Below are 144,179 nucleotides of genomic sequence, written 5' to 3' on the forward strand. Positions count from 1 at the left end.
ACTATCAACATCTATGTGCTGTGATAGCTCACATAAAAGACGCAGGAACATGGAGAAGACCTCAGGTGTTCCTCATGGATTTTAAGAAGGCATATGATAAATTGCCTAATCGTATTTGGAATACCCAAGAAACTCGTCAGTCTAGTTCGAGCTTGACTCATTGATTATAAAGGCAAAATGAATCTCGGGAACCAGGTCAGGGAGAGCTTTTATATAACCACAGACCTGAGACAAGGAGATGGCGTGCCACGATATTGTTGAGACTAGCTTTCGAAAAGATAATGGGGGAAGCTTTCCATAAGAATTCAGAGGCGATCGAGGTAGAAGGTGAGAAAATCGCAAAAAATTGTTCAAATGGCTCTGAGCTCTATGGGACTCAACATCGGAGGTCATCAGTCCCCTATAACTTAGCACTACTTAAACCTAACTAACCTAAGGACATCACAGACATCCATGTCCGAGCCTGGATCCGAACCTGCGACCGTAGCAGCAGGCGCGGTTCCTGTCTGAAGCACCTAGGTAGCGGTGGTGGCCAAGCGGTTAAAGGTGCTACAGTTTGGAACCGCGCGGCCGCTACGGTCGCAGGTTCGAATCCTGCCTCGGGCATGGATGTGTGTGATGTCCTTAGGTTCGTTAGGTTTAAGTAGTTCTAAGTTCTAGGGGACTGATAACCTTAGAAGTTAAGTCCCATAGTGCTCAGAGCCATTTGAACCATTTGAAGCACCTAGAACCGCTCGGCTACAACGGCTGGCACACTTCTTTTAGTAACAAATAGGTTTCACTAGCAGTGCTACCAAGTTTTATGTGAAACTTCACGACAGATCGTTACTCTAGTAGCACACTTATTATTTTTCCAGCAAAACAAAATAGCGGTTCTTTCACAAACGAAGGCGACGGCCACACTATTTGTGTACAGACATCAGACATGCCGCATTCGACTGAGAAGGCTCCACGCTTCACAGCTGGTTGCTCATCTGGATCGCATGCATATTTCCTCTGTGACAGCTCCAGTCCGTTAATTTATAGCCACACCTCGTACTTCAGTCTAACTCAAATTTTTAAATTGCGCAGTATCTCAATAAATTTCAAACTCCAGCTACACATAACAATTATCCAACCAGTAGGGCTGTGTGTTTGTGAAGCTTTGAGTGTTTGGAAAAAAAGGCTTAAATAATCTCCTCGCTTTCGAGCGAAAAGGCTTAAGGGAGATCTATGGCCCGGTACCAGATAATATCACTGAAGAGTGATGATGTCGGCATAAGGGGTGAGATCTACAACAGACTAATAAATGTAGCCCTGATGAGAAGCAAGCGGGTACTATGGGAGGGACATGTCGCTGGCATGGATAAACAGCGATGGCCTTTGAAACCAATGGATTTTACTCCCTGCGGAAGAAGGCGACTGGGAAGACCAAAGAATATGTGGAGGAATGTAATCCGTGAGGACTTGCTGGATGTCGGCACAGAGGGTGACTGGCGACAGAAGACACAAAAGAGAATCCAGTGGAAGAAGAGCCTTCTAGCTGCGCGTGGTCCTCTGGGCCTGATCGCTTAAAGCAGAGTAAGCATATGTTGATGGTGTTAGGACGGCAACCAGACAAAAATTTAATTTCAGTTCCTTTATTCAAAGGGTACCGTTACCGGTTTCGAATCGTTGTGATTCATCCTCGGACGGTTTACACGCTTTCCTTATGACATGGGGTGAGTTTTTTTACAGATTAATTGTCCTAAAATATAAATAATACATAATTATAAACACGCCACACACAGACGATTGCATTACAGATTTTCGTTGCATGTGAAGTGTTTGTTTTCATAACATTCGTCCAACAGATGTGAATACATTCCCATTGATCCACACGTAAATTGTTCTCACTGAACACTTTAGATTTGTCACTGAGAAGATTTCTGCCACGCACCACATGCTTTAATATATACAAGGAGCTTGCAAACATATTGAGTATCAAAGATGCTATGATACATCGTAACACTTGACGATGATGTCCTATGTTTGGAATGGATCATATATTAATTTACGCAACTGTAATGCCTTTTACACTAGTACGGAGACATTGAATTTTTGAGTTGATATTGTTAAATTAATTATAATTTATATTTCTCTATAGGTAAAATAGTATATTATTTAATTACATTTGGCATCATGAGAATTATTGTAACATATGAATTTGCTACTTGATCTGCAGATAGGCGTACTAATATTATTTGCTTTGGACGTTGGAAAACAATTTTTGGAATTTTTTCAGGAAAGGGGTGTTAGCTAACCGTTGGTTCATTAAGGATATAGTCTATGGTGCTGTTTTTGTGTCTGTGTGTATTTCTATTTCTTCTAATATATTCATAGTGGCTCCTTTTTCTGCTAGATGTAAAATTTTTAAGTTGTCCTCAATGTTTCACACTGAATGGTTTTCTTCAGCAATATGGGCTGCAAATGCTGATTTGTTCAAGTTACCAAGTCTTAAAGCATCAATATGTTCTTTGCATCTAATTTCAAAACTTCTGCCTGTCTGTCCAATGTAGAATTTTGAGCACGTACCTTATGAATAAAGGAACTGAAAGTAAATTTGTGGCTGGTTTCTGTCCTTACACCATCAACATTTGTCCTAACACCATCAACATTTGTCTTCAAACAACAACCACGGTCTCCATCATGTCATCATATGACAAAATTGCATTAAGCATATGTTGCCGTCCACTGAGTTCTGCGACTTGTTTAAAAAAAAATAGCTGCAGCTATGTCAGGCTATTCAGCTTAGTGGAACCACTCTAGATGACTCATTCCAGATCTTTAGCTTTCTAATCGCCATGGATGACTGTTGGGTGTCTCACAAAGATCCAGGGGCAGAGGAGCAAAGCAACCAGTGGTAACATGTTGATACACCACCTCCAAAAAAGGCAAATATCCAACCGGGTAATGAGATTTTCTGTACAGGATTTAGGCTCATAATGGGCAAATCGTCATACGCGCACAAATGCTTACAACGTCTGGTCCACTATAATCCCAGGTCAGTCTGAACGTGAGCAGTCACACATGCTACTTCCTTTGTTTATTAAATTTTGCCTTATCCCATATGTTCTTCTGACAAGGCACCTTGAGACTTTTCCCTCTCTTCACGAATGATGAAACCACTGCGTAACAGGCAGTTCCATAATGAGAATTCAGACTTGCAGAACAAAGGCCAGTACCAAATCATTAATCACTGGGAAAAATGTCTCGGATTGAAGGATGAATATGTAGAGATGGACTGACACCGCCGTTAAGTTTCGTGGTTGCAGCTTGATTTTTATCGAGGTGGTTATGCGAAGTTCATTTCCTTCTATACGATTGTTATGAACAGTTTAGTGTATACGAATGTCTAATCAAATGTCCACTACCATTTAAGAGATAACTTTCTTCTTCTTCAGTCTTCAGAAGATTGACGTCATTAGCGAAAGCTCTTGTATTCAGAGTGTTGACGCTCTTTAGTCCCAATCTGTTTTCAGCAGCCGTGAAGGTTTCAGCAACACTTTTAATGCTATGTCACAATATTACCTAAAAATGAGAGTCGTTTCAACAGATGGCCCATTTGCGTTAGACCTTGTGATGACGTAGAAATCACGAGAAATTCTACGTCAAGCGACATCCGGTACCGAGGTGGCTTTCTTTGAAGAGTATGAGAACAGTCAAGGCGCAGTACAGTCAATACAAACAGGTCGATAAAGTGGATAAGAGTGAGAAGTGCTCTTCATGATGATGACGGGCAAAGCTGTCGATAGCTCGAGGACCTTATTCGACGAGTCCCGGCTTGAAAAGAGAGAATTTTTTATTCGGGCATGCCGCCTCGAAAACCCCCGAGGACACAAAGAAGTCACATGGAGTGTTTTGCTTTCTGAATGAACACACTGAAACTAACTTTGCCCATACAGCGTGAATTATTGGAACTGTACGTTTTATTAAGCCAGGGCACCATAAAGCACTGTCGGACTATGACATCCTACCAAAATGAGACACTAATTGTTACGGAAACTTTTGTAACTCTTCATCTCATAAAGACCTGAAAAAGGTGACATTTGGAACGACGTATCTTTGGTGAATACATGCGAGTTTAAAGCAGATAATGCATTTTTATTGTTCATACCTTCACACCATGTGGAGAGATGAGCTAAATGTAATACCCAACCATTTGATGTTTCGGTTTAAGATTTATGATATTACAACAATTTTGCTGTAGTATTCTGTATTTCAGGCTTACTGTTCCGCTTCGGCTTTTGATTTAGGTTTCCGGATCAATATCTCCCGTAATCGTTCAACTTAAATATTTAAATGTTCCCACTCATTGAGTGAAGCCATTTCACCACATCTGTTTCTGCATCTTAGTTCGGATTTCAGATCAGTACCACGTTCCTGGCACTGACATAAGGATTGAATTCTGCAGCACCTACACATATTTCATGCAATAGACCGTGAATTCCTTATATCGAGATGGCAGTATCAGTTTTACACCGTATAATATTTGAAAGACAACTGTTGAACAGGATTTCACGGTTTGTGTTTGAAAGGGCCTTTTTAAAGACTGGTCGGAGCAGATGTTAAACGGTAGAGGGGACGAAATGAGTTGTTGTCGGACACCCCACAGGACTTGATGATTTCTTCGATGACTGCTGGCTACAGCAGTCAATTCCATTACATGTTATTACAATTTTTTTTGTGTATTTGTGTATTCGTCCTCCACTCTATCCTGGATATCCTGGCTGCCCCCCTCATTCCGTCCATCTCTACTGCCTGTGCTTTGCTTCTATGCCGGTTCCCCAGGGAGCATCCATCCGTACCGTACGTTAGTATACTTCCCGCTACTGTTTGGAGAATCCCCTTGTTTGTTTCAATATTTACCGGCTCCATAGTACATTTTAATAGTTCCTGTTGCCTGTAGGATGCTGCTTTCCACATTTGCTTTACAGCTTCATGAGGCATGGATAATCGATCCTAAATATGTAAACTGCTTTACAGCTTTAATGGTTCCTTGAGGCAGTACTATAGCCCTTCCATCTCCTCCCACTAATAAGACACGGAGTTTCACTCTTATTTAGTCTAAGCTCACCTCATTCAATTGCTTACCTTATTTAGCAAAAATTTGACATCATCTCTACTTTGCGCTATCACTATTCCATAATCGGCAAATAATAATGAGTAGACAGTACAATGCTGGAAACGAATTCCCATACCTCCGCCTGACTGATTCCATCATTACAATATATACTGGATATAGCGACATACTGCGTCCTGTTTAAGTGCTTTCGACGTCTCTACTTCCTCCTTACTTTAGTTGCTGCGTGGGATTGATAGTGTATTCTTCGAATTTTGTGCTTCTACGCTTATATATTCCATCGCTTTCCGTAGTCCGTTGATGGCTACAGAATCGTACAGTTTCTAAGTCCAAAAATATTGAGTGTACTACCTGACACTTAGAATACGCCTTCTTACTTATTTGTCTAGTGCTAAAACTATGATCGATACAAGGACGTCCAACTATAAATCTGCCTATTCCACTCGCTTCTTTCCCTCACTCTCGTTCCCCAACATGTTTTTCGGCATAGCGCTAAGAAGTCCGCTGATAGAGGCCATAACACTAATTACTCTATAATTACTTGGGTGCTTCTTGTTTCCTTTTTTATAGACAGTAGATACACTGATCAGCCAGAACATTACGACCACTCACCCACTATCGTTATAAACCTGTCCACGCCATAGCATCGTCACCTGGCAAAGAATGACTGCTAGTCAGACACGCGCACGGTGCATGTAGTATAAGTGGGTGTGCTATCCGTATGTAGAATGGGGAAGGCACGTGATTTATCTGTTTGACGGAGGGCGGTTTGTGATGGCCCGAAGGCTCGGCACGACCATTTCAGAAACTGTACGTCTTATCGGGTGTTCGAGGAACACTGTAGTGTCTTCAACACGTGGCGAAACCAAGGTAAAACCACGTCCAGACGTCGTGGGGTTGGGCAGCCACCACACATTACAGATGTCACTCTTCGTAGGCTGGGCAGGTTGGTAAAAGAGGACAGGCCGTGAACTGTGGCAGAACTAACATCGGACTTTAATACTGGGCAGAGTACAAGTGTGTCTGAACACAAAATTTTTCAACGGAAAATGCTATATATACTTTCACTAACGAAATATTAAATGCTCTGAGTAACCGCTGGGATTTTTCGTGATCTATCAAAGGCTTTTGATTGTGTAAATCATGGAATACTTCTAGATACGCTGAAGTACCGTGGTATGAATTGGACAGTGCTCAACTGGTTTAAATCGTACCAAACTGGAAGAGTGCAGAAAGTTGAAATAAGCAATTCACATAATATGCAAAAAACTGGTGATTTCTCAAACTGGGGAACAATCAAGAATGGGGTGCCGCAAGGTTCGGTCTTGGGTCCTCTGCTGTTCTAAATATATGTTAATGACTTGCCATTCTATATTCACGAAGATCCAAAGCTGGTACTTTTTGCCGATGATTCAAGTATAGGTATCACACCCAACAGACAAGAATTAACTGGTGAAATTGTAAATGATGTTTTTCAGAAAATCATTAAGTGGTTCTCTGCAAATCGGCTCTCATTAAACTTTGACTAAACACAGTATATACAGTTCCACATAGTAAATGGAATAACACCATTAATAAATATAGACTTCGATCAGAAATCGGTAGCTAAGGTAGAATATTCAAAATTTCGAGATGTATGCATTGATGAGGGGTTGAACTGGAAAAAACACACTGAGGATCTTCTGAAGCGTTTCAGTTCAGCTACTTATGCTATTAGGGTCATTGCAAATTTTGGCGATATACATCTGAGTAAATTAGCTTACCACGCCTATTTTCATTCTCTGATTTCGTATGGCATCATATTCTGGGGTAACTCATCATTGAGTAAAAGAGTGTATTTTGCACAAAAGCGTGTAATCAGAATAATTGCTGGATCTCATCCAAGATCATCCTGCAGACACTTATTTAAAGAGCTAGAGATCTTCACTGTAGCCTCACAATATACACTCCTGGAAATTGAAATAAGAACACCGTGAATTCATTGTCCCAGGAAGGGGAAACTTTATTGGCACATTCCTGGGGTCAGATACATCGCATGATCACACTGACAGAACCACAGGCACATAGACACAGGCAACAGAGCATGCACAATGTCGGCACTAGTACAGTGTATATCCACCTTTCGCAGCAATGCAGGCTGCTATTCTCCCATGGAGACGATCGTAGAGATGCTGGATGTAGCCCTGTGGAACGGCTTGCCATGCCATTTCCACCTGGCGCCTCAGTTGGACCAGCGTTCGTGCTGGACGTGCAGACCGCGTGAGAGGACGCTTCATTCAGTCCCAAACATGCTCAATGGGGGACAGATCCGGAGATCTTGCTGGCCAGGGTAGTTGACTTACACCTTCTAGAGCACGTTGGGTGGCACGGGATACATGCGGACGTGCATTGTCCTGTTGGAACAGCAAGTTCCCTTGCCGGTCTAGGAATGGTAGAACGATGGGTTCGATGACGGTTTGGATGTACCGTGCACTATTCAGTGTCCCCTCGACGATCACCAGTGGTGTACGGCCAGTGTAGGAGATCGCTCCCCACACCATGATGCCGGGTGTTGGGCCTGTGTGCCTTGGTCGTATGCAGTCCTGATTGTGGCGCTCACCTGCACGGCACCAAACACGCATACGACCATCATTCGCACCAAGGCAGAAGCGACTCTCATCGCTGAAGACGACACGTCTCCATTCGCCCCTCCATTCACGCCTGTCGCGACACCACTGGAGGCGGGCTGCACGATGTTGGGGCGTGAGCTGAAGACGGCCTAACGGTGTGCGGGACCGTAGCCCAGCTTCATGGAGACGGTTGCGAATGGTCCTCGCCGATACCCCAGGAGCAACAGTGTCCCTAATTTGCTGGGAAGTGGCAGTGCGGTCCCCTACGGCACTGCGTAGGATCCTACGGTCTTGGCGTGCATCCGTGCGTCGCTGCGGTCCGGTCCCAGGTCGACGGGCACGTGCACCTTCCGCCGACCACTGGCGACAACATCGATGTACTGTGGAGACCTCACGCCCCACGTGTTGAGCAATTCGGCGGTACGTCCACCCGGCCTCCCGCATGCCCACTATACGCCCTCGCTCAAAGTCCGTCAACTGCACATACGGTTCACGTCCACGCTGTCGCGGCATGCTACCAGTGTTAAAGACTGCGATGGAGCTCCGTATGCCACGGCAAACTGGCTGACACTGACGGCGGCGGTGCACAAATGCTGCGCAGCTAGCGCCATTCGACGGCCAACACCGCGGTTCCTGGTGTGTCCGCTGTGCCGTGCGTGTGATCATTGCTTGTACAGCCCTCTCGCAGTGTCCGGAGCAAGTATGGTGGGTCTGACACACCGGTGTCAATTTGTTCTTTTTTCCATTTCCAGGAGTGTAAATATATTTACTTATGAAATTTGTTATTAACAATCCGAACGAATTCAAAAGTAATAGTAGCGGATATGGCTACAACACTAGGAGAAAGGATGATCTTCACTACTCAAGGTTAAATCTAACTTTGGCTCAGAAGAGGGTAAATTATGTTGCCACAAAAGTCTTTGGTCACTTATCTAATAGCATCAAAAGTCTGACTTAACATTTATTTTGGCCACCTACAAATCGATTTTCTTATTACGGCCTCTATTGTTTTTTACGTAACAGTCAATACTAATAAATCAATATATCAAATTACAGCGGAGAGACGTAATAGGGAGTGGGAGTATTTGGAATGATTGGGAAGAGGGACCTGAAAGAGGTAGACTGCCATCACCGAGAAAAGCTGGCGAACAGGAATACAGGGCAACTGCTGAAGACTGGAGAAGCCCTTAAAAGTACGTAAGTACTTGCGTACGAACATAATTTCTATGTGTCACATCCTGTAAGTGTCACCAGTCCTTGTAGCACTGCATAAATACCGAAATACGTAGATAAGTTAGTAAACGTAAACACGACTCACCTACAACTGTTCCGACTGGCCGACTGCGTCGACAAGGCAGTTGGAGGGGAGAATTACGATAGCGGGACGCGTGATCAACATGTCGCCGTTCCCACTAGTCGTTTCTGCCAGTATATGAGTCCTGATAGTGCCTTAGCTCGTCTTCTGAACTTACGAGGCTAAGTCGATCCCGTTTCAGACCTCCCTGCCTCAGAAAATAATCTGGGGAGGTACCGGGAACCGAAACTGGTTCCTTCCCCACCAAAGGCGTCGACGCCAGCGATTCGGCTACGGAGGCAATCTGATAAATTACTATTATTTTTATATCTCTTTTCAAAAATGGTTCAAATGGCTCTGAGCACTATGGAACTTAACTTCTGAGGTCATCAATCCCCTAGAACTTTGAACTACTTAAACCTAACTAACATAAGGACATCACACAGATCCATGCCCCAGGCAGGATTCGAACCTGCGATCGTAGCGGTCAAGCGGTTCCAGACTGTAGCACCTAGAACCGCTCGGCCACCCCGGCCGGCTCTATTTTCAAAACCAAATACACGAAAGCTGCTTTATGGGTACATATGCAAACATCCCATCAGAAGTAAAACTTATTGTAAAATAATTAGATTTTTCTGTCTGTTCATCTGCAACATGAGTGTTCGATCGGTATATTACAGGCTTTATCATTAATTTTACCTATCCTATGAAATAAAATGTCTAAATATTTGTAAAAAGCTGCTGATAATAGAAACATGTGTAAAATTAACATTTCTGTTCCAGTTAGTGCTCTTAAAGTTATACAGGTGTTCAGAAATTCCCGCTACAGGCTTCAGGGCTTGTAGAGGGAAGAGACTTTGTCCGGAAACGTACCGTTTTCATTGTACACCCCTTTCAAAACATGTTTGCTGGGTAGGTGTGCAAAGGGTTAGTCATAGTTGGGGGTGCTCACGCCGGATTTACTGATGTCATTTGACGTCTGTCCTTCATCTCTGACCTGGTTCGAGCTTCATTCACGTGCCTGTGACTGTTAGAGCAACATGGTTGAGTACAAGTTTGCAAAATACACCGACATGGTCCTTCCGTACACCGAAGCTCACGGTCATGGAAGTGCTGCTCGTCGTCTTTATCAAGATCGCTATCCGCTACGTCCCACTCCATCTCATAACCTTTTCGCCCCAATTACGCAACGGCTTCGAGGAAAGGGTATTTTCATTGTCAGCAGGCGTTACTGTGGTACTCCAGGCAGACGCCGCACACCCGAATTGGAAGAGGCCATGTTGCATCACATTGAAGAGGTGTAGCGAACGCCATCCTGTCAATCCCATTGCAGACCAGGAGAACCAACTCTGAGACTTTTCTCTTTCCTTTAGCAGACATGGATGCGTTACACAACTGAACTGAAATAGCCATAGAGCGGAAACGGTACGTTTCCGGACATGGGTTCCTATTTAAAGTATTCTACTCTCTCCCCTCTACAAGTCCTAGAAGTCTGTAACGGATATTTCTGGGCACCCTGTGTTTGTAAGCTGAGAATCTTTGCCTCTACTAAGGGGTCACTATACTTTTCTGCATCATGAGCAACATAAGCAGCAACAAACTGCTGAACAGTCAAAATAAATCGGAGCTACCGCAAGTAAATCTAGTCGTTGGTAGTGCAAAACTTCCTGTTTTTAATCATCCGCCGGCCAGAGTGGCCGAGCGGTTCTAGGCGCTACAGTCTGGAACCGTGAGACCGCTACGGTCGCAGGTTCGAATCCTGCCTCGGGCATGGATGTGTGTGATGTCCTTAGGTTAGTTAGGTTTAAGTAGTTGTAAGTTCTAGGGGGCTGATGACCTCAGATGTTAAGTCCCATAGTGCTCAGAGCCATTTGAACCATTTGTAATCATCCACGAGTACCTTGAAGCCCCAAAATACCATAAAGAGAGGTAGAGAAAGTAACGGAATCACTAGAACAATAATAAATATTTTACGGAATTGATACTTACGAACAACCGCTTAACACAAATCCCGTAATTAAAAGTTCTTGTGTAGTACCGAAGCAGTTAGAAGGAAGAAACACGAAAGTATAGAAAATTTAAACTACATATTGCAGAGAAAAAAAGGATAAATAATTTACGAAAACTTAGACCGTAAGGGTCACAGACGGAGTGCGGATGTTCTAAAAATAAATAAATAAAAATAAAATAAAATACATCAAGAAACTCTCACAACGAAGATACGTAGGTACGGGAAACGAAAATTGTAACATAATATCTCCACGGATATCCATAATAAATTAGTGAAAATTTCGATGGTGAGTAAGCTGAGTCAGTAATTTTTGACCAAGAGAAAATAAAGGTTTTGTGGGATCAGAGAAGACGCAGGCAATTTTATTGCGTAAAAATAGTCGCAAGATCGTAACTCTTTATAAACTGGCGGTCTCAAACACTCGTCTAAAGTGCGCCAAGTCATGTACTTTGCTCAACGAATCCTAGGACTCTGTAGTACGACCGTCACATATGTTAACTGCGCAGTAGAGTTCAAACACATACACACACAAGGCTGATGTGAGAGATACGACAAATGACATAACAATCACAATTTATTGGATTTAAAATATGTTTTGATTCTTAGTAGACTTACTAAGTCCAGTAGCTTTCAGGTCACAGCACATTGCCCGTGCAAATTCTGTACTGGATGCCATGAATCAACGTTCACGTGGATCTTCATTTCGCCTACTTGTTGGCTACAGAAGGTTGAATCTTGTATTTGAAATTCCTACTTTCACATCGCCTTTGAATAAACGAGGAACTTGGAAATCAAAATATTTCGCATATTCAGGGTCTCCCAGGAGGAACGTTTAATATTCAGTGATATGACAGGAAGGACCCTTCTAATCAACAACGTCTAGTAAACATGGTCTCTAAAATGCGTACCTTAACAACTACGAGCACTTTTTTCCGTAGAAGAGATGTGTTTCACAGTAACGAAGATGAACAAGCGCTCATAGCTGTTAGGCTACGCTCTTGCCCTTTTCTTTCTTGCTTTGGTTCGTACTATCATTTCTCAAAATTTGGAAAGCAAAGAGTTTGCAGAAAAAGAGATTTGCTTACAGTGTCGAAGATGGATAAGTGCTCGTAGCTCTTAAAGTATACATTTATAGTATACATTTTTTGCTTCGAATGATTGTTTCTGTGATATCCTTGAATACTGACCATTCCTCCTGGGACATCATGTAGATATCAATATCGGGATTTTGGTTAACTGAAAATAATAAACACTGAATCCTTCTGAATAAACGAACGTTACATCAAGCTCAATTTGTGAAATAAATGCTGCACAGACATCTGATATATCATTTACGAGACATATTTTCTACGATATCCGGTTTCGAGAAAAAGAAACGACAAGAAGAGTTTATCAACTTTCCGTAAGTGATTATTGCTTCGACAGTATGAAAATGATGTATTCCTGATTGTGGGAGCATGCAGTGAAGGCATCGATGTATTTTACTTGCCATTTATTAAATTTGTTCCCAGACTACTCGGCTACACACACATTGCTGCGCTCCTCTATAAACACGTAGAACCGTAGCTAAAGCCGTACAAGGCTGCTAAAGAAGATAGGCGTAGGGAATCATTATCGATTACTCACACTCGTTAAGAAGACAGCGTTAGAGAACAATGTGATGCTATTCCATTCGTAGATGCGTTTCAGGTAGACACATTAAAATTATTCGGCAAACTAAAGGAAGTTTAATATAATATCAGAAGTGGTATAGATCGCAAATCAGGAGGCGTCATGTTAAACTAATGGACATGGGCCTGTTACGTAAACGAATTCATTAGTTAATGTATCCTCTGGAGAGGTCCGTCGTAAGATATTACTGCAGACGTGGCTCTAGGCGACCAAAATATAATATCCGAATTACTAAACAGAAAGTCTGACGAAGTTAGTGTCAGCATACGAGAGACGAGGTAATCCACGCAAAATGTAACGTACGTAAAGTATCCGACTGAGAACGTTCTTTCATATTTAATGGAATAGAAGAAGGAAGGATTAGAGATTAGAATTTAATTACCCATCGACAGTGTAGGTCTTTATAGACGAAGCATAAACTGGCATTGGCAAATGACAGGCCTTTGACCTTTCAGGAGCTACTATCCCGGCACTAAGGGAAACCACAGACAGATTACAGTTTTAACATGTATGTGTACATTATCACCCCAGTTTTTATAGACTGACGACGTAATTCATATTTCGATATGAGGAGAGGGTACTAATCATGGTTTGATCATCTGATGATAACGATTTTATATTTCGTCTAACATGATGCTGTGAATACTTTTATACACCTGATGACGGTCAGATGGCTGAAACTGGCTGCTTAAATAAAGTGTTTCATCAACAGCTGAAGCTGGTTAAACGATATTTTTTAAAAAACTATAAGTATTGTTGCGCGGGAATCCATTCGGGGGTCTCGTGCCTTCTGAATATGGTCATAAGTGCTAGATCAGTACATCAGACGTTTGTCGCCGACTGTTGAGAAAGTTCAAAGAATCGGCATCTGCAGCGTACTACGGAAGGACTCGTATGGGCGGCACATAGGCAGTCGATTTCCCCTCCCTCCATTTTCGAGTGGAGCAGGAAAGGGAATGACGTTTAGAGGTGCAAGGTACCCTCCGCGGTGTGCTGGATGTTGGCTTGCGCAGTATGTATGCAGCTGCAGAAAATTTCTTTCGGCGTTTCTTGTCGTTATTACTTTCAAGTCTCTAACGAGTCACCTGTCACATCTTACAAGTGCACGTCCATTCTTGATTAATTTGTTATAATTTCCATAGATCACTAATACTGTTTTTATCAAAAAGTGAAACAATTCAGTTTACAGGTTATTGAGTACAATGATTTGGTTGTGACATAGCTATATGCCGGCCATTTACTGCAAACTATTTACTTCTCTGGCTTAAAATTAATAGCAATGGGCTGAGAGTCTCTTGTAATTTGCGAAAAACTTGAAATTAATTTCTTTAGTAAGCTATAGATTCCAACAGTTTCCAATTGAAATTTCGTCCATTGATTCGAGGGAGTTGCCGACACAAAATTTTTCTAGGCTGTGTCTAAAATTTGCGTTATTACCTGTCGGAAGTTTTACGTTCATCTGCATCTACATCTGGGTGACTTCTGTAATTCGCATTCAAGAGATTGGCAGAGGGGAATGCAACTACTTTAAGACTTTTAATGACTGCCACCCCAACTCACTTGTCACATCAGTAACTCTCTCTCTTTCCTAGTTAGCAATAACACAAAACGTGGTACCCTTGTTTGAACAGTTTCGATATCCTCTGTCGATCCTGTCTGGTAAGGTTCCCATAAAGCGCATCAGTACTCCAGTAGAGGACAAGCAAGCGCAGTGTAGCATTCTCTTTAGTAGATTAATTACACTTTCTGCTAATTAAACGCAGTCTTTAGTTCGCTTTCCCCACAACATTTCCGATGTAACACCTCAAATTTAAGATACTGTTGACTGTAATCTCTGAGTATTAAGTCGCATATTGTTTTTCGTGTCGGGTGCCACAGCCAAAAATTTATTAAAAGGCAATTACAATTTTCAGTTTGGCTGTTACACAATCACTCTCATTGATTTCACACGGTTGTCTGATTTCGGCCATGTGCTGATCGACAAATGAAAATGGGAACTGCCGCCACCAATGCTTAGGCAGTGATAACAGTGCTGTTCACAAAATTTTATATCTGTATTTCTCAGCGAATTTGTCTATTTTTTGATGAAAGTTTCAGGTAGCACTAAAGTTACATGGTGAGGGCGTAATATTGTTCTTGTTCAAAGCTCCATGCTCAATACTTTCAAATTGAAGAGTCATACACGTATTCTATCACTTCTGTGATATTCGCGGCACTGTGATCACCTGTTACCACTGGCGTATCTCAACTTTTCGCCTACACATCTCTTATGGATAATCCTGTTACAGTCCATTTCTGATTAGGAAGTACACATGAATTTTCTTGCTTGTTTTGAAGCCGCTTAATTTTTTCTCTTGTACTTGAGATCAGTTAATGCTCGCACCTGACTCTTTCCCTGTTGTCCCGTATTCAGCTCGAATCCGAATGACAAAACGCTTCGAAGTGATTTACAGTGTACCAAGTAACTGTTCTTTTACTGTATTTGTAAAACGTCTAGGGACATTCAGCAGTGCCTTTGACGATATTATTTTCCATCTAAACCCTCACTTGGTTCAAATGGCTCTGAGCACTATGGGACTTAACACCTGTGGTCATCAGTCCCCTAGAACTTAGAACTACTTAAACCTAACTAACCTAAGGGCATCACACGCATCCATGCCCGAGGCAGGATTCGAACCTGCGACCGTAGCAGTCCCGCGGTTGCGGACTGAGCGCCTAGAACCGCTAGACCACCGCGGCCGGCAAACCCTCACTGCATTATATTCTAGATTTTCACAAATTCAGTTCGTGGCAATGTGTGCGCTGCTTTATTTGGTCTATTAACAACCACCGTTAATATATCCATTGTTCTTAATGCCTGTAGTAACCTTATAGTCATTCCTGTAGCGAACTCGTGCAAGAGTTTCAAGATTTTTTACCGAAATTTAACAAGCGTCTCTTATCTTGTCGCATCCTAGAATACAGGTTCATGTGCTAGGCGCTCCAGTCTAAATTTGGATTTCTTAAGTCTAAAAATATTCAGATTCAGCAAGGGGTTGCAGCTTTTTCAGTCCACATCTCTTACACTGATTCCATTCGCAGATTTCTCTTCTGTTGCGTTTCAGTTTGCATTGGCGCAACGTACTCAATCAATTTGGCATAGATAGTACTGATAATACACTTGTGGAGTAGCGATTAAGTCTTTTTGTGGACTTTAATTCTCAGGCTTCCGCAGAAAGTGACTTGCGACATCTCCAATGCAATGGTGGTGAAAATCATCATTCCTACTGTGTATAAAGTTCTTAGCGCCTTCACTGTATGTAAGTGATTAACTGCGTTGTCGGCGAATGTCTCCTTATGGAAAAAAGCTTTAGTTCAACATTTTATGGACCGACGTTTCAAGAGTCTTCTATGTAAGAGCCACTTCAGCAAGTTACCAGGGTATTTATTATACTAATTTGTCTGTATTATCTGATGATCTTCCTATGGAACTTGGCGCACTGTGTTTCTTTTCTTTTTAACAGAATGAGATACTACATTATGGTTATATTCCCTTTCAGCCGTTTCAGCTACTTTGTCGTTTTGCTTTTGCTTTCATCATCTTCGCTGTAAATTGTGTATAACGTTCTTAGCTGCTAGCAGTCTGCTTTTTATGGGTTCCTGATATATGGCTGCCTGTCATTTGTAGTTTGACAGTACCATTTTTGCTCTGACCATCTTCATATTGTTTTTAAAATTTGTATCCCACTCGCTTGTTTGTTCGAAAGTCTTACAGGTTTCTTTGCTCGCTTAGAGACAGTTTCTGTGTATTTATCTTTATTTTCTGTTATATCTCTCTGTATTACATCTAACAAGTAAGTAAGTTCATAGTAAGTTCATGTCGAATTAATGCCATACACTCTCGCTTTGACAGGGAAAGGAAGTAAGAAGGTCAGGATTCAATGTCACATTGTAGATGAAGCGCAAGCTTGATGAAGGGGAAAGAAAATGGCAGTATATTTTGTAAAGGAATTGTGTTGGTGTTTGCTTAAGCTATTTAGAGAAACAGCGGAAACTCAGGTCTGAATGGCCGGACGGAGATTCGAACAACTTTCGCCTTCAGGTGAATCCAACAAGCGCCTTACTACTGCGTCACTTCGTTAGTCGTGATCAGGGACGCGAACCTACGCTTATGACCAATGCTATACAAATAGGTCATAATGCTGTGTGCCAGAATTAGGGTCAGAATAGGTACGCCTGGTAGTTGATATTGCATTTAACTCAAGACCTATGATAATGTAGGCCAGTGTTTTCCTGTAGATAAAGAGGAGGCTGAAGCGAGTACATGGCTGGGGCTAAGGCTTCGCTATTAATGTTGCTACACCAAGGGATAGGTTTAATTTTCTCGGCGGTATAATGAATAACTTAGTAGGTAAACCGATGTGGAATACAGATAAATACTATCTCTTTGAAAATGAGGAACTTCATTCTCATGGGCTATATCGCCTGAGAATCAGTTACTAAAACAATCTAGTAACTGAATGGGAAGAACTGAGTTTCGTTTCAGTTACACAGTATTTGTGTATCTCAGATTTGTATGTTGATGGATAAGAATAGAATTTATGAGTGTCAGTACTAGGCCTCACATCATGTGCTAGTGCGAAACTGGGGAAAGAAGAGAATTTCTGCGTTTTTCATCACTTAAAAGACGGCGGCTAAGCGACCCAAAAGCACCATTCCGATATTCATTCAGTGAAGAATTTAAGACTAAAAACTCAGCATCATTGCATATGAGCTAAAACTACGATGAGTTTTATAACAAATTTAGAGTATAGGCGACTGATATGAAATTTTTCACAGGAATTAACTAATTTCTTCTTCTTCTTCTACACTTCATTGTCTAGGCAAAACGCCTCTTCCGATTTCATATTCAGAGTTGTTGCCGTCTTTTTCTAGATTTTCCAGAATCTCTTCTTCCTCGTCTATTTTAAGGCCTCTTATAAGGCCTTATCTGTTTCTCCAATCCATCTTCATTCATTTCGTTAGTATATTCTTTCGTTCTCCCTCTCTAATCGTTCATTCTTTCCCAGTATTAGAAACTTAAGTTCTGTACTGATGTATTCGTTGCGTATTCTGTCTAAACTTGAGCATCCTTTAACCTTACTTAAAAATCTCATTTTCCTTTTTGGGTCTCACTCACGACCTTCTGTGTAGGCACCCAAGTCCCACTTCCATGCATTCAAAATGGTGTTGCCACTGCTTTATCAATTTTTATTCTGCTGTTCTTTATGGTCTTCAGATTCACAATTCTGTTTATAGCACCACATGTGTATTCAGAAGTTAGAATCTTAATTTATAAGGGTGTTCTAAAATACCCCTGGCAAACTTCAAGGACCTGTAGAGGGAATGAGTAGATGATACTTCGAACTGGAGCGTATGTCCGGAAACGTACGTTTCGGTGCTGTAGCTATCTAGAAACTGATGGTAACGCAACCATTTTTACTAGTAATCTATAATGCGTGCTCCAGTACATGATTTGTTTTACAATTCCACTCATGAACAATCAAAGAAACAAAAAGGAAAGATAATCAGTTTCCACAAACACTGTTTATAATTAAATTGTTTTTGTCCTTTTCCAAGGAGGGTTAGCAAATCTAATCACTACAAGTAAGATTCGATGTGGCGATCACCAAGTTCGGTCACACATTTTACTTAGGATTGATGGTTCAAATGGCTCTGAGCACTATGGGACTCAACTGCTGTGGTCATCAGTCCCCTAGAACTTAGAACTACTTAAACCTAACTAACCTAAGGACATCACACACACCCATGCCCGAGGCAGGATTCGAACCTGCGACCGTAGCAGCAGCGCGGCTCCGGACTGGGGCGCCTAGAACCGCACGGCCACCGCGGCCGGCACTTAGGATTGATGTTGTGGTACATACACTCTGTCACACGTGTGTCTCTGTCTGTCCTGCAGCGGCCGTAACTCTAGCATCCAGATATTTTTCTGTCTCTACAGGGATCTCAGAGGCCAGACTTTTCATCAGTCCCAAAGGAAAAAGTCCAGTAGAGTTGTGGATACCGACCTTGATAAAGACTACTTCCATTACCATGAGCTTCTCCACACAGGAAGATCAATTCGATCTATTCTGCAAACGTGTACTCAACCCCGTCACTCCAACACTTACAGACAAGTGAAGGAAGCTCGAAGCAGGTCGTAGAGGTAGGATAGACGTCAAGTGACATGACTACCCTTTTGCATACCTACCTAGCAAACACGTTTTCAAACGGCTGTAACATGCTAACGGTACATTACCGGACACTAGTTCGTGTTTAAAATATAAGGGGAATTCTAGAGCACTCTGTATATTTCGATCTTTATACTGATATAGGAGACTACATTGCATGAGAGATGATGCAACAGAAAGAGAGTTGAAAATCTTCTACGTCTCCACTTGTAATCCTCACGCCAGAGTTGAGTAGGTTATATAGTTAACGAGAATGAATTTTCTTTCTTATTTCATTCATGTATTGTACGATGGAAGAAATACACCCGACATCTCTCTGTATAAGCACGAAATACTTTATTTTTACCAACGTGGTCATTAAACGATAACTTTATTGATGAAAATGATACGTGCTTGACTCTTTTTGGAGTCGGTCGAAGTGGCCGTGCTGTTAAAGGCGCTGCAGTCTTGAACCGCAAGACCGCTACGGTCGCAGGTTCGAATCCTGCCTCGGGCATGGATGTTTGTGATGTCCTTAGGTTAGTTAGGTTTAACTAGTTCTAAGTTCTAGGGGACTATTGACCTCAGCAGTTGAGTCCCATAGTGCTCAGAGCCATTTGAACCATTTTTTGAACTCTTTTTGGAACACTGGTTTGCAAATTTTGCCAGTAATGCTAACCACAACTTTCATTACAATTTGTAAAGCATTATTTTGACACTCTGGCGACGACTAGGTGAACACGTGATGAAGTCCAATATTATTATTTGACTCCTCTGGGTCTTTATTTATATAACTTCGGGTTAATGCAAAAATGGTTCTGAGCACTATGGGACTTAACTGCTGTGGTCATCAGTTGCCTAGAACTTAGAACTACTTACACCTAACTAACCAAAGGACATCACACAGATCCATGCCCGAGGCAGGATTCGAACCTGCGACCGTAGCGGTCACGCGGTTCCAGACTGTAGCGCCTAGAAACGCACGGCCTCCCGGCCGGCCCGGGTTAATTCAATGACTATTTCGAAAATTTCGGCGTTTTCTTGGTATTAGTTACACAGTATTTCTTGGCCACAGTCTCACTAACTGTCCGACATTCGCCGAAGTTTGACTGTCTCCGTGTCTCGGAGTGTTATAGTACATCTCCACTAGCTGTGATGAGACTCGTAAAGAAAGCTTTGGACACGTAGCTTTGTCCGCGCTATGTGAGGTTTAAATTTTGGACCGACACCCAAGCGTTTACCAGTTGCTGATTTTGTAAGTTATGTCGAATAGGCAGTTTTTAACCTCTTTCCTGGTGCTGCCGATGAGGTTGGAGAGAAGCAGGTCGTTTTGACTACGGAACGTTTGCTCACGTTTAATACAGCAGCAGCTAAGAAGGCTGCTTCACTTTCAATCAGAATGGATCTTGATGTTATTATCTTACCTGCGGACGAGGCAACGAGACAGTTGTATAAGACAAGTACAACTGGATTCAAAAGATGCAGTTGCTACTATCTGATCTGGCGTATCGCAGGCACAGTGATGACCCAACCAAAGTGTTGAGAGGAAGATTAACGATCTCCTGAAGAAACGTTCCTTGTCGCAAGAGACTATTTATAGTCTTAAGCCTTCTTGAACTGTTCCCCTAAAGTATATGGCCACCCGAAGATCCACAGGGAAGGCGTTTCTCTTAGGCCTACTATCAAATACATCGATGCTCCGAAGTCCTGTGTAGCTAAACAGCTTGCTACTCTGTTGAGACCACTAACAGGTTGGAGTGTGCATCACTTAAAAACTCTGTGGAATTCTTACGTCGACTGGAGGAACTGCATTTGAATTACCTTAACATCCAGGAAGTTTTGATGTAGTCTCTTCTTCACTCGAGTTCCTCTGTCTGGTTCGTTGCGCTTAATTGAAGCCAGGTTTGATGTTGAATTATTTTTTTCGAATCTATTTCGGCTTGTGTTGATTTCTACTTGTTTTTTATTCAATAACCAGTACTATGAACAGACTGAGTTACGATGAGCATCCCGCTGTCCCCTGTTATTGTCAATTTGTTACCGGATGATTTAGGGGACAGTGCACCGACGAAGGAGGTGGAAAAGAATGGCTGCCTTCCCTTCTTTGAAGTGTTGGTTACGAGGAAGAGTGTTGGCACGTTGGGCCATGCAGTTTGTAGGGAGCAGACTCACACTAATCAGGAGCAGATATTTATCACCATCCGGCTCAGTATGAAAGGAGTCCTAGCTTGCTTCATACGCCCCACGTCATCTCAGGTCTTGAAAGTTTGTCAAACGAATTAGCCCAATTCGAAGACACCTTTCGCCAGAATGATTTAGTGGAAGTGAAACCCGACACGCGTTGCGCTATCGACCAACAGTGACTCTGATGAGTTATGATAATAAAGGATTGACCTTTTAGCTGACTCTGATGAGTTATGATAATAAAGGATTGACCTTTTAGCCTTGCACAGTAAGCACTTCAAACAGGACTGGTCATATTCTGCGGAAATGTGATGGGAAATATGTTTTTCGGCAGCCATTATGGCCATTTTAGGATCCGTAAAATGTGGTCTTGGTATCCATAAGGCGGTGTTCCATCGTATTCCTTGAATTTGTGGAATGTCACCGGCAGCGGTGCCCGAGCGGTTCTGGGCGCTTCAGTCCGGAACCTCGCGACTGCTACGGTCGCAGGTTCGAATTCTGCCTCGAGCATGGATGTGTGTCATGTCCTTAGGTTAGTTAGGTTTAAGTAGTTCTAAGTTCTAGGGGACTGATGACCTCCGATGTTGAGCCCCATAGTGATTAGAGCCGTTTGAACCATTTCTTGTGGGATGTCAGATACTCGTAACGGGACAGTCGATAGGAAGGTGTGGACGATTGACTCTCTGCTGGATGCGAGTGGAGGTAAAGCCACTTTGTTCCTCACGTTCTTCACTTCCAATCATAAACGAACGTGGAGCAATGTGTTTGTGGCGAACGACAGGCGGTGGGCTTTGACCCTCGGACCCGAGCGCGCTACCATAGATACGAGGTCACAAGTTTAATGGTCGTCAAGACGACCTAATTTAGTTGTGGACGGTTGCACGTATATACTGTGTTGTAGTTAACGAGACTTTATACTACACCTCGCAAAAGAAACCACCCCGAGTTTTTGAGACATACGAAAAACAGACGGTATAAAGCCGTAAATGATTTCGCCAAACTCGATCATAGAACTGTAGAAGGCAGGAAAACTACGTTATTGGCTTTTCACACTCATGACTGAGAGTGTTCCACTTGTACGAGGAGTGCGTTATCTTGGAAGATGCGGTCCCCTTCTGGCACCGTCAAATAAATATTATCAGTAGTTGTTTCACTACTTCTTGAGAAGGTAATGACTTATAGTTCCTGATTATTTTAAAAACGTCACACTTAACCACTAAGAGATGATAATACACTCCTGGAAATTGAAATAAGAACACCGTGAATTCATCGTCCCAGGAAGGGGAAACTTTATTGACACATTCCTGGGGTCAGATACATCACATGATCACACTGACAGAACCACAGGCACATAGACACAGGCAACAGAGCATGCACAATGTCGGCACTAGTACAGTGTATATCCACCTTTCGCAGCAATGCAGGCTGCTATTCTCCCATGGACATGATCGTAGAGATGCTGGATGTAGTCCTGTGGAACGGCTTGCCATGCCATTTCCACCTGGCGCCTCAGTTGGACCAGCGTTCGTGCTGGACGTGCAGACCGCGTGAGACGACGCTTCATCCAGTCCCAAACATGCTCAATGGAGGACAGATCCGGAGATCTTGCTGGCCAGGGTAGTTGAATTACACCTTCTAGAGCACGTTGGGTGGCACGGGATACATGCGGACGTGCATTGTCCTGTTGGAACAGCAAGTTCCCTTGCCGGTCTAGGAATGGTAGAACGATGGGTTCGATGACGGTTTGGATGTACCGTGCACTATTCAGTGTCCCCTCGACGATCACCAGTGGTGTACGGCCAGTGTAGGAGATCGCTCCCCACACCATGATGCCGGGTGTTGGCCCTGTGTGCCTCGGTCGTATGCAGTCCTGATTGTGGCGCTCACCTGCACGGCGCCAAACACGCATACGACCATCATTGGCACCAAGGCAGAAGCGACTCTCATCGCTGAAGACGACACGTCTCCATTCGTCCCTCCATTCACGACACCACTGGAGGCGGGCTGCACGATGTTGGGGCGTGAGCGGAAGACGGCCTAACGGTGTGCGGGACCGTAGCCCAGCTTCATGGAGACGGTTGCAAATGATCCTCGCCGATACCCCAGGAGCAACAGTGTCCCTAATTTGCTGGGAAGTGGCGGTGCGGTCCCCTACGGCACTGCGTAGGATCCTACGGTCTTGGCGTGCATCCGTGCGTCGCTACGGTCCGGTCCCAGGTCGACGGGCACGTGCACCTTCCGCCGACCACTGGCGACAACATCGATGTACTGTGGAGACCTCACGCCCCACGTGTTGAGCAATTCGGCGATACGTCCACCCGGCCTCCCGCATGCCCACTATACGCCCTCGCTCAAAGTCCGTCAACTGCACATACGGTTCACGTCCACGCTGTCGCGGCATGCTACCAGTGTTAAAGACTGCGATGGAGCTCCGTATGCCACGGCAAACTGGCTGACACTGTCGGCGGCGGTGCACAAATGCTGCGCAGCTAGCGCCATTCGACGGCCAACACCGCGGTTCCTGTGTCCGCTGTGCCGTGCGTGTAATCATTGCTTGTACAGCCCTCTCGCAGTGTCCGGAGCAAGTATGGTGGGTCTGACGCACCGGTGTCAATGTGTTCTTTTTTCCATTTCCAGGAGTGTACTTTTCTTTGATACAACCGGTCTCATACATCAGGCCATATAAGGTATTTTAAGATATTTAACACAGGTTACATGACGACACTGAACCTATGGCATCAAATAACATAAATTAAGGCACTGGTCACTGTTGTCAAGCAGTAAAATTTATAGCACTATCAGTAATAAAATGTAACAAACACTGCCAATCTACATTCTGAACAGGGCACTAGGAATTCCTGTAAGGGCAGATGTTTTTATTGATGAGTGATGGCAGTGTACTGAACAAAATTAGATCAGTTTTTACTTCACTTGAAGATTAATATTACAGCTATTACAAGTAGTTTGTTATTAGGTTTCTTAGTACCTTCACGAATGCAAGGCTCAAGTACCCCATTAAAGTATATTTTCCCCCGGGCAGCGGGTCAGGTATTGAAGTATGGACGCTTGGACGCAAAACAGGAAGTCTATACTGACAGGTATAGTCCACTCCGTGGTACAATTACGAACGAGCAGAAAACAGCAGGTAGTAAATTACGTGTCGTGGTTGTGGGAAGACAGTTGGGCACAGAGAAAAGACAACTAACACTCAGAAGTGGGTACATATTAATGTACCAATGTTCATAATAGCTGTACCTAAATCCCTAACATCCTGTATATACAGTCTGGCTCCAACGATCTGTGCTGCCGGCCGGAGTGGCCGCGCGGTTCTAGGCAATACAGTCAGGAACCGAGCGACCGCTACGGTCGCAGGTTCGAATCCTGCCTCGGGCATGGATGTGTGTGATGTCCTTGGGTTAGTTAGTTTTAAGTAGTTCTAAGTTCTAGGGGACTGATGACGTCAGAAGTTAAGTCGCACAGTGCTCAGAGCCATTTGAGCCGATCTGTGCTGAGGCACTCCAAAATTAATGGTGAGCACTACAGATCTGCACAACGAGATGTTTAAAAATCTGGCAACGAAAACCTGTAAATATCCTTGTGAGTACGGCTTTTTTGCAGTGTCACACAATTGAGCAAGTAAAGCTAATTTCCAATCTGAAGTGACCTGTAACTATTTTGGTATCTTATTCCGTTTAAGTATTCCAATCGGTATCTGACAGACAGAAACAGGTGGGTTTCAGTCAGCAGTTAGTTAACTATTGATGCCGACTACATAGTACATAGCGAATCAAAACAAACGCTGTCCTTCTTTCACTTTGTTCAACATTTTTAAGCCTTGTGATCTGATAAACTTCCTTGAAAGATAAACAGCACCCATGTAAAGGGTGCAGTACTGTACTGAAAGGTATTTCTTTCACAGTCGAACAACGTTTGCTCAGATCAGTCCCAATGAACCACACTGTGGTATTTGTCTTCCCAAATACAAGGTCCACCCCACACATTCGTATTGCAACGTTCCAAATTGCATTGTCATAATATTCAAATGGCATCACTAAGTCATAATTCAATCCCTGTGCTACTCTGTCATTCAAACGGAGTGATATAGCGCAATGGGCAGGATCCTCAACTTGCAGCACCGGGTTCCAGATCTAAGTCAGGCCATTTTGTTTGAGATGTTTTCCCTAAATCGGCAAATCTCATAAAATGGACAATAGTGACATGCTTCACGCCTGTGAAACAGAGCTGCCTCCTGAACAGAAACAAGCCTTGAGTAACTGAACAAAACCCACATTCATGATGAGGTCGTTGAAGAAGACTGCAAGTATTATCACATTCATTACGAAATAGACTTTAAAAAGTTGTAAGGTTGCTCAAACATATTTACGGTTTTTATGAATTTCTTTATCGTTTCTTGTTAGGAAGCGTTTCGGGATTATCCTACCATATGATGACAATAGAGTTCATATGTAAGCATGAATTAATTATCGTCAATTGAAAACTTAACACCAATGAGAAACCTAACTCGCATAAGGCTACACAACACTGCTTTTAACTGATGAAGCTTAAAATTTAAGTTACGATACATGACAGGTATGTCAAAGTCGTGTTGTACATGTGAACTCTACGGTCATCAGATGATAGGATGATTCTGAAACGCGTCGTGACAAGAAACAATAAAGGATAGGAAAACGGTTAATGTCTTTGAGCAACTTACAGTGTTTTAAGTCCATATCATAATAAACCTTAGAGTCAAGAGCTGATAAATCATTGACAAACATTCACTGCAATGACAGAACGTACTTTGGTTGAGAGAAAAGATGATTGTATAGTATTAAGATCCTGCTAACGTATTTACTGTTCACTGACTGTTTTGAGTGATTTTCAGTTCTGTACTGTCTTAGTTTTATATGTAGTAAACGTGTACACAGCCTGACGTATTGCCTCTTTACGCCGGTTCGTGGAGTTTTCTGTGTACTGAGCGAGTCTGGTGACCACTGCGTCACAGAGACTGATCTACCGTACTTGTCAGAGCCCAGACCAGAGGCCGCGGCCGCCTGTATTTTTTCGCGCGAATTTATTGTTGTTTAAGTGCGGAAATATTGGAGACAAGTCGGAATGAAACGGGAAGTGTATCGGATCGGCCGGCGGCCGTTGCATTATCGGCGGGCGGACAGGCGTGGGCCTTATCTGCCGGCCAGTGTTTTATTAATCCCGTCATGGTGGCTGCCCCGCCGGCAGGCTGGCTGCCTGGCGCGGTGGAGGCGGAGGCGGGGGCGGAGGGGGCGGCAGGGGCGGCGGGGGCGGACGAGTGCCCGGCGGCCAATCAATATGGCGGCCGCTGAGCTCGCAGCGGTTCGGCGTGGGCCGCCGCTGCCGCCGCCGCCGCCGCCGCCGGTCGCTGCTTCCGGCCGAACTGCACGCGCGCCGCTATTTTTCCCGCCATTACGGGGCGCCACGGCACAGGCCGGCCAACCTTGAAATACGGCCGTCCCATGAATCACGGGACACATGTTGGCCCGGCTTTATTCATTGCTGCTGCTGCAGCAGCTGCCGGCTACTCCAAAGCCACAGCTACAGTTCTCCACGGGAAACTGTTGCTCACTTCGTCCGTGTACCGGGTACTTGAGGCGTGGGCACGGAGGAACGGCTGTGAATGGAGGCCCTACGAGACAGCGACAACACTTCTGGAGCGCTGTCGGACAAGACGGTGAATCTTCTCTGGAAACTTCTTTCCTTCTGCACTTCTGGAAAGAAAAGCACAGCACCGAGAAGGAATCTTTCGACATAAATGAAAGTTGGTAGTTGTGTTTCTACATCTGTAAGACGGTGTGTTTCAATAGCACCACCGAGAGAGGTGGCGCAGTGGCCAGCACACTGAACTCACATTCGGGAGAACGATGCTTCAGATACGCGTCCGGCCATACTGATTTAGGTTTTCCGTGATTTCCCTGAATCGCTTCGCCGGCCAGTGTGGCCGGGCGATTATAGACGCTTTAGTCCGGAACCGCACGACCGCTACGGTCGCAGGTTCGAATCCTACCTCGGGCATGGATGTGTGTGATGTCCTTAGGTTAGTTAGGTTTAACTAGTTCTAAGTTCTAGGGGACTGATGACCTCAGATGTTAAGTCCCATAGTGCTTAGAGTCATTTTTGAGCCTGAATCGCTTCAGGCAAATGCCAGATGATTCCTTTGAAAGGGCACGGCCGACTTCCTTCCTAATCTGATGGGACCGATGACCTCGCTGATTGGTCCCTTCCCCCAAATCAACCAACTAACCAGTGGCACCACTGTGAGGATTCAAATCAGGTTTGTTTTAAATAAACGCTATGAGGGTCGTAAGCCTTATTTACTTTTCAGACTCGACGTAGTGAGTTAATTCTAGTCAAGAACGCCTTTAAGACGACAAAGACACCATTATCAGCACCTCAATGAGTTTGAGCGAGGTCGTGTAATAGGGCCAGGAGAAGCTGGATGTCCCTTCTGCGATACTGTAGAAAGACAGAAATGTATCCACCGTGCATGACTGCTGGTAGCGGTGGTCACGAGAATGTATAATTGTACGAAGACCGTGCTCCGGACGGCCACTGGCAGTACAGAAAGACCACTGTAGTCGGCGTATGACACTGGCGCATCGTCCTGTATCTCCACCAGCAATTTGAGCAGCAGCAGGCACCACAGTGACACAAACTGGTTACTTTAAGTACAGCTCCGAGCCAGACGCCCTGAAGCGTGCATTCCACTTACCCCAGTTCACCACCATTTGTGACTTCAGAGGTGTCATGCGTTAGCTCATCGGAGGGAAGGGCGGAAGTCAGATGCTTTTCCTGATGAAAGCTGTTTCTCCCTCCAGTGAAATCCGTGTATTGGTTCGAAGAATGCCAGTTGAGGGACTGCAACCAACCTCTCTGTGCACTGGACCTAAACGAAACTGACAGATTAAAACGGTGTGCCAGACCGAGACTCGAACTCGGGACCTTTACCTTTCGCGGGCAAGTGCTCTGCCAACTGAGTTACCCAAACATGACTCACGACCCGTCCTCACAACTTAAATTCCGCCAGTAACTCATTCTGGACACTGGACCTACACAAGCAGTTACCGTCTGGACCGCGATTTCGTATGACGTGGTTATCCCACGTACGCTGACTGCAATTTTGTACGTAATTCTCGTGATTCGACAAGCTGTGCGGTCATTCATGAACAGTATTCGAGTGGGCGTTTTCCAACTGGATAACGCTCGCCCACAAACTGCAGTTAAACGCAATAACCTCTAGAGAACGTCGACGTGTTGCCTTGACCTGCTCTATCACCAGATCTGTCTCAAATCGAGCACAGATGGGATATCATCAGAGATGAAATCCAGCGTTGTCCACTACCAGCATTAATCACCCCTGTATTGACCAACGAAGTGCAACAGGCATGGAACTCCATCCCACAAACTGACATTCGGCGCCCGTACAACCCATTTGCATGCTTGCATTCAACATTGCGATTGTTACATGGATTATTAATGCATCAGTATTTTACATTCTCAATGACTTATCTCGCGCTTATATTAACCCATTATCTTGCAGTGTTAATCACTTACACATGTTATCTAGACAAATGTATTCCAGAAATTTTTGTTACTCTGCAGTAATTATTTTTTGGTGCTGCAATTTTTTCTCTCAGTATATTTTCAGTCTCGGTCAGCCGTGAATGTGACATGCTGCAAAAGTGATGAGAAGTAGTGCATGCTTAGGTATGAAAGTGACTAGCAATTCTGGACAACTGCACATAATGTACTAATAAGGCTGTCTAAATTTTGTATGAAAGGAAATATTACATTAAAGAGTTCTCATTCAGAAACCACATCTGAATGCTGTGTGTGAGAAGATCGCATAAGAAGGTAACGTCTCCAGAACGTGACAGGATGCGATAGTAGCTGGATCGTAGCCTATAGAGACTGCAATTTACTCAGTGTGCCATAGTTCCATTAGGACTGTGTCTTTGAAAAACAACTCATCCATTATGCTCATAAAATCACTGCATTAATTCCAAAGAACCTCCCTCTGAATCAATATACAGCTGAAGAGTTTAGAAAGTGTCACTATAGTGATTATTTTGGAATTGCATTTCGTACTGCAATACAGTTTTGCTGGATGCCGTTAACTGCATCGTAACGGTGTCCTTTCACTGTTGGCTACACTTTGGAAAACAACTTGAAGTCGTCTGGGGCCAAATCCTGAGCGTGCGGCGGGCAGTCCTGGACTGTGATCCGTTTACAAGCCAAAAACTCACGCATGATCTTTGCTTTGTGGGCTGGAGCTTTGTCGTAGAGCAACGACCAGGGATCTGCCTCTCGGTATTTGACGAATTCTCCTCCAGACACAAAATACATAACATCATGTTACTTCGCCGCTCCTCCACCATTCTCCGACGAGTGACAAATACGTACTGTTACATTCGCGGTGAGAACGTCTGCTGTAGCAGTGCTAGCACTTTGATCTTTTGATAGGCTGTTGTTGAAATTTCAAGGATCGTAACGCCACAACTCACCAAGAGATAGCACTGCAGTTTGGAGTTTGACGCAAACAGTCCTAACTGAACTGGAACAAATCCTGTGTACCACTGCCAGAGTTCCTCAGGACCCCACGACTATCACGCACATATGCCATACTCGACGTCATGCAGGACCTGAACTGCCTCACTTGAGTAGCGCCCGACTGGACAGACATATTGTTCGCCCAGCCGCACAGGGTCGCAAAACCACCTGAAGCCAGGAAATGGGCTCGTTTGGAGTGAGACAAATATTCACGCGGACAGTGCAACGACGCCTGGAGTTTTGTAGACCACCGGTGAGGTTTCCCTTGACACAGAGACAGAGGGTTTCGTACCGACAGAGCTGTATCCATCGACAACACGGTTTCAGTGGTGGCACCATATCTTTGTCTTTCCAAAAATGATTCAAATGGCTCTGAGCACTATGGGACTTAACATCTAAGGTTATCAGTCCCTTAGAACTACTTAAACCTAACTAACCTAAGGACATCACACACAGCCAGGCCTGAGGCAGGATTCGAACTTCCGACAGTAGCGGTCTCGCGGTTCCAGACTGAAGTTCCTAGAACCGCTCCGCCACAGCGGCCGGCGCTTTTTCTTTTCAGACGAGTGCCAGATCTGCATATAGCATCGCGATAACGTAACTCGTTTGTGGAAACTGAGAAGAAGGAAAGTCGCCAGATTTCTTTCTTCATCGTCATACACAGCCCAGCATCAGGCGTGACATTATAGGGTGTCATTGTGTACATAATACGATCGCCTCCAGTTCGCATAGCCAGTAGTTGACAGCACTAGCCGGCCGCGGTGGTCTCGCGGTTCTAGGCGCGCAGTCCGGAACCGTGCGACTGCTACGGTCGCAGGTTCGAATCCTGCCTCGGGCATGGATGTGTGTGATGTCCTTAGGTTAGTTAGGTTTAAGTAGTTCTAAGTTCTAGGGGACTAATGACCACAGCAGTTCAGTCCCATGGTGCTCAGAGCCATTTGAACCTTTTGACAGCACTAATTACGTTTCTGACATGTTTCAACGACCTAATCAATTCACACTTGTTATCAAATTAATGATCATAATTTCTTTTGAAACTTCCTGGCAGATTAAAACTGTGTGCCCGACCGAGACTCGAACTCGGGACCTTTGCCTTTCGCGGGCAGATGGTAGAGCACTTGCCCGCGAAAGGCAAAGGTCCCGAGTTCGAGTCTCGGTCGGGCACACAGTTTTAATCTGCCAGGAAGTTTCATATCAGCGCACACTCCGCTGCAGAGTGAAAATCTCATTCTGGAAACGTCCCCCAGGCTGTGGCTAAGCCATGTCTCCGCAATATCCTTTCTTTCAGGAGTGCTAGTTCTGCAAGGTTCACAGGAGAGCTTCTGTAAAGTTTGGAAGGTAGGAGACGAGGTACTGGCAGAAGTAAAGCTGTGAGTACGGAGTCTGAGTCGTGCTTCGGTAGCTCAGTTGGTAGAGCACTTGCCCGCGAAAGGCAAAGGTCCCGAGTTCGAGTCTCGGTCGGGCACACAGTTTTAATCTGCCAGGAAGTTTCATATCAGCGCACACTCCGCTGCAGAGTGAAAATCTCATTCTGGATAATTTCTTTTTTCTGTTACTTTTATCAGTTTAGTTCAGCGAGACGCATCTTTACTTGTCATGTAAATTGCAGTTTCAGCATTGATTGTTATTCTACAGAAGGACTATATCCGATATGGATTAAATGGCAAATCACACTTTGGTATGTTGAATAGAGGAGACGTAGGTTGAGAAAAATGGTAGACGATCGAGAAAACGTTGTCGGAGTGCTGTTAGGTGTAACACGTGTGTTCTATGTGTCGGTGACTTAAAAGCAACCTGAAATGAAATATCGAACGAATTTGGACAGAAATCGGTGCAATACAGCACCTGACGTCCTGACTGTGTACTGCTACCCTTGCTCCAAACTTCTCCGCAGTAGCCGGCCGGTGTGGCCGAGCGGTTCTAGGCACTTAGTCTGGAACCGCGCGACCACTACGGTCGCAGGTTCGAATTCTGCCTCAGGCATGGATGTGTGTGATGTCCTTAGGTTAGTTAGGTTTAAGTAGTCCAAAGTTCTAGGGGACTGATGACCTCAGATGCTAAGTCCCGTAGTGCTCAGAGCCATTTGAACCATTTTTTCCTCTGCATTACCTCACATGGTGTGAAGCGCTTGGCACTGTTGGGGGTGGCTGGTCGTTGACAGGAGACGTTCGGTTCGCTGGATCAGTTCGCCATATTTGGGAACAATATGCCATTTTCGGGCCAAGAGGTAGTCTGTTATTTTGTATTAATATGCCCGCGATTACACATGACAGTGGCTCACAAAAAATTCTTGTTACAATGAAAAAATTAACATAAGCAGAAAGCAAGGAATTTGAGTTATTACTGAGGCTGCGGAATGTCATATTATTCAGAACTTCATGATTCAGTAAAGGTTTGAAATGAAGTCACGTAGGAGCCTAGCGACCATTCTAGTGCGTACGTGTGGATCTGTAGTTAAGCTGGCCAGGTCGCATAAAAAGACATATGGAAGGTGAAGAATGACTTTAGTGATCACAAAGTATGCATGATGCATTTCGGAATTAGTTATTTCTTCAGAAATCCAAGTTCAAAGGTAGCACAAGGACACAAGCGTTACCATTGTATACGCAAAGTGTATTCACCATGTACATGTACAGGTACATGTGCGTAATATGTACACAATTGGTAACACTCTTGAAACTTCCTGGCAGACTAAAACTTTGTGCCGGACCGAGACTCGAACTCGGGACCTTTGCTGTGAGGACGGGGTGTGAGTCGTGCTTGGGTACCTCAGTTGGTAGAGCACTTTCACGCGAAAGTTAAAGGTCCCGGGTTCGAGTCTCAGTCCGTCGCACAGTTTTAATCTGTCAGGAAGTTTCGTATCAGCGAACACTCCGCTGCAGAGTGAAACTCTCATTCTGGGTAACACTCTTATTCTTGTGTTATCTTTGCACTTGGATTTCTGAAGAAAGAAATAATCCCGAAACGAGTCATGCGTACATTGTGCAATCAATAAAACCATTCTTCACCTGCTATTTGACTTTTAATGCGACGTAGCCAGCTTAACTATAGATCTACACATATACCGCGTGAAGTTAACAAAAACGAAAAACTGTAGCGACGGATTCCAGACCAAAAACCGACGATGTGCATGCAACTACAACAGATCGTCCCGGAACACAGTACAGAGCAACTCTGTATCCACGTCACAACAGATGTTCGAAGTGGCCTCCATGGGAGGCAGTGTTGCGGGTTAACTATAGATCTACACATATACAGCGTGAAGTTAACAAAAACGAAAAACTGTAGGGACGGATTCCAGACTAAAAACGGACGATGTGCATGCAACGACAACAGATCGTCGCGGAACACAGTACAGAGCAACTCTGTATCCACGTCACAACAGATGTTCGAAGTGGCCTCCATGGGAGGCAGTGTCATGCGGTCCTCCAGATCTAGTATACACATTTCGCCGCCTCCCTGCACGTTCGTCTGTCTGAAAGGACCCGTGACCAGACAAACGCCCATAAAGGGCTTGAAATGTTGTGTGTTATGGTTGGTGTCTGTGAAGGTACTCGTTCTGGAGTAGCACTGCTGCCTCTCGACCGTTTCCATCTACTTGGCCGTACACCATCTCGGCTTGTTACCGACATGAATATCGGACCATTCTACTGATCACAGTACGCTGCGTCATTCACAGAACCTGCTACACGCAAGGTACACACGGCACGTGATCAGAGGAACTGTCATTCGTCAACGCCATCTACCGTGGCAAAGAAGCATGTCTGGACACGTGTTCATCGTAATCTTTTCCTCCGTTTCCAGTCAGGAATTCGTCCGTGGAGATTGTTGGTTTTATTAATGTTCACCCTGTATAATGATTCACTCTAAATCCTTTCCCTAGATTTGACCTAAATAGACGTGCCCAAAATTAAAGCAAAGAGCTACTGTTCCCCCGTGTTGTGTGTAATTCACGGTATAATCACACAAAATCTCAACAGATGTCCGTGCAGTCGTGTTCCGCACTGAAGATGGCACCTATCGAACGGGCTAGGATTTGGCGGGTAGTCCACAGCGACAATCGCTGTGTATACAGTCACAGACGGTGCAGCATGGCACAAAGAAGACGCCTACCAGATTCTCTACAGTGGAGCGCCATAAGAAGAATGGAAGCAGGACAATCGCAAACTGATGTGACCTGAGGGCTTGATGTGAATAGTTCCAACGTTTCTCGAGTGTGGCGACAATTTATAGAGACCGAAACAGTAATCCAAAGACCAATTCAGGACCGATCCCGTGTGATACCAAAAAGAGAGGACCGTTATTTGGCCATAAGGGCACGACGGTACCGTCTTAGTACTGCACGGCAACTGGCATCTGACCTCGCCGCATCCACGGGACGTGTTGTATGAAGACAAACGGTGTACAGAAGGCTTCGGCAGAGTAACCTTTATTGTAGGACACCTTCTCTATGTGTCCCCCTGACGCGTCTTCACAGAAGGGAACGTCTAGAGTGAAGCCGTCAACTTGCCACCTGGACGGTCAAAACAGTGGGCCTATGTTCTTTTCGCAGATGAGTCCCGACTTAGTCTGGAGAGTGATTCTCGACGCATTCGCATCAGGAGGAGATGTGGAACACGATATCTGAATCCAAACATTGTGGAAAGAGAATGATATCGAGGAGGATCCTTAATGATCAAATAGGTCAAATGGTTCTGAGGTCATCAGTCCCCTAGAACTTAGAACTACTTAAACCTAACTAACCTAAGGACATCACACAAATCCATGCCCGAGGCAGGATTGGAACCTGCGACCGCAGCGGTCGCGCGGTTCCGGACTGTAGCGCCTAGAACTGCTCGGCCACTCGGGCCGGCCCTTAATGATCAAGCCAGGGATTATGTTGACCACTCCAACACCTCTTCACGAAATTGTGCTGGTAAATCGCCAAAGTTTAACTGCTGTCAAGTATCGCGACGAGGTGTTGGGACCTCATGTGCGGTTCTTCGGAGGTGGTGTGGGCCCAGACTTTGTACTGATGTACAATAATGCTCGACGTCAGAGCGCAAAGGTGGTTAATGTATTCTTGGAAGATACAGCATGCGTGGCGCGGCGTGCTCGCTGTCCCGATTTCAATCCCTGGAGCATGTCTTGGTTGCGCTAGGGGAACAGGTTGCATCACGTCAGAATCCACCAACTACTCTCCAAGACTTGCGAGCAGCTCTCAGGAAGAATGGAAGTTATTGCCTCAACATGGGACTGATGACGTCACTCACAGCATGCCCCGTGGTTGTCAGGCCTGTATTGCTACCAGAGGTGATAACGCCCCACGCTGAACACATTGACCAGTTGTCGGAATGCGTGTACAACTCTAGTTGTAAAAAGTTGGAAAAAACGAAGAATATTTTTGTCTACAGTTATGCATGTTGCAGTTGTTTACGTTCTGTGTTATTTACGTTGTTTCTACTTTACTATCACCTGTTTACACTGTTTTGTGGCAAAATAAAGGCAACACTGCAAAATTTCTATTTTGACACAAGTATAGCTCATGAGTCATGAACAGGATTTTTGTGCTCTTGGAAAGAAACAGGTCACTTGAAATTTCGTAAGAGGGATTATGATTTCAAGGGCTTTTTTCTCCAACCGATGGGAGATTTTATGTTGTGAAGCAATAATACCTTGACGTTTTTATCAAAATTTTTCTGCTCTCTTCTATTCTATTGACAGATGATCTTTCTTTAACAAATCTTGGAAATGTGTGAAACAATTTAAAACTACCTTGTGTCTGAGTCAAGAAGCTGCTGGACACGTATTTCTCCGTTACCCATTGTTATAATATTTCCACCCCGATTTGGAGAAAAGGTCACGCAAGATGTATTCTTGTTCTATTGAGGTAGCCTGTAGCTGACAGTTCATAAGGTGGTTTGTATCGTTTCCTTGGAAAAAAGGGAACGAGAAAATCGTTTCTGAGAAAGACACTGCCCAGGGTCGATTGATACAAAGGCGACTGGTAATTGGAGGTTTCTGCAAACTGCAGTTTGTGTAAGAATGGATGTAACTCAGGAGACGTCAGGCAGCGCTGTGGTGAAAGGCCTTACGGGTAAAACCTTCTTCTTGTGTTCGCAACCACGGAAATACCTTCACCAGCTCCTTTATTTAAGAGAGGAAAATTACAGTGGGTCGCCGATTGTATGTCGTGGTTTATGCTTCCCGCAGTAAGAAAGGGAGACTGGAACTTCGATAAGTCTTAATTATCTGTCCAAAGCGCCGCCCTCGAGGTTTCGATTTGTTTGAAATGTCTGCGAGATTTGAGTACGTGGAACACGTTATCTCATAGAACCGTTTCCGACGACAATTTTTTCTATGTACTCTCAGACTCAGTGGTTGACATCAGAATTGATATTTTTATTTGATGTAATGATCCCATTGTTTCGAAAGAAAAGTTTTAACCTTTTTTATGTAACGCCTCCCGACATAGCTGTCTCCTGTTCGAGAATCTGATCATACATAGAACAATCAGTTATACCCATCTTTTCAGTTTATTAAATTTTCTAACAAGCGCACCGTCGTGACAGGGAGTCTAAGTGGAATAGACGTGCTAGAATGACAAAGTACCATATACGTAAATATTAATGAATAAATATATAATGAGTTATATGTTAACAAACACTCTTCCTTCGTTGCCATTCTTTCTTCAGTGCTTCTCAGTTGGTGTGCTTCTTAACTGTAGATACCCACTGCTACCTGTCTCTTCAACAGAATTTAACTTCTGTTTCTTAACCAAACATATTACAGCTAACTGTTTCACGTATCTTCAGTTTCTTACAGAAGGAATGATTCCTGTAATATCGTTTTTAATAATTGCTTAGCTGTATTTTTTTAGTCGTTTAGTTGAGGTATGAGGTACACTGGTGTGCAAAACTTAAGGACAAAAATAACTTTCGTATGATGCGTCACTGCCAAGTTACGTAGCTCGATGGAACTTGGATCCTTCGCAGAAAGAACTGGTACAGTGCAGTACAGAAGGTAGCTGAAACTAATAAGCAACGTGACGAAAAGAAATGATACTTTTATTCAAAGACAGTTACTACAGTGAAGTTAACATGATTCAAGACGATCCCCTGCATATAACAAAAGGCGTGACACGCTTCTTTATAAGGAGTTTGATCACCACAGGTACTAAATAAAACTTAGATTAAATCTAAATACTCCGAAATACGAGATGTAAAAACATAATTAAACACAAACGAATTGACCAAGCACCATCTTGCGGGGAAGGAGACGTTTTCACCAGATATTCATTGCGTTGTGTCACTCAAACTACATATCCTCACTATACAAGAATGCTCCGAATACGAGAAGTAAACATGTCAAAAGAAACTGATAGGTAAGTTCCACACACATCGAGATGGGAAGGCTTGAAATCTCGAAAGTAAGATCTTTGTACCAAAATGAAATTATTTATCAGAATATTTTATGATTTTGAATACAAAACACAATGTCACTGCTGTTGTAACTTAACAAAAGAATACCTTCCTTACCATGAGGGTGCAACCGTTAAAAAATTAAATAAACTGAAAATGTGGGCATAACTAATTGTTTTACATTTGGTTCGATCCTCTAACGGGAGACAGCTATGTCGGTGAGATGTTACATAAAAAATATACATGGCTCTTATAGTGGCGCTACTGATAAGATTTACGCGTTAAGAAGCACTTGTTGAAGAATAAAGTTCAATATCTGTACCACACTTTGCAATGCACAATGGACCACAAAATAAATATCTATATTTTGAGATATGTCTTCTCAAAATACATGCAGCTTAGTCTTTTTCAAGCAACTAATAAAACTTACAGGATAGTTGATGAGTTTAATTCGATCTTTAACCATACATTAAAGAAAACAAAACATGGAACAATCTGTTATTCAGTGTTATAAATCACATATGGCCACTACTGCTAATCTAACTTTACAGTTTAAGGGCACTTATCAACAAGGAAATTTTGACGTCTGTACAAAAGGAAACAATGCTATTCCCATGTCTAAATTTATCAAAACTTCGTCTTAGATTGGCTAGGCCCAATATCAAAGTCAGTCAAGCATTATGGTGATCGTAATCGTAAGGTATTAACATTATCTTGAACCACAAAATGTTAGACATATTCTGCTGGTAACACTAACTTAAGGTATCACACAGCACAGACTACATGTCACTTCCCCTCTCATAAATCATTATTTTACAGCAGCCAATGATAGCTCACTAGGTGACTACCATTATTCCAAATGCATCGTTTTATTCAACAATTAAGAAAAATAATAACATCCCAACCATTAAACAATATTTTATCATATTTTCTCGTAACTCACCATTGTTACACAAAATCTAAATTTTTTGAAAACTCGTATTATTTCGACTAAAAGTGATATCAAAGTCAGCCTGACATTATAGTGACGTCCATGCTCGGACAGTAACTTTCTGAAGAAAAGTTTACAGTTGGTGCAGTTTTCCTGAATACACTTGATGGGGGGAAGGATGGTCAGTTGACATATAGTGGCTACAATTACCTCAAATGCAACTTTCAGCAATGATAATCAACTGAAAAGACAATTGCCATTATCACAAACACACATGAGGGGAGGGGGGGGGGGGGGGGGGGGAGCAATGATAGTCAGTTGGCAAATGGTGACTAATGGCAATTTTTGTCGGCTTATGAGGGGGAAATTATGGTGTTTGTGCAGGATCAGGCAATCATGATCAGTTGTTATAAAAGTTTTTCTAGTTATGTTACCACTACACGTCGTAAAAAAAAAATTAGTGGTGAAACCAATGCTTTGACCATGGCTATAGTGGCCTTCTTCTGTGCCTACTAGTGTGTTTCTGCTGCCCAGAATCGTTTAGTTTTGTCATGACAGCTCAATGGGCATCACATTACACCATAACTTAAAGAACAGTTGGTATAGTTAGTCTCATATGACGGAGTAGATGGGAACTTCATCGTAGTAAGTTACCGCAATAACATTCTGGATCTGGTGCTTCTTGCAGTGTGGTCATGATTGGTAGTCATCAGTGAATGGGATGCGGACTCCTGTTCCCCTTGTCCTAATGTAGGCAGCCCAACGGTAGTTACATGCCAATAATGTTCACATTTTATGTTTCTAGGGCAGAATGTTATGCTTTGATGATTGGCAGCCAGGATAGGGCAAGCTCGAGCCCATCCTTCATATTCCTGTTGTTAGGCTATTTCAGTATTTCAAGGGCTTCTCTCGTCTTGCGTTTCACCGCCCCCAGCTACTTGGCAAGTCCGCAGGTTTTGTTAAATTTTATTTCCATGCTTCGGTCTTTCAAGTGGAGGGCAATGATGGTCAGTTGACATACAGTGATCACCATTAACCCAAATGCAGTTGGATTAATGATGGTCACTTGACGAAGAGGGTAATGATGGTAAGTTTAGAGTGAAGGGCAAAGGTGAACACCTTAAAGGGTAGGATAATTATGGTCAATTTACAGGGTGGGGGGGGGGGGGCAATGAGGGTCAGTTTACAGGATGATTGGCTGTTACCCCTACGGTTCTATTCAGTGTGGCTGTAATGTTTAATGTACAGCAAAAGCTTTAATAAATTGGTCCACACAGAAAACGTTTGACACCTTCTGCTGACAACACTAACTTATGCCATCGCCCAACGGAAACTATAATTCTAAGCAGGCAAGACGTTGATAGTTGCCGCAAACAAATAGGCATTCAGAACTGAAATAGTATTCTAATACCATAATCTGATAGTAAGTGTCAGATGCTGGGTCTTAAAACTCTATTCGAACATCAGAAGCTGACAGTGTCTACATGCAGTGGATGTCAGCGACTGGATCTTAAAGCTGTATTGTTAACACTAGTAGCTTACAGTATACGTGCAGTTGATGTCAGCTACCCGATCTTAAAACAATATTCTAATACCAGCACGTGCCAGTGCTTAGTTGCAGTGCTACTGGATCTCAGCCGTTACCCCTAATGCGATTGGATCAATAATAGACGGTTGACAAGGTGAGTGCTATCTGTTGGGATAATGATAATCAGTTTACAGGGTGACAGCCAGTACCCCAAACGCAATAGGGCCAATGCATTGTTTTATTCAAGAATTAAGAAAAATTATATGCTGACAGATGGTGTCAGCTTCTAGATCTCAAATAGTGCTCTAACACTAGAAGGTGACATTATGTGCTGCAGCGTGGTAGTGGGTGTCAGCTACTAGACCTCAAATAGCACATTGAAGAGCAAATAGAACTATAACAAAGTGGCCCATGTATCACCATTGTTACATGAAGCTTTAACAATTCACCCTATACATCACCACTGTTACATAAAACTGTAACAAATAGATCCATTTTCACTGGCTAAGCGAGTTGAGACTTATTCCAGCAAGTCAAGATTTGTCCCAACAAGCAAAATGCTTAGTTCGATTCATGTGCACGTGCAGGTGAGTACCTATACTTGACAGCATTTGCCTGTGACTGCACGAGGTCACAGACTAAGGTGGCAGAACCAATGGTAGTTTTAATGATATGTAATTCTATCAAGGTCAGTGACCCACACATAATGGTGTTATAGTAAGATTCAAAGCTTATGACAACACTGATAGACTACTGACCTGCCCATATGACATAAGTCTGACTAAGCGATTTTCTTGTTGGAAGAAGTCTCAAATAGCTGGCATCGTTAATTCTCATTTTGATGCATAATTACTTTTGCTTGATGGAACAAGATTCAGCTTGCTCGAAAATGTTTCAGGAGCTTAGTCATGACATATGAGACAGTTTCTTACAGTTCCGCGTATCAGTCTTGAAGAATGGGGAAATTTGTTATGATTACACGGTGAAGTATGTGGCTATTTGTTACTGTTTTTTGCGCAACAAGGGTGCTGGATGGGGAAATTTGGTATAATTATGTTTGACGTTTGGCAAACACCCATCATCACGTTATAGCACATACACAATGTGCGTTAATACTATTTGAGATCCAGTAGTTGACGCACATAATGTTTCTTAACTGTTGGATAAAACTGTGTATTAGGGGTAATGGCAGTCACCATGTCAACTCACCAACGTTGTCCAACTTCATTTGGAGTAAAGGTAGTCAGCATACAATGAACAGTCAAAATATTGTAGCCAATGTTTACTGCGACGTTGGATGCCGCCTGGTGGCTTCGGGTAAGAAAAGTATGTAAACAGAGCAGAGACGACTGGGGGCTCACCATAGCGAAGATATGGGCTGCAAATTGGGAAAGCTATTGAGGTAAGCGACTCTGACAGAGGGCAGATTGTTATTACGCAGTGCTGGTGAACAAGTATCACGAAAAGGGTGAAGTTGTCGAATGTTCAGCTGCTACTGTCATGAACGTCTACATAAAGTGATAGAAGAACAGCGAAACTACGACTATGCGCCAAACAGATAGACGTCCAAGACTTTTCACAGAACATGAGGTTCGGAGGCTTGTCTGCTCTATAAAGTAGGATAGATGGTGATCTGTGGTATCTCTGCCAAAAGATCACAATACTGGGGCACGCACAAGTGTTTCGGAGCACATTTTATGGTACATTGTCGAACTTGGAAATCCACAGCGGATGACACCTACGTGTTCCCATATTGACCCAACAACATCGAAAATTACGACACCAGGTCGATGGTCGTCTCCACAAACGCCGTCATGGAGGTGGCGGTTCCAAACGAGCACGGAGTCACGGGCGCAGGCTGGTGGCAGCAGTGTTATGCCGTGGAAAACATTCTGCTGTGCTTGAATAGGACCTGAGCTAGTAATCGAAGACATCGTTTCACCTGCAGACTACCTGCATCCATTATGTCTTCCCCGACAGCGATGTCACCTTTCGGCAGTATAATTGTCCATGTCTCAGAGCCAGAACCATGCTACAATGGTATGAGGAGCGTTATAGTGAACTCATGCTGATGTCTCAGGGATCAATTCGCCTGATTTAAATTCTGTGGTACCCATATTGGTCGTTATCGGACGCCATCACCGGGCACGCAAATCAGCGGCCCTTATTTAAACGAATTCATGACCTATGCGTAGATATCTAATCCCACATACCTACACAAACCTAGCAACATACTGTCGAATCCCTAGTATTCAGTATCTGTGATGTATTTCGTTCCAAAGATGGACAAACAAGCTATAAAGCAGGTAGTCTTAAGGTTTGGCTCGTCAGTGTACATCAGCTGACAATTGCCCCAGTTGTGACCAGGATGGTGCCAATCACTATACATCAGTTGACAGCCATTGCCCCAGTTGTATCTTAGGTGATAGTAGTCACTCTGTAAACTGGCTATCATTGCCCCACTCAGTAGTATCAAAAGAGTAATGGCGGTTATCCTTTAAACTAAAGATCATTGTCTTCACTGTAAACAGACTATCATTGGACTCCCTGCTAATGGACTGTCATTGTCCCTGTTGCATTTGGGAAAATGGTAACAACTATAAGTCAACTGACCATCAGTGCCCCAAGTGTAATCAGGGTAATGGCTGTTACCTTTTGAATTGACCATCATTGATCCAACAGCATTCGAGGTACCCTGGTCCCCATATGTTAAATGATCATCGTTGCTGAAGCATGGCCTGACACTTGGTTGCTTCGGGATGGGAGAGCTGGGCAAACATTGCTTGATCACCACTTGCTACACAAACAAGATTTTAATACACTTTATTACGATCACCAAGTTCCTTGACAATGTAAAAATTAACAGTGCAATAGAAAATGTCAACTGCTGTTCAACAGAATAAGTTTCAAGTCCAACAACACTTCGCGCGCTACACTGGTCAAGAAACTTATACACAATATCATTCTAAAGCACAGATGTAAAACGATGTTGAAATGCATCCATAACAATAGATCATATTATTTGCATACTATAATTGATCACAAGTATCTGTTTTTTTAAAAATCAACTGAATTATGCTTGACTGTAATCAACACCAAGAAAATTTTTTTACAGTGACCAAGCGTTCAAAATGCGACCAAGTTATTAATCAGTTCTGAAGGCAAATTAAATGTGCACAAAGACTATGTAGAACTGCGTGAAATTTTGGGGATGCGCTCAAAGAGGAGTTAGAACACTTGCTTCACATTACCCACCTGAATCAAATACATAATTAGGATTGATTTCAAATTGCAAAAATTTTAATGAACACAGGCGAGGTAGCACTTGAGACAGAGGCCTCGGCCTGACTTACTTTAAATCAAAACTCTAGAGACAGAAGTTAAATAACAAATGCATATGCACTCAAGCAATGATTAGAATAAATGCTTTGAATAAAATGAGGATCAAGTTTTTTTAGCAAGGTGAGGTAAACCAAAACATCTTGCATGGCGAAACAATCTATTCCCTTCATTATACTGTTAGTGGAGCCCACATAACCTTAAGTTACAGAGACAAAATAGGATGACAGCTCCCACCAGCACAAACAGGAAGAGAGCAGAATTTATTCACCGTATTTCACAAGTTAAATAGACCATACAGAGGAAGCACAAGTTGGGAGTAGATTACAGCATTCCTTTATAAACCACAGAGTTTGAAAGGGATCAGTTCTTAAAAAACATAATACAGAAATACAGTTTAAGGGAGACAGAGTTGCACCACATACAAATTCAGCAGTCTAAAACATATTCGTCCAGCCCCGGAAAACCAATTTTTTATCAGTCAGCACACAAAGAGCGGAATGCATTACATCATCAGTTAAAGCTACTGAAAAGATTGAAAGGATTGGTTGTATAGCAAACTGTCTTGCTCCAAAGTGCTTAAGATCCAGTAGCTGACACATGCTGCAATACAAACTGTGAGCTACTGGTGTTAGAATACAGTGTTACGATGCAGTAGAAGACATCCATTCCCGATCCTGTCAGTTACTGGCGTTAGAATGTGGTTTTAAGATCCATATATACACACACTGCACGTACATTCGGTCAGCTACTGGAATACAGTTTTAAGATCCACTGTCTGATACCCACTGCACGTACACACTGTCAGTTACTGGTGTTAGAATACTGTTTTAAGATCCAGTAGCAGATAGATACCACACATACCGTCAGTTACTGGTGTTAGAAACAGTTCTAAGATCCAGTAGTTGAAGCTCACTAATCAGCTTCTGGTGTTAGAATACACTTGTAAGATGCACTAGCTGACACCCACTGTCAAATTATTGTGTGTTACCTTACCATTTCAGTTTTGAATTCCTACGTCTTTATGTTAACTGTCATGACTTGTCAACTTAGCATTGTAGTTTACGCTGGCTGTAGTTAGCATTGTTATCAGTAGAAAATGACAAATTTGTCGTGATGTGGAAGTTTGTACAACTTCTTCTTTAGCATGTCGATGTATGAAGGACTTATTTCAATAGTGGTGCAAGTCCATTTTTGTTCATTTTAAGATACAGAGTCCTAAAGTTAAATGAGCGCTGATAAATCTGCAGTTGAGATACCAGAAATATTCAAGTATATGGCTTCTTGCTAGAGATGAACCTTCCTTTCTGTTTGTTTGGATCATTAATGTCAGAAGCACTAAGAAAAGTGGAGGTAATGGACTTGCACCACTGTTGAAATAACCCCTTCATATGAGGTAATATACTACACTCGTGCTCTAATGTTACGTTGTATGCTGCAATTTTTTACAAATTTACTGTGAACTGGTAACATATGACAGCACAGTGTTCACTGTGTGATAGCATATGTTAGCGTTATCATATTTAAAACATGTTGTACTACAAGATAAAGTTAATTCCCAACCATAAGGTCACTATAAAGATTCGTGGCTGAGAAACAGTTGAAACCACAGCAACACTCGTTTCTTACCTATGCAAATATATATTACTACTGTTCTGTATAGTAACTGATTGAAGTGTATGTAATTTCTACATTGTTACAGGATAGTTTTGCAATACCAGCAGAAAATGACAAATGCTGTAAGCAGCAAGATAGAGTTGATGTCCTAGCTTGGGGGTCACCATAATGTTTGACTGATTTTGATACTCGTCTTAGCTGAACTGACTTTGTGACAATATTTAGACCTAGGAATAGTGTTGTGTACCGTGCAAAAGAACCAACTATTCTAGCTGATAAGTCAGTCGTAAGTTTTAAGTTACATCAGGAGCAATACCAATGTGTATTTTGTAATTTATAGAACCAATTTATATGTATATGGGTTCCTTTTGTGTGTGGTGCAAAGATCGAATTAAACTGGTTATACAATTTGTAAGTAATATCAGTGGCGTCTAAAAGTGATTTTTGTGTGTTCTGATAAGTAATAGAGACAACAGATGAGGAAATATTTAATTAGAGGGTTCATTGCGTTGTGCAAAGTGTAGAGATATCAAATTTCAGTTGTTAAAAAATGCTGCTTAATATGTAGGTTTTATCATAGTGCCAGTACATGAGCCATCGGTATTTTGTTAATGTTACAGAGGAATTAACTTACGACAATAATGCCATGAGTTTTTTGTCTTTGAAATCTTATGTATTTTGAGACATGATAATCTTATTTTGGTGTAAAGTTATATTTTGCATTCACAATCAAAAATCTGTAATTCTAGTTACGTATTATGATAAACAACTTGGGTGTGTTTTGTACTGAAACTTGTAATGCATTTTGATAAATAATTTAATTTTTGTGCGAAGATTATGTGTTAGAGAGATATGATTATCTGCTTAGCATGTTACTTTTTAGCTACATGTGTTTTGTAACAATTTAGACACGGAAATAGCAGGGGGACACTTAATTTGAGAGTCCACAGTCCAGTTTTAGGCGTTTGACAGGGACGTGTATGTATATGGAAATTTGTGACACTTCACATAAATAATTCACTTCTGTTTTCCCAGTTCATAGCGGGGTTGGTGCAGCAACCATTATGTGTCATTTGAAGGAACAAGCAGTCTTGGCTGCAGTGTCAAAATCTTTATTATTTACCAATGATGCTTGTAACTTTATTCAGACACCATCAAATTGGCTGATATTTGGTAGCGATAGGAACATGGGATACCACACATAAAATACCCAGCAGGTAAATGCCCCTTGTCAAAGCTCTGAAGACACTGCACAGTTTCATTATATGCCATGTAGCGCAGTCCAGAGCAGACAAAACGGGATCAGAATGAGATTTTCACTCTGCAGCGGAGTGCGCGCTGATATGAAACTTCCTGGTAGATTAAAACTGTTGCCAGACCGAGACTCGAACTCGGGACCTTCGCCCTCGCGGGCAAGTGCACACTCCGCTGCAGAGTGAAAATCTCATTCTGGAAATATCCCCCAAGCTGTGGCTAAGCCGTGTTTCCGCAGTATCCTTTCTTCCAGGAGTGCTAGTTCTGCAAGGTACGCATGAAAGCATCTGTGAAGTTTGGAATGTAGGAGACGAGGTACTGGCGGAATTGAAGCTGTGGGGACGAGGCCTGAGTCGTGGTTGGGTAGCTCAGACGGTAGAGCACTTGCCCGCGAGAGGCATAGGTCTCGAGTTCGAGTCTCGGTCTGGCACACTGTTTTAATGTGCCAGGAAGTTTCAAAACGGGATCAGGCCTACAGTAAAGCTTTACATCACAAAGACGCCGGAGGTTTAGTGCGTATTCCGGTTGCACACATCATACTGGATCCAGATTACAACTCCATGATATTAATGATGTAAAGCTTTATTGTAGGCCTGATTCCGCTGGGTTTGCACTGGACTGCTCCACACGACTTAGTAAGGACACGACGCAGTGTTTTTAAAGCTTTGACTAGGGGCGTTTACCTGCTGTGGAATTTATGTATGATACCGCATGAGCCCATTGCTACGAAATACAAGTCAATCCGAAGAGGCCTAAGCAAAGGTAAACTGCTTCTTTGCGAAATAGTAAAAATTTTAACACAGTAACCAAGGGTGATTGTTCTTCACTGCATTTTTGTGTAGCGTGTTGCTGACGTTTTTTTGCTGCAGATATTTTACACGTGCAATTATATTTTGACACTTGGCAAGATCTACGCATTTTACAGAAAATTTGGACTTGGAAATATGTAATTTGAGATTCCTTCGAGTCTAACACCAAGTATGGCACAAAGATTGAACTATGGACGTTATCAAATACTGCCTGATCAGATCCTCTGGGGCTACAATGTGGTTGTTTAATTTTAATGGCCTGTATGTTATTGGGATATGATTTTCTGTTTCATTTTGATGGCCAATATTAATCCAAGAAATGAAGTGGCTTCTTGGATTGTGAGTGACATCATAGAAATCAGGATATGGGCATGACTTATCACATGACGATGGTGATGTCACAAGAAAGGATGGTGTTTCTTTAGTGTACCATTTGGTGATATTAACCACAATAATTGTTTCAGATAGTTGGTAACCATATCACTCAATGCCTTCAGGTAACCACAGTAATCAGAACCATCTCTCCAAGCCTTCCAGCCTGTGAGCTGCGTTCCACACGCCATTGAGAACGAAACAATACATCCATACCAAGCTGAGACAGGGACCAGAGCAGTGTTTTGAGACGCTACTACACTGCTGTGTGCTAGCTTACCTGCTAAACTGCCAATTATTGATACGCCTGGAAGACATGTGACATGCGTCTGCCCAAACCTCACAGAGAGAACACTACAAAGATCATGACAGTCCATACTTGATCTTTGTGCACTATCACATTTGCATAGCTTCTCCACAGACTAGTTCACGAAATAAGGTGAAACTGTAACTGAATGTTGAAAGTGGCCATTCAAAAAAACAACGTACAAGTGTCTCTAGTACAATCTAATATTGAGATATGACACTGTAAACCATTCCAGAGTCAACATCTACACCCTACATCTACATATGTAGGGTGTAACGGGTGTAAATGCAAATACTTTTGTAAGTGATACCTTAAAATATACACACATCAAATACTGATTGTTTTTCTCTGCGTTCAACAGACTTCCCACTAGCATTTCACATAGTTTACCACCTGAGGTTTTATGTACTGTTGTAACTGCACCTCTAAGTGAACTACGCCTGTCATTAGGTTAAGGGGAGATTGTTCCTTCATAGGGGGCAAAATATAAAAAAATTTTTTTTGCTCATAACATTTCCTTGAAGTGTATTTTACTAGAGAAGTTTTTTTTCTAAGGACATTTTAACCATTAAAGGCCTTAAATATTCATTTAATTTAAGGGATGCACATGTTGCCACGCCCCCCCCCCCCTTTTTGCCTTCTGTCAACTTCCTGAACTCCAAAAGCCCAATTTGCTGATTCGTGAAAATATACTGTGAGCACAGTTTGCTGCCCTGTTCGCGGGCTGCATTCACTTGTTCCTTGTCCTTCAAGAACCCAAATGAATCATTTAACAGTGTCATATGGCCAAGAACTCCTAAAACAGCATTTGTAGGTAAAGATATATTGAATTTGGGTGTTTAGGATGCAGTTGTTTCATTTAATGATGGCAATGTGGGGAGAGTTAGGCTGCTTCAGAAGTTAGGCATAAAACCTGGTGAAAATGTGGTGATGGCATGTTCCGAACTGGACGCTGTTCGTGTGAAGAAAGCAGATTATGAAGTGACTATGATAGCTAGGAAGGCAAGAATGCACTCAAGGAATGCTAAGAAAACCAGGGAGGATGAAGAAAATGCAGATGACCCAGGATATGGTGCAGGGATGCTCTAAGATCAGTGACAAACTATGTTCATCTTTAAAGCCGGATTCCTGAGATTTTATTTTTTTAATGATTAGGTACATTTTTTTCAGGAACTTTCCATCATAGGACAGTGAAACTTACACAACTTACAGAAAATGGGTTGAACATCAATGATGCATTAATAAAAGAAGTTCAGTTTAATATTGTAGAAATTATGAATTAATAAAGCTTAAATAAATGGAAAAAGTTGTCAACTTTGCAAAAAATTCTCCAAAAAATAAATTACGCAAGCGACTTATCTACAATAATAGGTCAATGGAGAGAGACTCTTCCTCCACCAGCCATTAAAATTTTATAACATTATCACGAACCGTTCACGACATAGATGTACCTAAAATTGACAAATTTAACATTGTAAATATATAAGGTACAATCTCCCCTTAACCATTTTGTGTTTACGCATCCATTCTTCAACATCTGATCTGCTGCCCATGGGAAAATAAGCATTAATGGCTTGCGCTTGCTACGTTAACTTCGAGGTAGTACCAACCTAAAAATATAGTACTCTTAATAGCTAAAATTATTAGTCAGCATATGAATTAAATACTGATGTTCCATGTATTCGTCCAATAGATGACGCTGTAAGCGTCAGAGTATGCACACACACAGATGCGTCCGAGTCTCCCAACATGACTGTCTCGATGAAGGTTCGCACGCTGCTGTGAGAGCTCTTTTACAGGAATGGTGACTGTACGCCAATAGCTCTGCAAAAGTTCCGGACACACAAGGATACGAAAAAAGGGGTTGGCCCGATGTCTGCCACAGGTCTGGAGAAAATGATTACAAAAACAGTGTGTTCAGGTTCTTTTGAAGTGTAGCGCGGCAGAGTGAGGAAAGCAGTTGATCCTACGATTATCGAAGATGTGGCCACAGCACTGCAGGAGGGGTCGAGCGGTGGTATACAAACACGCAGTGCCTGCCAGCCAGGTGGACAAAATCCTACGGAACATCCTGCATTGCTGTCCGTACAGAATTATTCATGTTCAGGAGTTACTTCCTGCTGACAACTCAGCCGGCCGGAATGGCCGAGCGGTTCTAGGCGCTACAGTCTGGAACCGCGCGACCGCTACGGTCGCAGGTTCGAATCCTGCCTCGGGCATGGATGTGTGTGATGTCCTTAGGTTAGTTAGGTTTAAGTAGTTCTGAGTTCTAGGGGACTGATGACCACAGCAGTTAAGTCCCATAGTGCTCAGAACCATTTGAACCATTTTTTTGCTGACATCTCAGCAAAACAAACGTGCGCTCTGGAATTTGTTGCTCGCATAGTAGTGGACAGTGAATGGACATAGAAGATCCTATGGAGAGAAGAAGCTCATGAAAATCTCAAAGGACACGTCAATTCGCAGAACTGCAGCCTATGGGCAGCGGAAAATCCACTTCATCCTGCAAAAAGATGACTGTGTGGTGCGGGTTGACGGCATAGTTTATTGTAGGGCCCTATTTTCCGAGCAGATGGGTCCTTTTGGTTCTGTTACCTGTACCGTCACTGGTGAACACAATGACAGTCTTTTGCGCACCCAGCCTCATTCCAACCTTTCAACAGCGTGGATGTGTGGGTTGGATCATTTTTGTGCAAGATGGCGTTCCTACGCACACTGCACAGCCAGTTGAGCGGCTACCGTGGAGGCATTTAGGAAATGCTAAAATTATCAGCCGTCATATCCCTACACCCTGGCCACCTACATTACCTGATCTCAATGTTTGACGTCTGGCTGTGGGATTATGCGCAAGACGTGTTCATTGCTCCAGTTACGAACGTAGCTGAACTGAAGGCATGCCTTGTGCAACGCATACTAAACGTGACCTCGCAGACACACTGATCCGTTGTGGAAGACGCTATTTCTCATTCCAGCCTGTGGCCGGAAACGGTTTACAGCATATCGAACATGTCTTGTTCGAGTTTCACGACAATTGGAAACGGATGTCCTTTGGCTTTCTACCGTCTGATCATCCGATGTGGTGCGATCGTGCATTGGTGCATGGGCTTACCTTACCAATAGTGCTACAACTGTTGACTGCCGAACTTCTGCACACATGCACACTGAACATATGGTTGGAAATGTGCAACTCAGGCCATACCCGTCGTATTGGAATTCATATGTCATTTGTAGCTCAAAAAGTTCAAATGGCTCTAAGCACTATGGGACTGAGGTCATTTGTCACATAGACTTAGAACTAGTTAAACCTAACTAATCTAAGGATATCACACAGATCCACGCCCGAGGCAGGATTCGAACCTGCGACCGTAGCAGCAGCGCGATTTCGGATTGAAGCAACTAGAACCGCTCGGTCACAGCAGCCGGCTGTCATTTGCAGCCGACCACATTTACATTAAGACGCTTACAGTGCAATCTATTGGTCATATTTTCGTTGTTTTTTATTTTTCTTTCCCGTGACGTTTCTATCTTCGTCAATAGTATTCTGTTCAAATTTGACGTCATTCTGAGTAGTAGTTCTCTTTCTACAGCGTTGTGAATCTGGAAGTTAAATTATACACACCCTGTATACGTGCGAAGATTCTGCGTGTGATAGTAAGTTTGTTAGAGTGATACAGTTTGAAAGCCGTTCGGAAAACTAAGAAGACGAAATGTACTTCTTCAGCTGCATGCACTGCTCGCAAGATGCCGTTTACAAAGTAGACCAAAGTGCATCTCGCACGTTCTGATTCTTAGAAACATGTTTGCCTTCCTCCAGAAAGACTATTATGTCATGGGCTTAAAATATGTTCTGGGATCCTGAAACAGGTGGACGTTAGTGGTATTGGTCTGCAATTCAGTAAAGAGAGCATACACTACTGGCCACTAAAATTGACACACCACGAAGATGACGTGGTACAGACGCGAAATTTAACCGACAGGAAGAAGATGCTGTGATATGCAAATGATTAGCTTTTTCAGAGCATTCACACAAGGTTGGCGCCGGTAGCGACACCTAACACGTGCTGACATGAGGAAAGTTTCCAACCGATTTCTCATACACAGACAGCAGTTGACCGGCGTTGCCTGGTGAAATGTTGTTGTGATGCCTCGTGTAAGGAGGCGAAATGCGTACCATCACGTTTTCGACTTTGATAAAGGTCGGATTGTAGCCTATCGCGATTGCGGTTTATCGTATCGCGACATTGCTGCTCGCGTTGGTCGAGATCCAATGACTGTTAGCAGTATATGGAATCGGTGGGTTCAGGAGGGTAATACGGAACGCCGCGCTGAATCCCAACGGCCTCGTATCCCTAGCAGTCCAGATGACAGGCATCTTACACGCATGGCTGTAACGGATCGTGCAGCCACGTCTCGATGGGGGCGTTTGAAAGACAACAACCATTTGCACGACCAGTTCGACGACGTTTGCAACAGCATGGACTATCACCTCGGAGACCATGGCTGCGGATAAACGTGACGCTGCATCACAGTCAGAAGCGCCTGCGTTGGTGTACTCAACGACGAACCTTGGTGCACGAATGGCAAAACGTCATTTTTTTCGGATGAATCCAGGTTCTGTTTACAGCATCATGATGGTCGTATCCGAGTTTGGCGACATCGCGGTGAACGCACATTGGAAGCGTGTATTCGTCATCGCCATACTGGCGTAGCAACCGGCGTGGATGGTATGGGGTGCCATTGGTTACACGTCTCGGACACCTCTTGTTCGCATTGACGGCACTTTGAACAATGGACGTTACATTTGAGATGTGTTACGACCCGTGGCTCTACCCCTGATTCGATCCATGCGAAACCCTAAATTTCAGCAAGATAATGCACGACCGCATGTTGCAGGTCCTGTACGGGCATTTCTGGATACAGAAAACGTTCGATTGCTGACGTGACCATCACATTCTCCAGATCTCTCACCAACTGAAAACGTCTGGTCAATGGTGGCCGAGCAACGGGCTCGTCACAATACGCCAGTCACTACTCTTGATAACTGTGGTATCATGTTGAAGTTGCATGGGCAGCTGTACCTGTACACGCCATCCAAGCTCTGTTTGACTCAATGCCCAGGCGTATCAAGGCCGTTATTACGGCCAGAGTTGGTTGTTCTGGGTTCTGGTTTATCAGGATCTATGCACCCAAATTTCGTGAAAATGTGATCACATGTCAGTTCTAGTATAAAATATTTGTCCAACGAATTCCCGTTTATCATCTGCATTTCTTCTTGGTGTAGCAATTTTGATGGCCAGTAGTGTACTTGGTTATTTGCATCTACAAGTCTGGGTCTTCAGCGGTTAACCCGACACTGGCAGACAACTGTGAGCTGGGGGTACACCGAAGAAGTGTATGTGAGCAGGTAAGGGTAAAAAAATAGGAGCCGCAGTGAATCACAGCTGGTAAGAGAGCGGGTGCGGCCCGAGGCGCAGCAAGCCGTGCGACAGACTAGTTACCAGCTAGGGAGCATTATGGATGGCGGCGCTGTTAGTGAGATAATTAAACCGACGGCGGCGGCGGCGGCGGCGCGCGTCCCTGCAAGGTGGCGAGGCTCCTCTGGCCAATGGGGCACGGACGAAGAATGATGGCAGGTTAGCTTAATGGATAGGCCGAGCCGCACTAAATCTCGCCCGCGCCGTGCCGCACTCGCCCGGGCCGTGCAAAACCTGAAAGAATCGATAGATGGATGGGATTGGTTCAGAAATCAAGTCTGTTTGCCCCCACATCCAATAATTAACTTTCCAGGCGAGCGCTCCTCCCGCTCATCTGACGTCATTACGGAGATTCCCAGGCGCAGATAGCGCCACTCTGCTCCGTTCTCTCGACTGAAAAGAAACCCCGACTCGTCTTACCCTGCCTTCCCTCTCCCCCACGCCGCCTCCTCTCCCAGACCTCGGCCGCTCCTCTCTAAGGAGTTCGGTCGGTTCCGTTCGGTTCAGTTCAGTTAGGATCGTGTGGAGCCACTTCCTTGTCCGCTCGGGAGTCCGCAAAGCCCATTTCTTGTGGCATGTCTCTCGTGAGGCCAGAACTTGACGTCCACATCTAGCTTGTTGTCAACTAACTCGTAATTTAGCCGACACCTCCAAACGGAGGCATGAAATATTATTAGAACAGTCTTTGGCGATGACAATGTGAGGAAGTGGACTTCCTTGCCACAACCCACGAATATCTAATGACCTCGTATTGTGGGTCAACTCCTCATAGAGGAACAAAGCATTGTTGTTTAACCCCTTGATTACTATTGGGGCGTATGTGTTCACCGATAGGTTCTCAGAAAACTACCGCAAGTTATTGCTATGTACCAACGTCCCACTGGTAAAGGAAAGTCTACCTGTAGGTTGTGCCGTCCTCAAACTTCATAGTTAACACCCTGCACCGTGTTGTCACGTTGAATAAGGTCATACTTACAGTTAGACAACCCAGTTACCAGGTTCACAAAGCGAGCTGTGTTCCCGACTTCCCGGACACATCACGTCAGCGGCTTGCATCCACGAACTGACGCTGTGTCATCACAGACGAAGCTCATATTAAGCACCTGTAGTGTGAGTTATAAACCTGGAGAGATACTCTGTCATCTGATGTGTGTCTGTTTCTAGTATGTCTTGCGGTTTTTGCTCAATCGTCTTCTGAAATCCTGGAGGTTCTTATAAATAATCCTGTATGTGTTTCCTCCACCCCCCCTCCCCCTTCCCCAACGCCCTCCCAAAACGAAATGGCTGGAAACATGCTTTTCATATTGTTACTTCGGACTAAGACATTAATTAAAATAAGCATCCATAACTGTTTTTAAATAAAATTGGTAGTCAAAGGGTAAATAAGGGTAAACAGTTGTGTCAAATGGTTCAAATGGCTCGGAGCACTATGGGACTTAACTTCGGAGGACATCAGTCCCCTAGAACGTAGAACTACTTAAACCTAACTAACCTAAGGACATCACACAAATCCATGCTTGAAGCAGGATTCGAACCTGGGACCGTAGCGGTCGCGCGGTTCCAGACTGTAGCGCCTAGAACCGCGCTCGGCCACTCCGGCCGGCAGAGTTGTGTCACTCTAGAACCTCTTGTACATATCTCTGTGAGCAGTTGGACATACAGACAACAGCCTCAAAGTACAAATACTACCAAATGAAGTTTGTCGTCGACAGTCATAGGTAGAAAACAACAATTTATCAGTTTAATGCCAATAGTAAAGGAAAAATGAGTTACACTATCCGTTACTCAGTCTGAGTGAGTAACAAGAAGGGGATGAAATGTTCATGTGTTAAAATCTTTGACTATTCATTCAGTGATGTGAACTGTCTAACAGGTAATGCAGGGAACTTCAAACACGAATAGGAGGACAGAATCAGAACCCAGGTGAAGGAATTAAATGTGTAGCTGATCACTAGGTGACAGAAGAATTAGTAGAATGAAAGAAACGAGGACATACTGCAGCAGGTGAACATCTAGTGCTTAGAATAAAATATTGCGGGTTATAGTAATGACTGACGGAACTACTTGCAGAAGACTTCCAGTGAAGGAATACAGCTGTACCACCCAAGAAGAAGAAGGAAAGTTGGCAGACCAAGCTGAAGAAGAAACCGAAGAAGCACGCTAGAAACTGTAAAGGACCTTAACGTCTTCCACTTGATAGCAGAAGGAAAAGAGTGTAATTCTGACTATCGAAGCCAGTTTTCCAGAATATTTGGTTTAACAGAAATATCCAGAAATAAAAAGATGAGCATGAGATGGAAAGAGATGGAAGCTAATATGATACTTAAAACATTGTCATACTTACTAAACGCGAGTTTTGCATGATGGGCAATGAAGTGATATGGCAAGCAGAAAAACGTAAACTTGGCAATCTAGTACGTTAGAAGTGCAAGCTATTAAATTTGTTTGGAGTCGGAGGAAATATTTCTCCTTCACTTGAAATTAAATTTTATTTTCTACATTTTTCATATTCCCTTTCATCTACGTGCACCCCAATACAACAAACACTTTATTTACAGAGGTATGAGCCGTTGTTTTTGATTTCCCACAACATCAGACAAGAAATTATCTGTCATCATGTGAATTTTTAGCTACTTAAGTCTACCCTACATTAATGTTATACTAACATTAAGCCTTTCGAGTAGAGCAAATTTTCGGGGAGACTAAACCACGCATTAGTAAAATCATTTAATTAAGTGGATGAAAAAGATAATATAAGTAGTTACAAGTTGATTTCGTTGCTTCTATGATTTTCAAAAAATTTTTATGATAAAATGTACAAATAGGTAGCAAAACATTTCAGAATTTGCAATTCGTTTAGAAACTCAAATTTTGCTTTCAAGGAAGAAGCATCATCAGAAAATATTATATGCTATTTTTTGTGTAAGTCACTTGTAAGACTAAACGAGAAATTAAGGACAGTAACTCCCTTCTTTAAGCTACGTTAAGTAAATAGTTGTCTGTACCATTCTATACCCTTGAACAATATATACCTTTTGGAACACAGCAGATTTATGAGAGCAGCTCACCCGTGGGATAAAGGGAACTTAAGATAGTTCTCTAGGGTCCACATACAGGATGCAAACGAAATTCTCTACAGTGAGTGGGGAAGAGGGGGAAAGAGCTACTTGGATAGTGGAGGGGACGAAATTACACCTAAGGTTAGTGTAATGCTTTTCTTAAAATTTACAGAAATCCGCTGCATCTTAACATGGTGATTCAAGATATTCTCAGTTAGCGGATGTCATTAATGTCACAATTAAAGAGTGCAAAGGTTTAGCAAATGTGATAGTGGGCAGTATCATTTTGTAGCTTAAAGCAGATAAGTTTTAATGCAGTTCTTAACCGTCATATTACACAGTGAATACATTTTCTGGGACAGAACTCGAGTAAAAGCAACATTGTACAGTCGCTGAAGTAGACAATTATAGATTCCTAAAACGTAGGTAAATGAAAGCCTTCCTTGAAAGGTATACATTAATGAACTTACTGTTTCTCCAAACGTGCCGTTATTTACCCGGTTACTCTGTAATCTAACATGTTTAATTGAACTTTTAATACGTTGAGCTTCCAAATAGATTAAGTGTATTTCATTTAGTATCCTCGTAAAGAGAAACATTTTGTTGGGCAAAATGGTGACGGAGTATTATTTGATGTTTTTACTGTACAATATCGTAGGACGCTCAGAGTGAACAAAGTTCGCCAATTAATACACCCATGAATAGTTTCCACTTTCACCAATAAAATAGCTATCATCACAAGCATACGAAAATAACGTACTATAGGCATCGTATTTAAACTGTCTGTTCGGAAGTTTGATTAATCATGTGGCCCTCTACACAACAGAATGATCAGGCGAACACATACAAATGAGGCACATAGTTTACCTTACTATAGAAGAACCTCCACCGTCCTTGGTTCTGAAATGAAAATGCTCTCCCACTGCTATAACTACTCTGTTATGTCCAATGGCGTAACTTTCTAAGCAAATTTAGCAAGAATTCGCAAGGGATATTCATTGGCCAGAAAAGAGTGATCAAAAGTACCAATTCATTAATTTCGCCATGGCTCTTGTCCAAACAGCTTATACCTCTAGTTGTGATAAACATTTTCAGATCCCTCACGGGACTTGTGGTTCATGGTGCAGATTCATTCAAAAAAATTGCAGAATGAAGTGAATAAACACTGGGCGGAAAAGCTATTTGCACTGGGAAATCAGTGTGTGCCCTTTTCTGTAGGTTGCGTTTGTAACAGCCTTCCTGCATACCTAAAATTTATGAATGATGGCCGCCGGACGTTCTATGGAATCTAATTCAGTCTTTGTGCACAGTCTCTCTGTAGTTACAGTCTATCGGCAATCTCGTACTTTCGTGTTTTGCAAGAATCTGTAAGTTAACGTATGTAGTGACTCATTGCGTGATCAAATGGCTCTGAGCACTATGGGATTTAACTTCTGAGGTCATCAGTCCCCTAGAACTTAGAACTACCTAAACATAACTAACCTAAGGACATCACACACATCCATGACCGAGGCAGGATTCGAACCTGCGACCGTAGCGGTCACGTGGTTCCAGACTGTAAAGCCTAGAACCGCTCGGCCACTCCGGCCGGCATTACGTGATCAAACGGGAGCTGTAAAGCAACTACGGACAACATAGTCTCACAAGTGAAGAATTTACGTGATTAAATGGTTTTCGTTTAACGTTCGTGCGGAACATGAGGGAATAAATAAAAGGAAATCATTTAAGTTCCCGTCATTACTATGCCTGGCACAAGTATTTTCGCGCCTGAGATTTGCACGCAAATAAAACGCGGCTGTAGCGGACAGGTATCGCTCATCTTCAGGACACAGCCCCTGGCAGAGAGCGGATGACCTGGTAACGACAGCGCCGTATCAACGACTGGCTGGCGCGCCCTCGCCGACAGATTTAAATAAAGTCATTAGCAGCTATAATAACGCCCGTATCAGAGCCCGCGCCCCTCCCCCTTGGCTGGCTTATTTTTCTGTTGGCGTCCCGCGACGTATAGGGGCCTATTGTCATTTATTTCTGTTGGTAATGGCTTCGCCGGTTTCGGAGCGAGCGAGAAAAGAAATGATAGTAAAGGCTCGGCAGGGGAAATGAGGAAGGAGTGAGAGGGCGCGAGCGAAATAGAGATGAGGCCGCAGGGAGTTGGAAAGAGGCGTGAAAAAGAAAAAAAAAAGAGGAGGGCAAATATAAGAATAGCAAGTAGGTGAGGTGATAACTCCTCACTTGTTAATTTCCGGCAACGTTGGTAATTACCCCTGCTAGATGTCGGGGAGAAAACACGAAGGGGAAATTGAAACATTTCAACAAGAAATCGAGAACGTAGCAGCCAGAGACGACGGTGGGAAAAAAAGTCGGGATGGTTGAAAAAAGGAGGAAGGGCAACTATCTTGCAGAGTCTGAAGCGGCGGAGGTGATGAGGCGAGTTGCAGATTACTTGAAAACCAATAATGAGAGTTATATTTCTATAAGATAATGCGTATGCTTGACGAGTGGATGTAAAATGTTATCGGAAAACAATCCTGTGTCATTAGTGCCCGTCCTCCTCTATGAAACTTACGAAAATTTTAAAGTGCAGATTTCTTTCACTTCCGTATCCGATAATTAACTACTATAAGTCAAATATATCTGGGGTCTTTGGCATCCACGATTAACCTCGAGTTCTTGGTTTATCACCATTTGCGATGTAGGTAAATAACTTATTACTCTCCGTATATTGCCAAAGACCTTCTTATTAATCTGTGGAACTGAAGGCTATAAGTCAGCTTCTTGTTTCTTTTCCTGACGTGAAGAGTTCTCACACAGTGAAATTAAGATCTTTGAAATTTTGCACGTGACTCTTCATGTGAACGTTTGCTGCACAATATAGCTTTTTTAATTAGTCAACAATGCACGAAGTGTATATTTATGGAGAGCAGCAAACAGATTGTATATCTTTCTGCAAGAGAGGCAGACTACAGTTTTAAGATCCCGTGTGGATAAATGCCACTGTTGTCGGAGGTGGAACTCACGAGGGAACCTCCCCATCGCACCCCCCTCAGATTTAGTTATAAGTTGGCACAGTGGACAGGCCTTGAAAAACTGAACACAGATCAATCGAGAAAACAGGAAGAAGTTGTGTGGAACTACAGAAAAAATAAGTAAAATATACAAACTGAGTAGTCCATGTGCAAGATAAGCAACATCGAACATTGTGTCAGCTCAGGAGCGCCGTGGTCCCGTGGTTAGCGTGAACAACCGCGAAACGAGAGGTCCTTGGTTCTAGTCTTCCCTCGGGTAAAAATTTTACTTTATTTATTTTCGTAAAGTTATGACCTGTCAGTTCGTTCATTGACGTCTCTGTTCACAGTAATAAGTTTAGTGTCTGTGTTTTGCGACCGCACCGCAAAACCGTGCGATTAGTAGACGAAAGTACGTTCCTCTCCAATGGGAACCGAAAACATTTGATCGCAAGGTCATAGGTCAACCGATTCCTCCACAGGAAAACACGTCTGATATATTCTATACGACACTGGTGACGGCATGTGCGTCACATGACAGGAATATGTTGTCGACCCACCTAACTTGTACACTTGGCGAATGGGTAAAAAGATTCTTCTACCTTGCCCGATTTAGGTTTTCTTGTGGATGTGATAATAACTCCCAAAAAAGTGATGAAAACATAAGAGTTTGTCACGTAAACTGCAACAAATGAATCCAACAGTTTCACAGTCACACAGTTTTCCCTGTGCTCTGTCAAAACGTATGTTTTTAACGTTTTCCAATTTTTTCCGTATGTAGACCGTCAAATCCTGCATATATCCAAGCAAATCTGAACTGGAATTTTCTAGAGCGAAGTTGATTGTGTGAGTGCCTGAACTTTGATAATTGACACACGTCAATTGCTAGAAAATAAAAAAAGTTAAAATATTTACTCGAGGGAAGACTTGAACCGAGGTCCTTTAGTTCACCAGTTGCTTATGCTAACCACGAGACTACGGCGCTCCTTAGATTACATTGTCCTTGAAATGGCTTATGTTTCACATCGACTACTCAATTTGTATATTTTGCTTATTTTTTTCATAGTTCGACATAACTTCTTCCTGTTTTCTCGATTGATCTGTGTTCAGTTTTTCAAGGCCTGTCCACTGTGCCAACTTATAACTAAATCTGAGAGGGGTGCGATGGGGAGGTTCCTTTGTCAGTACCAACAGGACAACGATGCAGCACTCGTGAGCCCAAAGGCAGGTTTCATGCAGCTCTTGGCGCTGATCTGTCCACCTGAGGTCTTATCTGCATAATTATTTATTTATTTATTTATGCATTTATTTTACCTGGCAAGATTAGGGCCTTCAGGCCCTCTCTTACACCTAACCAGGCATACTCAGATTCAACAAATTTCAGTGTCTACAGAAAATTAGGACATATAACATGTTATGCAGTATTAATGTTAAAGAAAAAAAATTGAGATTATAAAAGTAGTACAATGATAATTATAACAATCAAAAAATAATTATAACAATCAAGAATAATAAAAATAATAATAATAATGATAATAATAATAATAATAATAATGACTATGTATATGAAAGTAAACATATTTTTCTTTTATGTGTGTCAGTCCTATTGCTAGTTGGGAATTTTCTCGTTATATTCTTGCAGCTTGTGAGTTATTCTCATCAAGCAGAGACATAAGACGATGGAATGGGGTGAAAGAGATATAGAAGAGGTAGATAGGTTAGAGGAAGAGAAATAGAATGGTAAAATTCGAAGCTATGATGGAGAGGAGAAAGAAAAAGATGAGGGGGGGCACAACAATGGTGGCTATACCGTCCCTAATATGTAAGTCTTAAGTTCCCTCTTGAATGTTGAGTGGTTTTGGATAAGACGCAGATCACAGGGGAGCGCGTTCCATAGTCGTATGGCTGAGATGGAGAATGACACGGAGAAAGATTTTGTGTTATGTAAAGGTACAGCCAAGATGCTAGACGTATCCGATCTGGTATTGCGGTTGTGGAATGATGATAGGTGTTTAATGTGAGAAGATAAGTATTGGGGGCACCAGTGGCTAAGAAATCGATGAAGTAAGCACATCGTGTGGAGATCGCGTGCCTTATGTGGGCGTATCCAACCTAGCTGGGAGTATGAAGGACTGATATGATCATACAACCGTATGTTGCATACGTATCTAATACAAGCATTCATCACTAGCTCGAGGCATCTCGAATTTTCATTATTTGTGCCATGTTGAACTACATCACAGTAGTAAAGATTAGGCAAGACTAGTGTTTGGACTAATTTTTGTTTAACATGGGTTGGAAATATTTTTCTAAATTTTTGAATTGCATGTAGGGAGGAGAGCGATTTCCGGCAAGCTGTGACTGTTTGTTCTTCCCAGTTTAGGTGTTCATCCAAGATTATTCCAAGGTCTTTTACTGTTCTTTGGTATGGTAGTTGGGTACCACTGAGGAGTATTTGAGGGACTGTTTCGCGAAAGTACCGACTGATTAACTTTGGATGAGATATAAGTATGACCTGGGATTTCTTGGGGTTTAGTTTCAGACCTAGGTTCTGTGCCCATCGAGAAACAGAGCAAAGATCTGCGTTCATACTCGCTACTGCGTCAGCAATGTTCTTGGGGCTTGCACTTATGTACAGTTGGATGTCGTCGGCATATAGATGGTAGTTGCAGGAGTGAATCACTGAAGAAATATCATTAATGTACAGTGAGAAGAGTAATGGACCAAGGACGGAGCCTTTGGGAACTCCAGAGCGCACGTTTTTCCATGATGACTTTTCCGACCCACAAATGACTTGTTGACTTCTGTTTTTGAGGTAGCTGTCGAACCAGTGTATTGCGCTGTTTGAGAAATTCAGCTGCTTCATCTTAATTAGTAATATATCAAAGTCAACTGTATCAAAAGCCTTGCTAAAGTCAAGCAGTGCTAGGATGGTAGCTTCACGTCTGTCCATAGCATGTTTAATGTCATCAGTTACTTTGATTAATGCAGTTGCTGTACTATGGTGCTTTCGAAAGCCTGACTGATATTTGTCGTGGATGTTATGAGTTTTGAGGTAATCCGTCAGCTGTTCATGGACGATGTGTTCTAGGGCTTTAGATATTGCAGGAAGTATGCTGATCGGCCTGTAGTCATCTGGCGACTTAGGGTTGTCAGTCTTGGGTATAGGTTGAATTAAGCTTTGCTTCCACTCAGTAGGATATGTACTACTGACAAGAGACAGGTTGAAGATGTCTGTGATAACTGGAGTAACAGTGTTTACGACGTTCTTAATCATGCCAATGCTCACTCCATCATTTCCTACTGCCTCGGAAGAGATTCTCATAATTGCCTTGTGTACTGTGCCGGTAGTGACATGTTTTAGGAAAAACTTGTCTCTCGAGAGATTGATATCTTGGGGCTGGTAATTTGTCGCTGCGTGGCAGTTTACGGCTGTTGAGAAGAAATCGTTTAATTCTTCTGCAGACGCTTGATAAACAGCGTCAGATCTTCGCTTCCCTATACCGAAACTGCGCAGCTTTTTCCACAGTGCAGCAGGTTTTGATATGCCGCATACGACAGAGCGGGCATGTCTGATTTTGGCATTCCTCACGCTTTGCTTGGTTCTATTTCGGAGTTTCCTATAAGCTTCGTACGCCTCGGGAGTTGGGTTACTGCAACTTACATCCTTTTGAATCTGTGTACTTTATGAAAGTTCTGGTTTTCCTCTATAACTTGTAGCCCTAGGTCGGCACTTCCCTCCAATCCAAATTTAAATGTTTCTTAGTACCTGTGTCTTATCAACCCATCTCCATCACCTTTCCCATAACAAAGACACAGTAGGAAACAGTTATGGCCTTATTGAAGGAACCAACCTGTCAGGCTTCTGAAGTGATGCTAGGAAACTATGAGGAGTTAACAGTATGACGGTATCACGGAGATTTCATAAATTCTCTTATGAAGTACAGTGTCAGTAACTCTGCGCAATCCCCATGTTACTCCTAATCCGTGATTAATGTTTTTAGTTTTAAAGGATTCTTGTGCTCTTTCTTAAATGCGGGTACCACCCAAGTTCCGTCAGTGACGAAAAAACTGAGAGAAGTCAGACATACACGATATCCGAAAATAAGAAACAGGAGAAAATATGAGGAAAATTTTGACTTCAGTATCACGAGAACGTGGAGCTCATAGAAGCAGTTTAATGTTCACAGCAGAGAAATATAACTTCGAAATACTGAAGTTCTGTAATTTCTCAGAGAAATCGCACAGCTGAGAGTGAAATGCCATTGAATTCGCTTCTTGCAAGTCTACATCACAAGTAGCAGAGATTACTGCAGTTCCATTTGACAAAGAAACCAACTTCATACACATACATCCGTGCTTGTTACTGTTATCACAAGCCACTACACGTTATTTAGTGTTTGTTCTCACATATTGACCATCCTTGTTAGGATATGGAGTGTGTTGAGATATGACTTAAGCCCTTTAATAAGAATCATTATCAGTTAGTGCTGCATCCGTGAGAAGCTAGTGGCTGTTATCTTTGAGTGGAAAACGTGCTACTGGTTTTAGATGCAAGTCACAGTATTTCCCTTTTGCAGAGCATTAAGCCTACTCGAACACACGAGTCTTGTTACAAAGCTGGTACACTATGTAATCAAAAGTACACGGACACCCCCAGAAACATACGTTTTTCATATTAGGTGCATTGTGCTGTCACCTACTGCCAGGTACTCCATATCAGCGACCTCAAGTAGTCATTAGACATCGTGAGAGAGTAGAATGGGGCGCTACGCGGAACTCACGGACTTCGAACATGGTCAGGTGATGGGGTGTCTCTAGTGTCATACGCCCGTACGCGAGATTTTTCACACTCCTAAACATACCTAGGTCCACTGTTTCCGGTGTGATAGTGAAGTGGAAACGTGAAGGGACACGTACAGCACAAAAGCGTACAGGCCAACATCGTCAGCTGACTGACAGAGACTGCTGACAGTTGAAGAGGGTCGTAATGTGTAATAGGCAGACATCTATCCTGACCATCACACAGGAATTCCAAACTGCAACAGGATTCACTGCTAGCACTATTACAGTCAGGCGGGAGGTGAGAAAGCTTGGATTTCATGGTGGAGTGGCTGCTCATAAGCCACACATCACGCCGGTAAATGCCAAACGACGCCTCACTTGGTGTAAAGGGCGTAAACATTGGACCATTGAACAGTGAAAAAACGTTGTGTGGAGTGAAAAATCACGGTACACAATGTGGCGATCCGATGGCAGGGTGTGGGTACGGCGAATGCCCTGTGAATGTCATTTACCAGCGTGTGTAGTGTCAACAGTAAAATTAGGAGGCGGTGGTGTTATGCTGTGGTCGTGTTTTTCATGGAGGGGGCTTGCACCCCTTGCTGTTATGCGTGGCACTATCACAGCACAGGCCTACATAGATGTTTTAAGCACCTTCTTGCTTCCCACTGTTGAAGAGCAATTCGGGGGTGGCGATTGCATCTTTCAACACGATCGAGCACTTGTTAATAATGCACGGCCTGCGGTGGAGTGGTTACACGGCAATAACATCCCTGAATCCTATAGAACACTTTTGGGGCGTTTTTGAACGCCAGCTTCGTGCCAGGCCTCACCGACCTACATCGATACCTCTCCTCAGTGCAGCACTCCGTGAAGGATGGGCTGCCATTCCCCAAGAAACCGTCCAATACATGATTGAACGTATGCCTGCGAGAATGGAAGCTGTCATAAAGGCTAGAGGGTGGGCCAACACCATATGGAATGCCAGAATTACCGATGGAGGGCGCCACAAAATTGTACTTTTCAGCCAGGTGTTCGGATACTTTTGATCACATAGTGTGTCAACACAAAGAGAGCTTCAGTACAGATAAATCAAAGTAACAGTTTTGTTATGAAGAGAGCACTTTCACTCCGTGGGATGAGAGGCGGTGGTGACGGGTCAGAGGGGCCAGTGTAAACATTGCTGACAGTAAAGAACGCTTTATTGAGTCGGCACATGCTTTGTCGTCGTTCAATGAAGCAAAACACACTCACTGTGTTGAACCTTGCCCACACTGACGTACAGGCAATGACCTCTGCCTTAGAGAGAGGATACTAAGTCGGCACCCTGCGTAGCTGACGGCAGGTCCATACATGGCTGGCGGCAAAGGCGCCGCTAGGTGGAGGCGGGTGAGGAGGGAAGGGACAGCTGCCAACCCCCCCCCCCCCCCCCCCCCCGCCACCCTTCCTAGAGATTCGAAGATTTCTTTTTTTTTTCAATACGTACTGGTCGCCCAGTTACGAAAACTGAAACCTCCTGGTCATGACTGCCTTCATTTTAAGAAAAGCTGAAAATTAAAATTAAATAGTCCTTTAGCTCGAAGTCAAATCCCACTGTAAGCCAAAAAAGTAGACATATCTGAAAAATGGCGCTACCGGCAATGTGCACTGTTGGACTGTGTAGGGTGGTATGTTCGCGTTTACTTGATCTTCGTAGCTCTACATTACCCTAATTTCGGTCGTTGAATGTTGTTGTCCATGTACTATATATCCAGCACAGATGGATGTAACGTTTCATATTCATGAGCTTATGTTATTCAATATAGTAACGCCTTAAAAAAGTAAAAACCAAACCATTGCTTGAAATGAGGCTTGGTGCTGACAAAGACCGTTTGGTGTGCAGCAAGCAGTAACAGATTTAAGAATAATATGTGAAAAAGTGTTTAATTCGAGACTCGACAGGACAGTGAAAACCGTGATGCGTATACAGTCATCACATCTTCCTAGTGATACACATAGACAGTCCAGCCGTTATCTATGATTGAACTCTAAGTTTGCTGTCGACAGAGGTAAAAAAATCGTTCATTAGTTCAAGAAAAGTTGTTATGAATCATGTAGTAGAGCGTTCAATGTGCAAAGGTTTCTTGCAACAATGGTAAACACATGGCTTATTCCTCTGGAGTAGATTTTGCGTTGTCACAACCGACGAGCTGTGGTGCTCTGTTACACCGAACACCCGATAAATTAATGCACTATCTTGTGCTACATCACATTCGGAAGTGCTATCGAACCATTTAAGAATAATACCCTTCAAGTCTGTACCACGTAAGACAAACAAAACAATAGGTGAACGGATGGACACTGAAACCACTAGGCAGAGCCCAGGTTGGTGTCTGTGGCAGGTAGCGCTCTAAATCCCTTTAAGTGGCTACTGGAGAAAGAAATGAACTTTCGTTCAGGAAGGAAAAACCAGACAATGCTCTAATGTCCTACTCCACAACTAAGAATTAGCAACAGTCTAGCACTAAACGCTAGTGGGCCGTGAGCCCGCATCTAGGACGGAAACAGTTTGTTGGAAATAGCAGAAATGAGAACAGGAAGTAGATGAAGTCGAGGAACTCAGCTACCTAGAAAGCAAAATAATGAATGACGGGCGGAGTAACGAGGACATCAGAAGCAAATTGGAATAGAGGTCTACTAATAACACACATAGGCTTTAATTTGAAGAAGAAATTTCTGACAATGTATGTTTGGAGCACAGCATCGTATGGTAGTGAAGCATGGACTGTGAGAAAACCGAACAAAAGAGAACTGAAGCATTTGAGATGCGGTGTTACAGACGAATGTTGAAAATTAGTTGGACTGATAAGGTAAGGTTTTACTCAGAATCGGAGAGGAAAGGAATATGTGAAATCACAGAAAGGAGAAGGGACAGGATAGTACGACATCTGTTATGACATCAAGGAAGACTTACATGGTGGTAGAGCGAGCTGTAGAGGGCAAAAACTGTAGGGGAAGACAGAGATTGGAATACATCCAGCAAATAATTAAGGACGTAGGTTTCAAGTGTTATTCTGAGATGAAGAGGTTGGCACAGGAGAGGAATTCGTGGCTGGCTGCATCAAGCCAATAAGAAAAAAAAAACAACGTATAGGTTTTAACCACTCATCTCTTAGAATCACCGTTTAAGGGTATAGTCCACTGGTCGCTCTACATTTACAAAAGTAAGTCTACCATTATCAAGCCACCTTGCACTCAACCCCATAACTGCCACCATAAAATAGTCTCACTCATCCCAAATGACGATACTGTGACTTGGGCGCACTCTTCGTTGATTGTGTTGACGTCGGCTTCCTTGCCACCACTCTGAGGAGTGCAGTTGCACTAGGTGTGGTGAGTGGTGGCAGTGATGCGCCAGAGGGTCTATTGTAAACACTGCTGACAGTAGGGAAAGGTTTATTCAACTTCGTTACATACTTTGTTGTGGCTCAGCGAGGCATTCTGTTGAACCCCGCCGGCGCTGACGCATGGGCGACGGCTTCCACCCTGGTTGCTGCGTCGGTTCCCTTAGTTGTTGATGGCAGGTGCTCGGTACGGCAAGCCTGAGACGACAGTGGCGCGCTATTTCTCCTCTGGCAATGGCCCTTCGGCCATGCAAGCATTCACTATGGCAGCACATGGAGACTGCTGTGTGCGGTATTCAGCCCCCTGCCCTCTGAGAGAAGCCAGACGACCGTTGGAGGAGGCACTAATTCCGGTGGGCTCGGAGCATGCGGCAGCAGGGGCTGGTGACAGGTTGGTGGTACTGTGACACAGGTCCCTTGAAGAACTCAATGCTGGAATCAACAGACGCAGCCCAGTCTCGAAAATAAGGCTGCTAGTGGTAATGCCCAGTTGTCTTGCTCTCGAGCTTGGCTCTGCTGTCGTGGTGATACCGCTGGACTCTGGCGAAAGGTAATGACTCAAAATTCAGACTTACTTGCATTGCCCCGAGGTGCATTTTTTATTGCCGCGTGGCCCATAACAAGAAATTTTCCCTGGTGTGGCGGCATTGACCCTTCTGTTACAGTCATTACCGCTGCGTGCAGCTAGCCTCAGCTCGCAGTCCTCTTACACGCATGTGATTCTGACCAGACGTCGCCACACTGTAGCCACTAGTCTGCAGCTGCTAATGCAATACTTCGGCTTTCTTGTCATTTCTTAATAGATATGTAAAAAAGACTAGAGAGCGATACTACACTTAAGTAAAAGGCTGAAGAAAGCCCAAAAGAGCATGATGAGAACAGGATGGAAATGTTCAGTTAATTAGGAAAAAAAGTTACGCCAATCGACCCCACGAAATATCCCGCTCTTGCACGAAATCAGTAAAGGATTCCAAAACGTCGATTAGATCGCTGAGTGACCACACTGGCACTGAAACGGATGGTGACATACTTCTTTTCCTTAGGTCTTCAACCACCAGGTTGCTTAGCAGCAGCTCGCCATGCATTTCTGTCTTCGGTCTTCCACCTGAGAGTCGCATAGGTGGAGCAGCTGGTATCCTTCATGATTTAGGTGAAGTTTTCTGGGATGACATAAAGAATGACAATTTACGGAATTCGATTTTTCAAAACAGTTTCACTAAGCTCGTAATATGGTTTTAGCATGAAAACCGGTAATGGGAGATATTGAGATGAATGAATGCATCTATAGAAAATAAACTAAATCACTAATCACTTGGACGTTCATCTGGACCGGATGAGGTAACTGGTTATGCGAAAGAACTTGCAACCTTCTAGCAGCAGTAGTCTAGGAGTAGTGTGTTTGAATAGTAAACGAAACGTGCTGGAACCCAAGTTCAAACTTCGCCACTGCTTAAATTTTGAATAAAAATCATCAGCGACGGTGGCTGAAGACTTCCGTAATAAAAAGTCACCTTCGCTCTGCTAACAGCCTTGTTAGAAAGGGTGGATGAGTGGACAGAGGTTCAGGGCGCTCTCTTCCTCTTGTGGTGGGAAAACTGCCCATAAAGGCGGAAGACTCAGCTATGTACGTCGGCGTGAGGAGCAAAAGGCAGTGGGAACCACTGCATTAAAACCATTTAACGCGTATCCACAGGACATGTGGCCTATGATTGAAAAGTGGCATAATAATATCTCCATCTGCAAAAGATCTGGAATATTCACCTATTCTGATCTCCAGGAGGGGGCTCTCACGGTGGAGGCGACTATGAGAAAAAGATTGAATAACATTCTCCGAGTCGGGGCGTGGAATTGCAGAATTTGAACGTGATAGGGAAGCTGGAAAATCTCAAAAGGAAGTGCTAAGGCTCAGCCTAGATATAGTGCATTCAGTGAAGTGAAATCGAAAGAAGATTTAGATTTCTGGTACATGAATATTGGGTAGTACCAACAGCAGCAAAAAATAGTGTAACAGCGGTAGGATTCATGTTTGACATGGCCAGCCACGAATTCCAATTTTTGTCTGCCCTGTACAACTGCCTCTAGTATCATGAAAGTAATTCCCTGATGTCTTAACAGGTATTCTGTTATTCTGTCTATATATTCCTTTCCTCTACGAAGCTAATGGAAGCAAAAAGGCAAATGAAATCAAAAAATTCTGTAACGAGCGTCCAATAAACCTTGTGTCCCTTATATCAAAACTAAGGTGTCCTTGAGCAACCTTTGAAAGTTTGTCGGCGGAATTCATGCTCATTATGTGTATGGATGGAGCACATATAATAATCTGTATCTATATAAAATCTGTCGCATATAACCTGTATCTACATATATACGTCGTAAGCCCCCCTACGGTGTTTGGAGGAGGGTAGTTCGGTTACCAGTGTCACTTCTCCCTTTGTAAGTAGGCTGTTTAGGTTTTTATGTTGGTAACGCCACGTAGCGCTCCGTATGAAAATTACTGACTGTGCTGTGTGAAGGCTGTGGTTGGTTTGCATTGTTGGAGTATATGCTATTGTAGTGTTGGGCAGTTGGCTGTTAACAGCGCGTAGCGTTGCGCAGTTGGAGGTGAGCCGCCAGCAGTGGTGGATGTGGGGAGAGAAATGGCGGAGTTTTGAGAGCGGATGATCTGGACGTGTGTCCATCAGGGACAGTAAATTTGTAATACTGGATGTCATGAACTGCTATATATATTATGATTTTTGAACACTATTAAGGTAAATACATTGCTTGTTCTCTATCAGAATCTTTGATTTGCTAACTACGCCTATCAGTAGTTAGTGCCTTCAGTAGTTTGAATCTTTTAGTTAGCTGGCAGTAGTGGTGCTCGCTGTATTGCAGTAGTTCGAGTAACGAAGATTTTTGTGAGGTTAGTGATTTGTGAAAGGTATAGGTTAATGTTAGTCCGGGCCATTCTTTTGTAGGGATTATTGAAAGTCAGATTGCGTTGCGCTAAAAATATTGTGTGTCAGTTTAGTGTTGATCAGAATAGGTAAAGAGCGAAATGTCTGAGTACATTCAGTTCTGCTCAGCTGTTTGAAAGTCAAGTAATGAAAGAGGTTTATCAACACTCATTCATAAATTTTTCTAAGGGGACGTTTCATATGTCGACCCTTAGCCGAGGATACCTCACTGGAATCTTCTGAATTTTTTTCTTGTAGCCTCTGTAATTAGTGTAGCTATTATTTATTGCTAGCGCGTAATGATAGAGAGAATTTCCTTTGTAGTTGTAGTTTTTCATTGTTGTACAGTAAAACAGTTGTGGCATGCATGTAGATTTGCACCAAGTATTTCGCAGCTGCGGTTGCAATTAATGAGATATTATTTTCAATGCTATGTTAATGTGTTTTCTTATTTTGTTCTTCAAATTGTGCTTTTCTGTAATATCGTGTGAAATATTGTGACAATAATGGCGTGTGAAAAACGTAATACTAGGTTCCAAAGTAAACTGAGAAATGAAAGTGAAGACGAAAGCAGTGTTTAGCGCCACCGTGTAATGAATTAACTAATGTTCAAACTAGTAATTTGGTAATTGTGCATATGGAAATGGATCGGGCGGCAAATAATGGCGTAGACAGTGAAACAAATAGTGAACAGGGAAGCATTATCGATCGATCGGTGGGCAACAGCTCGCCTCAGGAATCCGAAATGACAGGACACAATTTCGCAAATACTGTAGATTCAGGTTTTGGGTCCTCACCGTTTTCTCAAATAAGTCAAGACACATTTTCTGCTTGTCAAAATGTGAATGTTGCCGGTGCAAATTCACTGCCGAAAAGCACTGAGGAACATGTTTCAGATACCAGTGCATTGTTATTACAATTAATACAACAAATGGGACAAAAGCTTCAAACGTTAGACACAATGGAACAAAATCTTCAAAAGTTAGACACAATGAAAAAAAAATCTTCGTTACTTGAACTACTGCAATACAGCGAGCGCCACTACTGCCAGCTAACTAAAAGATTCAAACTACTGAAGGCACTAACTACTGATAGGCATTGTTAGCAAATCAAAGATTCTGATAAGAGTACAAACAATGTATTTACCTTAATAGTGTTCAAAAATCATAATATATATAGCAGTTCATGACATCCAGTATTACAAATTTACTGTCCCTGATGGACACACGTCCAGATCATCCGCTCTCAAAACTCCGCCATTTCTCTCCCCACATCCACCACTACTGGCGGCTCACCTCCAACTGCGCAACGCTACGCGCTGTTAACAGCCAACTTCCCAACACTACAATAGCATATACTCCAACAATGCAAACCAACCACAGCCTTCACACGGCACAGTCAGTGATTTTCATACAGAGCGCTACGTGGCGTTACCAACATAAAAACCCAAACAGCCTCCTTACACCTTTTCCTGCTCCAGTCGCGTATGTTTCGTGGGAAGAACGATTGCTGGTAAGCCTCCGTGTATGCTCGAATCTCTCTTATTTTATCTTCACGGTCTTTTTTCGAGATGTAGTCGCAGAAACCAATGCAATGGGTGAATCTCCTCGAGATGAACGCTGTCGAAACATTAACAGAACACCATAGACTGATGCAGAACGGCTCTGCCACTGGCGCTGGCTGAGCATTTCTATGGGGCTTTCTAAATGAACGTGTAACGAAACGTGCTGCTCTTCTTTGGATCCTCTCTGTTTTCTGTACCAGTCCTATCTACTACAGATCCCCTATAATATTTCTTACCGAACTGATGTCATACGGCATTCTAAAGCGAAATCGTAGTTATAAATACAGGGTGAGTCCGGAGGAAAGGTACATCCTTTGATACGCAATAGTATTAGTGATTCTGAACAAAAAGCTTCATATGGACATATGCCCTATTGCGAATGGTTTCCGAGAGAGAACACGTTTATTATAACTTTAGTACGTTTTTCCTCAATGACTCGAAAACCGCACACTTCAATAAAAACGTATCTCAGTACACGATTAAAGTAAATTAAATTCGCTACAAGAAAGCTCCAACTTATTTTCTGTTTAAAACTAACAGTTTGGGCAGAGAGATCGCGAGAATACTGAAAATCTCGCGCGATGCGCGTGCGTTGTAGCATAGGTACCTTTTGTAGGCCAGTTTCAGGTAGTTTTCCGACTTTATAGACCACAAGCGTCCGGTATCCAAATGTTCCTCTATGTTACTGTGGTACGTTGTAAACAATGACAGTGAATAATACATAAAATAAACAGAAATGAGCATTAAAACTGATCTATCTCGGAAACCATTCGGAATAGGGCACATGTGCATATCAAATTGTTTGTTCAGAATCAGTAATGCTATCATCCGTCAAAACACGTATCTTTCCTCCTGACTCGCTCTGTATGTAACGAAACAGCAGATGAGGAGTCGCAAGTGTAGTCTTCAGTCAAATTCGTCCAAAGCGGTCGCATCTAAGCCAGCCACAGCTGTTCTGATACATGCTTGTAAGCCAGAGTGGAGATGTGACAATAGCGTCTTTGATGTAACCCTACAGGTAAAAATCACACCGTTTTGGATGCGGTGAACGTGGAGGCCACCCCACCAAATGCAGATTGCGGATGGTGCACGAGCGATGCATCATCGTCATTACTTACTGTTCACGAAGTCTAGAGCATCGTTCAGTAACTGTGAAGCAGCACCGTCCTTTTAAAAAATGAAATTATAACTGTATTCTTGCAACTGCGGCATGAGCATGTCCTGTAAGAATGTCCGTTGATAATCGTTTCTGGAAAGAAGAAGGGCCTATACACTTGTTGCTTTGAAAAACCACATAACACTTCAACTTTTGGGAATCCATGGACACGGTCTACTACATCATCATTGCTTAGTGTCCATGAACTCGCGAACGTCATTGAGTAGCTCCCCATTAACTTCAATTAAAAATTGAAATTATTATTATCCTCTTGCGACTGCGGCATGAGCCACAGCTAAAGCATGTCCTGCTAAGATTGTCCGTATATCGTCGGTTTTGCAAAGAAGAAGGGCCCATACACTTCATGCCTTGACAAACCATAAGACAGATAAGTCTTCGAGGATCCGCTGATAAGAACGTGGGGCTTCTCTGCTCCCCATCTTTGCGCGTTGTGCCGGCTCGCTACACCATTGAGGTGAAAAGTAGCCTCATCGCTGAAAATCAACAGGCGGATGAAATCGTCCTCTTCCGTTAATTGCTCCCTCAAACTTTTCTCGTCATGTGTAACGGCCTGGATCAACTACATTCGATATGGTCGCACTTGCAGACTTTTCCCAGCTCTCTCCAAACAGCTGAAATTTACATGAAAATCCTTTAAGACGAAGCGGCCATTTAGATGTATTTTAATAACCTTTACATGTCGTGATCACACTTTTTCTATTCCCAAAATTGCCTTACGCGTTTCGACATTCCATCATTTTCAAAGAGTATAAATGCAACACAAAACTGGTATCAAGTGATACGAAAATATGTTACCTTTCACCTCTGATTAGAGACATTGTCTAATGAGTAGAATACGGTTTTCTAGTTTACCAATGTTATGTCAATCATATAAAATTGTTCAGTAGATACATCGTATCTCGTGAACATTCTCAGCCATGAGACAAATGCGAACTGCTCCAAAGAACAAATTGGAAAGCAAGTGGACTGAACCACTAGGCGGCGTTGGATGCATGGCACAAGCTGAATTTGTTTGCTCACAACTACATTTTATCGTTATGTCGTATAAAACTCTTCCGTCAGTAAATAAAGCATTAAAATAACTTTACAGTGTTCTGCAAAAATGTATTTTTTTTCCAAAACAATCCGTGACCGAACTTCTGAACGGTCGAAAGTAATACAATGGAAGAGGCCACTCAGTGGCGCTAGGGCGTATGAGGCAAATTGTCTGCTGACAAACAGTTTCTGCCAACTTTCAGCATTTAAATTGCTAGCATCAAAGTTCATAAATACCATTTTCTAAGAATTTACAAAGTGCAGAAATACCAGGTGAGGCATGCAGCGCTCACCACAGAACAGGTGGCGCCGATGCACTGCCATTTCCGTGAATGGGAGGAAATGCAAAAGTGTCATACAAAAAATTCAAACAATATTGAGAAGGCACAATTTTGGAATGCCATACGTCAGTTTCATCAAAAGTATATGGCAGACATCTTAGATTGCCTTATTTAATTGGTTCAAATGGCTCTAAGCACTATGGGACTTAACATCTGAGGTCATCAGTCCCCTAGAACTTAGAACTACTTAAACCTAACTAACCTAAAGACATCACATACATCCATGCCCGAGGCAGGATTCGAAACTGCGACCATAGCAGTCGAGCGGTTCCACACTGTAGCGCCTAGAACCGCTTGGCCACTCCGGCCGGCCCTTATTTAATTAAAACCCCTTATCCCCAAACATTAGTGTAACCAAAGCACCGTCTATATGGAACAATTTTGTGCCGTTGAGTCTCCTAAGAGTCGTCCGGAGCACTTTCTCTGGTGTTTCGCAGATGTTTGCAATTACGCTTTTTCACTGTGCAGCTGGAGTCAACCCAGACTAATACTGCTCATCACGTTCATCATACGACGTCCAGTGTGAACAGAAAATGTCGGTTTGTCTCGCATCACAAACAAAATGATTTTTAAAGCGGAATGTTAAGTTCTCCTTCCATGGAGCGGTCCCAAATTAGTCTAGTGCGATATTCTTGTTATCTATATGTGTTAAAAGGTACAGTAAAACACGAAGAATGACCAGCAGCGACGCCACTGCCCTGGAGTGCACTGACTGCTATTGCCATGGAGCTGCAGCGCTGCTCAGTCGGTGCCTGAGTACTGGTTATTCTTCGTGTTTTACTGTTCCTGTTAACACATATCGATAACGAGAATGTCGAACTAGACTAATTTGGGACCGCTCTATCGAATGAGAACGTACCATCCCGCTTTAAAAACTATTCTGGGCGCCATATCAGAGACGTGATGAGCAATATCTACATCTACATATACATCCATACTCTGCAAGCCACCTGACGGTATGTGGCGGAGGGTACTTTGAGTACCTCTATCGGTTCTCCCTGCTATTCCAGTCTCGTATTGTTCGTGGAAATAAAGATTGTCTGTATGCCTCTGTGAGGTATACGTAGGAGGGAGCAATATACAGCTTGACTCCTCGGTGAAGGTATGTTCTCGAAGCTTTACCAAAAGCCCGTACCGAGCTACTGACTCTCTCTCCTGCAGAGCCTTCCACTGGAGCCTATCCATCATCTCCGTAACGCTTTCGCGATTACTAAATGATCCTGTAACGAAGCGCCCTGCTCTCCATTGGATCTTCTCTATCTCTTCTATCAACCCTATCTGGTACGGATTCCACACTGGTGAGCAATATTCAAGCAGTGTACTTTAACCTACTTCCTTTGTTTTCGGATTGCATTTCCTTAGGATTCTTCCAATGAATCTCAGTCTGGGAAGCCGGTCGGGTTGGCCGAGCGGTTCTAGACGCTACAGTCTGGAACCGCGCGACCGCTACGGTCGCAGGTTCGAATCCTGCCTCGGGTATGGATGTGTGTGATGTCCTTAAGGTAGTTATGTTTAAGTAGTTCTAAGTTCTAGGGGACTGATGACCTCAGAAGTTAAGTCCCATAGTGCTCAGAGTCATTTGACCCATTTTCAGTCTGGCATCTGCTTTACCGACGATCAACTTTATATGATTATTCCATTTTAAATCACTCCCAATGTCTACTCCCAGATAATTTATGGAATTAACTGCTTCCAGTTGCTGACCTGCTATACTGTAGCTAAATGATACAGGGTCTTTCTTTCTATGTATTCGCAGCACATTGCCATTCCCTGCACCATGCGCCAATTCGTTGCAGATCCTCCTGCATTTTCCATTGTTACAACCTCTCGATATACTACAGCATCATCCGCAAAAAGTCTCAGTGAACTTCCGATGTTATCCACAAGGTCATTTATGTATATCGTGAATAGCAACGGTCCTACGATACTCCCCTGCGGCACACCTGAAATCACTCTTACTTCGGAAGACTTCTCTCCATTGAGAATGACTTGCTGTGTTCTGTTATCTAGAAACTCTTCAATCCAACCACACAATTGGTCTGATAGTCCATATGCTCTTACTCTGTTCATTAAACGAATGTGGGGAACTGTGTCGAACGCTTTGTGGAAGTCAAGAAACACGGCATCTACCTGGGAACCCGTGTCTATGGCCATTTGAGTCTCGGTTACGAATAGCACGAGCTCGGTTTAACACTATCGTCTTTTTCGAAACCCATGCTGATTCCAACAGAGTAGATTTCTAGTCTCCAGAAAAGACATTATACTCGAACAAAATACGTGTTCCAAAATTCTACAACTGATCGACGTTAGAGATGTAGGTCTATAGTTCTGCACATCTGTTCGACGTCCCTTCTTGAAAACGGGGGTGACCTGTGCGCTTTTCCAATCCATTGGAACGCTACGCGCTTCTAGAGACCTACGGTACACCGCTGAAAGGAGGGAGGTAAGTTCCCTCGCGTTGTTGTTGTTGTGGTCTTCAGTCCTGTGACTGGTTTGATGCAGCTCTCCATGCTACTCTATCCTGCGCAAGCTTGTTCATCTCCCAATACGTACTGCAGCCTACATCCTTCTGAATCAGTTTAGTGTATTCACCTCTTGGTCTCTCTCTACGATTTTTATCCTCCTTAATGAAATTTGTCATTAAAAATATATCACTTTTTCAAACCAACAGCTCAATTCATGGAATCAATACTAGAAATAAGAATAATCTTCACAAGGATTTAAAGTCACTTAGTCTTGTACAAAAAGGTGTGCATTATTCAGGAACGCACATTTTCAATAACTTGCCAGCAGCCATAAAAAGCTTAACAACCAATGAAATTCAGTTTAAGAGAAGCCTAAAGGATTTATTGGTGGCCAACTCCTTCTACTCCATTGATGAATTTCTGAGGAAAACCAACTGATTTGTATATAAGTACAACATAACTTCTGCACAATTTCAGTGCAGTAATGTGTTCACTGAAAATTTGTGTGTGTGTGTGTGTGTGTGTGTGTGTGTGTAAGTATAATCTAACTTCTGCACCATTTCAGTGCAGTAATGTGTTCATTGTAAATAAGCATTACAGTAGTTGTATTACATGTTTCTTACCTTATAAATAAATATAAAACTTTTTTATTTTAAATTCAGTGCAATAGTATTTGTAAAATGACTCTTAGTGTTCATTAAAAAATGACGATCATTCCACTTGGGACCTGTGGAATGGTACATTAGCTTATTTGTTTTAGTTTAAATATTTGTCATGTATTGTTGTTTTTCTGACATGTTCCACATCCTGGAGGACCTCCTCACTACGGATCAATTGGAATGAAAGTAAATCTAATCTAATCTAGCTGCCCTCCAATACTAAATTGGTGATCCCTCGATGTCTCAGAACATGTCGCCGGCCGCGGTGGTCTAGCGGTTCTAGGCGCTCAGTCCGGAACAGCGGGACTGCTACGGTCGCAGGTTCGAATCCTGCCTCGGGCATGGATGTGTGTGATGTCTTTAGGTTAGTTAGGTTCAAGTAGTTCTAAGTTCTAGGGGACTGATGACCACAGATGTTAAGTCCCATAGTGGTCAGAGCCATTTGAACCATTTGAACATGTCCTACCAACCGATTCCTTCTTCTAGTCAAGTTGTGCCACAAGCTCTTCCACCCCAATTCTGTTCAATACCTCCTCATTAGTTATATGATCTACCCATCTAATCTTCAGCATTCTTCTGTAGCACCACATTTCGAAAGTTTCTATTCTATTCTTGTCCAAACTATTTATCGTCCATGTTTCACTTCCATACATGGCTACACTCCATACAAATACTTTCAGAAACGACTTCCTGACACTTAAATCTATACTCGATGTTAACAAATTTCTCTTCTTCAGAAACGCCTCCCTTGCCATTGCCAGTCTACATTTTATATCCTTTCTACTTCGACCACCATCAGTTATTTTGCTCCCCAAATAGCAAAACTCCTTTACTACTTTGTCTCATACAGTAAAGCTGCATGTCCACGGGAAAAATTACGGCTGTAGTTTCCCCTTGCTTTCAGCCGTTCGCAGTACCAGCACAGCAAGGCCGTTTTGGTTAGTGTTAAAAGGCCAGATCAGTCAATCATCCAGACTGTTGCCCCTGCAAATACTGAAAAGGCTGCTGCCCCTCTTCAGGAACCATACGTTTGTCTGGCCGCTCAACAGATACCCCTTCCTTCGCGTACTCTGTGTAAAATCGAACTGGTATCCCGTAAGGTCCAGCAGTCTTTCCTCTTTTGAGAGATTTTAACTGTTTTTCTATCCCTCTGTCATCTATTTCGATAGCTACCATTGCTTTGGATGACTCCAGCTACACAGTGAAAAAACGAAATTGCGAATATCTGTCGAAACACCAGACAAAATGCGAGAGACGTACTGTACAGTCATATAATATGTCACTTCAATACAGACATTTTTTACAGTCACTTGAAAATGTCTAGATAATTTTGAATAACTGTGTATCTCTGTTACCTGAAATACTTGTGGGAGATGGTTTCCATTGACCGGAAAGCAGCCTATTTTTCTAATTCCCTATCCTACGAAACTGGGGAGTTACGCCTGACAACTTTTGCAGACAAAGGTTGGGTCGAAGTCCTTATCGCTAGGAATTTCCTAAGAAATGCACGCAGCGTGACGGACGGGTGGTGATCGACGTGAGCATCGGACTCACTTATTGGTCAGTGTTTGCGCGCCGGGGACGCGGCGACAGCGGCGCTGCGCTCCTTAATGTTTCATCGCCCCCGCGGCCGGAGCCGCTAGCGCGCTACACGTGTTAATTGCACGTGGGGCGAAGGCGCAGGAGCCGGCGCGGCCGGCGCGCCGTGGACTGCGGTTTGTCACAGCGCGGCGCCGCGGCCGGCCCGCTTTCTGTTTGCGGCTTGTCTTGAATAAATTATGCGCCGCTAATGGGAAAGTGCAAATTACGGGCTCGCCGGCCGCGCGGATTAATGTTGCACGCGGCCCGTGCTCGCTCCTGTTGTCCGCTTTAATATTTCAGCCGTCCACCCGAAAAATATGCGGTCGCTGATATTAAATTTAAGGCACGCGGTTTTCCGTTTTACTGATTTTTAACTTTGCATTATGTACCTGCTGGCCGGCGCTCTGGGACGATAGCCGCGCGGGACTTTTCTCTTGTTTCTTTCACGGCCGTTCCAAAATTAACTCGCCGCCCTAATATATTTAGCCCGCGGGAAATCGTTTCGGTGTATAAACTTCTTTTATTATATACACTTTTCACTCTTCGGCTTTCGGTACTTTTCCGATCCGAAATAACTCGCCATAAAATACTATTGGTACGACCGTCTCTGTTGCAGGTCATAGTGACGGTATTTGTGGAGTTGGTTCAAATGGTTCTGAGCACTATGGGACTTAACATCTGAGGTCATCAGTCTCCTAGAACTTAGAACTGCTTAAACCTAACTAACCTAAGGACATCACACACAACCATGCACGAGGCAGGATTCGAACCTCCGACCGTAGCGGTCGCACGGTTCCAGACTGAAGTGCCTAGAACCGCTCGACCACACCGGCCGGCACTGTGAAGTGGGTATCCCTACTTCCACACGTACACTGATAAGCCAAAACGTTACGATTACCTACTTAAAAACGTTTTGGTCCACTTATGGAACGAAGTTGAGCAGTGATTCTGCGTGCCTTGGATTCGACAAGTGCTTGGTAGGTTTCGAGAGGTTTGTGGCACTTGATGCCTACGTACAGGTCACACACTTTCTGTAACTTACGGGCGGTTGATTCGTGTGGCGTCCGATAGCGACCCAGCTGGGTTTCATCGTATTCAGATAAGCCGAATTTGATGGCCAAGACAGCAACGTGTGTTCACTATCAGGCTCCTCAAACCACTGCAGCACGATTCTGAGATTCTGGCCTTGTAGCACGGACAGTTACCCTGCTGTAAGATGTCATTGCTGGTTGAGGAAGACAGGCTTGTTTCATTTTATTCCCTCCAATTTTAATTTTTACCTCTTCTGATACCACGCGGGTCACTAGTATTTCTTTTCCGAATCAACTTTACTCTCATCTCTTAGAACTGAATCCATAACTTGAAACACGTATGTTGTGTGGCGGCGATGGTGAGGCATTGCAGAGTCTCTGACCGGAGAGCTATTTGTCTGCCTAGTCTGCGCTTGACCGCGCGAGAGTTCAGTTCAGTTGCGAGTTAGAGTTGGAGACTAGTAGCGCGTGCGAGATGATTCAGTTGCGAGAAAGTTGTTGCATGTAGGCACTCGGTAGTAGCAGTTGCATGTAGGGAGTCGGCAGTTGTGTGTGAGGAGTCGGCGGGCGTCGACATGGCATTCTGGTCAAGATTCAGGACGAGGTATATTTTTTAAATAAGGTAATGAAGCAGCATTGCGCGCATTTGATAATGTAATGTAAATTAACTGTAACTAAGTTGTTCAAGAATTGCCCCAATAATAATTTGTTTTCAAAACGAGCATTTTTAAGAAAACCATCATTTGAATAAAAAAAAACAAAAAAAAAAAACATTTGCCTTCCATTCCCTTAAAGAAAAATTTACTTAAATTCAAAGAATATTTGCGACACATTTCCTCCAAGCTATGGCGAAAATAAGAGCAGATGCAGTTTTACTGAGGTAAGAATTTGAGTTTAATTATTGCACAGGGCTAAGATCGACATTTCGGTCTATTTCCGTTTTCATTGTCACTGAGATTTTATTATCACTGAATTGACTTTCATTTTTTGTGGGAAGCTTATACCTGGGTCAGATTGCTAATTTTTATTTAATTGTCGTTGTAATTAAATTTATTTGCTGGAAGGTTGCATTAGGTTCTATTCTGGTTAACGTTCAATTATTGTGTTCAAAATTTCTCTGGAGAGGTTACACTTAGCAATATTCCCATTAACATTTTTTAAATATTGGCCGCTTATTAGAAATATTCTTGGGGAGGTTACACTTAGCTCTATGTCCATTCCCATTTAAATATTATCTTTTAAATTTTTGTGGGGAGGTTACAAACTTCGAAACTGTATTGGACATTTATTTCATCTGCGGCTATCTCACCTACATCATCCGGAAACCTAAGCGTCTGTATTCCTTCTCTATTTATTCTGACATCTGTACAATACTCTTTGCATTCATTTATTGCTTCTTGAATAGGTATGGAGACAGATCGCAACCTTGTCCAACTGCTATAACAATTCTACCTTCTTTTTGTGTATTTCGTCTCTTTACTATCACTATTTGTTCTCCACCTGTGGCAGAGATGGGGTTCACATCAATAAAATTTTCTTTGGTGTTTTGATAAAGCAATTCACTTGTACGTTCGACCTGAAGAATAGCTCTGGAACTAACCTAACTTAAACTAACTTACGCTAAGGCCAACATACACACCCATGCCCGAGGGAGGACTCGAACCTCCGACGGGGAAGCGGCGCGAACCCTGACAAGGTGCCCCAGACAGCTCGGCTATTCCGCACGACAATAGCTTTGCTTACATAGTCTTTTAAATTAATCTGTGTTATCATACAATTATCTATTTTCTATGTTTTATTAACAATTGAAAGTGGTCCAAAGTTGCTGAAGCTTTTTTGTCTCTGCTCCTTCATTTTCAAAAGTTAGGATGTAAGTCACTGATCACTTGCAGTCGTACTCCTCTTGAGGATGATTCGCAATCTACATCCACATCCATACTATCTATACTCAACAGGGCACCTTGCGGTGTGTGGCGGAGGTTGCTTTGTGTACCACTGTCACGTCCCCCCTTTCCTGCTCCAGTCGCAAATGGCTCACGGGAAGAACGATTGCCAGTAAGCTTCCACGTGGGCTCGGATCTCTTTAATTTGAGCTTGATGGCCTTTTCACCAGATATACGTAGTAGGAAGCAATATCAGTCATATCTGGTGCGGATCCCATACTGTCGAGCAATACTGATGAAGTGGTTGAGCTAGCTCCTTCGTTGACGGAGTGCTTTTCCTGAGGATTCTTTCAATCAATCTTCGTCTGGTATCTACCATTTCTGAGATTAGTTTTATGTGCTTGTTCCACTTTTAATCGGTCCATACGCTTACGCCTAGATATTTTATGGATGTCACAGCTTCCTGTGATTTTTCCGCAATCGTTTTTCTGACTATGTATCCACAATACGTTACATTTCTTTATGTTGAGGGTCAATTGCGACTTCCTGCACTTTCCTACAATTTTCTGGAGGTACGGTTTCTCTTGTACACAACAGAATCATCTGGGAACCCTTTATACAACTTACTGTGCCATCTATAATGCCATTTATATGAAAAAATTATACATTTATAAGAAATGTAATTGACACTCCCTTGTTGTTAGCGCGAGGTCACTTTTATGCCTGAAGACTTCTCTCCATTGCGGAGGACTTTATATGTTCTGATTGTTAGAAACCCATCAGTCCAATCAAGATGTAGTTTGCTTGTAGTTCGCCCGAATTCACTTTCATGCCTGAAAACTTTTCTTCGTTGCGGACGGCTTGTTGTGTTCTGTTTGCTAGAAACACTTCAGTCCAATGAAGTTGATCCAATACACCGTATGCTTGTATTTTTCCACTAGCTGGCAGTGCGAAACTGCATCGAAAACCTTACGGAATTCAAACAACACTGCATCTACCTGCGCGCCGGTATCTACGGCCTTCAGGGTCTTGTAAACGAACAAGAGCGAGCCGAGTTTCACTTTATCCTTGTTTTCAGATCCCGTGTTGATTCAAATGGGGGAGAGCTTCGGTCTCCAGAAATGTCATAGTACGCGAGCATAAAATATAGTCCAAAATTCTACAGGTGACCGACGTGAAATAGGCCTAAAGGGTTTGCGTGTCTGTTCGACGACCCTTTTGAAAATGGCATTGGTCTGTGATTTTTCCGGTCATCAGAAAACTTCAGTCGTCTAGAGATCTACGACATACTGCTGCTTCAGGGACGGCAAGTTCTTTCTCATACCCTGTGTAGAATCGTACTCGTATCCCGTCAGGTCCAATGGCCTTCCCTCTGTTGAGCGACCTCAGTTGCTTTTCTATGCCATGGTAACTTATTTTCGTATCAGCCATTTGGTCGTTGAATTTTACTCAGCGATCATCCTCGGTGAAACAATTATGGAAAATGACTTTTAGTATTTCGGCCATTCCTGTGCCATTATGGGCACAGTGTTTATGGACAAATGGCTTCCACCAATTTATTGATTTACCCTAACATCAAAACTTCTCAGTATATTCTATCACGTCGTAGACAGAATTTTACTTTCTAGTTCGCTGAATGCATCACGCGTGGCTCTCCTTACGTTAAATTTGGCTCAGTTTGATTTTTTTTATCTGTGAGGCTTTGGCTACGTTTATTTTCAATGAAGCTTTCTTCCCTTTCGTAGCTCTCTAGCATGGCTGTCGAACCTCGTCGGGTCTCTTCCATCCCTCAAGACTTTTCTCGGTGCATATCTGTCTGAAGCGTATCACCAATGCTCTTAAACTTTCTTCTTTGATATTCAACGTTGGTAGAGCTGGAAATGAAATTTCCATGCTGACCGATCAGTTAATCTGAAATCTGTTTCTTTCGCTCCTACTAGGGAGAAAGGTCTTCCTACTTTTGTTTGTATCCCTATCTACAGCCGTATTCAGTCATACTGTAACGGCCTTAAGATTATTGATACCCTATTATATGCCGATTGCCGTCGAAAAGTTCGAGTCTGTTTGTCACCAGCAGATGTAATACGGTACCTTCATGAGTCGGTTCTCTGATCAACTACTCGAGGTATTTAAAACAATTTCACACGATTCGCTCTCCTTACTACCCGCCATGTAATCACTTGTGTCTTTCAGTCTATAGCTTGTGAGTTCAAATCTCCACCCGAAGTTGACTCACATGCACCGTTGTGAGCAGGAAACTAGTAAATATTATGCAGTCTATTTATGTCTGAATGTTTCTCAAAGGCGTCTTGGTATTGCCCGTTTATTCGTTTTGGGTGAGCATACATCGATCACTTGACCAGCTTCGTAAAAACAACTTAAAAATGGTTCAAATGGCTCTGAGCACTATGGGACTTAACTTCTGAGGTCATCAGTCCCCTAGAACTTAAAACTACTTAAACCTAACTAACCTAAGGACATCACACACATCCATTCCCGAGGCAGGATTCGAACCTGCGACCGTAGCGGTCGTGCGGCTCCAGACTGTAGCGCCTAGAACCGCTCGGCGATCCCGGCCGGCAAACGACATCAGAAAGAAACAGTGGGAGATGAAGACAGAATGAAATCATTGACACCACGGAAATTTACCTTCAAGACCCAATGTCAACGCCTACGCTATTGCTGACAATACGTGATCTAGACAAATTGGTAGTAAAAATGTTTAGCTGCATTTAGGTACTCGTTTGTGATGCGCACTGAGCCGTAATAATGCGCTGGAGAGCCAAAGATTACATCGAAAGGAAAGAGTCTAGTGGGATATCCATAAATACACTACTATTAGTGAAAAATGCAACACCTGTTTTGGTTACAAAGAAACTGACTTCACAAATTACAGACATAATACTACACAAATGATTGAAATTATAGAACTATACATGTACTTCGACCGTGGCAGTTTTGTACGGTGTGAGGCCGCTAAATGTTGTACTCAGAGCCTCTAGACGTAGTGGTACGGAATCAAAGAGAATCTGGATCTGCTAGGGTATGCACATCGGCAGTGGTTGCAGGAGGACAAGAACAAAGGAATTGATGACTGGCCATATTCCACACATGTTCGACGGGTGACGTGTCAGGCGAACGCTTCGAATAAAGCTTGCATATTCCTCGCCAAGTGTTGTCGTGCATTGTCCAGCTGAAAAATGGCATGTGGAGCTGCATGTAGGAGAGACAGTGTCTTGGGTTCGAAAGCCTCCCTCATGCAGCAGTTGCTGTTCCGACTGGTTTCAGTCGAACGACGGCCAACAATTGCACGAGATGTAGACCGACACTGCAGTCAGCCCGTTTGCTTACATCACGGTAGCGCCTAAAACGTACTCGGTCATCACTGCATGACAAACTGAAACCGAATTCATCCGAAAACGCAAGTGATGTTTTCGTGCCCATTGCAGTCTGAGGCGTTGGAAGTTCGCGGTCAGTGGAAACTGTTCTGCACATCCACCCGTTTTGGAATGATCAGACAATTTAATATTGGTGATGCAGTTTTCACAAGCAGTAGTGTAATAGAAGATATTAGGCGTTGCAGTATGTTGAACGCAGAGGAAATAAGAGACACCATCGCGAGAAAAGCGTGAGCGTTCGCTAAGTCATTTGGGTAACATAGTCTCTGAACATCATTAAGTGATCGATAAGTAGATCACTTAGCCAGTTTCGACATGAGTGTATGCTGGCCGTTTTACACACGGTCAGTTATTTTCTTTGAAGCAATGGCGCCGTTTTCCTTTTGATTTTACTGTTTTGCGTATGCGCAGTAATCTCCTTATAAAGTATATTATTGACATTACAATATTATTTTGCCACTTGATGGTTTTTATGTGAGGGGTCGCTAACTGTTTTTGTTTCCTATTTTATTTTGACAAACTCAGCTGTATCTTTTGCTTCACTTTACTATTTTACGTACGTACGCCTCTCAGCACCACGTGTTCCTGGTGTGGTGGTCGCGTTACTTGTCAGTGTGGCGTTTGTTTCATGATTGAATGGCGGGTGGATTTTGCCTTATGAGGACCGTTGGCACAACTCGCGCTATAGCCTCCCTGGACGTTCTGTATGTTTTTTATATTTTCCATTTATTTTCATTCCTAAATACGTACGGGAACGGGATGTCCGTCCTAAACCGGGGCATCCCTGGGAATTGTATCAAAACGCAAATTTCTGCTCCTCGTTGAGACTTAGAGCCATTCCAAGATATAGAACTCGAAATTAAAATAAATAATGTCGAGTGTGAATGAAATAGACTCCTTTGTCTTCGTTTCTGTTTTATTTTTTGTACACAAAACAGTCCAATAAAGCTTCAGAATATACACTTATCGTTTTTGAGATACTTTGTGGAGAGAGCATGAATTGGTTTTCTAACCTACTAGTGAAAGGGCAGATACAACTGACCACTGTCGTTGCGGGGGTCCTACAGCTATCGCCCATCCCACATCTGCGTCGCCAAACGCTTCGATATCGCAATTCTGCCGCATTCTTTTCCATTCCTCTTCTCTCCATCGATTCTTGGATACCACTTAGCCACGCTTTACGTGGTCTTCTCCTTACAGGAGGCTGCCACGAGAATACTCTCTTCGGCTATCTGTCTTCATCCATTCTTCTGACATGTCCAAACCATTCTATCTACCTTCTATTCCATCCGTAATACTATAATGAATCTGCGCCCTTTCTCTCATTTCTTACGCGATCAAGTCGGGAAAATCTACACGCTATTCTCAAGAGGACCGTTTCTAGTCTATTTTTATTTCTTTCTGTGAGTTTCCAGCTCTCTATCGCATAGCTTGCTACTGGTTCCATGATGGAATTTTAACTCTTAAACGCATTTTTGAGGACTGTAGTACAGGATTTAATGCTGCCTTTCCGTGCATGATCTGCTTTGCTTATCTCTGTCACATCTTCCATCACGGTACAGGATACTCCCCACGTACTTGAGCTAGTCCCCTAGAACTTAGAACTACTTGGAACATTCTCCAAATGAATTATCAAACCCCAATTTTTACAATCTGCCCAACAACTTCCTTAGCTTGTAAGATAGAGACTGCTTCAGTCGTAGTTTCCATTATATACAAGTCTACTGTTAAACCTGACTGCGAGAAAGGTACAAAACACCACACCTCTGTGTAAAAAATTTTTGCTTAAAAAGGTGGCTGGGTTAAACATATAAAATGTGGTAACTTGAGAAGTAATAGGGATATTCAATAGTGGCTTGCTTCTACAAGTATAGCAACTCAAAATGTTTTCTGCGTTTTCCTGCAGCAGTTGGTACCGCATGCGTGGAACTGCTTTGTTCACGTTAAGTCGTAAAAGTAAATCAGTAGCCGTGTGTACTCCACAGCAGAAGGCATTATGTATTCCCTCTCGCGCGCAAATAGAGTCTCTTTTACTGGTACTACTTCGTTTTCGGCCTGGTTATGGACTGAGAACTGCTGACGAAGTGTCCACATACCTAGAAATCAAGAAACGGGACGAGCGGCTTCGGAAAACTGGAAGTTTGCTTTCGATGTCGTGCTACCACGCCAAGTCCGCAGTTCCTGAGGATACCGTAGATTTAATCCGTACGTTATTCCAGCTGAGCCTCGTAAGTCGCTTCGACAAACAAGTAGGCGGTTACAGTTAGCTCTCTTAACTACAAGACGTCGTTCGTAAAAGGTTGCGCCTCCTGGCGTACAAACTGCAGTTTCATCACTAAATCAAGTCAGAAGACAGGTCGCGGCGGAAGGCGTTGATGGAGATAAATCTGGCAAAAACAAATGAAAACGAGGCATTCCTCGATTTCGTAGATTGCGAACGTGACTCTCCGAAAGTGAACGTGTGGTGTGGATAGTTGAAGGACAGGTTTGTAGGCCCATTCTTCTTGACGCAGCCCACAGTTAACGCAAGAACTTACGTAGGCATGCTGGAGTGGTATGCAATGCCACATCTACCTTGTTACTCAACAACATGGCACTATTTGGCATTTTCGAACGTTGTTAAAGATTTCTTGTATCATGAGTTCCCACATCGCTGATTTGCGAGAGTTAGTCCATCCACTGCCTGACCCCGTGTAAGCCCAGCCAGTGCGCCACTTGATTTTTTTTCTGTAGGGGTTTATCAAGAATCAAGTGTACCAGACACGAGTTCGTAATCTATCAGATCTACACCATCGCATTCGTGTAGCTATCGCAAATGCTACGCCTGCAATGCTGCAAAACACTTGGAGAGATATACAATACCGAATAAATGCCTGTCGCGTCGCTTACGGTGCGCGTATCGAAGTGTATTAGGTGTACAATAAAACATTTTGCACTACCATAAATTTAGAAACATACGTTCAATAAATATCTGAATTATGTCTCAAGTTATTCCATTTATTTTATACGTTTAAGCCGGATACACTGTACATACAGAGAAACAATATATACTTATGGGAGGAACAAATTTTCTAGTGGTTTCAATAGCCTGCCATCGTAGTTAAAATCGACTTCAAGAAAGAAAGGAAAACCGCACATGGTGACAGCGCCGGCACAGAGTTTTCCTTCTCGCAGTCGGTTTTGAGGGAAAATCTACAAAACAAATGCAGGACAAGACGTTGGTTTAATTTTATTATGGCTTACTGCGAACTGCAAGTGAAGTGGTGGGTGAACTAGCGTCTGGGCAGTTTGTTATGGCCTACTGCGTGAACTAGCGTATGGGCAGTGGCTGATAAACATCTGTGTTAAGTTGCGGCTTGAGTAGCCGTGGAGATTTGGTTAGTACAACAACGTGTCTTTGTTCACGGCACGTTTATAACTGGATATTCGGCAGTTTAGACGGAGCAAAGATTTTGCAATCAGTTTAATGAAAAACAAATGCACGACAAGAGGTTGGTTTACGTTTGTTATGGCTTACTGTGTACTACAAGTGAAGTGGTGGGTGAGCTAGCGTATGGGCAGTGGGTGATAAACATCTGTGTTAAGTTGCGGCTTCAGTAGCCGTGGAGATTTGGTTAGTACAACAACGCGTCCTTGTTCACGGTACGTTTATAACTGGATATTCGGCAGTTTAGACGGAGCAAAGATTTTGCAATCAGTTTAATGTTGGTGTCGCCATTTTGTAATAAAGTGGTTCAGCAACTTCCCAAGAAGAGGAACGGTGAGACCTGCAACAGCACGGTGAGGTTTCGGACAGTTACAACAGCGGAAAACATCGAGAAAGTTCGACAAGACGTAAAGGCCAGCTCTCGGTGTTCAGCGGTACGACATGCTCGTGCTTTGCGCATTTCAGACAGCTCAGCTCACCACATTTTGCACTTTGACTTCCATTTTCATTCTCTTAAAATCATAGTGGCTCATCATCTGAAGCAAAACGACTGTGCACAGCAACATATGCTTGCAGAAAGAATGTTGAAAAGTTTGGAAAATGACAGTATTCTGATAATGAGTGATGAGGTTCATTTTCACTTACCGAGTGCTGTGAACAAACAAAGTATGCCGGTACTGGTTGGTAAATAGTCCAAGGGAATTCTACGTTGTGAGAAAGTATGCAGTTTTTATTAGCCCGATTTGGCATCACTGGACCATACTTCTTCCGAGACAATGGTTGCAGTGTGACTGTCAATTCACAGCGTTACCTCACGATGTTGCGAGAATTTTTTTAGTGACAGAACTAAGAAGATATCAGACTGATCTCGACAATGTTTAGCTTCAAGGAGAGGCCTTTTTCACATACTATAACTTTTCAAAAGGAACATTTTTCAGTTGGTCTCATTTCCTCACCTGGGGATGTGGAGTGATCTCGCAGACCTCCAGATCTTTCCCCGAGCGATTATTTCTTATGGGGCTACCGGAAATCCCGGGTTTAACTTGAAAAATCACTGTTTCTTGTAGCTCTTCCAGAAGTCGTTACTCGAGAAATGCCCCTCGCTGTGCTTCAAAGGGGTAAGGACAATTTTTCCACTCGCCTGTGACAATGGCTGGAAAAGGACGGTCGCCACTTGGATTATGTCTTGCTTTCGTACCTGAATTGCAATTAATTGATTGCAATTAATTCCTGTTTGTACTTTATGTTTATTAAATCTATTGTATCTGTAATGTTTGAGAAACATAAAAATTGAAATTTATGGAAACAAATATGTTAGAATGTTTTGAAAACTGTAACAGCTTCCTACCGGACCCTGCATATAGCCCATGTCCGTCACACTGTTTATTCGAATATCGTGTGAAAATTTGAAGTAAAATGATTAAGAATTTTTCGCCATTTTTGCTAACTACGTTTCCCCTTTGTATAGTACAGATTAACATAATGTCTTACTGTTATTATTAGAGATTTTTATCACATAATACTGTAACTTACGCTTTTCCAGTCTACTATTTCTACGATGTTTACCGTTCTGTCAATTTTTAAACAGCTAGTTATATTCTCTTTTGTTGCCTCAAAGTGAGACTCATTTAGATTGCTACTTTATCTGATTACATGGATGAGAAATTATAATGGAGATTCTGTATCGACTTTGCTGAAAATCTTTACATCACTAGTGTCATGCTGCCTTTGAAGTAGTTTCCGTAGTGTCCTTCTCTGGCCTTTGTTACTCAGCTTTCAAGTGGAATCACATGCACGTAAGAAATGTGTTGCTGTGATGATTTATATCTAATTTTGTGATTATTTGTTGGACATCGATCGCACATGCTTGATGTTTGTACTAGCGGCGGCATTTATGCCTGTGTGGATATTTGGTGTTTGAGAGTTGTAACTACCGCTCACTTGTAAGTACCGCTTCTTATATTGTATATAGAACAAAAACATATTTTTGAGAACTGCAGTATTCGTATGAGGTCTGTTCTATTGCGGAATCCCAATACACTGATGTGTCACTGGATAGCGATATTCACATATACAAATGGTGGTAGTTTTGCTACACAAGGTATAAAAGGCGCAGTTGTCATTTGTGCTCAGCTGATTCACGTGATACGGTTCCTCCGTGATGATGGCTGTACGACGGGAATTAAAGAACTCAGTCGATAGAAATACAAGCATGAGTCATTCCATTTCGGAAATTGTTACGGAAATCAATATTCCGAGATCTATAGTGTCAAGAGTGTGCCGAGAATATCAAATATCAGGTGTTAGCTCTCACCGCGGACAATAAGTGACCGACGGTCTTCACTTAACTATCGAGAGGAGCGGCGTTTGCGTAGAATAATCAGTGCTAACAGAAAAGCAACACCATGAAGCTGTGGTATCACGTACCAATACCACCCCACGGGTGTCATACATAAGCAATAGAACAATAGAACTGAGCGTAGTCACTGCTCCGGCTCCATAGTAATACTGTGTGTGTGTGTGTGTGTTGGGGTTTATGGGCGCTCAACATCGAGGTCATTAGCGCCCTGACACACAGTCATAGTAATACTGTTGTAATAGGTGCACTCCGTTTCTTGCTGCTTAATTTTAATGAGCCTTCGTATTTTTGGTGAAACATAAGTAAATCTTCGGTTTACTGTGTTACTTATTCAGTAATCATTTATGCTCCTGTCCAGCTTTCCTACGACAACAGATGCCGCACCACTCTGCAGCCCGCTGCTCCTTACCGTAATGTACGAAGTCGTACACAACAGAAATACCACAGAAATCTATGTGGGACGTACGACGAACGTATTCCTTAGGATAGTACGGAGAAATCTGGCCCATGGCAGCAGAAGACTGATGCGAGTGGCTTTGCTAACAGCACTACATCGCTACAGCTCGTTTTCTGGCCTGTTGGAGTATAGACGACTGGACCCTGGACTGGTCAGATGAGTCCCGTTTTCAGTTGGTAAGAACTGATGGGAGGTTTTGAGTGTGGCGCAGACCCAAGTTGCCAGCAACACACTGTGCAATCTGGCGGTGGCTCCATAATGGTGTGGGCTGTGTTTACAGGGAAAGGACTGCGTCCTCTGGTCCAACTGAGCCGATCATTGACTGGAAATGGTTATGTTCGACTACTTGGAGGCAGTTTCGTGGATTTCATGCTTCCAAAAAATTGTGGAATTTTTATATATGAGAATGCGTAATGTACCGAGCCACAATTTTTCACAATTGGTTTGAAGGACATTCTGGCCTATTCGAGCGAGTGATTTGGTCAGCCAGATCACCCGACATGAATACCATCGGACATTTATGGGACATAATCGAGAGGTCATTTCCTACACTGGCAATATTTTCGGAATTTGGACGGCTGTAGAGGGAGAATGGCTCCATATTTCTGCAAAGGACTTGAAAAGGCTTGCTGAGTCCATTCCACCTTGAGTTTTTGCACTGCACTGGGCAAAAGGACGTTCGACACGTCACGCAGCATGTGAAGTTTGCTGTGTATGGACGGATTACTCCTGTAACCGAAATTGCAGATCTGAAGATGATTCTAGAGGAACCGAAACCTGTCGTGTGAATAAACATTTTTTGCAATCAAGACGGATTATAAATAACATTGGAAAAACCAGTGATTGCGTTATCCCATCAGACATTATGTCTGTTTTTGCAAAATTAAACTTTATAGATGAATTCTAAATGCCGACTTCAAGTTTATTATTTCTAGTCACGTGCATAGCGCGACTTTCTTTATGATTCCTGAGTAAATTTTTCGCTGTTTCCTGTTACAATGGTTTTTTGCAGTTTGTATATGTTTTGCATTTTGTATAATATATTATTATTTATTTGATTTTGCGTTGGTTGTGTTAGATTTCAGTTTGTCCCTGCCCAAAACATCCAATCGCCCGTGGTAGTCCCGTTAGATTCAATAATTACCATTAACAACTGTCGTGATTCTGTGGACCTAATTCCATGCGTTTACGACGATGAGTATTGTTGTGGACGTTAACGTATGTCTGTAGTTGTTTTGGTTACTCGCGTAAACTATGTTTCTAATTTATTTGACGTATGTATGTTTCCTTTTCCTTTTTTGGTAATATTGCTTATCGCATTTTATTTTCGAGATAGTTCGTGGCTAAGTAGTGCTCAATTGAACTACGATGGTAATTTATGGTACGTGTTTTTTGTGTGTTTGTGTGTGTCCTATGTTGGTACGACTCTGTTGCTTGTCGATATTTCGACCAAACATCAAAGGATTTTACACCAGTATCGATATGCCGACTACACTTTGGCGCCAACGTTGTTTTCTGTCTATGGCGTTTCGAAACAGATTCCGTTTGTTTGTTCGTTCGTCGTCGTCGTCGTATTTGTTTCCAAGTTGAGTTTTTTTCGAAATGTCTCCGGAATATTGGAGCAATATTATTCACGATCAAAGCCGCAAATACACCGGCCGCGATCTGTTCGTCAGACACCTTTTCGCTGGCTCTATAGGAATTCAACTGAGTGTTGGTTCCAGTGTGCGGGCATTGTCCCATAAATACTGGCCAAGTAGCCGTCAGCGTTGTCGCAGTTATGTGGACGAAGGGTATTGTTTACGGATAATCGTCGCCGTTTTGAAATCTTGTCTATGCGTAACATCTTACGGTTTGGTGTAATATCATCTGTCGAGGCTATGTATTAAAAGGCTAATGCTACATGTAAATGCCTAGGAATTGATACCGCCAGAGCAATTTGGCTTCCGACGCGGGCATAAGACGCAACAGCAGCTGCTGCGGGTCGACGAGAACGCGATGGGTGCCTTGGAGGGTCGAGAGTATGCGAGAGCTGTGCTCCTCGACGTATCCAAAGCCTTTGATTGCGTGTAGCACAAGAACTTCCTCTATAAACTCTTTGTATTGGGGATCCCGCCGCCGCACGTCAGGGCACGAACATTGTCGCTCCGCGGCATATCCACAGGGAGGTCCATAGAGGCGTATGCTGTACCCATCACAGGGGTCCGTCCTCGGTCCCCCGCTGTACTCCTTATAAACGCCCGACACTCCGAATGTCAACAGAGTGTTCTTGGCACTGCAGGCGAATGATACCGCGCTGTTTACGAGAAGTGTAAATATACACCACATGCACAGTCGTCCCATACAGCATGTGACGTACTAGGAGCTTCGGCAACAAAGTGGTGCCAAAAGTACAATGTCACCCAAAGCCACGATAATGACCTGTAAAAGAATCCCAGCACCATGCATTCGTACTGTAAAATACCTTGGGGTGATCTCACATTAGAGGAATCAGAGGTAAAGTGTATAGTCGACTGAAGGCGCTCTGTTCCATTACAAATCCGAAGTCAACCCTGCCCACACACTGCGAGACCTCGTTATATCTGATGTTTCTCACGCCAGTACAACGGTAGTGTGGGGGAACGCGGCCGACTGCCACTTACGCCGACTCAAAGGCTTGCAAATCAGAATCTTGTGATAAGCTATGCACTTCTCCAGGGACATCCCAACAAGCGAACTTCATGAGTTAACTGGGTCCTGACTAGTTTGATGCTGCCCGTTGTGTATTCCTCTCCTGTGCTAATGTTTTCATATCAAGATTAGCAACTGCACCCTACGTCCTTAATTATTTGCTGGATGTACTCCAATCTCTGTTTTCCTCTACAGTTTTTACCCTCTACAGTACCCTATATTACTGTAGAAATTATCCCCTGATGCATTTGGAATTCCTCTTTTTATTGTATTCATTTAAAAGAAAACTAGCCGTTTAGAGAATTCAGATGAAAATAATGGTCGTTACTTTTTATTCGGGTCGAGTGCTACAATGGCATTTGTCCCCTTACGCAATGAAATGGGATTTATGTGGAACAGACATGAGCACTGTGTTGAAATTTTACAGTACACATTGTTAATACAAACAGTTTACTAAACACAACTCCAACAATGAAATGAGCTTTACATTGTAACTCTGTTAGCTTATGCTGTTCGACTGCAACTGTGAATTTAGGAAAATTCGCTGTGAACGTAGGTGATTTCGTTCTCCACAGTTTCGTTATCCGCTAAGCACGCTAACAGATAAAATCAGGGCACTTAGTCACTTTACTGATTGTCTCTAATAGTGTGAAGTCTGAGGCTAAATCATACTAGTTGTACTACAGAATGATTAATTTGTGTCCGATATCATGAAAAAGTTGTAAGCATTTACATTTTAAATCCGTGTAAATTATGTTGATCAAAGAAATTTCGTAACTGTAAAACACATAGTGTAAGAGGCAAATCTTGCGTCAGGCTTTTCATTTTTGAATTTACACTGTCCAGTCACATTAATGCGGTCACTCGTCAAAAGCCTGAATAACCATGTTTTGCACTGCTGACTGCTGCGATACGCGCAGGTAGAGAGTCAGTGAGGTTCTGGAAGGTACCTACAAGGATATGGAAGCGTGCATGCCACGGCCAGCTGTGCTAGGTATATCGGTTGAGGATCCACGCCACAAACAGCACGGTAGAGGTAAAACCACAGATTTTCGGTTAGGTTTAAATCCGGGGCGTTTGGTGGCCTGGGGAGTTCAGTAAATTCATCCTGGTGCTCTTCGAGCCATGCACGTACACTGTGAGCTGTGCGGCACGTTACGTTTAGCTGCTGGTGGATGCCATCGTGCCGAGGAAATACAGACTGCATGTTTGGGTGGACATGATCCCCAGATACAGATGCACCCTTGAGTTGATTCATTGCGCCTCCCAGAATGACGAGATCACCCGGACAGTGCCACGAAAACATGCCACAGACCATAATGCTCCCTCTTCCTGCCTAGACCCTTCCGACGAACCCTTCCGACAGTTGTTGCAGGGTGCTTGCTTTCAGACGTTTCACGCCATACACAGCTAACGGGCATGTGTTCGACGGAGCATTAAACATCATTCATCTCGGAAGGCTACCTGTCGTCACTGAGTCGACATACAGTTGCGGTACTAGCCTGCAAATTCCGACCTTCGTCGCCAACGGAGCAGGCAGCACGAATGCATGAACCACGCGCCTATTGCGGGGACCCATACGCAGCAACGTTCGCCCCTTGGCACATCAGGGCAGCCAGTTGCGCAATAATTGCATGTCTACTCGCCCATACACATCTCTGTAGCCGTCTGCCCCTGGTACCTGAGTGGTCAGCGCCACAGAATATCAATCCTAAGGGCCCGGGTTGGATTCCCGGCTAGGTCGGAGATTTTTTTCCGTTCAGAGACTGGGTGTTGTCCTAATCATCATCATTTCATCCGTATCGACGCGCAAGTCGCCGAAGTGGCGTCAAATCGAAAGACTTGCACCCGGCGAACGGTCTACCCGACGGGAGGCCCTAGTCACACGACATTTATCTATCGCTGTAGCCGTCGTTCACCCTGTGGCGCAACACAATTGCCTCGAAACCAGTTTTGGACAGCGCCTTTTCGCTATGCAGGGCTTTCTTTAACCACGGCAGCACGTGAATGATTTTCATATTTAGCCGTTTCGGGAATGCTTCCACCCTTGCCCCAAAAGCCGACATCATGCCCTTTTGAACTTTAGATAAATCGGCTCTTTTCCACCTGCCATCTCTGAACTGTTATTGCATTATTGATGTTCAAATAGGCAGGGGTCACATTAATGTGAGTGGAACGTGTGTATAAGTTTAACACTTACGACTGTATGGAAAAAGAGGACAATGGAGACGGGCACAGAAGGGTTAGCGATGTGCTGTCGTGCTCAGTGACAGCCTTATTACGGAGTTAAAAAGTTAGAAAGAAATCATTGGCTAAATTGTAATATTTGACATAAGTATACGGTTACAAGTTTAACAATGGGAATCAGTCGGTAACTGTTCATAAGACAAGATCACAAGTATAAATTACGAGCGAAACAGTTTTCGAGGTGGATCATTATCAGTAATTTTTTATATCGAATAAAATGTTACCTTTACGAAGAAGAAACTGTATTACTGCATTGAAAAATTACTTGGTTAGGACGAGTATTTAACTGGTCTACAACTTACTAAAGAAACCCACTAGTCTAAATGATACAGCGTCCTCAAAAGTTCAACAACAGCCGTTAGCTGAGTTACGTGGGGTAATCACGGAGGAGTGCGACATTGACACATACGTGAATGAAGCGGCAAAGGGTCACAGTTTTGCAACACCCTTGTTGAGCACTCTAAACACGTAACTGTGCAGAGACAAGCTTCGACGGAGTCCTAGTAGGCACTTGGACATGGGCAATCCCTTGACTCCTCTCTGATCCCACGTGCTCACTAGTGGTGAAAGAGCAACGCCGTAGCTTGCTTGCAGGCGGCTAGGACTCTCGTCCAGTTTGTCTCTGCACAGATACAATTTAAAGTGCTGCAGTGTGTAGCACTGAGGGTGTAGCCGAAATGGGGGCGTCTCAGAGGGACCCTATTCCATTTTATTCACGCTCGTGCCAGTGTCATAGCTTTCCCTGATCACACCACAGAAGCGCTGAAAAAACATAAGCACCCTTTGCTGCTGCAAGTCACGTTCGTTTTTCATATAATGGTTTTGAAAGGTTCCTAATGGTTCTACCCTACACACCGAGCAAAAACTACAGTCGATGATGTTCAGTGGGGTTTCTGATTGGTTCAAGTGGCTCTGAGCACTATCGGACTTAACTTCTAAGGTCATCAGTCCCCTAGAACGTAGAACTAATAGTTCAAATGGCTCTGAGCACTATGGGACTAAACATCTGTGGTGATCAGTCCCCTAGAACTTAGAACTACTTAAACTTAACTAACCTAAGGACATCACACATATCCATGCCCGAGGCAGGATTCGAACCTGCGACCATAGCGGTCGCGCGGTTCCAGACTGTAGCGCCTAGAACCTCTCGTCCACCCCGACCGGCGGGGGCTTCTTTCCCACGATATCCTGAAAGAAAGGGGAGGGGGGGGGGAGGGGTTATCAGCAGTGTCGAAGGCTGTCAAAATTTGTGAGAATCAACGCTCCAAGGAAAGGAGTGGTTTGATTGATGTCCTTTTGCCAGTTCCTTAAGTCCTTTTTGTGTCAGTTCTGAACGATGATATGCCTGAGACACGTCCACGGTGCCGCTAGAAAGAATTCCGGTGAAACTTGGTGGCAGTGTGACATCATTAACTCACCTGATACCTTACGTTAACTTCAGAGTTCTGGCATTTTTATTCGCATGTATCGACACCATGCTGTTCGAAGTAGTGCCTAACGCGAGGGAGACGTGTAGGGCGCCATCCTTTTGCACCGTTACAGAGGAAGGTTGTACTCACCTTTGAGCCAAACTTCAAACTTGTGACAATTACGACGTTTCGAAAAAGTGGTTCTTTAATTGCGTTGTGCAGTGTGTTTCACTTCATGTGGAAGGTGATAGAAAAGTTGGACAAAATTATGCGAACTCCTTACATTAATCACCTCAGTTCCAGAGCGTATTACCGAACATGTGTAACGAAGCGACATGTGCTGTAACAGTACTGGAAGTGAGTGGGTCGCCAAGAGATCTCTGTCTGCGATTATTGTGATGATCCACCTGCAAACCATACCGCGCAATGGAGATCGACCACCCCATTTTACTTTGTCACTAAATGCAGGCCGCTTGTTTGTATGGAGAATACTGAGGAAAGAGTAGAATATAGACTTTCTTCATGCAACTGCGAAACTTGGTTGTGGTTAATAATTTGCAAGATTGTTTCATCGTTTTAAGTGCATTCTAAAGTGAAGCAAAGGAATATTAACTATCACGTCGTCAGTAATTAAGGTATCTACGAATCTCTGTTGCCCCATTTGCAAGATTTCTACGATTGTCTCTTCCAATTAGTCTTTGACTTCTATTCGGAACAGATTCTTTCATGCATGAGGAATGTGCTAAAAATACAAAAATAGTATTACAACACAAGTAATAATGAAAAGTTGGCCTAAAATTTTTGATAATTATTGGTCATTTACCCAAGAAACTGATATGTTACATCAGTAGGTGAGAGCAATGTACGGCACGCTACCGGTACAGATAGAAACAATTCTTGAACCTTTGTCAGTGAAGCCAAAGGAATCTACAACTGCACAATGAGAAAGTTACATACCCACAACAAAAAGGAAGTTATCTTATCAATTCTAGAATAAAACTATTGTAACACAATACCGATTACCAAGAAGAAAGCGTACAACGATTCTATTTATTCAGATCACCTGCGCTTACGAAAAGTCAACGTGTATGGATCGGCAGTCGAAAGTGCGACATGCATAGTCTGCCTCTCGTGGGTCGTAAGTTATTACTTCCCTCTTCAGGTTCAATGATCTGTGGATGAAGCCCGACCAACAGCCATTACATGCATTGATCAAAAATGATAGTGCATTGAGAATGACTAGTTTCTAGCTGAAATCTATATCAGCCAATAAAATTTCAAAAGGACGACTGATAGCTGAAACCTATTATTTACAACCTTCTAATTATCTTGTTGCACGTTCTTCGCAATAAATGTTACGATGATAGCTCGGAAGTGCGACCGCAGCTGAGCTTGGCAGAATCTACTTCCCACTCGCTTTCATTTTCTTGTCATTTCAGCATTTATTTTGTGTGACCGACCTGTGACAGCCGATCCAAAACCTGCGCCAGTTGAACAGTTGAAGCATAGTCCATCTCCTTAGCCGAGTGGTACTGCGTCTGACTGCCATGCAGCGGACCAGGTTTCGAATCCCGGACGGGTTGGAGATTTGCTCCTCTCGCGCACTGTGTGTTGTGTTGACCTCATCATCGTTTGAGTAGGCATATCAAGTGAGCAAGTGAGATTTTTGTATTTGTATCTGAGGGTTTTATTCAATGTATATCTTTCTTTGATTCTGTCTGGCACGGTCAATTTGTTTGTCTCGGAGGGGGACATCCAACGATACCACACTCGACCCACCACCCCATCCCGTGCGTAGGTGGCCGGCTGGAGGGGACCTTTGAGATCTTCAATGGGAACCCTGCTTTTTTATTGCAGATTACGATTCTATGGAAAAATTTTCACACGTTTTGTCTGAAGCGTTTTCATCGTTTCGTGACATATGGTGCTGTAATTCGAGAAATAGAAATAGGTACATAACTGTAATTCACGACATGCTATTCAGAGATTCTGGAATATCCAATGACACGTAGGACAGCACCTCTACGCTGCGAGTGTAAGACAGGCCAGTATTTCATAACTTCTAATTGGAAACCCCATTCGGAACGTTGTACGAGTGGGGCCCCAAAGAAACGTGAAATTCGTCATAACTTCTTCATTCCTTAATATTTTACACCATATCTTGATCACCTTCAAAGTATTCTCCATTGATCACAACGCACTTCTTTAAACGATCCTTCCATTGTTCAAAACAGTTTTTAAATTCACAAATCGGAATGTTCTTTATGCCTTCCAGCGATTTTTGTTTTACTTCCTCCACAGTGGCAGAACGCTTTCCTTTCATGCCCCTTTTGAGTCTGGGGAACAGACTAGATCCGGTGAGTATGGGGGGACGGACGATAGGTGTCATGCCGTTTTTGGTCAAAAACTGCTTTACGGAGAGAGCGGTGTGGCCTGGCGCTTTGTCATGATGGAAGAACGAGTCACCTGTGCGCCATTTTCTTTCGGATTCTCTCCCTCAGTCTTTTCAAAACCTCAAAGTAGAGCTCCTAGTCGACAGTCAGACCCGGGAGAACGAATTCTGTGTGCACAACACCTCTGCAATCGAAGAAACAGATGAGCTTTTTTCTTGATGTGATATTTTACTGGACTTGGAGAGCTTTTTTGGGACGAGGAGAGCCACTTGTCTTCCACTGGCTTCATTGCTGCTTTGTTTCGTGACTGTATCCATAGCACCAGCATTCACCACCAGTGAGCACCTTGGGAAAAATGCAGGGTCCTCTCTGAGCCGATTTTGAAGCTCAAAACATACCTGAAGTCGACGCTCCCTTTGCTCGTCTGTGAGATGGCCTGGGACAAATTTGGCTGCAACTCTTCGCATGTGCAAATTTTCGGATAACATCCTCTGAAGTAAACTCCATGATATTCCAGACAGCTCATAGAGTTCATCAATGGTTCGCCTATGGTCTTCACGAACGAAGGCATTGATTTTGTCCACGTTTTCGTCACGTCTTGACCTCGAGGGGCACCCTGAACGGGGTTGGTCTTCAACTGACATTCCTCCATTTTTAAAACTTGAAAACCACTCGTAGACTCTGGTTTTACGTGGGGCAGCACCCTATAAGCCTTCTTAAGCATTACAATAGTTCCCGCGGCCGATTTTCTCAACAGGGAACAAAACTTCACAGCCACGAATTGCTGTCGATAATCTGCCATCAAATTTTCGCCGAAATGGAAAAATTTGTTTTACTAAAATAACTTTCACGGGCGGGCCGTTACACTCACAGCGACACAGCTTCGCACACTGACTGGTGGGGTGGCCGTAATGGACACCTGGTCGAACAGTGGGTTCCCCCGCTCTCCCTCCTCACGGCAGCACAATTCCCTTTACTTTTGGTTCCCCTCTCGTATTCCTCGTTTCGAACGGTTGACTACTCGACGAGCCACCTTGACCGTATAGCGAACTACGGTGTACCTTAACTGGTAGTACACTGCGACTGGAGCTCAAGCATCGTGCATATATAGATGTAGATGTAGTGTTTATTGTCTACACACCTATCTCTCATTTGGAGAACAGACGTGCAAATGGACGATGATGAATCTTTGCAACCACAGAAGAAAAAACTGAAATGATCCTGATTTACAGAGAATGTTGAGAAATGTTAAGGCTGTTGTTGCCTTGTACATCGGACGTTTTCCAGAGAAAGTCGCTCTCGTTTGTTCTTTTACAGGTTGTGAACGCCTTTGTGTCTGATGGCAGCGCACAGATCGGCAAAAGGAAGCGAAGCAAACGTGTTACAGATGAAGCTAATGAAATAGCTGTACTGAAACGTCCCCTTTGAACAATTATACATGACTGTGCTTAACCTGACACACAATATTTTGTTAGCGCAACGCAATCTGACTTTCAAAAATCCCTACAAAAGAATGGCCCTGACTAACATTAAACTATACCTTTCACAAATCACTTACCTCACAAAAATCTTCGCTGCTCAAGCTACTGCAATACAGCGAGCGCCACTACTGCCAGCTAAATAAAAGATTCAAACTATGGAAGGCACTAACTACTGATAGGGATAGTTAGCAAATGAAAGATATTAGTAGAGAACAAACAATGTATTTACCTTGATATCATCATATATAAATATAGCAGTTCATGACAAATTACAAATCTCCGCCATCTCTCTCCCCACATCCACCACTGCTGGCGGCTCACCTCCAACTGCCCAACGCTACGCGCTGTTCACATCCAGCTGCCGCTGCCCAACACTACAATGGCGAGTATTACAACAATGCAAAGCAGCCACAGACTGCACACAGCACAGCCAGTGATATTCATACAGAGGTGGCGTTACCAATAAAAAAACCTAAACAGCCTACTTACAGTACTAGTGACAGTGCACCACAGCCCACGGATAAGCGCCCGGGCAAACACACCTCTATTCCGAATGTTCAGAGGTAGTATTGTCGCAATACTGCATCGTCATAAGTATCATCCGTATCACGTGTCACTGCATCAAGAACTCCTAGTCCCGATTTCCATAACCCGGTAGTGTTTTGTGATTGGGCACACCAACAAATGCAAACGACTCCAACATTCTTTGCGAGGTACTGTTTTCCAATTAGTCTACATTCAAAAACCATGGTAGCGTTAACCGTAATAGCATGCATTACACAGTCCCCACTGGTTACGGCAAGCTGACCATCAACACCCTTGGTCGGTTAACGTATGATGCGGTATTATGGGGAACAAACTCATGGGTCCATATTTTGTCGACGGCACGTTGACTGGACGCAGTTATCGAACGTTTGTGGAACAGGAACCACCGGTACTACTACTGGAAGTTGCTCTGGACGTTCGACAATATATGCGGTTTCAGTATGGCGGTCGTCCAACGCATTACCCAACTGAAGCACGGGAGATATATACCATGTTTGCATTGGTCGGTGGATGGACAGAGTGGACCTATCAAATGGACCGCTAGGTCGCCGCGTTTGATGTCATCGGATTTCTTTCAGTGGGGATATTTGAAAGGTAAGGTGTACCAACAAGTGCCAACAGGCCGTGAAGACATGGTCGATCGCATCAGAAACGCTTCTGCCGACATTCCCACAGGTACGCTTCTGTCTCGTGTATGGTCATTTCCAAAGCGGATTACTAAGTGTACGGAAGGTGGTGCTACAATGTTTGAACACTTACTTCAATTGGAAAAGTAGAGTACCGATGGCCTCGCGCCACGGCCACGGTGGCGCGACGAGTAGCCCCCTGTTCAGTATGTCGGAGAAATACGACGTTGAAAATGTGGTTTCCAATTATAAGTTATGAAATGGTGACCTGGCCTACCCTCGTAGCATGGAGGTACGGTCCCACGTGTCATTGGATATTCAAGGGTCACTCAGCAGCACGTCGTAAATTACGATCGTGTACCAACTTCTATTCCTCTGGTTACAGTGTCATCTGTGGCGCAACGAAGTAAACGCTTCAGACACAACGTATGAAGATTTTTCCGTAGAATAGTAATCTGCAGTAAGAAAACGGGTGTTCCCTTTGAAGATTCCAAAGTTGCCTCCTCCTGCCACTCACACTAGGTGACGGGTGGCAGGTCGAGTGTGGTTTCGTTGAATGTCCTTCCTCCGATGCAAACAAATTGAAATTACAACTTTTTTTTGATGCGATGTGTAGTTTTCGAGATATTTGAATGTTTTCAGTTAAAATGAATACCCTGTGTAGAAAGCACAAATTTCTACGCATACAGATAATGACGTTATTTGTTAGCACTAGAAACAATTCGAGTATGTTTCCTCCAGAAGACTGGTGATAAATGAATTTAAAACATATAGATGCACACCACAGGAAGGCCGAATAAGAAATTGAACAGACTGTCAGAGGCGGATTTCAGCTCTCGGCTTGTGAATAGCTTTCAGATACATACGTTCGATATCTGTAAGAGAAATTCAGTATTCATTTAAAGTCCGCTGTACTAGATATTAAGAAACGCTACCATCTCGGGACATTTAAGGTCTTCATTCTGTCAAAATTAGATTTCAAAATTACGGAATCTAAAAGTTCTGATTCTGCCTGTTGCCACTTACTGATCTGAGGCACCATCATTCATCAGTATTGATGAACAATAACAACTAATTTCAGAAGCAATTTTTTGCGAAACATCTATGGGACAGTTACGAGAGGCGGCGCATCAAGGATCAGAACAAATGATGGACTAGAGCATTTGATCCATCGAGGTGATATCTTGATGTTAGTGAAGAACTAGCGAATGTCGTTAATGGGACAGCCCTAAGCGTGGATGAAAGGAGAACAACAGAAAGAGTGCTGGAGTGGAGACTAACTGGGAGAAGATCTTGGAAGTGATGTGTAAGGAAATATAAAAACATGAAAGTTAAAAGATGGAGATGAAATGTCAATGAAAGAACAGAATGAAGACGTATTGGCCCCATAACATGATAAGAACGATTTTCGTGAAGTGAAATACAGTCAGTTGCAGAAATAAAAGGTTAATCCAAAACTCTTGATCTAGGTCTTTAAAAACGTCTTCTAAAGGATCAGTGGTTATACTCGTTACGTAATGTTTAGGAGGCACGTTAAAATTGTAGCCATAAGGAACCAATGATAGATAAACTTCACCTTTTTAACAGTAAAATCATACAAATATCCTAATCGTCATTAGACATTACTTCACAACAGTAACTAGTGAAATGGTTCAGTTGTGGAGCACTGTCGAATGATGATAAGTATGGTTTTACCGGAGGTGAACTTTCTTTCGGAGTACAGTTCTCCTGAGCCTCCTAAACGTTATGTAGCCAGTGTGACCATTGACAGTTCTGAAGAAAACGTTTTGCAAGAAAGTCAAAGGTCTTGCAGAAAATCTTTAATTTGTGCAAATAATTGACTGAATTTCACTTTATCCTCTCGAAGATTCCGCTGTATAGTTCCTGCATCCAGTCACGTTAAATATTTTGAAACATGACAGGAAGAATAAAATGTTCCAGTGGTGACACTAAATATATCTGTAATAGATAGCGTCCATATACTGAAAATATTGTTCATGTAAGGCGAGTTAAACATTATTGTACTTCATTAGAGACTGTAAATGCATAGCTTAAGTTAGGCTACTTTTCCTTTTCACTCGCAGTTGCTGAAGGCTGCTGAATTAGGAGCCTCATTAAGATTGGTGTTGCTACAGAAAATCTCTTTTATGGAGACACTTGAGATGTTATAGTGCAGCCTTAGACGGATTCCATGGGTTACTGTAAATGACTGTCAGCTGGAGACCAATGTAGGAACATTAGCATTTATAGATAGTTTGTACTGCAATTAAATTACACAGCGTGTTACAGCTCCGTTAGGACTGCCTGTGTGAAACTGGAAACTACGGTGCTACCTCGTAGTGAGTTGCGGCTTTGCAGTTCTTGAAGTTCCAAAAACGTACGTATAGAAGGTCAAAGTTGTAGCAGGCGTTCTGTCTGCAAATATAACGGGATGCATCTGACACTTGTCGGAAAATGGAGGTTGAGCAGTAAGGCAACATTGAGTTTTTTGAGTCCTCCATCGTTTATAGGCGAGAACTCATCGAATTCGACCCGAATACAGAGAGACAGGTAGCTGGTAGCTCTTCCACGACAACCCCTCACCTCACAAAGCAGAGACTGTGTGCGAGTTTTTGGGCAGCAAACGCATCACAGTCCTCGATCATCCACCGTAGTCGCCGGATTTGGCCCCAGCCCACTTCAGGTTGCTTCCAAGATTAAAGATGGCAATGTTCGGACACAGTTATGACGTACTTAAGGACATCCAAGAAAACTGTAGTACGGTACTAAATGCAACTCCAGAAAAAAGGACTACAGTAACAGTTTCAAAACACTTCGGAAAAGATTTCCACTGCGTTGTAATTCAGGGACAGATTATTTTGATTAAATACAGTGATTTAGTGAACATAATCATTGACTCTCATTTTTCATAGACCCAGTCCCAATGAAACTGGACACACTCTGTGTTACGCGACCGCTACGGTCGCATGTTCGAATCCTACCTCGGGCATGAATGTGTGTGATGTCCTTAGGTTAGTTAGTTTTAAGTAGTTCTAAGTTCTAAGGGACTGATGACCTTAGAAGTTAAGTCCCGTAGTGCTCAGAGCCATATTTGAACACACTCTGTGTTAAAAAGTGTGCCCAATGATACTCTATGAGTAACACACAAAACATCATCATATTAAGATTGTGATTTATTTGTAGTTCCTAAAAATAAACTTTGTCCACTTCATGGAAATCATTACTTGTATTTGTAGTTTTAGGTTCTCCAGCCCCATGATAAGTACTCAGCTGTATCTATTACCTGTTCTGCTCCTGAGCCCTCAGCAGTTATTTCTTTAAAAAGGTTTCTGTTCCACACCGACTACTCTAAAAAAAAAAGTAATTAAAAATTTAAATCTATATTATTAACAGTGATTGACAGTTTCTGAATTTACGCCACTTTCAAAGACTGAGTTCAACGCAGAGACCTAAAGGCAATAGTCAAAAAACTATAGAAATGGAAGTACCAATACAGAAGTTTAGACAAACTTTAGATGGCTTATCACACAGAAACCAGATCAAGTGCCATTTTATCACTACTTCACCTGTTACACAACGTGTCACATATCACATACGCATAATAAGTAGAACAGGATAGTTACAAAGAAAAGAGAGTGGTCAAGTACACTACTGGCCATTAAAATTGCTACACCACGAAGATGACATGCTACAGACGCGAAATTTAACCGACAGGAAGAGGATGCTACGATATGCAAATGATAAGTTTCTCAGAGCATTCAGACAAGGTTGGTGACGTGCTGACATGAGGAAAGTTTCCAGCCGATTGCTCATACACAAACAGCAGTTGACCGGCGTTGCCTGATGAAACGTTGTTGTGATGCCTCGTGTAAGGAGGAGAAATGCGTACCACCACGTTTCCGACTTTGATAAAGGTCGCATTGTAGCCTATCGCGATTGCGGTTTATCGTATCGCGACATTGCTGCTCGCGTTGGTCGAGATCCAATGATTGCTAGCAGAATATGGAATTGCTGGATTCAGGAGGATAATTCGGAACGCCGTGCTGGATACCAACGGCCTCGTATCACTAGCAGTCGAGATGACAGACATCTTATCCGCACGGCTGTAACGCATCGTGCAGCCACGTCTCGATCCGTGAGTCAACAGATGGGGAGGTTTGCAAGACAACAACCATCTCCACGAACAGTTCGACGACGTTTACAGCAGTATAGACTATCAGCTCGGGCACCATGGCTGCAGTTACCCTTGACGCTGCATCACAGACAGGAGCGCCTGCGATGGTGTACTCAACGACGAACCTGGGTGCACGAATGACAAAACGTCATTTTTTCGGTTGAATCCAGGTTCTGTTTACAGCATCATGATGGTCGCATCCGTGTTTGGCGACATCGCGATGAACGCACATTGGAAGCGTGTATTCGTCATCGCTATTCTGGCGTATCACCCGGAATGATGGTATGGGGTACCATTGGTTACACGTCTCGGTCACCTCTTGTTCGCATTGACGGCACTTTGAACAGTGGAGCTACATTTCAGATGTGTTACGGCCCGTGTTTCTACCCCTCATTCAATCCCTGCGAAACCCTACATTTCAGCAGGATAATGCACGACAGCCTGTTGAAGCTCCTGTACGGGCCTTTCTGGATACATAAAATGTTCGACTGCTGCCCTGGCCAGCACATTCTCTAGATCTCTTACCAATTGAAAACGTCTGGTGAATGGTGGCCGAGCAACTGGTTCGTCACAATACGCCAGTCACTACTCTTGATGAACTGTGGTATCGTGTTGAAGCAGCATGGGCAGCTGTACCTGTACACGCCATCCAAGCTCTGTTTGACTCAATGCCCAGGCGTATCAAGGCCGTTATTACGGCCAGAGGTGATTGTTCTGGGTACTGATTTCTCAGGATCAATGCACCCAAATTGCATGAAAATGTGATCGCATGTCAGTTCTAGTATAATATGTTCGTCCAACAAATACCCGTTCATCATCTGCATTTCTTCCTGGTGTAGCAATTTTAATGACCAGTAGTGTATATTATTCCTGTAAGCAGATCCTTATGCATGCCACCTAACAGAACAATTATAATCAGCGAGGGTACAATCGTGAAAAAAATATTAAATTTTATTAATGTACGAAATAGATGAGCAATATCTTTGAACTCATAGGATTATTTGGGGCGCTTCACTTGCATTCAGCCATCTTCTAACTTCCTCAAATATTTCGCTCCATGTTGCTGTCAGTAAGGAGAGTAGTATTACTTTTTAATTCCTATTCTTGCATCATTTGCAACTCTGACAAAGCGCGCAAGGGAAAGAAGAAGCACATTAATAGAGATTTGAAGTGAAATAGGACTGAACATACAATACTATAGGACAACTCACCTTATTTCGTTCATACGAATACAGGTATGTGCTACAAATGTATAATATTGTATCAACATAATATCATTGCTCTTCTCAGATGTAGACTTGTGATTTTTGATCCCGTTTCACCCCTGGGAAGCAGAGCCAGCACGCAGCAGCGGCGGACGCCGGCGGCCACACGATGGCTGCTGGCTACTCCATATCAAATAAGCCGGCAGCAGCGGCAGCGGAAGCGCACGTCCCGGAGGCTGGCCGTGTCGAATTAGCATTTTCGCTCGCATCACACGGCTGGTACGCTAGCGAGCTGCTGCCGGACCAACGAGCGCCATGAGCGATGCATGAGGGCGCCAGGTGAATGTTTAACCCGTGCCACACGGGCGGCGGACTCGTCCCCGCCCCGCTGCTGACCCGGCCCCGGTGTTTGTTCGTCCCTTGTAAATAAATTGGGGCGTGTCGGCACGTCCCGCAGCCACGGCTCGCGCTTGCTAACAGTTGTCGCTGTTTGCGTTAACCTTTGACGTCGCCGCCGGCGCCGGCGGCAGCTGGCGGGCTACTGCGCGTGCGCGGCCTGGCGCTGTAGCGCGCGGTTGCCTGCATTTTGTACAAGTCGCTGCAGCGGCCTGTAACCAGAACACCGCCCCCATTCCCGCCCCCCCCCTCCCCTCCCCCTTACGGTCCACCACCAACCCTGTTCCGACCCAGTAGTCCTGCGCTTACGCAAGTGCGATCAAAATTCTGCGCGCGCCCGTGCCGTGTTTTGGGCCGTATTTTTATGTCGCACCACCGGCGGCGCCAGCAAGGTGTCGAAATAGGAACAGAAATAGACGCGGCGCGCGTATTTCAGCGGCGGTTATCGCGCCGCGTCAGCGCGCCCCAGCCGGCCCTCGTAAAGTGCTGCACCCCTCACCCCGACCGGGCCGCAGGAAGCGGCGCCGCCCGCGCTTCCGCCTAATTATACAACCCGCGCAGCACGCGGTCCGCTCGTCCACGTCCGCTCTCTAGGGGAATACGCTGCCGAGCTACATAACCGGCACCTGTACATTCTGTCGATTTGGAACATTATGGGATCACGGAAAAAGCTTGACGATACTTCGAATCAGAAAGCAGGGGGTTGTTGTTCAGTTAACTAAAACGGGAAGTGATTTGAATCTGACATGGTTCATTTACGGAGGGCATTCAATAAATGATGCATCACACTGATTTCTGAAAAGGCGTTGGTTTTATTCGGGATTCCAGTACTTCACATTATCCCCCGCTCTTTACCTACACTACTGGACATTAAAATTGCTATACCAAGAAGAAATGCAGATGATAAACGGGTATTCATTGGACAAATATATTATACTAGAAATAACATGTGATTAAATTTTCACGCGATTTGGATGCATAGAGCCTGAGAAATCAGTACCCATAACAACCACCTGTGGCCGTAATAACGGCCTTGATACGCCTGGGCATTGAGTCAAACAGAGCTTGGATGGCGTGTAGAGGTACACATGCCAATGCAGCCTCAACACGATACCACAATTCATCAAGAGTAGTGACTGGCGTATTGTGACGAGCCAGTTGCTCCACCACCATTGACCAGACGTTTTCAATTGGTGAGAGATCTGGAGAATGTGCTGGCGAGGGTAGCAGTCGAACATTTTATGTATCCAGAAAGGCCCGCACAGGACCTGCAACATGCGGTCGTGCATTATCCTGCTGAAATGTAGGTTTTCGAAGGGACCGAATGAAGGGTAGAGCCACGGGTCGTAACAGATTTGAAATGTAACGTCCACGATTCAAAGTGACGTCAATGCGAACTATAGGTGACCGAGACGTGTAACCAATGGCACCCCCTACCATCACGCCGGGTGATACGCCAGTATGGCGATTACGAATACACGCTTCCAATGTGCGTTCACCGCGATGTCGCCAAACACGGATGCGACCATCATGATGCTGTAAACAGAACCTGGATTCATCCGGAAAAATGACGTTTTGCCATTCGTGCACCCGGGTTCGTCGTTGAGTACACCATCTCAGGCGGTCCTGTCTGTGATGCAGCGTCAAGGGTAACGGCAGCCATGGTCTCCGAGCTGATAGTCCATGCTGCTGGAAACGTCGTCGAACTGTTCGTGCAGATGGTTGTTGTCTTGCAAACGTCCCCATCTGTTGACTCAGGAATCGAGATGTGGCTGTACGATCCGTTACAGCCATGCGGATAAGATGCCTGGAATCTTGACTGCTAATGATACGAGGCCGTTGGTATCCAGCACGGCGTTCCGTATTACCCTCCTGAGCCCAATGATTCCATATTCTGCTAACAGTCATTTGATCTCGACCAACGCGAGCAACAATGTCGCGATACGAGAAACCGTAATCGCGATAAGCCATAATCCGATCTTTATCAAAGTCAGAAACGTGATGGTACGCATTTATCCTCCTTACCCGAGGCACCACAACAACGTTTCATCAGGTAACACCGGTCAACTGCTGTTTGTGTATGAGAAATCGGCTGGAAACTTTCCTCATGTCAGCACGTTGTAGGTGTCGCCACCAGCGCCAACCTTGTGTGAATGCTCTGAAAAGCTAATCATTTGCATATTACAGCACCTTCTTCCGGTTAAATTTCGCGTCTGTAGCACTTCATCTTCGTGGTGTACCAATTTTAATGGCCAGTAGTGTAGATGATCAACGGTTCACTGCAAAGACCTTTCGTCACCCTCCTGGGAGGACCTATGTGTCCACTCTACTGGTCGAAGTCGGCGCCAAGTCTTGTTGCTTCAGTAACGTTCCGTCATCCACGTACTGCTTCCCGTGGAAAGCATCCTTCATTAGGTCAAACAGACGGAAGTCGGAAGGTGGAGATTTGTTCTGTAGGGTGAATGAAGAAGAAAAGTCCAGTGAGGTTTCGTGAGCTCCTCACGGGTGCGCAGGTTTGTGTGAGGCCTCGTACTGTCGTGGAGAAGGAGAAGTTCGTTTGCAGTTTTGAGGCGACGAACACGCTCAAGTCGTTTCTTGAATTTCCTGGGGGTAGCTCAAAACACTTCCGAGTTGACCGTTGCACCATGGAGAACGACGTAAAACAGAATAACCTCATAAGACCGTCTCCATGACTTTACCAGCTAAGGGCGCGGTTTTGGACTTTTTCTTCGGAGGTGATGTGCCAAGTGGGGAACCTATGCTTCAGCACCTGTAAGGATAATCGGCAATTTTCACTGTCAGAACCTCTTAACACGCAAGCGATTCTGCACAGATGGTGCTTCGTTACTCTTTATGGTCCTCTGTTACTTGGCGAGGAACTCGGTGGATACACACCTTCGAGTCCCCCAACTGGTGAATGAGTGTGTCAACGCTACCAACAGAGGTATCCAGTTATTCACTGAGCGGTTTCAATGTGGGCGATCAGCTCGAATGAGAGTGTCTGCAAGTTCCTACATTGCAGTAGTCAGAGCTCCGTGGGGCCGTGCGGCACGCGGAAGGTTCAGACAGGTTTGTGCGACCTTGTTGCGAAGATGTCGGACGCCTCGTCCAACGACTCACTGTTCTTTTGTTCACTGGCTGGTCTCCGTAGACGTGCTGCAAGCGCATACGAATGTCTACGATGCTCTGGTTTTCCACCGAAAGAAACTCAATCACAGGTGTCTGCTTGAAACGTACCTCGGTTACAGATAGCATATTGAAGGATACGTATAGCGACGCCATCTGTTGGAGCTGCGTGAAAGTACAGGTGCTTAAGGGGATGTATTCCAAAATTTCCCACAGTAAATTCCGCATATTTTCAGCAGAAATTTCTTGAGAAGAAAATGTTGCATATCTTATTGAACGCCCTCGTAAAATAGAGGTGTCATTGGTTCTATTCTGCACACGTTGCTTTTTTTGATATATGGGGTTTGCGAGAAGTCTCGGTATCTCTCTTGACTTTGGTGGCATATATAGAAGTTTTACTGATAACCCTGCTTAGTTCCTTCCGGATGCAGACCCTCCATCGCCTGCAGAGTAAGGTGCTTCGGTGGAGCCTGCATCCTCTCCCCTCGCGAGGGTAGTTACCCTTCACGAGGAAGCGGACATGGTTACTCTCAAGACGTCCATACGAGAGAAGACAAGGTGTCTCTACGCTAAAGTAGAACACTTACGCAACACGGTCGCTGGCTTACAAAACTTCGGCAGAACGGTTCCACAACACTGGCACCGACACCCGAACCCTCTCACCATCCTTCAGGAGTTCGATTCTGACCATGGCTAACGATAGCACTGTTACGGCGACTAATGAGGCTTTAGAGTTGACTTGACCAGTCGATGGGTATCGACCATCATAAGCCACCAGTGTTGCTACGTAATGTAGTTCGTAGTTAGTTAATATCTCCTTCGACCTGAACTTCCACCGTAGGAGGGGGTACGGGACTTCAAGTCTCACCGCCACACCTTCAACGTGCAATCCAGTGATGTCTCTGGAATGACATCATTGTCTGATGGAACAGTTTTACTATCCACCAAGACAGTAAGACCATGAGCCACCGGTGAAGCTGCATTTAACCCTCCCACAAAATAGAAAACAAAAAGTCCCTGCTTTGGTAGTGCCGCAACTCGTAAAGAAATCAGATTTCACTGAAAGAAATTTGCTTTTGTTTAAGGCACAGTCAAATACAGGTGACGTAATGGGCTTAAGAAAAAGCGAGAGGAAATGTGTGCCGTTCAGCCAGATGAACAGTTTCGAAACAAGGCTGTCTTCGAAAGAGCAGTTGAATGTGCAGTGTACCAGAAAGCAATACGGGACACATTAAGAAATGAAATTGCAGTGAAATCCAGACCATTAGCTGCTTACAGGCGTTGATAAATATCAACGGGGGCAATAAAATATGTGTGCCTCGACCGGGACTCGAAACCTGGATCTCCCCCTTACAATGCAGACGCTCTGTCAGACTAAGCCATTGAGGACACAAAGGATAGTGCGACTGCAGGGACTTATCTCTGCCACGCTCCCCGTAAGATCCATATTCCCAATCTATATGAAGATGGTATCTGTTCTTTCGGACATGTCCAAAGAACAGATATCTTCATATAGATAAGGCTTACCGGCCAGTGATCTTCTTCAGTGCGGATGCACTCATATAGCCCGAACTCTTACGGGAATCGGTAGATTGACTACCGCGAGTAATCAGTATGGTAGAGAGGGACACAGCAAATGCAGTGTGTGGATAGAGAGTTGGAAATGTGGGTCTCACGGGGAGCGTGTCAGAGATAAGTCCCTGCACTCACACTTTATATCCTCGATGGCTCAAACGGATAGAACTTCTGCCATGTAACTAGGAGATCCCGGGTTCGAGTCCCGGTCGGAACAGATAATTTCAACTGCCCCCTTTTATCAACGCCTGTAAGCAGCTAATGGTCGGGATTTCGTTGTAATTTCATTCTTCGAGAACTAAAATATCATGTGCGAAAGAGCAAATACCATATCTGAAAATGGAAGAATTTAGACCAATGTTTGCGAATGAATTACCTGATCACGTTATGGAGAACGCCTTTTAGCCTGCCGTGATTTCTTGGAACAGTTTACAAATGCCGCAGTTGAGAGATGAGTATGATGTACGAGTAGATCGCATTTTACATTCTTAGTGCTGAAGGTGCACTATATAATCAAAACTTTTCAGACACCCCTGTGTAATGTGGAGGTCGTCGTTAGATATCACAAGAGGCACATTCGCCAGTATAAAAGGAGGCCGGGAACATTGGGTTGTCAGTAGAGAAGAAGTAACAGCAGACAGGATCGGTCAAGAGAACTCAGTACCTTGAACGTGGACTGGTCCTTGGATGTCACCCGTGTAAGAAGTCCATCAGGGACCATTTAACATTTCTAAAGCTGCCCAAGTGGACTGTTTGTATGATTGTAATGTGGAAACGCAAAAGAACAACCACTGCTAAACGGAGATCGGGCAGACCTCGTGTACAGATGGACAGAGACCTTTTGAGTATTGCAGAAGATGATTGTAAAAAAGAGCATGTAATCAGTGGGAGGAATAGTTCGTGAGTTTCAAAGTTCTACCAGCAGACCAGATAGCACAATAGCTGTGCATAAGGAATTAAAACGAAACGGGTATAATGGGCTAGCAGCTCTTCGTAAGACACACTACTAAGCGACACTTGACGGTGTGTAAAGAGCGGCGTCATTGGACAGTGAATTAATGGAAACGAGTGATCTGGAGTCGTGAATGACGCTGGACCCTGTGCCGATCCGAAGGACCTGCTCGCTTTTGGCGTATGCTTGGAGGGCCTTACCTGCTTTCATGTCTAGTGCCAACAGTGAAGTACAGAAGAGGTGCTGCTACCGTGTGGATTGTTCTTTTGCGTCGGGTGTGGTTTACTTGTTGCCCCTAAGAAAACAATAAAAGCGGAAGCATATAGTCACCTTTGACGGTATTGTGTACCGCGCACAGTAGATGAACGGCTCGGAGAAGATGATTGTTTGTATCAGCACGATAGTAACTGTGTCGTATAGCGGCATCTGTGAACTAATAGTTTGTGGACAATAACATGCCAGAAATGAGGGAAAGAAATTTCTTCTGAAGCCAAGATCGCTAAATATTATTTATTTCAAGAGGACGTGTTTCGGCAGAAGCTTCTGATCTTCGTAAATTTAAACTGCATACATCTGAATCACGTACGGAAAAACATTCCACTCATAATACAGCGTAAGCACATTGGTTTGTTAGTAATAAGAAGATGAAAATATAAAACACACATAGCGCCAGCGTATTTGTTGAAGGTTTAAAATATCGCGTCATAAACCGACAGTATCAAGGCAGGACTAACGCTGTCAACTCAAATGGTTCAAATGGCTCTGAGCACTATGGGACTCACCATCTGAGGTCATCAGTCCCCTGTAACTTAGAACTACTTAAACCTAACTAACCTAAGGACATCACACACATCCACGCCCGAAGCAGGATTCGAACCTGCCACCGTAGCGGTCCGGCGGTTCCAGACTGAAGCGCCTAGAATTGATCGGCCACTCCGGCCGGCTGCTGTCACACTCCCGGATGTTGTAAGGAGCACATTCAGTACACCTTCCACCCATTGAAGTAAAGACAAATTTGACAAGCTAAAAGAAATGATAGAGGACGCAAGACAAGAGGTACAATTTAACCAGACCAGGGAATTGCAGAAAGAGACAAGAATGATGTTGACGAAGCCGAAGGAATGCTTGTTGGATATTGGACTCCATTTGCGACAGATTCCACAGTTGCTGCAACAGATTAGTGAGATAGAGCGACTTGAAGTTCCACGAGGCAGCCACGTAAAAAAATTAGAGAAATGGATACAAGAAGTAGGGTAGAGAATTGGTCTAAGGTCCAGTTACTTTGAAAATCATTTGTTTGAAGTTACAGAGTAGCTGGAGATCAGAAATAAAGAAATGATGGAACATAAATTCCGGAAGATACGGGAAATGAGAAGGATTTGGCAACAGTTTTATAATGCTCTTGCCACAAAAGGACGAGTCTTTTGATTATGAGCTTTACATATCGATGCAAGAATTTAAGTTATTTGAAGATTTCTTCGTTCCTGGGAACTGTTTTGCTTCTCTGTCTTCTTAGTTATAGGGTGTAGCTATACACTTCGAGAATTCTTTAATGAGACAAATGGGATATGGGTCTGAGCACTATTGGACTTAACTTCTGAGGTCATCAGTCCCCTAGAACTTAAAACTACTTAAACATAACTAACCTAAGGGCATCGCGCACATCCATGCCCGAGGTAGGATTCGAACCTGCGACCGTTGCGGTTTCGTGGTTCCATACTGTAGCGCCTAGAACATCTCGGCCACTCCGGCTGGCCAAATGGGACACTGAATGGAGCATATGCTTGGTTCTATTATTCACCAAGAGAGAAGAAGAATATTGTCACAAAGCTCCATTTTCCTGTTGCCTACTTTGCATTGTGGTTTTAATGTAGGTGTCGCGTTAAGTAAATGGTAGACATGTTGTGGTGATGGCCACATCATGCCAGATTTGGATTTAAGTAAACAAGTCTCATGGGAGCGGTGGAGATGCAGAAAAGTAGGTGACAAGAACATGTGATGTGAAGCCGTATTACATAACTGAAAGGTGGAGTGTTACATTGTTAGTTATAAGCAAGAATTAAGTATTTATTTATGCGAAGGGGTTTCAATATTAGGATTTTGCTCTGTGTTTTTCGTTGTGTGCTATAGAAAGTGAGTGAGAGAATGGTGAAGTATTGGTTGTCGACGCCAAACGAGTATATATTGGCCAGTGCGAGAATCGACCGGACCTTGTGTAGAAAATGATGATTTTTTTTTCTCTTCAAAGTGTCGCCCTGAAGATCTTACATGACTGCTGATCGACCATTGTCCCTACCCTTGGTGGATGGGGGAAACTACCCTCAGCCATTGCAAAGGTCTTAAGAACTCGAGTAGGTTGGTTCCCAGGGAAGGTGCATCTTCCAGTCAACGGGCGCATGACGCTGGATGAAGGCCTTACAGTGGTCGACCAGTCAGTCAAGCCCCTGCTAAGTGGATCTGCCCAAACCTGTTCGCCTGTCTGTAGGCGGTTTTATAGCGTTCACGTCTGTGGACAAGGCTCGTTCGTTTGCCAGTGGATCTCTGCCTGCTACTCCCGACTGAGACCTGCCAGCCCGCTCTGGAAGTGCAGGCTGGAAGGGTCCGCCAAGCAGTCACAAGTCGGCGCACCAGTTGCGCTGTGAATGGGCGGCTTAAGCACGACAACACTCTGCTAATTTACAAACATAGTACAACTTGCAAACCCAATACCAAACTAATGAAAATAACATTATCAAAGAAACTTATGACTCTTCTACCATCTGTGTTGCAATTTGCATATAAAATCTTCCAACACTTAACCAAGGAAAAGAGAAATAGAATCTAAAACTGCATGATCAAAGAGGGAATAATGATGTTAAAAACTTAACGACGGAATGGCTCCTGCCAGCACGTTTCATAACTTTCCAACGTGGGAAAAATTTGAGCCGATGATGTTGCAATTAGACTGGTCATAGCGTGGCAATCATAAACAACATTTTTTAAAAAGAAAAAACTCAACCTAGTTGTCAGTGCAAGAATAAGAAAGGAAGTAGGGAGTCTGATACTGTGCCGAAACAATTTATTTCTTTTCCTTTTATTTACAAGCTAACAAATGGCTGTCAGGCACCCACAACGCTTGTGTCAACTCATACTTCATTATAAAAATTAAAAATAACATCAGCCCATGCCTAATTTGCTCTTCTCAACAAAACTAGTTTCCAAAAGTCCTTAATTTACACATCTGTCATTCTGCTGAAGCTTCAACTGCTCTCCATCTTTAGTGATAGTCACCTGTCCACATATTATGGTGATAGCTTCCTTGATACACGATCATACAATAATCATCTTACTGCATAAAGCACTGTCATACATGAACAGTACATTGATATTAATTACTTTCATAGATTAATAGTTAAGAACTATAAAAATATTCTTGTTACCATTAATAGGCATACAAGAAAAAATTACGAAATCGAGTGCATTATAGTGCTAAGAGGAGACTTAAATTTCAACAGAACACAAATTTTTGACCAAGTAGCATATGGTTCATAACAACAATTAAATCAGTGAAAGCTTTCTATTTAAACACTAACAAGTGTAAGAATTACTAGTTAAATGAATTATTCAGCCGGCATTTGAGCAACTAAAATTAGGACAAATAAAAAGAAAATACTCTGAACAAAACGAATCATCTGCACTGAAGTCCTTCACTATCGGTAGTGGTCAATTGTCAAAAGATTGCACATCACAAGAAAGCACATGAAATTGCAAACAAAAGTAGTGCAAACAGTGTCTCCGTTGGGAAGTCTTTCACTTTCGACTCCGATCTTCTCTTGATCTCAGGCTGTAACGCTCACTACTCTTCAGGATAGTGGCAAGGACATGGTCCTCAGAATTGCTGCAAAACATAATACCCTAGCTTGCAGTATCCTTCTCAGGTTACAATGGACGTTGATTGTATTCTCAACAGAGAAAAAGGTTACACTGACAAGACGCCATCAGCTGATAGTGGGCCCTCTGTTAACATGCAGGTAGATTCGTATGGCGTTGTCTCTGAAACTGCACAATCACAATTCATCCATGGTTCATAAGAGAAACCGGATATCTCTGGCCGATTAGTTTCCTGTGGAGAAAAATAGTACTGCTCACGCTGAGAAAGTGTTTTTATTACCTTATGCTCAGCCCAGGTGTGTACGGATGACAGCCCACATCTCAGTCCCAGAACATCTGTCTATAGCGAAAGTCAAATTGTCTCAGCGAAGTGTGCAGAGAAATATCGAGAGTGTTTTCTGTGCCCTCTTGCGATTTTTGACGGATGCCCTCAGTGTAGCCACTTCATCTCGCCAGTGACTTTACATCTTGCGACCGTTACACTGCGACTTGTGGCCTGACCTGTGAAGTCCAAGTAGCCCCTTTCAGGCGAAGGGGAGGCACTCGCTCACCGCATGGCACCTGTATAGGTCATCCCTTCTCAGAAGGTGAAAGGCATGGGTCACTGGCCGTACGATGACCGCCTTCTCACTACGTCCATTGTCGTTTTAGCTAGCCCCAGCTGCTAGACCGGCTCAAGACGCTCCCCACGGTGAAGGCGGGCTCGCCCCATTCATTGCTCATACAAATGTCAGGTACCAGAGTGTCAGCCATCTTTGCGTGTTGCAGCTTGGCAGACCGCGTAACCACGATTTACCGACTTATTTCTAGATTAATAAGTTCATATAAAACAGTGCAAGCATTTTGACAATATATGACTGCTGACTCATAGTCTTAGCTTTACACGGTTAGTGGCAAGATTCATTAACTGCGACTTTTAATTAAGAATGATAAATACATTTCGGTACAAAATTTATGACTAATTTCCAACTATACTAGCTTCAACGTCCCCTTTAACCTTATTTTCTTTGCTTTTATGTAATGATTCAGAAGGAGTAAACAAATAGCTTAATTATGTAACATGTCCTTGTGCATGTTGCTTTAGATTATTTAGGGCTAGTTGCAATTAGTAGTTAGTCAGGGTTATATACCACAATAGAAACAATTATATCTTTCTTGCTCACATACATCCTACTGTAATTCATGCATAGGGATCACTTACATTTAATATCTCAGGTACTGATACCCACATATATACTAATGCCTCGCCTCCTTCATGCCACCAATCATGCTTAGTTGTGAATAGATACTCTGCTGAACTACTCATTTTTTCCTTCTCTGTCATGTCCTTTAGTCGCTTCGTACAGACTTCCTTTTTTATAAGGTCCTGCAACAACCATCTCAAAACAAAACAACAAGCAAAGAAACACACATACAGCAGTTCGCAACAAAGTTACACTGGAGTAACAGCGACACCGAAATTCTGTTGTTGATAACCTTCAAAGAAAACTCGAAACATATTTACCTAGAAACAAGGCTGTGAACCTCATTTTGGCATATCTTTTCTGTTAGCCACCTTTATTTCCTTATTTCATTGCATATCTTAGTCCTCGATCTGATGGTCCCACGAACTGTTACACATTGTGAGAAAGTCTATTATTCAAGCTCTCTAATACTGCACGTCCGTCCACAGTAACAGATCTTCTCCTTCTCTGACACCTCTCTCCGAGTTTTGGTTCTTTCTACTCTCTACTCCAGACAACAAAAATAGAACATACTATACACGTTATACAGACTACATGCTACTTATTAAAGCTTCCCTTCCTGCACCTCAGCACCTCATTTCGGTTTACTATTTTGCCGTTGCTCCCCTCCAGCTCAATATAATACAAGAATTACCATGCTAGAAAAGACACTTCATGCTCCCTAGAACCTTATAATACACAAATAGAAAAAGACATCATCATCTTCCACACAAGGTCCGGTCGATTCTCGCGCTGGCCAATATATACTCATATTTTGACTAAAGTTCAGTCTTGATCACGTCATGTATGTTTTAATGATACAGGAGCCAGGGTATAATTAATTTTATTTTATCTTGTTAAAGTTTGACATCATTAGACACTTTCATCTTATTTAAAGATTGGTATCTAGTATTTCTTAAAATTTATCCACAGGTCTGATGATGATTTTGTAGAAAGAACCGAAACCGGTCACCTGTATCATTAAAACATACATGACGTGATCAAGACTGAACTTTAGTCAAAATATAACAATTTATTGATCACTGCCTTCCAAACATGTTTACCAAAATTGTACAATATATACTCGTTTGGCGTCGACAACCAATACTTCACCATTCTCTCACTCACTTTCTATAGCACACAATGGAAAACACAGAGCAAAATCCCAGCATTGAAACCCCATTGCATAAAAAAATACTTAATTCTTGCTTATAACTAACAATGTAACACTTCCTCTTTCAGTTATGTAATACAGCTTCACATCATATGTTCTTCTCACCTACTGTTCTGCATCTCTACCGCTCCCAAGAGACTTGCTTACCTAAATCCAAATCTGGCATGATGTGGCCATCACCACAACATGTCTACCATTTACTTATTTCTAGATTAATAAGTTCATATAAAAAAGTCCAAGCATTTTGACAATATATGACTGCTGACCCGTAGTCTTAGCTTTACACGGTTAGTGGCAAGATTCATTAACTGCGACTTTTAATTAAGAATGATAAATATATTTCTGTACAAAATTTATGACTAATTTCCGACTATACTAGCTTTAACGTCCCCTTTAACCCTATTTTCCTTGCTTTTATGTAGTTACTCAGAAGGAGTGCTAGAGTGCTAGAGTGGCAGGCTAAATCCCTTCTGTGGAATTCAAAGAGGAGAAAGAGACACAACGAAAACATTCGTTCATTCTGAGTAGCTCCAATCTGGCTCCATACTCATGTGGTTCATCATACACATACGCACACACACACACACACACACACACACACACACACACACATATATATATATATATATATATATATATAGGGTGAGTCACCTAACATTACCGCTAGATATATTTCGTAAACCACATCAAATACTGACGAATCGATTCCACAGACCGAACGTGAGGAGAGGAGCTATTGTAATTGGTTAATACAAACCATACAAAAATGCACGGAAGTATGTTTTTTAACACAAACCGACGTTTTTTTTTAAAATGAAACCCCAATAGTTTTGTTAGCACATCTGAACATATAAACAAATACGTAATCAGTGCCGTTTGTTGCATTGTAAAATGCTAATTACATCCGGAGATATTGTAACCTAAAGTTGACACTTGAGTACCACTCCTTCGCTGTTCGATCGTGTGTATCGGAGAGCACCGAATTACGTAGGGATCCAAAGGGAAAGGTGATGGACCTTAGGTACAGAAGAGACTGGAACAGCGCATTACGCCCACATGCTAACACCTTTTTATTGGTCTTTTTCACTGACGCACATGTACATTACCATGAGGGGTGAGGTACACGTACACACGTGTTTCCCTTTTAAATTACGGAGTGGAATAGAGTGTGTCCCGACATGTCAGGCCAATAGATGTTCAATGTGGTGGCCATCATTTGCTGCACACAATTGCAATCTCTGGCGTAATGAATGTCGTACACGCCGCAGTACATCTGGTGTAATGTCACCGCACGCTGCCACAATACGTTGTTTCATATTCTCGGGTTGTAGGCACATCACGGTACACATTCTCCTTTAACGTACCCCACAGAAAAGTCCAGAGGTGTAAGATCAGGAGAACGGGCTGGCCAATTTATGCGTCTTCCACGTCCAATGAAACGCCAGTCGAACATCCTGTCAAGGGTCAGCCTAGTGTTAATTGCGGAATGTGCAGGTGCACCATCATGCAGGTACCACATACGTCGACGCGTTTCCAGTGGGACATTTTCGAGCAACGTTGGCAGATCATTCTGTAGAAACGCGATGTATGTTGCAGCTGTTTGGGCCCCTGCAATGAAGTGAGGACCAATGAGGTGGTCGCCAATGATTCCGCACCATACATTTACAGTCCACGGTCGCTGTCGCTCTACCTGTCTGAGCCAGCGAGGATTGTCCACGGGTCAGTAATGCATGTTCCGTAGATTCACTGCCCCGTGGTTTGTGAAACCCGCTTCATCGGTAAACAGGTAGAACTGCAACGCATTCTCTGTTAATGCCCATTGACAGAATTGTACTCGATGATTAAAGTCATCACCATGTAATTGCTGATGTAGCGACACATGAAACGGGTGAAAGCGGTGACGATGCAGTATGCGCAAGACACTACTTTGACTCAGTCCACCGGCTCTCGCAATGTCCCGTGTACTCATGTGTGGGTTCATGGCAACAGCAGCTAACACACCAACTGCACCCGCTTCTCCTGTAACGGGCCTGTTACGGACCCGTTTGCGTGCTACGACCATACCTGTTGCATACAGTTGGCGGTAGATGTTTCGCAATGTGCGGCACGTTGGATGCTCTCTGTCCGGGTACCGTTCTGCATACACCCTGCAGGCTTCAGCTGCATTTCGTCGACACTCGCCATAGATGAGTATCATCTCCGCCTTTTCAGAGTTCGAATACACCATGGTCACAGTTCCTACAACACTACACTATCACAGACGTCTGGTAACACGGTGTACTACAGTTGGTCTGCGTGCGGAGACGAATGCAGAATAACAATAGCAGCAAGCGCTACATGCGGACACTGCGACAGCTAGACCAAACCACAACGGTGCACTACAGCCACACTCGTAAACACGGTCGTCATCGTAAACATGTCCCTGCAGATGCTGCTCGCCGACCGTGCCCCGTGTTTGTTACAACACGCAACTGAACGTCGGAGGTTTCAAGCGTCAACTTTAAGTTACAATATCTCCGGACGTAATTAACATTTTACAGTGCAACAAACGGCACTGATTACGTATTTGTTTATATGTTCAGAAGTGCTAACAAAACAAATGTGGTTCCATTTAAAAAAACGTAGGTTTGTGTTAAGAAACACACTTCCGTGCATTTTTGTATGGTTTGTATTAAACAATTACACTAGCCCCTCTCCTCACGTTCGGTCTGTGGAATCGGTTCGTCAGTATTTGATGTGGTTTACGAAATATATCCAGCTGTAACGTTAGGTGACTCACCCTGTATATACGCACGCATAAACACAATTCCTCGAAACTGAACAATTTAGCAGTCTATATCAAAATGACGAGCAATTCCTTTGGGTAGTATTTTAAAATTCTATGAAGACTTCCATTCCACCTTGGCACAACTACTTTCCCTTCAGTCCTCGTACTTCATCACAAAGGAAGTATAACAAAATATAACAGTTGAATCAGACATCTATATCTAAACAGCAAGCAAACCACATACTGCGTCGTATGAGAGAAAAGAAAATCCAGTCAGTTGTTTGCACAACAACTGAGATAACAGCAGATGCCCTACCAGCTTCTAGTGGATCCTGAGACGATATACACTTACACGAGCAGCCTGACCATGTCCGCCACCGGTGGCTGAGTGGTCAGCACAATAGAATGTCAATCCTAAGGGCCCGGGTTCGATTCTCGGCTGGGCCGGAGATTTTCTCCGCTCAGGGACTGGGTGTTGTGTTGTCCTAATCATCATCATTTCACTCCCATCGACGCGCAAGTCGCCGAAGTGGCGTCAAATCGAAAGACTTGCATCAGGCGAACGGTCTACCCGACGGGAGGCCCTAGTCACACCACATTATTAAGCATGACCATACTTGCGAAACTTCTGGCAACCAGTAAACAGGACACGACTTGTCCCCTGTTGACCGCTCGTGGTTTTTCAGTCTACCTATCCCATAATGACGTAGAGAAGTTCCGCAGTTACACTTATAGCCAACCTTGGTTGAATTATGCCCCGCAACCTCTCTTTCCACCGACTGTGTGTGTAGAAAGGAACTAGGGACACTCACCCAGTTTTTTGTAACTGCTTTCCGCAATCTTGAAGATAGATCAAAGAGGATGACAACTAAGATGATAAAAGATAAAAAAAGGGAAAACATCGATTCAAGTGCACAAATAACTAGTCATTTCGACAATTACGTGTATTTCTTTCGTTTTTGTAGCATGTGAGCTGAAGATGAACAGATAGAGAAAATGTATGAGGATATTGAAAGGGTAATGCAGTACGTAAAGGGGGACGAAAATCTAATAGTCGTGGGCGACTGGAATGCAGTGTAGGGGAAGGAGTAGAAGAAAAGGTTACAGGAGAATATGGGCTTGGGACAAGGAATGAAAGAGGAGAAAGACTAATTGAGTTCTGTAACAAGTTTCAGCTAGTAATAGCGAATACTCTGTTCAAGAATCACAAGAGGATGAGGTATACTTGGAAAAGGCCGGGAGATACGGGAAGATTTCAATTAGATTACATCATGGTCAGACAGAGATTCCGAAATCAGATACTGGATTGTAAGGCGTACCCAGGAGCAGATATAGACTCACATCACAATATAGTAGTGATGAAGAATAGGCTGAAGTTCAAGACATTAGTCAGGAAGAATCAATACGCAAAGAAGTGGGATACGGAAGCACTAAGGAATGACGAGATACGTTTGAAGTTCTCTAACGCTATAGATACAGCAATAAGGAATAGGGCAGTAGGCAGTACGGTTGAAGAGGAATGGACATCTCTAAAAAGGGCCATCACAGAAGTTGGGAAGGAAAACATAGGTACAAAGAAGATAGCCGGGAAGAAACCATGGGTAACAGAAGATATACTTCAGTTGATTGATGAAAGGAGGAAGTACAAACATGTTCCGGGAAAATCAGGAATACAGAAATACAAGTCGCTGAGAAATGAAATAAATAGGAAGTGCAGGGAAGCTAAGACGAAATGGCTGCAGGAAAAATGTGAAGACATCGAAAAAGATATGATTGTCGGAAGGACAGACTCAGCATACAGGAAAGTCAAAACAACCTCTGGTGACATTAAAAGCAACGGTGGTAACATTAAGAGTGCAACGGGAATTCCACTGTTAAATGCAGAGGAGAGAGCAGATAGGTGGAAAGAATACATTGAAAGCCTCTATGAGGGTGAAGATTTGTCTGATGTGATAGAAAAAGAAACAGGAGTCGATTTAGAAGAGATAGGGGATCGAGTATTAGAATCGGAATTTAAAAGAGCTTTGGAGGACTTACGGTCAAATAAGGCAGAAGGGATAGATAACATTCCATCAGAATTTCTAAAATCATTGGGGGAAGTGGCAACAAAACGACTATTCACGTTGGTGTGTAGAATATATGAGTCCGGCGATATACCATCTGACTTTCGGAAAAGCATCATCCATACAATTCCGAAGACCGCAAGAGATGACAAGTGCGAGAATTATCGCACAATCAGCTTAACAGCTCATGCATCGAAGCTGCTTACAAGAATAATATACAGAAGAATGGAAAAGAAAATTGAGAATGCGGTAGGTGACGATCACTTTGGCTTTAGGAAAAGTAAAGGGACGAGAGAGGCAATTCTGGCGTTACGGCTAATAATGGGAGCAAGGCTAAAGAAAAATCAAGACACTTTCATAGGATTTGTCGACCTGGAAAAAGCGTTCGACAATATAAAATGGTGCAAGCTGTTCGAGATTCTGAAAAAAAGTAGGGGTAAGCTATAGGGAGAGTGGCTGTACGCCATTAGCCTTGAAAAACATCATCCACGCACTCCCTAAAATTGTTAGAGCTGGAAAGTGCGAGAATTATCGCATAATCACTCTAACACATCATGCATTCACATTGCTGGCGGGAATAATATGCAGAAGAAGAGAACAGGAAATTCAGAAACTGTTAGATGACGACCAGCTTGGCTTCCTGAAAGGTAAAGGCACCAGACAGGCAATTCTGACGTCGCGTTTTCTAATGGGAGCAAGATGAAGAAAAATCAAGACACGTTTTTAGGATCTGTCTACATGGAAAACGCGTTCTTCAACGTCAAAAGGTGCAAGACAGTGGGGCAAAGCGGTCACCACCCCGAAGTTCCGTTATCCAAAATGGCGGCCATGACGTCAGCTGATGATGTCATCCAAGATGGCGGCTTATGGCGTGAAGTTTGAATTTTAGCGGGAAGATAGGTCAATTGGGCTAACTCCACTAACCTAATCCCCCCTCCCCCAGAAAATGGTGGGAAGTTCAAATTACATCAGGATAATCAACACACGACTGTTATCTCTACCAAACTAAGAAAATGGCTGGAAGGAAAGTGCACTTGGACTACCACCACTAACCTAAGTTACCTGACCGCCACCTTGTTCTAGGAAATGGAGTGGAGGAAGACTCGATCTGTGCTGGACATAAGTCTTTATTATTTTGCATGCACCAGTATTTATTTAAACAATTTGATGCTGTACAGCCATCCAGAGTGTTCACCATGAGGTCCGGACTCCAACTGACCTAGTACACAGTACCACCACCAGAGGGCACTCTCATCAATGATGTGATCCAAGATGGTGGTCATGATGTCAGATGATGACACAAGTACCATTATCCAAGATGGCGGGAAACAGCATGTTCGCCACTAGGTCCAGGTGGCCTAGTACAGAGTAACACCTCCAGGGGGCACTGTCATCCGTTTTGTGATGTAATCCAAGATGTCGGTCTCGGGTGGTGGAAAATGGTGGGAACCCATAGGAGCCCTTAACCCAGTCACATGTTAGATTTCAGCCAGTAGGATGGCAGTATCTGGTGACGTCACTGGAGGGGGTATAGGGCAGACTCAGCAGGTCTGGGAACTCACTCTTACTGCGTTAGTCAGCAGCAGCAGCCGAAGAAGAAGAACCATGAAGCATCAACAGCAGTCGCAATCCAACACAGCCCTGTAGAACAGGATGAAACAGAAAAGTAAGTATCCCATATCACATCTTTCTCTGTGGTTAGCATTGTTATTATTATTATTATTATTATTATTCATTGTTTCCTCATATTGGTCCATGTCTAATGCTTCCTCGTCTTTGTTCAGCAGTAGCCATCGATGCATCTGAGCCAGCAGGGTGGAGAGCCAACATGCCTATCTCTGCCACGTCTGGACCTGTAGCAACCTTGGCTGCCATCCTGTCGAGACCTGCAGCTGCCTCTAGACCGGTGGCGTTAACAACCTCCAGCATGTCTGAACCTGTAGCTGCCACGTGGGATCCTGTAGCGCACTTAGCCCACTTGCTGGAGCAGGACAATGAGCTGCTGTTGTCCGTCCCACTTATCGATTTGTGTGATGAGGACACGCAATCTGCCCCCAATACATTGAACGTTGCTGGTGGTGGGCCTAAACAACATCAAGATGGCGGACAGTACTGGTCACTGACATACGACCCATCCCAGTAGAACATACCTGTGATAGTGCAATCACAGGGTGCAGATGCTGGGGATAAGAAGGCGTCGAGTGCACCTATGCACCAACTAAACGTTGGTATAGAAGCACATCATGTCTGGGGCTTGCATGCAAGAATTTAAATTGAAAATGTATCAAGGGGTGTTAAAGTGCCAATTCCCGACTTCGACTGGGATGAAATATGTCGTGCAGAGCGCTACATCAATCAGCAGATGACTACAGAATATTATCCAACTCGTTCTCCCCCAGACATTTGCGCTACTGGTGTGACACTTTCTATTACAATTGTGTATTATGTGTGAAATCGGGTGACAACTATTGATATCTAAGGCATGCCTCAGTTATGAAGTTATACGATCTCGATACTGAGCTACGTCTTGCATTGGAGAGACTGAATCAAAAATGGTTCAAATGGCTCTGAGCACTGTGGGACTTAACTTGTATGGTCATTAGTCCCTGGTCATCAGTCCCCTAGAACTTAGAACTAGTTACACCTAACTAACCTAAGGACATCACACAACACCCAGTCATCACGAGGCAGAGAAAATGCCTGACCCCGCCGGGAATCGAAACCGGGGACCCGGGCGCGTGAAGCGAGAACGCTACTGCACGACCACGAGCTGCGGACAGAGACTGAATAGTTGGCTGCCTAGCGTAGACTCTGCATACAATGATGTTGTAAACTCCCTATGTGTGCATTGTGTACATGTTGATGATCTTAAGCAGCATCTTTGTTTGCACATGAACGCTGAACCTAAAGAGAAACAGATTAAATGTGTGTGTGAAAAACCTGAGTACTGTGAGGCATCTATTGGCTTGAGTGAGATAAGTGCTGAATTTATTGCATGTCAAAAAGCTTTATTTGGCAAATACTGTACAGATATGAAGGTATGAAGAAGAAGATCATACAGATTGTAATCATATTCCTGAAATACTACATCCTATGTATGATAGTTAAATAAATAATTTATGTATATATTATCTCAAGCCGTGTTTGTGTTTTATTTCATACCTCTCTCATTTTAGTCAAAGTAATAGAATTATTAATTTTTTTCAATGCTATTCCAGTTATTGAGATGATGATTGCTCAAGTTACTCCTCATGGGTAAAATATATAGCTGTTTTCTCTGTGTAGTCAGTAGCTCAGTTGGTTAAGTGATGGAACTATAGTGGCTACACATACTATTATTATCCTTTGCAATGTATCTTTCTATATATGTCAACTAATTGTCGGCAGCTGGCGTAGTTAGCATCATGGCAGGGTAGGTGAATCATTCTCGTCGCAAGGACTTTGTTGTCGGTGACTGGTCCTGTGAAGATGCGAAGGGAGATCCGAAGAAGAACAAGAAGAACGGAATTCTCCTTCCTGATAATATACGAGCAATTATTGTAGGTTCATAAAATTGTGGGAAGACTAATGTCCTCATGACTCTGCCAACACATGTAGATGGAGTACGATTTGAGCATGTTTGTGTATTCTCAAAAACACTGTTTCAACCCAAGTATCAGCTATTGCAGGAGATATTGCGCGGTGTAGATGGTGTTACATACACGACATTCAGTGAAAGCGGTGATATCCCTCCATCTGAAAAAGCAAAGCCAAACACTGTCTTCATATTTGACAATGTTTGTCTGGAAAACCAAGACCAAATTCGAAAATATTTCTGTTTCGGTCGTCGTATGGGTGCTGATGTATTTTATCTAAGTCAAACGTATTCCAGAATCCCGAGACAGTTGGTTAGGGATAATGCAAACCTCATTATAGCCCTCAAACAAGACAACCTGAATTTAAAACACATTTACCAGGCACATGTCGGAACTGACATGTCATTCAATGATTTTGCAAAGCCATGTGCTGATTGCTGGAATCATTCACAGTATGGGTTTCTCGTTATTGATAGAACAAGAAAAACTGAGTGATGGTAGGTACAGGCGAAACTTTCAAGAGTTTTTGCATATATAGCACGGTAAGAGAGATTAGTACATCAGTCTACGCTACACCATGGACAAATCCGCGCGAATGTCTACCTCTCAACCCCAGAGGATGGGTGTACACGGACAGAACATTCGCCTGTGCATGGATGCAAAAATTCAGGCTATTGTGCATAAAGTTGGGGGTATGCGCAGGGAACTAGAGGCATATTACCAGACTCTTTTGAGAACCGTGAATGCATTAAATGAGTTAGTTAATGAAGTCGGTAAGAAAGTAGCCGACTTAACTGAAAAGGTCGAGGCTATTGAGAGGAAAATGTAGACTTCCTTGTTGTTGAGAAGGGCGATCACGATCATAGTAAGATGAGGAAGAAAATTACCAGATATATAAAGCCTCACGCTGCGGAGATGTCTGATTAGTATACACCGAGATGTCGACGAAGCAGAAAGTGATTCAGGCGCGTAAAGAAGCTCATGAGAGATTACGGCTCCTAGGCTAGGGCATATGGACCGACAGCAAACACTAAGAGAGACCTTTAAACCGGTTACTGTATCTCTCCGACAGCTCTCAGCAAAAACAGAAACACACCATAAAGAGGGTGTTGCCATTGATGAATTCATTATTCGTCACACCCCGGGTCAGATAGATAGAACATTCGGCGTTAGTAGGGGAAGGCCATACATGTTGGGTACGCATCCTATAACTGTAACTGATGACACAATACAGATTGGTGATAGTCGGTTTGAGACAACACCCGGCTTAATGAAACTTATTTTCCTAAGACTTGCCAAAAAACCTATAAATTATTCAGTTAATGATAGGTAAACGTAGCGTGAAATGCTGCACATGACTGGTGTGCATAAGATCACGAAAAACCTAACCAACAAGAACTATAAAAACCATTATAAAACCAATATTTGAAGGCGAAAACAACAACAACAACAGCAGCAGCAACGGTGATGGAATTGACATTGAGCATAAAGGAGTGAACAATCGAATCCCGCAATATATATTTTATGACGACCCCAACGAGGTAATAGATGGACTACGGCTGCTCATGGCATCAGCTGCTGCAGGTAATACAGCTCATTCGAATGAGGTTGTTTCAATAAACTCTGATCTTAGAGAGAGATGTATAATCGAATAAGTATGGAGACAGTAGTTCGAGAACTGCACAAACCAGCACGCAAAACATACCCTCGTAGGCCTGTTATAATTAACAGGTCGGATGACTTATGGCAAGCTGATCTTGTAGATGTGAGGGAATGTTCACATGAGAATAATGGATTCAAATATATTTTAATGGTTATTGATACATACTCCAAATTTGCCTGGGCATTAGCTGTCAAAACAAAAACGGGTAGAAATGTCGCGCATGTTTTTGAGCGTCTGCTACAGACAGGGACAAATCGGTATCCAGATAACCTCCAAACCCATCACGGTGGGGAGTTCCTCAACAGGTATTTCAAGACCGTGATGCAACGCAACAGAATACATCATTACGCACCATTCACTCATCTGAAGGAAAGTATCGTGGAGAGTCTGAACAGAACAATAAAAGGTCAAATGTGGATGCGTTTTAACCTTCGCGGATCATACAAATGGACAGATATCCTCCCAGAAATAACTGCTCAGTACAATCAAACCAAACATACCACAATAAAAATGAGACCAATCGATGTTCGTCATAATGGACTCATGGATACGGTGTACTATCGCATTAAAATGCTGGATCCACGCAGACAGAAATTTAATGTAGGTTATTGGGTTCGTATCTCAAAACACAAAACGGCATTTCAGAAATCATACCCAACGAACTGGTTGACTGAGATATTAACAAAGGTGCAACGAAAGAATTCTAGAACTTACATGTTGAAGGATAGTAACGGTGAAGAAGCTGTAGGCTACTTCTACATCGAGGAGTTGTAGAAAAGCTCAGAACCGGATGTTTTTCTCGTGGAGAGAGTCATAAGAGGTCGCGGAAATGAAGCACTATTCAAATGGCTTGGTTTTCCTGTTACAGAAAATAGCTGGATCGATGCCGACGATTTGCTATATAATGGGCGTGAATAGTCCAGAACCACCGAAGTAGCATAACATACGTGCTAGGAGACGCATCAGAGGAAGTGGTGGTATTCTAGACAAACTGCCAGCGGAATTACACATTCTTCAGTATAGCTACTGTGGATCTGGGACAAAGCCTCAGAAACGCTTGGCACGAGGTGATAAGGAGGTTAATCTGGTCGACGAAGCGTGTATGCAACACGACATTGCATATGCTGCAAATAAAGATCTATCAAGTCCTCATATTGCAGATAGGATTTTAGCTGACAAGGCTAAGGCAATACGGAGAAGAAAGGATATCGGTATAGGTCAACGCATCGCAGCATTTGCAGTTGATAAAACCATCCGAGGAAAAATTAAGTTGGGTTTAGGAGTGACGAATTTCAAGCGAGTTATGAATGCTGCACGACGTGCACTAAACAGGAAGAAGATGGACAATGGTGAGAAACAGGGTTGTTTGAAGAACTGTATCCTGACATCGATGTATGCAGCTGAAAACGCACTGAAGCAGAAAGATGTGGGAAGAGGAACAAGATGAAGAAGAAGAAGAGGATTGATTAAAGCACCTCGAGCTCTACCAATACCCAAGACATCTGGCGGTTTTATTCTATTTCTCATCCCGGCCCTCTCCGTGCTCTTGGCGGTAGGTTAACTCGCTGGTGGTGCTGCAGCTATCGCTCGAGCGGTCAAGAACGCGCAAAACTCCCGAGCACAGTTAGAAGAGGCAAGAAGACATAACTGCATGATGGAAGCCGCAGCCATCGGAAAAGGACTATACTTGAAACCGTACAAGAAAGGACTTGTCTATTCATAAACAAAAAAGCTCATTATCAGTCCTACCAGATCGACCGCTCACAAATACAGATCTTGCTAAGTTCGTTAGAGACAAATTCAAGACACCAAGATTCCTTGGTGTGTTTATGCGGGATACGTTACCGAAGACTACGTGGAAAACTGATGAATGTGGCACTGTGGCCGCGCGGGATTAGCCGAGCGGTCTGGGGCGCTGCAGTCATGGACTGTGCGGCTGGTCGCGGCAATGGTTCGAGTCCTCCCTCGCGCATGGGTGTGTGTGTTTGGCCATAGGATAATTTAGGTTAAGTAGTGTGTAAGCCTAGGGACTGGTGACCGTAGCAGTTAAGTCCCATAAGATTTCACACACATTTGAACATTTGAACAAGCTAGGTCCCATAAGATTTCACACACATTTGAACAATTTGTGGCAATGTGAATTTAGATGTAGCTGGAGGCCCCGGCACCCACTGGGAATCATATGTTATGAAAAATGCGGATACTGTCTACTATTTCGACTCATTTGGTGACCTGCAACCGCCAGAAGCATTACAGCGATACTTCACTCACAGAAGACGTGTACTCTACAATTATCGACGCTATCAGTACTTTAATACACACTTCTGTGGACATCTATGCATCATCTTTCCCTTGACTTTCACAAAGCAGAAGAAGAAGCTTGCTACATAAGGAGGAGCTTTAAACATTCCTTCATCAGTTGAGGTTCAGACGCACTGTCGTATACTTTGACGTTAAAATAACGATTATCTGTATCGCGCGCAAATTACGTCCAGCCAATTGATTTGAGCGTTGGTGAATGGAGTATTGCATTTATTGGACTGGAGACGTACAACAGCATCTCAAATATCACTGAGACTAACAACAAACTGCATATGGATATTAATGGTGAAAAGGATATTCTGGAAATAGAACCGGTTGCATACAATGTCGACGATTTAAACGAAATCTTAAAATAGTCTGGAAAAAGGTGTTGAACTACGTGCAAACATCAATACACTTAAATCGGAAATAAGGACTGTAAATGCAACGATTGACTAACCAGAAAGGTTCAATAGGGCGACTGCTGGGTTTCATAAAAGGGCAGGTTTTGAAGTAAGAACCAAGTAAATTTTACAAGTCAGATGAGGCTTTGGACGTACTTCCCATCAGCACAATCCGAGTCGAGGTAACATTCACACGAACTATCTCAACGCTAGTCTGATTCACAGTATTTACGGATTCTTCCCCTTAGTTGCAACGGGGTATAAGATTGTTGAGAACCCAGCCAATGCAATATACCTTCCAGTGACAGCTCAGACATTGGACTAGTTGGAGCTGCGTATTGTGGGCCAGAATAATCAACTTGTTGACTTTCGTTGTGAGGAAATCATTGTACGATTACATCTAAGGTAGGATGGGCGTACCGTATAAAACAAGTGCACGCAATCCACAGCATGCTACTTCGCTACTGAACAGCAAAGTGATAACACGTGCGAACTACGAGTTTCTTAAATCAGTTGGCCTGAAACCTCGCAATGACGTCTTCACTCAATACAATCAGTCCAGTAGAGTATGACGAGAGAATTATACGTCAGGAATACTTCTCTCATAAACCTTACGCTTCAACCACATCTAACAAGATAGATGAAATCAGGGTTGTCATCCAGCACCAAGACGCACTCACACTTCCATGCAAGAGATTCATATATCTAGAGGGGTTATTCAAGAAAACCGACGGCAGCGATATAGTGGGACCCAAGCTTACACGTAACACTTTAGCATTCCTGTTCCAAGAGATACGGTATGAACACAATGGGTCTGAGATCGACTGTACACACAATGTGGGCATAACATCAACCCTTAAAACACACATCTCTGCATCACCCGCGGGTTTCATAGTTTAGAAAATGCGGGATGGTTCATAGACGATCCAGAGGATAGAACAGTTGCAGAGTACAAGCGATTTACTGCATGCATACTTCTAAAAGCGCTTATGGGATACTTTGAGAACATGGAACAGATTATTATGAACGCTAAACAGGAATTCATTCTGGTGCGGAGTGCGATGAACAATAACTCATACATTCAAGGAGCTGAAGAGGAGAATATGATCACAATCAGCCAGATAATATTGAAAATGCCTCAGATCAGTGTATCAGACGAGGAGCGTTTGAAGCTTTTAAAAGTCTTGAATTCAGGTACATTTCTGTCACTGACACTCCGCTCGTGGGAGGTTTTCGAGTACCCGGTGTTACCGACTGCGAGCAGACAAACATTGGCTATTAAAACCTCCTCCCATCTAGAGACACCTAGATTCATCATACTTGTGTTTCAGACTGACTAGAAGAGGTAGTATAGCAAATGATTCCACTGTGTTTGACAACTTCAAGTTAATTCCAAACTCTACCTCAATTCAGAATTATACCCATATGACAATTTGCATCTACAGTGGAATCAAAATGTATACAGTCTACTGTATGACATGTATGCAACGTTTTGTGTTCCTTTCTATGAAATTGTAAACACCCAAAATAATGCAATGCACAATCTAAGGACCTGAAAACCACTCGTAAAGTAATTGAATACATTTATGTCCACAAATTCAAAAAACTCGTAAATCCTCGAAATAATAATCCATCTAAAAGACTTTGCAAACATGCTTGCTAATCATCAACTCTCAAAATCATGTACCAGTCTTTATTTAAACAATTTCATGCAGCACAGCCATCCAATGTGTTCATCACGATGTCCAGAGTCCAACTAACCTAGTACACTGTACGACCACCGGAGAGCAGTGTCATCCCCACATCTGTTCGACAGATTTTTCTCTCTCGCGATTCTAACGGAACACACCTGATGTGAATAGCCAGCATGCGCACGCATGCTGACATCACAGCATGTAGCCCGTGTGCACATACTGACATCACAGACCGTGTTCTAGAAACATGTTAGCAATTCTAATGATACGCGTGTGACATGTAGCTGACACATAGCGCATCTAACAAAGTTCTCAAGTCACAACACTATGTAAAAATAAGAACCAACTCGAACTCTCGGTAATTCTATAGCGTCCCACAAATACTTAACCTTCGCTTTCTCGGTCATCATTCATCCATGAAGTAGCACTACCCACCCCCACCCTAGAATGCAGCGATCCTGTAGACTACTGCATCAGTGACGTGATTCGACGTCATAGAAGCTATGTAAGTCAAGCCACAACCGAACACGCCCTCATTATGCTTCTGCGCTTCTCAGAGTTTCTCAGAGTTCTGCAGCTTGTTCCTTCAAAGTCTATCGATTGTAATTCAACCAACATGAAGCGTACCAGCAGCAGCAGAGACAGCAGCAGCAGTGACAAGTGCCTCCAAGGAGATGAAGATCAATTATATGGTAAGTACTTTTTCTACATTCAAATATCTGTTTGGACCACAGTCCACAGACTGTTGTGTCCTTCAACGGATTGTGTCTGTGTTATGTGTTGTGTCAAATGTTTTCTGTGTTCAAATATCTGTTTGGAGCACCGTCCACAGAGTGGTGTGTCCTTTAATGGATTATGACTGTGTGTTCAATGTCTGTGTGCTATAGAAATTTTATTCCGTACTGAATATTATAGTCAATCTTTTCCATCTTTGTAGAATTCAACCCCCACATGCTGGAGGAGCTGGCCCATCAACTAGAGGTTGAGATGGCTGAAAGACATCGAGAATGCAAGTAGATTTGTAAAATATAGTTGTTAGATAAAATAACTTCATTTAATATGTAGGGGTGTTCTAAGTGCATTAGTTGTTAGATAATATAACTTCATGTAATATATAGGAACCTACTATGCTGTCATAGTAGGAGGAGAGATGATATTCCTACGTGGCGCGTCCCAGGTGGCGGATAGGGAAGTCCTTACCGGTGTACCGGCGGACTTGAGTGAAATAAAATAGCTCTCGCGGACCAAACACCCCCTCTGCGGTTAACAACCGTAGTTGTAAATCGGAGCTTGCTCCAACTAAGGTTGACAACATTTGAAAGTCAAAAATGGAAAGGTCTTTTAGGAAAAAAATTGCACCGTCCTGCTCAAAAAGGCTACATCGGATTCGGTGGGTAGTCAACTAGAAGACAGCAACGAATCGGAGCGTTTGCAACCATCAAAATGCACCCTAAAACACAAAAAGAAGATTAAACATGAGCAGATAAATTATTTAGCAACACACAACATAAACTAACTACTTCAGACCGGAAAACTCAAGGAGCTCATAGATGAGCTAAATAAACAAAAAAATTTAATAACAGGGGTCCAAGAAATGAGAAACACCACAGAGGACCCATTCGAATCACAAGGATACAGAATTTATAATGGGAAACTGGGACTGAGGGCAATGCAACAATGTCCCCAGTTTGGAACAGGGTTTTTAGTAAACATAAAAATAATAGATTCAGTAACAGACTTCCAAGCAGTATCACCAAGAATTGCGACTCTAAGCTTTAAATGAATGAATAAAACCTATACACTAGTAAATGCTCATGCCCCAACAAATGAAAAAAATTGTCTAACAAAAACAAAGGAAGAGGTAGATAAATTTTGGGACCTTCTAGAACAAACTGTGAACAGAGTAAATAAAAAGAATGTAAAAATCTTATTAGGAGATTTCAATGCTCAGTTGGGAAAAGAAAGGAAATATAAAGATATAATTGGAAAATGGAGTCCACATAAATTTACGAACAAAAACGGTCAAAGACTTGTAGACCTCTGCAGAGAACACAACCTTACATCTAAATCAACATACTTTAAGAGGAAGGCAAGTACACTTAAAACATGGAAACATCCAGACTGGAGGAAGGGGGAGTGGTAGCTAGACCATGTCTGTATGGACAATGTTAAAGTACTGAGAGGAGTAGACAAAGGCTCAGACCATTATACAGTTAAAATTAAAATCAAATACACTCCGTTAAAGAAGAGGGCTGGAAAAACTAACAAAATAAAAAGGAGGTTTGACCCACATCAGCTAATTAAAAATAATAAATACCAACAAATAACACAAACCATCAGATTAACAGATGATCTAGAACAACTAGTGCTTAATCTTAAAAAAGAAGCAGAGAATCTACCTCCCTTGAACCCACGAAGGAAACATGCATGGTGGACAGCAGAATGTGACAAAATCCATGAAGATAGACACCAAGCATCGATAAAGTTTCAAACACATAAAACTAAAGAAAATGCCATCAACGTAAAAAATGAAAGAAACAAATTCAAACAAAATATTAGAAGAATCAAGAGAGGATTCTATAAAGATATTATAAACTCTATAGAAGGTAATTATCATAAAACCAACTCCAGGAACTACTATAAAATCATTGGGAAACAACCACAACAATATGAGGCCCTTACACTAATACTGAAAGTTGAAGATGGAAGAATGACACACAGTAACAAGAAAAATGCAGAAATCATGGCAAAAGCATTTAACAAACTTCTGAATTGCGAGGAACCCAAAGAACCCTTACAAATCAACATAAATACCCCAATAAAAACCAAACCTAACAAACTAGACCCTCCAACTTTCCACGAAGTAGAAAAAATTCTTAAAGAACAAAAAAATTATATGGCATGTGGAGAAGATCAGGTTTTTGTTGAAATGTGGAAATAAGCAACTGACACAGTCAAGACCTCCTTACACATGGCTTTAACAAAAATTTGGGTAACAGAACAATTCCCCAAATATTGGACCACAGCTATCATCCACCCATTACACAAAAAGGGAGATAAGAGCAACCCAGACAACTACAGAGGAATCTCTCTCCTGGACTGCACATACAAAATTCTATCCAAGATCCTATATGAAAGAATCAAGGAGCAATTAGAACAGGAGTTAGGGGAATATCAGGGAGGTTTCAGACCATGGAGAAGCTGTGCAGAGCAGATAATTAGTTTAAAATTGATTATAATTTAAAATTGATTATGGCATACTACAAGAAACGGAACAAACCTCTGGCAATAACATTTGTAGATTTTTAAGAAGGCATATTACTGTCTCCACAGACCTTCAGTATTAAAAATTTTAAGAAATCTGGGACTCCATCCAAAACAAATTAAAATAATACAACTCACTATAACCAACACCAAATCAAAAGTGAAGTTTAGAGGAGAAATTTCGGAACCATTCCTCATAAAAACAGGCTTAAGACAAGGTGACTGCCTATCACCATTACTGTTCAACTGTGCACTGGAATACTTAATGAGAGAATGGTACAAGGACAATCCAAAGATGATAAAAATTTGAAGTGCAAAAGATGATATTAGCTTAAACTGCTTGGGATTCGCTGATGATCTTGCTCTCCTAGCCAACACCGTTCAAGAAACCAGGCAACAAGTGAAATCACTACAAGAAATAGCAGAGAAAACAGGCTTGCTAACTGATCCACCACTTGCAAACAAAATTGCAATAGGAGAACATGAAATCAAAATTGTTGATAAATTTAAATATTTAGGCGAAATAATAACATACAATCTAAATGAGAAGCCATCTTGGCAGAATAGAATAAAAAACTGAACTACGCAAATTACATTACCAAAACTACATACAACAAAAAAGGCTTATCTATAGATGCAAAATTAAAACACTATAAAACAGCTACACAACCAGAAATAACGTATGCAGCTGAAATTATCTTCAAAACAACTAATACAGCAGAAATTGACAGAATACTAAAAATAGAAAGGAGAATAATTAGGACATGTATAAATAAACAGTATAAAATAAATGGACATTGGAGAAGAGCATCAAATGAAACAGTAAATAAGAAAATAGAGCCAGTCATGAGCACGATCAGGGTGAAACGCATCTCATTTTTTGGACATCTGATGAGAACTCCAGAAAACAGAATTAGTAAAAAAATAATACAAAACTTGTGGAATAGCAAGAGCAACATTAAATGGATCACAGAAATTAAGGAAGATATAAAAGAGCTCCAAATTACAGTAGATGACCTAAAAAACAAGGCAGAGAAAACTAGAATGCTGCAAGACCCGCAAACCAGACTACAAATGAAAATCAATAAAAGGAGTACAGGAAGAGTGGTCTCAGATGAAGAAAGAAAGAAAATATGTGAAAGAAGAGCAAAACACCTTTCATATAAGAATAGACTCTAATAATTAAATTACCTAAATATCATATTAACTTATTGTTGAGCCAAATTGTATCCCTGTGTAACAACTTGTTTACAACTTTGTATTTTTGACTAGAGTGGTCCAATGAAGGCCATAAAATAAATAATAACAATAATATAGGAGTGTTAAGAGCATACATTTAGTTGTGTGAGACATTTTCTTTTTTTTCTTTCTAGATGATTCTATGCATAGGGAGGGAGTCGCCGAGGGTGCTATGTACTCAGACCAAGGCGGGGGTGAAATCCCTGATTGGGTTCATCAGACGGTGGCCGCGGCAGAGGAAGAATCCAAAAGGCGCGACCATCTGATTCTTTTAGATTCTTTTAGATGAGGCGGAGGATATAGCGGATTGGGTGAGAGACCTCAATGAATGTGCTGTTGAGCTGCTCAAGCCATGGAGCCAGAGAAGAGAAGGTAAATATTTTCGAACTATCATTACAACAAATAATTAACATAATTTATACTTATTATTTATTTATTTTTAAATTTAGATCATTAAACTTAGGTTTTTTGTATTTTACAGGGGTATCACACGAATTACACCGAATATCTAGAGCGGTGATTACGGGGCCGGTAATTGGCCACACTCCCCAGAGATGCACAAGACAGGGCTGCGCGAGAAGCGGCAGCTGTACCATGCGCAACTCAGTAGACAGAAGGAGAAGAGGAAGAATAAGGACATCTGTATTCCACCTCCCAGGTCGGTAATGGGATCATCAGACCCCGGGAACCATCGCCACAGCCCTGTTGTTCCCACGAACCATCACCGCATCCGCCTCCTCAGACAGTTCGTCCCCACCGTCAGCAAAAGGTATACCTCAGTGCATACCACTCCCTGCAGCAGACGCACCTTCACCAGCCCTGTAATCGATGGGACCCTAACTGCAGCATAATTAATAGTAATATCGAATATTTTATGGCTAGCGGTACTGCTCTCCCTCATCCTATTGATAGCGAACGACATCAGAATAAGGGTATAATGTACCCTCTAGAACACTCGGCAGTTGCTAGGGCTTTTGAGGGGGCATCTCATTCACAACGGTTTAGAATCCGGGAGGGAGGTGTAACGAGCCTGTCGGGTTTTTAGACGCGTGCCTCCCTGTCCTGGAGACCGAGCTCATCTAAGTCCTAGACGATCTGAGATTTAATGTCATTAAATGCAGTGCACTACTCTGCTGTTAGCTGAATCACCCCCTAAACATCCTGGTGATGTAGAGGCTACAACTCTGCACTATATATAGGTTTCTCGGAGCACATCCATTTCTGAGTCGTATCATGAATCCACCTTGAGCGCTATTATGGCCCAATTTTCCGAGATGGATGTTCGAAGGTTCCATTAAAGGCTTTCACCAGCCATTTGTAATTGGTAAAAAAATACCAATGTCGTTTTACATTATCTTTCTCATGTATTTTAACGGCGCTATCCGATACTTGCCAAGTGCCTATCGTCTTTTCCATCCTCATAAGAGTTGGTGACAGAAACTGGATGCATAACCACATAGCCTTTGTATTTTCATTGGCCATTAACCAATTAATTAGTTTTTTTTTTTTTTGGTCATCAGTCTACTGACTGGTTTGATGCGGCCCGCAACGAATTCCTTTCTTGTGCTAACCTCTTCATCTCAGAGTAGCACTTGCAACCTACGTCCTTAATTATTTGCTTGACGTATTCCAATCTCTGTCTTCCTCTACAGTTTTTGCCCTCTACAGCTCCCTTTAGTACCATGGAAGACATTCCCTCATGTCTTAGCAGATGTCCTATCATCCTGTCCGTTCTCCTTATCAGTGTTTTCCACATATTACTTTCCTCTCCGATTCTGCGTAGAAAATGCTTCGATTCTCTTCTGTTCCGGTTTTCCCACAGTCCATGTTTCACTACCATATAATGCTGTACTCCAGACGTATATCCTCAGAAATTTCTTCTTCAAATTAAGGCCGGTATTTGGTATTAGTAGACTTCTCTTGGCCAGAAATGCCTTTTTTGCCATAGCGAGTCTGCTTTTGATGTCCTCCTTGCTCCGTGCGTCATTGGTTACTTTACTGCCTAGGTAGCAGAATTCCTTAACTTCATTGACTTCGTGACCATCAATCCTGATGTTAAGTTTCTCGTTGGTCTCATTTCTACTACTTCTCATTACCTTCGTCTTTCTCCGATTTACTCTCAAACCATACTGGGTATTCATTAGACTGTTCATTCCGCTCAGCAGATCATTTAATTCTTCTTCACTTTCACTCAGGATAGCAATCTCATCAGCGAATCAAATCATTGATATCCTTTCACCTTGTATTTTAATTCCACTCCTGAACCTTTCTTTTATATCCATCATTGCTTCCTCGATGTACAAATTGAAGAGTAGGGGCGAAAGGCTACAGCCTTGTCTTACACCCTTCTTAATACGAGCACTTCGTTCTTGATCGTCCACTCTTATTAGTCCCTCTTGGTTGTTGTACATATTGTATATGACCCGTCTCTCCCTATAGCTTACCCCTACTTTTTTCAGAATCTCGAACAGCTTGCACCATTTTATATTGTCGAACGCTTTTTCCAGGTCGACAAATCCTATGAAAGTGTCTTGATTTTTCTTTAGCCTTGCTTCCATTATTAGCCGTAACGTCAGAATTGCCTCTCTCGTCCCTTTACTTTTCCTAAAGCCAAACTGATCGTCACCTAGCGCATTCTCGATTTTCTTTTCCATTCTTCAGTATATTATTCTTGTAAGCAGCTTCGATGCATGAGCTGTTAAGGTGATTGTGCGATAATTCTCGCACTTGTCAGCTCTTGCCGTCTTCTGAATTGTGTGGATGATGCTTTTCCGAAAGTCAGATGGTATATCGCCAGACTCATATATTCTACACACCAAAGTGAATAGTCGTTTTGTTGCCACTTCCCCCAATGATTTTAGAAATTCTGATGGAATGTTATCTATCCCTTCTGCCCTATTTGACCATAAGTCCTCCAAAGCTCTTTTAAATTCCGATTCTAATACTGGATCCCCTATCTCTTCTAAATCGACTCCTGTTTCTTCTTCTATCACATCAGACAAGTCTACACCCTAATAGAGGCTTTCAATCTATTCTTTCCACCTATCTGCTCTCTCCTCTGCATTTAACAGTGGAATTCCCGTTGCACTCGTAATGTTATCACCGTTGCTTTTAATGTCACCAAAGGTTGTTTTGTCTTTCCTGTATGCTGAGTCTGTCCTTCCGACAATCATATCTTCTTCGATGTCTTCACATTTTTCCTGCAGCCATTTCGTCTTAGCTTCCCTGCACTTCCTATTTATTTCATTTCTCAGCGACTTGTATTTCTGTATTCCTGATTTTCCCGGAACATGTTTGTACTTCCTCCTTTCATCAATCCACTGAAGTATTTCTTCTGTTACCCATGGTTTCTTCGCAGCTACCTTCTTTGTACCTATGTTATCCTTCCCAACTTCTGTGATGGCCCTTTTTAGAGATGTCCATTCCTCTTCAACTGTACTGTCTACTGCGCTATTCCTTATTGCTGTATCTATAGCGTTAGAGAACTTCAAACGTATCTCGTCATTCCTTAGTACTTCTGTATCCCACTTCTTTGCGTATATCCGCTCCTGCGTACGCCTTACAATCCAGTATCTGATTTCGGAATCTCTGTCTGACCATGATGTAATCTAATTGAAATCTTCCTGTATCTCCCGGCCTTTTCCAAGTATACCTCCTCCTCTTGTGATTCTTGAACAGGGTATTCGCTATTACTAGCTGAAACTTGTTACAGAACTCAATTAGTCTTTCTCCTCTTTCACTCCTTGTCCCAAGCCCATATTCTCCTGTAACCTTTTCTTCTACTCCTTCCCCTACAACTGCATTCCAGTCGCCCATGACTATTAGATTTTCGTCCCCCTTTACATACTGCATTACCCTTTCAATATCCTCATACACTTTCTCTATCTGTTCATCTTCAGCTTGCGACGTCGGCATGTATACCTGAACTATCGTTGTCGGTGTTGGTCTGCTGTCGATTCTGATTAGAACAACCCGGTCACTGAACTGTTCACAGTAACACACTCTCTGCCCTACCTTCCTATTCATAATGAATCCTACACCTGTTATACCATTTTCTGCTGCTGTTGATATTAACCGATACTCATCTGACCAGAAATCCTTGTCTTCCTTCCACTTCACTTCACTGACCCCTACTATATCTAGATTGAGCCTTTGCATTTCCCTTTTCAGATTTTCTAGTTTCCCTACCACGTTCAAGCTTCTGACATTCCACGCCCAGATTCGTAGAACGTTATCCTTTCGTTGATTATTCAATCTTTTTCTCATGGTAACCTCCCCCTTGGCAGTCCTCTCCCGGAGATCCGAATGGGGGACTATTCCGGAATCTTTTGCCAATGGAGATATCATCAAGACACTTCTTGAAATACAGGCCACATGTCCTGTAGATACACGTTACGTGTCTTTAATGCAGTGGTTTCCATTGCCTTCTGCATCCTCATGTCGTCGATCATTGCTGATTCTTCCGCCTTTAGGGGAAATTTCCCACCCCTAGGACAAGAGAGTGCCCTGAACACTCTATACGCTCCTCCGCCCTCTTTGACAAGGCCGTTGGCAGAATGAGGCTGACTTCTTATGCCAGAAGTCTTCGGCCGCCAATGCCGATTATTTATCAAAATTTAGGCAGTGGCGGGGATCGAACCAGGGACCGAAGACGTTTTGATTATGGATCGAAGACGCTACCCCTAGACCACGGGTATCGATTAGTTAAGTAGTATTCATACCTATTTCTTCTAACTTTACAAAGCCGAAAAGATCGTCACATCCATAGTTAATACTTTAGAGGCCTGTCCCCTTGATTCTGCAATCCAGCAACACGGGGTACTTGATCGTTTGCAGCAGCGGCCAGATGACTGTATCGCTTGTCAGAGCCCAGTACCCGCCGTCTCGTGGCAGACCCTGCCAACTGTTAACGCGGCAAGCGTTGGCTC

The sequence above is a fragment of the Schistocerca americana genome, chromosome 4, assembly GCF_021461395.2.
Source record: "Schistocerca americana isolate TAMUIC-IGC-003095 chromosome 4, iqSchAmer2.1, whole genome shotgun sequence".
NCBI classification, from domain to species: Eukaryota; Metazoa; Arthropoda; class Insecta; order Orthoptera; family Acrididae; genus Schistocerca; species Schistocerca americana.